The sequence below is a fragment of the Rattus norvegicus genome, chromosome 4 (genome assembly GCF_036323735.1).
Source record: "Rattus norvegicus strain BN/NHsdMcwi chromosome 4, GRCr8, whole genome shotgun sequence".
NCBI lineage: Eukaryota > Metazoa > Chordata > Mammalia > Rodentia > Muridae > Rattus > Rattus norvegicus.
In genome coordinates, this window is record NC_086022.1 from 161,592,199 (window position 1) to 161,735,341 (window position 143,143).

At 47.4% G+C, this 143,143-nt stretch overlaps 3 protein-coding genes and 1 long non-coding RNA gene across 6 annotated transcripts; 1 reads left to right on the forward strand and 3 right to left on the reverse strand.

Moving 5' to 3' along the window:
• The first annotated feature begins 8,240 nt into the window (after positions 1 to 8,240).
• Fgf23 (fibroblast growth factor 23) lies at positions 8,241 to 17,793 on the forward strand. The gene is made up of 3 exons (NM_130754.2): positions 8,241 to 8,577; positions 13,788 to 13,891; positions 15,605 to 17,793. Exons 1-3 carry the CDS (start codon positions 8,367 to 8,369, stop codon positions 16,043 to 16,045), a joined length of 756 nt encoding a protein of 251 aa, NP_570110.1. The 5' UTR covers positions 8,241 to 8,366; the 3' UTR covers positions 16,046 to 17,793.
• Positions 17,794 to 21,107: 3,314 nt separating this feature from the next.
• Positions 21,108 to 40,050, reverse strand: Tigar (TP53 induced glycolysis regulatory phosphatase). Of its 3 annotated transcripts, XM_039108258.2 has the most exons (7): positions 39,910 to 40,050; positions 38,533 to 38,711; positions 31,142 to 31,179; positions 26,982 to 27,103; positions 25,536 to 25,613; positions 24,011 to 24,121; positions 21,113 to 23,395 (listed from the first exon to the last, which is right to left on the reverse strand). In XM_039108258.2, the coding sequence occupies exons 6-7, from the start codon at positions 24,119 to 24,121 to the stop codon at positions 22,970 to 22,972; spliced, it is 537 nt and encodes a 178-aa protein (XP_038964186.1). In that variant the 5' UTR covers positions 25,536 to 25,613; positions 26,982 to 27,103; positions 31,142 to 31,179; positions 38,533 to 38,711; positions 39,910 to 40,050; the 3' UTR covers positions 21,113 to 22,969. The 3 variants fall into 3 exon arrangements, with proteins under 3 accessions (NP_001381980.1, NP_001020235.1, XP_038964186.1); NM_001395051.1 differs by lacking the exon at positions 38,533 to 38,711 and having other exon boundaries at positions 21,108 to 23,395; positions 39,910 to 40,031; NM_001025064.2 differs by lacking the exons at positions 31,142 to 31,179; positions 38,533 to 38,711 and having other exon boundaries at positions 21,108 to 23,395; positions 39,910 to 40,031.
• Positions 40,051 to 60,849: 20,799 nt separating this feature from the next.
• Ccnd2 (cyclin D2) lies at positions 60,850 to 83,224 on the reverse strand. Its single transcript, NM_022267.2, has 5 exons — positions 83,033 to 83,224; positions 81,151 to 81,366; positions 78,573 to 78,732; positions 71,659 to 71,807; positions 60,850 to 61,546 (listed from the first exon to the last, which is right to left on the reverse strand). The coding sequence occupies exons 1-5, from the start codon at positions 83,222 to 83,224 to the stop codon at positions 61,397 to 61,399; spliced, it is 867 nt and encodes a 288-aa protein (NP_071603.2). The 3' UTR covers positions 60,850 to 61,396.
• Positions 83,225 to 116,116: 32,892 nt separating this feature from the next.
• On the reverse strand, positions 116,117 to 128,623 carry LOC108350761 (uncharacterized). Its single transcript, XR_001837693.3, has 4 exons — positions 128,446 to 128,623; positions 123,094 to 123,303; positions 120,040 to 120,378; positions 116,117 to 117,626 (listed from the first exon to the last, which is right to left on the reverse strand). It is a non-coding gene; the product is annotated as an uncharacterized LOC108350761 (long non-coding RNA).
• Positions 128,624 to 143,143: the final 14,520 nt, after the last annotated feature.

Sequence of the window (143,143 nt, forward strand, 5' to 3'; positions counted from 1 at the left end):
TTGCACGTGACAGCCAAGTACTCTGCCACTGAGCTGCCCCCTAGCCCAAGAAGCATGAATTTGCTGTCAAGTGGATGAGACACATGAATGGCATCTTCAGGAGGGTTTCGTCATCTCCCTTGAGAACTTCGAGGAGTCGAGGAACCAGCATTTGTCCAAGATGGCTAAGTGGTCCATCTGCCTGGATTCAGGGACCAAGTGTGCTAATCACTGAAACAGTGGGGTCCTGGAGCTTATGATGGACAAATAATCACAGGGAAGCCACACACGGGGACCATCAAGTCCTATTCTCAGTGCTTGGGGCCTTTAGACAGATTCTCAAGAAGGAAAGAAGACCAAGAGCCGCTGTGGATCACCTCTGTTAGGTTATGTGCTTTGGATGCTCCCAGTATCTTCTAGCACAGCCCATGGACAGTCGAGGGAATGCTATCATCGGCTGAATTATTGTAAAGTCTTTACACTGAGAGAACAAGACCCCGCCTGAGAAAAGTAAGTTGAAGGGAAGCGAGGACCAAAAGGGAGCATCGTGGGGTGTGTCTTAGCCAGCGTTTTTATTGGTGTAAGAGAAGAGACTGTGACTTGGGGAAGAAAGAACCTACTTCATCTTACATGGGCACGTGGCAGTCAGTCCGTCATCTAAGGAAGTCAGGACAGGAACTCAAGTAAGGAATCTGGAGGCAGGAACCGAAGTAAAGCCATGGAGAAACTGCCTTGCTCGTCATGAACGCTCAGCCTGTTTTCTTCTACACCTCCTGCCCAGGGGTAGCATACCCCGCCTGTTGGCTACGCCCTCCCCCACTAGTCTTTATTCAAGAAAATGACTTGCCTACAGGAAAGCTGATGGCGGTTTTGTATTTCCTCCTCTCCCTCTTTCTCCTTCTCTTCTTCCTCCTCCTATTTTAAATGTATTTTATGTATGTGAGTACACTGTAGCTGTCTTCAGACACACCAGAAGAGGGCATCAGATCCCATTACAAACGATTTCGAGCCACCATGCGGTTGCTGGGAATTGAACTCAGGACCTCTGGAAGAGCAGTCTGTGCTCTTTATTGTCTCTGAGCCGTCTCTCCAGCCCCTGAAGGCAGTTTCTTTTCTTTCTTTCTTTCTTTTTTTTTTTTCCCGGAGCTGGGGACTGAACCCAGAGCCTTGCGCTTGCTAGGTAAGCGCTCTACCGCTGAGCTAAATCCCCAACCCGCTGAAGGCAGTTTCTTAATTAAGGCTCCTCTTCCCAAATAACTTTAACTTGTGTCAAGTTGACGAACAAAAACCAAACCAAGAACAAAACAAAAACAACAACAACAAAATCCTAGCAGTTTGGGGAGAGGGGCTAAGAGAGATTGAATATGGCCAGATACAATGATATAGCAATGAAGGTATCATAATGACATTATTTTTTACTCCAAGAAGTTATTTTAGAAGTGACTACTTGGGCTGGAGAGATGGCTCAGCTGTTGAGAGCACTGACTGCTCTTCCAAAGGTCCTGAGTTCAATTTCCGGTAACCACATGGTGGTTCACAACCCTCTGTAATGGATCCCAATGCCTCTTGTAGTGTGTCTGAAGACCACTACAGTGTACTCGTATACATAAAATAAATAAATCTTAAAAAAAAAAAGAAAAGAAAAGAAGTGACTGATGGCATGATGTTCACGCTCAGTTTAAAAACAGTCGAGGGAAACGAAGCCAGGTGACTGTGACAGAAGGCGATGAATTCCTGTGGACACGTTTGCTCTTGTGTGATAGGGAAGGCTTATCCCTCTAGCTCCGTGGTCCCCATCCTCTGAGGCTTGCAGAGAACGTCTGCAAGTTAATAGGACCCTCTGGTGACAACAGTGTCAGTATCGCTATGACTTCAACGGCCTGGATGATTCTCGCAATGACCTTATTTTCCCCTAGATGCTTCTGAGAGGATCCCATGTCCTGGGAAGTCCATAAGCCCTCAGAGTGAGCAGCATCCGCAGCCGGGGACTAATCTCAAGCCGTGAGAAGCACCAAGAGTGAAGACCTGGCAGAGCCCATGGCTGAAGACGGCCTGAGCACCCTGGGTGACAGCATCACAAGTGTCTTTCCTTTTCTAGCTACAATATGGGATGGTATTGTTTCTGTGGACTTCAAGAAATTTCACTTTCAGACTTGTTTTTGCTTCCTGTCTTGCCCACTCTTATCTACATTGTATTTGGGGAATACTGAAAAGAGGCACAGAGTGTTTTTGTTCGCCCTAAGCACAAACGTTCCACTAATTCTGTTTGTGACTGCAACCAGGATTTTTGTATGTGATATTTTTCTGACCTGGCTGGGAAACTGAGATTTCTGCATTTAAATATCTTAAATAGTTTTGATAGGGTTCGGGTTTTTCTTAAGATATCTGTAACTTCATCATTTGGATCACCTGGGCTCATATGAAGTCATTGGCGCCATATTGTATTAAATTATCATGGCAGTTGGTGGCCGGCAGTATTCTTGGGGCTGTGGCAGCTTTGGAGATTTTTTTTTTTAACCATTTGCAGCCAAAAATCTGTGCCATTAGAGCTGATGTGGCTAGAATAGCAGAAGTAAGTTGCTTGTTTAAAACTTCTTATTCTCATTTAAAATGTCTCATGTCAGGCTGGAAAGATGGCTCAGCTGTTAAGAACACTTGTAGCTCTTGCAGAAGACCCAGGCTCAGTTCCCAGCACTCGCCTCAGGCAACTCATATCTGCCTGGAGCTTGAAATCCGGGTCTATGATGCCATCTTTCGCCCTCTTCAGGCACCTGCACACACAGGGTATGCATACATACACCCAGGTATTTAAATCACAAGTAAAATAAAAATAAATGTCTTTTTTAAGTTTAATGTTAATACTTCAAATATACATGATTGATAGGGAAAAAACAACTTAAAGGTAGCCTCATCGTCTCTGTTCATATTTGAAGCCTGGATCTGTGAGGGTAATGGCAGAGACTTCAACAAAAGTCACCACACATCTCCCCAGCAAATGCTCCCCAGACCCAGGGCTTCCGGGGCAGGATAGAGATGAGACCAGTCTTTCTGCCACATCCTGGCATCTGCTGGGAATCAACATCTGAGGCGTCCAAATAAACCATCCACAACACTGAGGTTCCTTCTCACGTCTCGTGTCTGTGAGCTTCACTTTGAGCTCAGAGGCTCACATCAGTTTTCAGATTCTGATCGGTGATAGCGCCCTCTAGATGCAAGGACTCAAAAACATCCCTGAAGGGGTGCTTCAAAGGCACACATGAGCTCCAGGGAAAGGCAGCATGCTTGTACGCTAACACTCTCCAGTCAGGTATATCTGAACCTGCAGTAAGGTGGAGAATCCTATAAGGTGGTAGGATGTGGAGGGAGCCCATAAAGGGAGCCTTGTTTTCTAGATGCTAAAGTTAGTGCTTGCCAGGACGTACAGTCAGTGAACACTGGACTATCCCAATACCCAAAGTTATTTTGAACAGAGCACAGATAAGGGATAGCCCCATCCTGACCTTCTCTGGTTCACCAGAGACGAAATCAGATCAATCCTAGAATGTTTGGGTTTTAAAGTTCTTCTGGGAGCTCCACCAGGTCCTCCAATCTGAAAATGTTGCCTCTATCCTGTTCCAATGGACAAACTTCATCTTCGTTCTCAATGTTTCCATACCGCAGCGTACAAGGGACTGGTGAGAGAGCCTTGCGTACGCCATTGCTCTTGTCAAGGGTGGGGCACCTCTCTCGCACCCTGCAGAAGCCAGGGTCCTCGCCTCAGATCCAGCTGCTGAGTGTCTGAGCCTCTCTTTGAAGGAAAACCTGTGGAAATCACTTCCTCCTCAGACAAGTGGAAAGAACCAGAAGCCTGTTCCCCAAACCTCTCCAGGAACCCAGCCAGTGATAGTGGGTGACAGCCTTTCCCATCATTCTGGCAAAGCTTACTTAACTCACCCGTTCCTTCAAAGCTGGAGAATTGCGTCATTCCTCTGGTGGCCTTGCTTTTGTGAATTCCCTTAACAGTTCATCCACATCTTGCTAATTTGGCACTCCTATGGAGCCCGGGAGTGAGCAAAGCCTTTCTCAGTAGTATTGGAAGCCTAGAAAATATTTGTTCTGCTCTTTATTCCTAAAACCCCCTCCTTCTCAGGGAAGATTCTCGGTAGCCATGGACTGTCTCGCAGGAATCCCAGTCCCTCGGTATCTCTAACCAGAAGAGGAAAGGTGGAGTTACCAACCAGCAAACGTTTCTGAGAAATTCTGCATTTCAGTTATGGAAGCCAGTTATCCCTTCAATTAGCTAAGGTGTTCTTCTGTAACTCATGAACTATTTGGTAGCTGCCAATATTATTGCTGTTGGGATCTTCCTTTTTAAAAAATTTCCTCATTTTTGAGAATTTCCTACATGTATATGACCGTCTATGACCATATCTGCTCCATCTGCCTTCTCAAGCTCCCTTCTCCCTCTCAATGCGCCATTCTTCCAATTTAACATCTTATCTGTTCCCTTGACCACCCATCAAGACCAGTTAGTGTCACCCATACATGTATGTATGGGTGGGAGACAGTCACTGGAGCATGGGAAACCCACCAGTGACATCCTACCAACAGCTTCTCAGTAAGGGTCGGGGCCTAGAAATCTTCTATTCTGGGTACGCTGGGGACGAGGAAGGGGGGAATGGTTGGGTTCACTTTGTGCAGGCAACCACAGTTGCTATGCGTCTGTGAGTGCAACAGCTGCATCTGATCTAGAAGACTGCATTTCACAGCACTCGTCCCCCCTCCAGCTCCTGCATTCTCTCCACTTTTTCCTCTATGGTGCTCTCCGTGCCTTGGTGTGGGATGCTCTCCGTGCCTTGGTGTGGGATGCTCTCCGTGCCTTGGTGTGGGATGCTCCCCGTGCCTTGGTGTGGGATGCTCTCCGTGCCTTGGTGAGGGTGGGTGCAGATATAGATGTCCAGTTTAGGGCTGAGCACTCGGCCTCTCCTTCTCAACAGATTGAACAGTAATGTCTCTGCATCCTCTGCTGCCCACGGCACAATGGCGCTTCTCTAACCAAGGCTGAGGGCAGCCCAAGTCCGTTAGCACCTGGAGCTGGAGACATTCATTAAGATTTTGAAATAGGGTCTTTTGTGGCCCAGGCTGGCCTCAGACTTCCTTTATAGTGTGTGACCTTGAACTCCTGATCTCTATTTGCAAAATGCTGGGTTACAGGCATGTGCCACCATTCTCCCTTGTGGCCAGTCTATTAAATAAGACTCACACACAAGCAGTTAAATGTCCGGCAACTTTTACCTAACTTTGGAGTACAAGCACGTATTCCCTAAAGATATATCCTGGGAGAGAGCTTGGTTTACAAAGAAAAAAGTGATGTCTTTGCTACTTGGTCTTTCTCATTAAGGGGTAGGTCACACAACTCCGGCTCTGATGGGCTGTGGGAGGTTAATGTGTCATTCAAAAGGCATAGGAGATCCAGAGTCCAGGTGGTCACCACCACCCTCTGTGTGCATTGGCCACCTCTACTTAGGCAAGTTACTTAGACCCTTCCCATAGGTTTCCTTAGGTATATAAAGTAAATATGTAATGGCCTCCTTGCAGGATGATTAAATGAGTCGGCACAAGAGGGAAATAAACAGGCTATTAAAAGAACCAGTGGTGTCTCAGTGAGCATTAGCCGTGGCTACAATTCATGCTGGAGAAGTGTCCTGGGCATCGGTAGACTTAGTTCTAACTCTACTGGGTATGACTTTGTGACTTCAGCATTCCACATCCCAGGTCTCCACTTCCTAATGTATAACATTAAAATCCCAGAACTGGAAGACAGCTCAGTTAGCAAAGTGCTTGCCAGATGAGTGTGAGGACTTGAGTTTGATGCCCAGGACCCACTTACAAGCTTATAATCTTGTCCTGGGAAGGAGAAATAGGAGGATCCCAGGGCCTTGCTGGCCAGCCAGCCTAGCCTCATTGGAAAATCCTAGGTCCCAGTCAGAGACCGTGTCTCAAAAAATACGGTGCACAGCTCCTGTGGAGCAACCCTGAGGTTGACTGCTGATCTTTACTCAAACGCCCATACATACACACATGAACACTCCCAGAAATGGCAACACACACACATACACACTCACACACACACTCACTTGCACACTCACTCATACACACACAGTCTCACTCATACATACACACATACACATACACTCACACATATACACACACTTATACACACACATACACATACACACACTCACTCATCCACACACAGTCTCACTCATACATACACACATACACATACACTCACACATATACACACACTTATACACACACATACACATACACGTACACACACTCACTCATACACACACACTCTCACTCATACATACACACATACACACACACTCACACATATACACACACTCACACACATACACATACACACACTCACTCATACACACATACACACACTCACTCACACACACACATACACATACATACACTCACTCATACACACCATACGCACACACATGTACACACACATATACACACATACATACCATACGTACACAGGCGCATGCACACACACACTCACTCACACACACACTCACACACACACTTAAATATACACATACACATACTTACACACATATGCACACTTACACACACTCACTCACACATACACACATGCATACACACATACATACACATGCATACACACATGCATACACATACACATGTGTACACACATACACACCATATGCATGCACGCATGCACACACACGCATACTCACACTCACACTTTTTTTTTTTTGAAGACCAGCCTTAATGAGCACATCATCAATCGCAGCTATCAGGAAACAGAAGCAGGCAGAGCTCCGTTGAGTGAGAAGCCAGTTAGGGCTACATGGTGAGACCCTGTCTTGGTAAATAAGTAAGTTAATAATAAATACATATTTCAAACATTAGTAGCATGGTGCGCCTGTCTTATAGAGTTGCAATGAAGTTCAAAGTACTAGCAGATGAGAAAACACTCTGTAAACTGCAGAAACCTGGACCCAACTGGAATTGGAGGTGGAAGGGGCATCGCTACTAGCCTCAGCCATGTGCAAGCATCTGTGTGCTTTGCACAAGGCTAATTGTCTTTATCTGCTTCCTCCGCTGGATTTGTAACATCTTACTCTCTCTTTCATCAGCGCTGAAGTCTATCTTAAGGAACACTTATGCATTGTAGGAACTCAGTAACCTGGGACACTGAGTGACAACACTCCTTGTGGTCATAGGATATCTATTCTAACAGAACTGATATCTGTTCTAACAGCCTGCCCTCCAATAGACTGTGTGTGTTAGTTCTGCCTTCAACCTCCTTCCCCACATCCCACACAGCTGAGTCAGATGCACCTCCTCAGAGGGCACGCGCAGAGCAATTTCTGCAGTGAGGCGTCCACTCACACAAGGTCCCAGGATGTGGACTCCGGATGGGGAAGTGCCCAGTCCTGCAGCTCCTGGATGTTTCCTGACCTCTAACCCCTCTGATCAGCCAGCAGTGCCATTCCAGTCCTCCAAATGAGTCTCCTTCCTATTGGCAAAGCCATAATTGCCAGTTTAGTTCCCTGCGTCATCCAAACGAGGGAAACTGAGAAACCAGATCTTGCCATTTTTGCTGACCTCAAGACCTTGTTTTCTTTCTTCTTGTCTTGAGGTCTTTGCGAATGGTAATGGGGGGGGGGGTGAGCTCTGCTCCCACCTAACTCACCCTTCCTGAGGTATGTGTATAGGGGGAGTCTCGTTTGCCTGCTAGCATCCCATATCTCTATCTATTAAGACACCTGCAGCAGCCCGGAGTAGCTCCAAGCACACACTTGGCTGCTGGAGGTAGAAGGCTTGAGCAAACCAAAACAAGTACACTGGAGGGAGATGAGTTAGCGAGGAGGCGGCTTTCTGGTTTTCTGTTTTTTTTGTTTTAGCACTGCTGGCTGCCTTCACATTTCCTGATGGAAGTGGGACAGGTCAACAGATGACCCAGGGTCACAGATAACTTTTGCCCACACATCGTTCACTTATGAGAGCACTGGCTTGAAATTGAGGGGTGTGTGCGTGCATGTGTGTGTGTGTGTGTGTGTGTGTGTGTGTGTGTGTGTGTGCCTGGAACTGACGCGCCTTCCGCAAGCCTAAGAAGTCTGGGCTTTTTCTTCGAATGGATGATTACAACACAGAGGATGTGGCAGCATTGTTTTTCCTACTTGATGTCATACCACCACCCTTTAAAAGTCCCAGGGAAAAAAGGAGGGAATCTAGCCCAGGATCCCCACCTCAGTTCTCAGCTTCTTCCTAGGAAGAAGACAGTAAGGCCAGCGAGGTCCCAGGCTGTCTGGGAGTGTCAGATTTCAACCTCAGCAATAGCCACTCAGCGCTGTGCGATGCTGGGGGCCTGCCTCAGACTCCTGGTGGGCGCTCTGTGCACCGTCTGCAGCTTGGGCACTGCTAGAGCCTATTCAGACACTTCCCCACTGCTTGGCTCCAACTGGGGGAGCCTGACCCACCTGTACACAGCTACAGCCAGGAACAGCTATCACCTACAGATCCATAGGGATGGCCATGTAGACGGAACACCCCATCAGACTATCTACAGTGAGTATGGGCTCCAGGTTGGGAAGAGGAGAAACTCTCTACTGTTGACCTACAGAGGTATTGGGGAAGCCTTGTAGCTCCTTGTATGCATAGGTCTCTCTCTCTCTCTCTCTCTCTCTCTCTCTCTCTCTCTCTCTCTCTCTCTCTCTCTGTGTGTGTGTGTGTGTGTGTGTGTGTGTGTGTGTGTGTGTGTATGTGTGTGTGTGTGTGTGTGTGTGTAAAACCTAAGAGGAAGGGTTTTTTTCCATCCTCTTTATTTGACATACAGGTTTTTCTCAACCTGAATAATAACTGTTGTAACCCATTTCCAATAATGAGAGCTGATTTTCTTTCCATCGGTTCAGGAATTGGAGGGAAAAATGAATAGGAAGACAAGGACTCAAAGTAAAGAATAAGCCAGACAGAACTTAACTGGGAGATTGGTCAGGGTTATATAGTGAGACTGTCTCAAACAAAACAAAACCTTTCTCGAGGGACATTATGTTAAAGACAGACCACTAAGATGTGTCGTCTTGGCAAGTCTAACTGAATGCATCCACCCAGCGGCATGCAGGGTGCTTCAGAGGCACCCTGTGTGGTTGGTGGGTCTTCTCTGAGAAGCTGAAATGTGTTTAGTTGCTTATAAAACTTATTGCCTGGTGGTGAACTCACTGGTGATATGAAACAATTGGAATATTCTTAAGGATAGAGTCTATGGAAGATTGGATCGCAAGCTATACGTGCCAATCAACTAGATTATTCAACTGAGATCCCCTTTCAGTGTAAGGAATAATACATAGAAAACAGAGTAACAAGAGAGACAGGAATTGGAAACGACATATTTTCTATTTTACAGACGTATAAAGAATTCTAAATAGGGCTGGAGAGATGGCTCAGCAGCTAAGAGCACTGGCTGCTCTTGCAGCTGGTCCAGGTTCAGTCCAGCACCCAAGTGGAAGCTTACAGTGGTCTGTAACTCCACTTCCAGGAGATCCAATGCCCTCTTCTGCCCTCCGATGGCACTGCACAAATGTGGTGCACAGAGATACATGCAGACAAGACGGCCATACAAACAGAGCAAAACAAAACAAAAGAAAACTGAAAAGTTTCTCCAAAGGGGTACAGAAGTTGTAGCGGGGTTCAGGGTACAGAAGATGTAGCAGGGTTCAGGGTACAGAAGATGTAGCGGGGTTCAGGGTACAGAAGATTAGCGGGGTTCAGGGTACAGAAGATGTAGTGGGGTTCAGGGTACAGAAGTTGTAGTGGGGTTCAGGGTACAGAAGATTAGCGGGGTTCAGGGTACAGAAGATGTAGTGGCCTTCAGGGTACAGAAGATGTAGTGGGGTTCAGGGCACAGAAGATTAGCGAGGTTCAGGGTACAAAAGATTAGCGGGGTTCAGGGTACAGAAGATTAGTGGGGTTCAGGGCACAGAAGATTAGCGAGGTTCAGGGTACAAAAGATTAGCGGGGTTCAGGGTACAGAAGATTAGTGGGGTTCAGTGCCGTGTACAGCACTGAGCAGTGGTAGCTTGTCCCTCACTAAAAAATGTTCTGTAAGGATTACGATCGCTCAGTGCTGCTCTAATAAGTGAGCCTGTTTCCTGGATGTGGCCTTGCTGTGTGTGCAAACAGCCTTCTCTCTGCTAGAAACCAACAGACCTTAAACCTAGCAGCCAGGGACCTGGGACCAGGGACCGGCACAAGCAAAGCCAGCAGCTTACACCTGCCTACAGGCTACATTGACAGGAGATGGGAGGAGGGGGAGGGGAAGGGGGAGGGGGAGGGGAATGGGGAGAGGATGGGAACATGGGGGAAGGGGAGGGAAGGGGGAGAAGAAAGAAGAAGAGGAGGGAGAGGGGAGGGGGAGGGAGAGGGAGAGGAAGAGGAGAAAGATTCTCTCCAAACATGAGGCATGCTCCAGAACTCAGGGGAATAAAGTGGGACCTTGGGGTTACCTCTTGGAAGTCAGGTTTGAGACTGATGATGAGAATCTGGAGTAAATCTGGGTACACTTCATGGGTCCCCCAAACTGCTCATGCTCTGTGGAACAGGACCTACAAGGTGCCAGACACCACACAACCCTCTGTCACTGGAAGTGTGACATAGTTCTTCAGAGACCTCTTATCTCCCAGTGCTTTACCAAACTTTTAGGAAATGCCATTGTATTTCTCTCCCTGGAAGACAGCCGTGACTTCCGCTGCAGGACTACACGGGATGTCAAGGGCTGGACAGCGGATGAGGGTGAACTATTTTGGTTCTATGGATTGGAAATTTGCTTATAATTAGAGAATACGCATACAACGTTCCTAGAATCATAGAATTTCTTTGCTGAAAGGTGGCCCCTCTGCGGTGAGTCTGGAACAGTCCATCCAGGCCAGAGGTAGGGAAGGAAGGATGTGTAAGGTCAGTCTACTTTGAAAGCAGTTGAAATGGCAGGCCTTTTTCCTTGGGAGCTTGCAGACACCAGGACTGGAGGATGCCAGGAGAATGAATGTGACTGAGAAGCAATAAAATGAGTTAACCTGACTTTAGCTGAGTGTAATTTCTGTCTTGTGTAAGCTTCGCCTTTGAGGGGGAGTAGCACTAATCTGATGTGCAAATCTTGCTTACGCGCATTTCTGTAAGAATGACTCTTTGTCTTCTTGTCTTTACATGCTAGTCATACAATCTTCCTCCTAATCGATTACAAATAGCAGAGCATGGTTTAATTATGACCTCATTCATTTATTTTTTTCGTTTATTGTACTTTATCGGTATGACTGTCTTGTTTGCATATATGTGTGCACACCACATGCATGCAGTACTGGAAGTCATTACAGCTTCAGGAAGACAAAATGAGGCAAATGCTTCTACAGTCCCATTTCAAAGCTTTGCTTTAGTAAATTCGTGGTTTAGAGTTGAGTGTCCGACTCCTGCTCTGGTCATTGGTCTTGACAAGATGGAATGAACTGCCCCAAAGATGCTCTAAGCTCCCCTGAGCTCAGAAGGCTCTTGGATCTCTTCAGGGTCAGTAAGCTTTTTCTAATCTGAGCAAGCCCAGCTTCCCATTCTCCATCAGGCACGGAGTTTGCAAATAGCAGAAGAGACTTGCTTATCGCTTTTGCTTAGGAGCCCACTCTTTCCCTGGGTGGCTTAGCCTGTGCTTGGCCAAGTGAATTTCTCTGCTAACTTTTGTTGATTTCAAAAACAAAAAACAAAAAACAAAAAACAAAAAACAAAAAAAACCTAAGCGCTCCCCGTCGGAAGCCACTGGCCCTAGAATGAGGGCATGTATACTGTGCTCACTGTCTGCAGTGTTTCCAATCATCAGACAGGCTGGCATGACGTCAGGGTGTGGGTGTGGTCAACTGTCAGGTTGCCTCTTGGAAGCCATTAGCAATTTTGATGGTGATAACACTGCAAAGCAGGCTGGAACTGCTATGTTATGCTCTGGAGACTATGGCAGTCCCACAGGCTGCCCTGGGCTGTGGCAGTGAGACTCCTGTGGCTACAGGGCACTTAAGGAGCCACACAGGGCATCATCCCTCATGGGCACAGACACTTGGTGTCCCCGTGATATTTCAGTACCTTCTCTGTTAGAGGCTACAGCTGCAGGGCAGGAAGATGTCACTGACCTGAGTTTGAATCCTTCTTTGTCTCTTAAAGATGCTTCTACAATTGCTAAAATGATAATGATGTTAATTTTAACGAAATAACAGTTGTTTTGAGAATTTAAAATAGAGTACATAAGAGGGCACACACAAAAAAAAAAGAAAGAAAAGAAAACTTCACTAAATGTAATCTCCTGCCCCCCCCCATTTGATTGAACCAAAAAGCTCTCAGGACATAAATTCCTCTGTATTTCATTATGTATGTCTGGGCTTACATAAAATCAGCCATGTATCTGAGACACATAGCCAAATGCCATTTTGGAAGACTACGTGTGGTACCTCTCCACTCTTGCCAGTTTTCATGAATGCTAACCCACACACAAACTCTGAAACAAATGAAGTTCCCTGATTGGTCCTCTCTGCCGTCATCTTCCCAGGCTCAGGCCTACCCTCATTCCCTTTGAGCACATCAACCAGCTTCAGCCTGTACCAGCTTCTGTAGTTAGGCAACACGTAACCTTTGCCTGCTCACTCCCCTTGAAAGTCTTCGTTTGGAGTCTACATGGGGTAGGAAAGAAGCCTTGGGCTTCAAATTATCCCATGAAGCTCTACCACATGTTAGTCACAGACTGTGTTCTCTTAAGAGGAATTAAAAGTCCTATCAGGGCAGGCTCCTTGGGGCTGTGAAATGAGGTTCAGCAGGCAGTTGGAAGTGTCCTTAAACATCTAAGCAAATTATTTCTAACAGAAAATATCCAGTCTTGCTGATCACCATACATTTTACAGCACAGTGTGGCTTAATCTTATCTTTGGTACAGAACACCCATTTAAAGGTATTGACCATTGTCTAAAATGATACAAGCATGCTCCAAGCCTTAGTCAAAGGCAAGCTTTCAAGTGGGGCCATTGGAAGATGCCCAGGACCAGCATCTATGAAGAACATCTCCAACTGAGAAGAGACACAAAGGACTGGGTCCAAAAAAGCAAATTCTATCTATCCCTGGATCCCATCTACTAAACATGAGGAAGGGCCCTGCTCCTCTGGGGGAAGGTTTTAGGCGTGCAAATATGGTAGCGTGGTGGGGGGTACACTGTAGTAACAGCAGGGGCACTGTGCTAAAGAGCAATCGGTTTTGATTAGGGAGATAAGAAGGCTCAGAGATGGCTGCGACTGGCCTTGAAGGTTAAACAACTTCAACAGGCAGGGAAGAGAGATCAGCTTCATATTGGTTGAGACATGCAGTGGGGAAGAACCAGGCTCTCTACAGTGGGGTCTTTGAATAAAATTCAACATACATTTTAACATCATAGAAACAGATGTCTTAGACAGGGACAATGGCTGCCTTAAACACTAAAAGATACTAGCCAGGCAAAGAGGGGGTAGCAATGGGTGGAGGACAATCTGTATGCTACACAGATGGGGGATTATTGGGAGATCGAGACTCGTGCAGTAAGAGGATGAAACAGGAGGTACATAAGTGTTGGTGTTGGAGTTGGGGTCACGGAAATGAAAGAGACAGTAAGACACGGAGGGGCTGTGTAATGCCGCCCCCTACAGAGAGGTGTCTCGGAGGTGTCTTTTCAGAGAGCATTTCAAGGAAGGGAAAACTGCACAGTTTGACCTGAGAGGTCCTCTTACAGGTGCCCTGATGATCACATCAGAGGATGCTGGCTCCGTAGTGATAATAGGGGCCATGACCAGAAGGTTCCTTTGTATGGATCTCCGCGGCAACATTTTTGGATCGGTGAGTTTCTTTATGTGATGGTCACCACATTATAATGACTGTCTCTCCTTTTCTAAGATTCGAGTTTTAAAATTGTATGCCTGTGTGTGGGAACTGAACTCTGGGACAGAAGAATGTACAAAAGCTTAATCACTGAGCCATCTTTCCCTCTCTTTACTGTATCAGGGCTTTAGAGATTCCTTGATCATTCAGTCTTAGGGAATGTTCAAGATTTCACAGCTGCGGTTTGGAATGAGGCTCTGGGCCTTTAGTCTGCCCTGTCGCCTAAGACCCATTCTTGCATGGAGCACAGTCCCTAGTATGTTGTAGGTTCTAAAGCCATGTCAAATATGTTTCTAATTCATACATTAGAAAGGGTGAGAGGTTCTTGGTGTCTTCTCAGTTCTGTTACAGACCATGACCTTGGGTAACTCCCCTCACTCCTTCCAATTTCAGTTTCTTCCCTTGGAATAAGTGAGGTGGAATGGACCACGTGACTTGCAGCTCTCCCTCCTATTAATGACCTCCGATTAATTTCCTGTGCCCTTGGGGGTGATGGCTGGCCCTTCAGATCATAAATCAAGGTTTTCCTAACCTAAAGGCTTAAAGTGTAGTCCAAGTAATTTTGACATACAAACAAAGAAAGATAAGTTGATTCAGGAATCTCTTATCAATGCCCTCTACAACGTTCCTGAGGTAAAAGATTTCTGTTCTGTTACCGCGGTGCACCTCCCAGCACCTATAATGCCATCTGTCCAGGGTAGATAGATTTCTACACACACAGAAAGCCCTCTCCTCCAGAATTCTTTGTACAGTTTGGGAAACAATGTCGCATGTAAAGATCCAAGCAGGCACTCAATGAAGCTCAGTACTAAGAGGAGAGTAAGGTTCAAACACAGAGTAGCTGTTAGCAAGTTCATGCCTCTGATCTTCAATCTACACTGCGTCTTGATCTCAGTACCCTCGCTTCTATATGATCCTTCAAAGTCCATCCCAGTTCTAGTCTCTAGGCAAAGAGACAAGTCACAACCACTTTCCAGCCAGCAGAATTTGAAAAGGTATACAACCCAGGGCCCGTAGCACAAGCTGTCAATGCCAGCTACTCGGTTGACTGAGGTAGGAGAACTGAAAGTTCAAGGACTCCCTCTACACATCAGAATTCAATGCCACTCTGGATATTGCAAGGTTCTGCTTTAAAAAAGAAAAAGAAAAGAAAGAAGAGAAAGAAGGAAGAAAGAAGGAAAGGAAACACACAAGAGTAAAGATAAAAAGCTAGGAGTGGAGCTCAGTGGTAAACTATTTGCATAGCATTTGTGAAATCTAGTCAATTCCAGGGAAGGAGATAGAGGGGCGAGGCGAGGTAAGGAGGGGAGGGTTGGAAAAGATGAACGTTAGTCTAGCCCTCCCTGCAGACAATAGAGACAGACAGAGAGATAAACGGAATGAATGGATACGAATAGGAATGAGAATAGGAATGTTTAGTTCTCCCAGCGGCGAGCACTGAAACAAGAGTGTCATCAGGTCTTTCTGGACCCTGCCCCAGCAAGCTGGGCACGCTAGCCTTAGGTCCTCCAGGAAGTGCCCTCGAGAGCCCTAATAGCAGCCACTTTCCCGAAGCCCTGAAGCCCAGCCAAGTTCAGCGCTTTTCCTAAGAGGGAGGTGCAGAACTGGGCTGAGCATCACCCCCTAGCGGAGCGGCGGCCCTCACCTTCTAGTGTTTCCCTTCTCTTACAGTATCACTTCAGCCCGGAGAACTGCAGATTCCGCCAGTGGACGCTAGAGAACGGCTACGACGTCTACCTGTCACCGAAGCATCACTACCTGGTGAGCTTGGGCCGCTCCAAGCGCATCTTCCAGCCCGGTACCAACCCGCCGCCCTTCTCGCAGTTCCTGGCGCGCAGGAACGAGGTCCCGCTGCTGCACTTCTACACCGCGCGCCCACGGCGCCACACGCGCAGCGCCGAGGACCCGCCCGAGCGCGACCCGCTGAATGTGCTCAAGCCGCGGCCCCGCGCTACTCCCATACCGGTATCCTGCTCGCGAGAGCTACCGAGTGCAGAGGAAGGTGGCCCCGCGGCCAGCGACCCCCTGGGAGTGCTGCGCAGAGGCCGCGGGGATGCTCGCCGGGGCGCGGGAGGCACGGATCGGTGTCGCCCCTTTCCCAGGTTCGTCTAGGTCCCCAGCCCCGGCTGCCTCCACCTTCATCCTCCAGTCGGTTCACCCCACGTGGAGAGCTGGGGTACCCTGAAGATGTCTGCTTCTCTCCCTTCCCTTTGGGCCTGAGAGTCACCTGCAAGGTTCCAGCCAGGCACCGCTATTCAGAGCCAACAGTGGGAGGCTGGAGAGGTGGCCCAGACAATTCTCAGCACCCACAACTACCTGTAATTCTAGCTCCAGGGAAATCTGCACTCTCACACACATATCCACACATGCATACATTTAATTTTAAATGTTGATCTATTTTGAAGACCCCAACAGGTAAACTAGACACGAGGCTCTTTTAATTTTACTTTCCTCAGAGGTAAACTAGACGCTTAGCCCGTCTCTTGCCTAGCGTTCTTATCGATCAGTTAGCACGAGGAAAGAGCTCACACCTTGAACACAGAGAAGAGGCCATCTCTGCAGCTTCTTGTTACTGTTCTGGGACCCACATGAGTTTGAGTTTGAGTACCTTGACCTTAATGTCTTCACTGGGCAAGCCGAAGGAAGACATAGATTTCTTCCCTTTGGGAAGAGCTTTTGGAAAAGATTGGCGGGAGGCTGACAAGGAGACCCAAAGGCACGGTGAACCAAAGCCCACTCCACAGAGTTCAGCCTCACTACAGAATGAACACCCTTTGCCAGCAAGTGCCGAACCTGCTTACTTCCCAGCTCCCTGCGATAGAACGTGCTTTTCTGTTGGTAGCTTTCTGAATTTACCCTGGCTCAGCAAAGTCTACCTTGCTAGGGTGTTTTGCAAAATGCAAAAGCATGAACTCTCTCTAAAGAGGCATTTTAGTAAAAGCTTCTGCTAGCCGGTCGAGTTGTAATATATTCTAAGTGAATGTGCCTGGAGGGGAAGGGTCCTTGAGACCTGGGATTGTTCCAGGTTAGGGTTTCTGTGAAGTGGAAAGAAAAAAAAAAGTTTTTTCCTAAGTGAAATGGGATCCAGGACTTACTAGCTAGAGTCGGGGGGTGGGGGTGGGGGTCTCCTGCAGGGGTTAACCCCACAATGGCAGCTACTCTTGGGAACTTTTAGGGCATTAAAGGAAGACATCTTTCATTTGTCCCAGAAACCCCAGGGCTGTCCTGGGGTGAGCATAGCCTCACAGTGAACAGCAAGACGTGTTAGGCAGGCTTTGAGGTTGTCCCCCCTCTGTACCTTATTAGCTGGTGGTCGACCTCGACGAAGGGCACCTCCTTTCTACCTCTACTTAAATGAGAACTGAAGGGCACAGTAATGGCCCAGTCCTTCAGACAATTCCGTGCTTTCCACTGTCATCATGTACCCACTTAGAAATGGACCCACTGTTTTTTTGCTTATCAGAGGAACAGCAGCCAATGTGACCACCTCCACCTCTGAGTTACTAAATGCTGTGCATAGATAGCAGTAGGTACCACGCACCCCAAACCTTTTCTTCGCTGGCTTTCATTCCTGCTGGGGATCGGTCAGCACAGCAGCCACCGGAAGCCTGCCCACTGAGGCAACTCTGTGGAAAGCCCAGAAAGAACTTAACTGGGTGTAAACTCAAGCCCAACACCACCGAGAGGCCTTCTTTTTGGCGGAGCCGAGGTCGTCTTGTAATTTCTTAGGTCCCTTTGCACGTGGCGATATTTATTTATTTATTTGAAAGATTCTGCCTATCACTCTATATTTATAGTTATTTATGAAATGTAACCCCACTTCTGTCCTTGAGTTTTAAATAAAAATAAGATTTCTGTCAGCTTCTGTTTCTTGTCCTCTCTGTGTGGCTGCATAAATGCATATTGAGACAGAAGGGTAAAATTGGAAAATCTGGAGAAAACAGAATAGGAAAAGGAAAAAATTCTCAAAGTTTCTTCCATTTATAAACATGTTCAGCAATTTTGATTAAAAAAAGATGAAATTTTATCAACATTGGGCTTCTAATAACCTGATTCCTTAAAATAAATTTTGATTTGAAAAAACAAAACAAAACAAAACACACACACACACTGGCATAACCACACTGAAATCTCAGTTAACCAGAAATACATATTAGTCTTCAGTTAACCAGAAATACGTCATAGTGGTCTTCCATCATTAGTGCCAAATAGTGGGCCTGATCAATTTATGAAGATAAAAGGTTTGAGCCACACTTAGGAAGTTCTAGTCCACAACCCAGAAGGCCTCTGCTTTCAGGTCTGTGGTAGAGGGTCAGCACATTGTGGTGGGAGCCTGGGGCAGAGGAAAACCACTTACCTGCAGGAAAAAGAGGCTGAGGCCCAACTAGTCAGTTCACGCCCAATGACCTAAGGCTCTCTCAGGAAGCCCTGCCTTACACCGTGCGCCTTACCTGGTCACCATCGGTAACACCAGTCCTTCCACCCACGGTGGGAGGTAAGCTCTAAGCTACAGCGTGGCGAACCAACGTGTTCATCAGGGTTACTTAAAGGAGTATGGGTGAGGGGTCATGTGCAAGGGTATAAATGACAAGGCTGTGTCACCCCAGTCAGCTCGGGTGAGGACTCCTGAGAGCTGGATATCTGGAGCTCACTGCACAGCCTGCAGGCAGCTCAGCAGCTTGGAGAACGTATTTTCAAAGCTCAGCTGGTCTGGTGTTTGAGCCCGTGGAGTCATTGGTTAGAATGACATCCTTGGAGATCCTTCACGAGGACAAAGGATGTGGCATCTCACAAACGATACTTCATCAGACGCCACCCTTACACTGATGGGGTATTTTTATGCAGTATTTGAATAAAGCAGGAAAGGCATGCTGGAGCCTGCTATAATTTAGGTTTGAATGAATCCTCTAGTAGGAGGGGGTGAGACCTTCAGGAGGTTTTAGGTAGGTCATTGGGACATAGGTCATTGGGACGGACGGTATCTTTGAAGGGATGATGGACTCCAGGCCCTTGCCTCTTGGCTTGTGCTTCTTAGCTTAAGGAGAGAAGTTCACTCGGTCCTTTCCTTGCCATGAACAGTTGCTTCACCACAGGACTCAAGCCATAGGGTTATGTGGTCATGGGTTAGCGCCTCTAAAATGGTAGGCAAAAAATGAAGCTTTTTTCTTTGCAAGTTGATTGGTTCAGGTATTTCTTTTTTTTTTTTTTTCATTCTTTTTTTTTTTTTTTTTCTTCAGAGCTGGGGACTGAACCCAGGGCCTTGCGCTTGCTAGGCAAGCGCTCTACCGCTGAGCTAAATCCCCAACCCCGGTTCAGGTATTTCTTTACAGCAACACAAAACCAGCAGTTCTGTCCAATTTTTTTTTTCCCCAGACTGGTGAGTGGTCCATCTGTCCTTGTGTAGCTGGCCAATCATTAAGCCTGGGTATATTCACCTAGGAAGACCCATTTCACTTAGGATATGACTTACATTAACAGAGTGAAGAGACACAACAAAGGCATTAACTCATAAATCCATTATGTCGACATGAATATGTATATATGCAAATATTCACAATACAAAATATTTATCTCTTCTAAAAACATCTAAACATTTTGGACACGTTTTGAATAAACTTGAAAACTGAACCTATATTTAAAAGTGCACAGTAGTCTGGGGAGATGGCTGACCAACTAAGAGAGCACTTGTGCTTAACTGTACTGGGTTTTGTTCCCAGCATCCACATGGCAGCACAAAATCATCTGTAACTTCGGTTGGAGAGGAGGCTCTGGACCCTCTTCTGGCCTCTGTGAGAACCAGAAACACACAGCAGACACACATACATGCAGGCAAACACTCACACACACAAAATCTCTCTGAACAAATATGTGGGATGATGTCACAAATGAGGCAGGTACAAGATAGAAGGAGGCCTGTCATTGGACAAGAAGGGTGGGCGGGAGAGAGGTTTGAAGGAAGAGGAGGAGACTGGAACGGAAAGGAGGAAGAGACAGGAGAGGGAGAGAAGCCGTGGCAGGACAATATGGCAGCTGACGTTAAGATTCTGCTCTGTGTATTTACAGTTGTTATTAATGTTCTTAAGGGATGGATGGTACTGGGCTTGCTATGTTTAGGTGGGCAATTATATCTTATCAATTGGGTCAAAGGTTATTGTGTTGTGTGTTCTTTTATGTCATGGTTTGAGCGTAAGAAAGTGTGCGGCGGCTGGTCTGATCCGCCAGAGTTGGGATGTGTTTCTGGCATGGAAACCTGCCTTGGGAACTAGATGGGTAGAGAGATGGCTGCCAGGCTCAGAGAGAGGCCTTTGGCAGTGTGATATGGGATGGAGCAGAGGGGGTGAGATGCTTTGCTGACTGAGAATTAAGATATCCGGCAGATATCTTGGGGCAGTTAGGTGCCAGACCTAGTGGGGATAAAAGGCAACCTTACTTTTTTTTTTTTGTATTTTACAACAACAAATGAAGGGGTGGGAAGATGGCACATCAGTTAGGAGCAGGTAGAGAGGACCTAGGTTTGGCTCCCAGCACCCCATGTTGGCTCACAACTACCCCTAACTGCATGTGGGACATGTGGCCTCCATGGTGCACATGCACACACACAGGCAAACCGCATACCGCTAAAAAAAATTTTTTTTAAAAGAATGTACAACCAACTAGAAGGTTTGTATGTACATTAACAGGATAGTCAAATTACTCAGTGACTCATCGGGGCGGTTGAGAAAAACCAAGCCAAGAATAGCAGAGGCGTCATCAGTGGTGCGGGGGTGGGGGTGGGGTGCTGTCCATGTACTGGGGTACATGTGGGCTTCTCAGCAGATGGAGGGTAGCATGTAACCCCAGCTTTCAATTGTCAGATTACTAAAGTTGAGGGAGTCAGCACCTCGTGCTGGTCTAAAGAAGTAAAGCACATGAGCTGAATGCTGACAGACACAGGCGAGCAGCAGGGGCTCAGTCAGACAGGATCTGGAGTCACCAGACTGCACAGGAATGGCACTGTAAGACTCCCCGGGCAGTGTGGAGGTACAGAGCTGCAGTCCAGCACTGAGGGGGTGAGACAGAAAGAAGCATCTTGAGTTTGAGGCCAACCTGATGCACAGTGTGACTGTCTCACAGCCGCTCCCACCAGAGACTTCCCAGGACTCTGTGCCTACAGAACACTGAACAGACCTAAGCACCCTCTATAAACCAAAGATCTTTATTCATTCGGTAGAATACTGGTTACAATTAAGTAGAGCCATACATTCCCAAATAAATACCCTCAAACAGTACGGGTAAAAGGAAGACTACAGAGCTGGGTATTTATGTGCATTTGAAAGGCAGTAGAACAATACTGCTGCTCACCCACTCTGCTTATGAGCTCTGCTCTGTCTCACAGCAGCTCCGCACCAGGACTTCCAGTGGTGCTCTACACGGAGGGAGTGACCTAACACTGGATTTCTCTTAAAAAAGCAGGTTTCTGTTCTGATTTTTCTCCACTTGTGATGGAAGCCAGGGCCCACTGAGCGACACCTCCAAACTCCTCAGGTTTTTATAACTTTCCTCTCAGATTCACACAACCCAACACTCACCCCAAATGCCGACATGACTTTTGAACTGAAGTTCACTGTCACCCATAGGGAGACTTTTCTACGGCCTTTATAATCATGTCCTTTGGTTTCTCAGAACATGGTCACACTTTGGACTCATGTCAGTGATGTCTTTGTTCAAGGTACACGTGCATTTGGAACCTCAAGTAAATCCCTAGTGTGGGGCCACCAGTACCCAAAGTGTTGGCAGCGCCCCCACAAAGTGTCTAGACAGAAGGACCTAGTAGCACTTTACAGCAGGCAAGTCAACTGTGGTGAGCCTTGACCTACACCTCCCTTTGCAGGTGAACTGTATTTCTAGGTTTCTTAAGTTTGTCACCTACTGTTCAGTAAGCTCTCAATCCTACCAGCTCTTCCTGGTCAAACTCCTCTATATCTGGGCCCAGTGTTACATTTTCCTGAGGCTGTAGTGTGGGCCTGGCATTTTTAGCAGTCCAGTTTCCTAATTGAGGACTCTTGAGCAGCAATCAAAATCCCTTTCCGACAGCGCCACCTGGAGGAAGGTCACTCCTCTGAGCCTTCTGCGTACCAGTTTTCAGCACCTCTTCTTTGGATGGGTCAACCAGTCTTCACAGGCAGCTTGGATACAAAGCGAGGGTAACTTGAGCATTCCCCACCCCCACCGCTTTTGCTGGAAAGCTGTGTTTGCCTTCTTCTCAGAGGATCGTAATGTGTCTGATCAGGCAGTGTGTTCCTTCCTTCCCCCAGGCTGCTTTTACTACTTTTATTTGTGTGCATGTGTGCAAGTGTCTGCAGAGGCCCAGAGCGGGCACTGCCTCCCTGATGCTGGAGTTCCAGGAAGCTGTGAGCTGCCCAATATGGGTAAAGGGATCTGAACTGGGGTTCTCAGGGTAACTGGAAGTACTCCTAGTCCCTTCAGTCCCTCAGCTGTATTTGAGGCAATAATAACAATAACAATGATAATAATAATTCCCAAGAGCCAGTTTCTCCAGAGGACGCTAGAGCATTCAGCCATTTCCCTTTACACACGGATGACAGTAAGAAGCTTCAGTCTGAACACTGTGGACTCTGACACAATCACTGCAAATGCGGGAGAATTATTTAAACCATTCTTTCTTGCAAGCACTTGGTGAGTGAGTGGAAAAACATTAAATGATCTTCAACAGCCAACACCATCTAGACATCGAAGAGGCCAATGAAAGGAGAATGTGGAGAAAAGGCTTCATCCCCCGTGTGCAATGCTGAGTGTCCTCATAAGTTAATAGTTCACAGACATAACAGCACAGGGTGACAAAATCATGGTAGAAAATGGTGTCTCAGAAAAACCAGGCTGACTCTGAGTGGATTCCCACTAACAGCGGATACAGTCAGGACCCCAGTGGGGCTTTATGGCACAAGTCTCACCTGCTTCTAAACAGCAGGGGCAGAGGATGAAAACACAAGAGGCCAAGGCCCTCCATTCGGAGCCCCACGGTTGGGGGCTTTGGACTCAGTGCTTTTCAACCCCTTTGTTTAGATGCTCCTGGAGGTTCATACAAACACACTGGACGGTTGGCTTGCGTGCTTCCTCACAGTCGATGATGAAGACACTGATGCCAGTGTTGGGAGTGATGGAGGAAAGTTCGAATTTGTCTATTGTGGCTGGCAGTGAGCATCTGAGGTCACTCAGGAAATAACCAAAGAGGCTTCTCATGTAAGCCCCGTGGCTCACGACCAAGATGCTGGCGGTTAAACCCAGGGCACCATGCTTGGGGTCTGTCCCCAAGCTGCCGTGTTTTCCCACGGGGAAAACCTCCGCCAAAGAGCTTTCCAAACAGTTGTCTGGCGCTCCGGGGAGGAAGTTTTCTCTCTGGCCTGCCTTGCCCAGAATCAACTGACAAATGAAATCAAAGAAATCCTTTCCACGCATTTTTACCTGCAAGAAAGAACAGAGAGAGGAAATCAAGTGAAGTGAATGATGAATGTAAGTCTGAAATACAACTAACTATTCCCATCCCAAGGTTTCCATGGGATTTCAAAGCATCACTTGTGGCTGAAGACATTAAGAAAAAGAGAGGGGCTAGGGGTTTAGCTCAGAGGTAGCCCTCTTCTGGTGTGTCTCAAGACAGCAACAGTGTACACACATACATAAATACATCTTAAAAAGGGGGGGGCATCATCTCAGTGGGCAAATCTCTTGCCAGAACCCTGGGTGTCCTGAGGCAGAGCCTGATTCACTGGCTGCACACACTGCCTGTGCCAACACCACCTATGCCACCACCTCATGTTAAGTTTTTCTCAGCAGTATTGTCTATCTATCATCAGTAATGGCTGCTGACTCACAGTGAGGGACATAGGGCAACATGGAAAAATGGGGGAGCAAAGAGGAGGATGTTCGAAGCTTGCAAACCACTTGACTGTGGTTTGCACCAGCTTGTAAGCACCAGTACAAAACCAGTCAGAATTTAGTGACTGGGTCACTGGCACATTGGCAAGCTCACTGCTGTGCCAGCCAGCGACCTGGCAGCTTAGACACACTCAGGCTACGTACCTGCTCTACTGTCTCTCCTCCAGGCGGGGTGAACATGGGACACTCTTCTCCAGCGGCTTTGGCCATGGCCCGAAGCTCACTTAGCGGCTTGCCTTCTGCAACCCCGTACATCTGCAACGTTCCAGTTAAAGGTGCGGCTTACACATCGACAGAACGGTAAAGGTCTGTGAACATCTGAAACCCACCCGGGAAGGAGCTCACCTTCTTCCCTTATCTGTGACCCTGTCTGTGTGCTCATGGGACTCACTGAGCAGAGCCACAGCAGAAACCTCAGTCTGGGTCCAGGTGGCTGTGGGGAAGAACTTCAGGCTAACCCAGACAGATGGTGGGGCTTTACCAGACAAACATGGGATCTGCCCGGTTCCAGGGAGGCAGAGATGTGCTCAGGGCAACACTTAGGCCTGCCTACCTACCCAGTGACATACTGGACTCTGTTTTCAGCACTGGTTCTCAGGCACAGAGCAAGGCTTCCTTCTGCCACAACTTCTGCCTCTTGAACCAGAGAATACTTGCAAGCTGAAAGAGGCAGGCCTGACGTGCTCTCACCACCCTGTTTCTTCCCAGGATCAGAAGGAAGCAGAGCCGACAGGGATGCCCCTGAGCTTGGGGTTGGTATTGTAGGGCACAAAACCCCCAATGCTCTAGGCCTGCGTTCAGACCCCAGACTGGATATCTCCCTGTGCCTTGCCCTAAACTGAAATCTCAGCTTTTGGAAGACTCATTTCCGGTACACAAAACTGGTAAAGAAAAACTGGTCTCACTCACAACAGGGGCAGGAGTGGGATGGAGAGCCTTCTGCCTATACTTCAAATTTCCCCACAGTGCAAACAAGTTTTTACCAGTATGACCTTCTATTTACCTCAGAGTTAGATAAGGTGCTGTACATAAATACCATGCAGCATGACAGGTGAGTAGATCTCCTTCCCTGCCCCACCTTCTTCCACCCTCTCCTTGATCTACCCAATTTCATGCTGAGAATTAAACCCAGGGCTTCAAACACTTTGGTCAAGTATTCCACTGCTGAGTTATTAGCTCTAGATCCCACAGTTGTTTTTGATTTTGGGGTTTTTTTTGTTTGTTTGTTTGTTTTGAGATGGGGTCCATGTAGCTGAGGCTAGCCTCAAATTAATAATCCTCTTGCGTCGATACTTTCCAAGAGCTATAATTACGGATGTGTGCTACCATACCCAGCTACACCTTAACGTGTATTGGTTGATTCTATATTCCCAAGAAATGGCCGGAGAGATGGCTCAGCAGTTAAGAGCACTGGCTGTTCTACCAAAGGATTCTGGTTTGATTCCCAGCACCCACATGGGTGTTGACAGCTGTCTGTAAACCCAGTTCCAGGGATCTGACACCCTGGTCTGGCCTCCTCGGAAACCAGGCATGTTCATGGTACCCAGATATACATGCACACATAAAGATATAGTAATAAAACTAAATCTCTGGGGACTGCAAGTGTGCTTCAGCCACGTGACCGCTCAGTGTGACTGTGCAACAGGACACAGCGCAGACAAGTAGTTACCCTTTCCCGAAGTCTGGAGTCATACTTCACTGCTATGTCTTTGCAAAATCTGCTTTTCTCCAGAATGCCATGTATGGTCTGAAAAGCAAAAGACAAATGTTTGTTTCTCATTTTTTTTTAAATGAGTCACCATGAAGCTTCAAAAGCATGCCATTTCATTTTTAACATTACCAGTGACAGTTGTGCTGTGCAAAAAGCTGCTTCTCGGCCCAGGGCTGCACTCTGTGGCAGAGCAGCTGCCTGGCCGGGGCCTGACTATAGAGCTCAATGGAGAGCACCTGCCAAGCACACGTGAAGCCCAGGATCTGTGGCTTCTCTTCATGCCTAACTCTGGTATTTATTACTGTGTATGTCTGATACACCTGACCACCGCCTGCTTTTATAAATGAAGGTTCGTTAGCACCCAGACACACGTCCCACTGATGGGCATTTTCTCTCCCTTGGTTATGCAGTTAGAGGCCAGATCGGACCAGATGAAAAGTAGATAAAGGCAGGTTTATTAGAAGGCAGTTCTCTGAGGGTTCACCGATCTCACAGGTGGACGCCAGTGAAGTCACACATCCGGCCCAAGGCAAGGTTGTTTTATAAAGCTCAGCTAAGAGCTGGGACTGTGTTCACACATTGTCAGACACCGGGCCCCTGTACAGGCTCTCTTGGGTGGGCTGCCAAAAAGAGACAAGGAGTGATGATGTGTTAGCAGTTTCCTCTGTGCAGGCCAAGTTGGGGGATGGAGGGTAGACAGGGTTGTGCAGCTTGTGTGGGGGATGAGCAGGGGTTCCGGCCTAATAGACTTACTGATAAACTCTGTGCGCTTGCATTTGCACTGAATCTGCGTGCACAGAAATGAACAGCTACCATAGACAGAGACTGTCAAACCTGGAATACTTATCTTTCGGAAAAGATATGTTTATCTTCATTGGGGCTCTTTATGTGTGGGTGTGGTTCACATGCATGTAAACGCATTTGCCTTAGTGCCCTCCTGGAGGCTCTAAGCTGACCTGGAATGTGTTCCTGGTCCTCTCTCCACTTCACTTATTGAGGCAAAGTCTCTTGGTAAATCCGAGGTTCACCAGTTCTGGCTTATCTAGTTAGCCAACTTGTTCTGGGGTCTCTCCCTTCCTTCTCCCAGTTGCTGGGATTTCTAGTGGATGCTGCATGTGCCCATCTGGGTTCTGAGGATACCACTGCCCATATGCCTTGTAGTTTCGTTTCTTGTGTTTAGTAATTTAGTGTGCGTGTATACACGTGCGCATATGTGCATTATGGTTTGCATGTGGAGGTCAGAGGTTAACTTGACCTCCTTCCATTCCGTGGGTCCCAGGGATTGAACTTGGGTCATCGGCCCTTTACCCGCTGGGCCATCTCAGCAGGCTTTAGAAGCAGGTTTTCAAGCTCCACGCTGTTGAGATCCTGACCCACTGGCCTAGACAGGAACCCTGAACTCACCTGCTTAGTCCTCGTGAGATCACTGGAGAAGGCGTGGGTAAAGTGCACGTTGCTCAGAAACTGACCAGTGGCGGCTGCTTGCCTAAACCCAGTCTCGGAAAGGGGCGCGTCTACTCCTTGCCCTGTAGTGGAGCAGAACCACTCAGAAATGTATCTAAGCAAAGTCACATGAAAGGGACAGAGCTGCGGTGATTAGTGTGACAGTGATTAGTGTGATGTGATATCCTTGGCTATCAGACCACCTGACTTCTTAGAGAGCGGACTCAAACACCTCAAACACCACGCTGTGAGCCATAGCTCTACAAAGACCCACCCACTCAAACGCTTCCCACAAAGTTACGAGGGAACCACACCATCTGAGCTCCTCCCACTTTCCATCTGTCCATTTCCCCACTGGATGTACTGCACAGGGCAGGCTGATCCTGCAGGCTGCAGCCCGTGGCAGGCCAGTACTCAGTTTTCTCCTCTTCAGTACCGTGTCTAAAGGTGAGCGCTGTAATGCTATTCCTCCTCTCCCTTCCATTCACGGACAGGACGCCTCACGCCCATAACCTCTTCCCCTGTGAAAGCTGAGGCAGGAGGATTACAATGAATTAGAGGCCTTCCTGGCCTACACGGTAAGCTGCGGGCCAGCCTAGACTATGGAGTAGTATCGTCTTAAAAGAAAGCTAAAATTTTAAGGAATTACTAAGATACTACGAAGCCAGTGGAAGCGTGAAGCAGGCAATGAACAGCCATCCCAAAAGGAAGGACTTAAACTGCTGGCCTCGAGGATGGAGCAGGCGTCCCTCCTTCACCATTCCTGAGCTACGCCCCGACAGGAAGGGACGGAGGGAGCATTCCCACTGTCAGCACATGCAGGAGAAGCTGTTGTGTGGGTCAACTCAAAGATGCAGCACGCGCGCATGTGCACGTGGCCATACGCACAGGATCAAGGTGCAACCCCCCCCCCCAACATACACACAAGTATGAATGAAAGCCGGGAGGAGCAACAGGGAAGGGACTGAGAACCACTGAGACTTCAGGTATTAAACCAGCGGAAGAGATCAGAGATACAGACGCAGGATAACATGAACACAACCCACCAATAACAATAGGACAGTCTTGTAAAGAATCCAGTTTTCTTTTTAAATGAAGGAACTGATGGGGGAAACTCCTCTGCAGAAGGGATGTAAGGACCTCAAACACAGGATGGAGACATGATCCCCAAGGCAGCTCAGGCGCTGGGAGGGGCTGAACATTCCACGGACGTGTTATGCTAGTTCCACAACTGTGACAAGGCCTCTAGAGCCTGAAGCTGTGTCAGGATAATGGACGCTGGGTTCGTCCTGCCGAGGCACAGAGTGCTGAAAGCGCAAACCACAGAAAGAAAACAGGGGAACTCTCTGGGTGTCTCCTTGGTGAAGCTGTCCCTACGATGGAGTCACACTAGTCTACAGCGTGCATTCAACTGGAACGCCAAAGGGTGAATGAAGAAGTGGGGGCCAGAAGGATGAAGAGACAGTGATGGACGGCATGGGTCAAGGGGCAAGGAAAGCACATAGTATATGGAGTAGGACAAGTTAATTAAAAGGCTCGGCAGTTAGGAGCACTGGCTGCTGGCTCACAGCAGCCTGCATGGCTCCCTCTTCTGGCCTCCTGGGACACTGCACAAACATGTATGAAAGACCAGTAAATGTTAAAAATCCCTTGTAGGTTCACTGAGGGACAATGAAGAGCACCGGAATCAGTAAGACAGTGGTTTCAGAGACAGCTTGATAAGCTGAGATGTGATAAGCTGGCCACTCACCTCACTGCTGACAAAGGACCTGACTAGGGTAAGGGAGGGAGGGTGGGGCCAGAGAGATGGCTAAGCAGTTAAGAGCAGACAACCATCTGTAACTCCAATTCCAGGGAACCCCGTGCTCTCTCTTCTGGTCTCCAAGGGGTCTACACTCAACACACACACACACGCACGCACACACACACACGCGCACACACACACACGCGCACACACACACACACGCCCACACACACACGCGCCCACACACACGCGCCCACACACACGCGCCCACACACACGCGCCCACACACACGCGCCCACACACACGCGCCCACACACACGCGCCCACACACACGCGCCCCCACACACGCGCCCACACACACACGCCCCCACACACACGCCCACACACACACGCCCACACACACGCCCACACAGACACGCCCACACACACACGCCCACACACACACGCCCACACACACGCCCACACAGACACGCCCACACACACACGCCCACACACACACGCCCACACACACACGCCCACACACACACGCCCACACACACACGCCCACACACACACGCCCACACAGACACGCCCACACAGACAAGCATGCACACACAGTTAAAGTCACACATACACATAAAACAATAAGGAGGGGTACTTTGGCTCAAAGTACAAAGGGACAGTCCACAATGACAGGGAAGCCATGGAGAAGGACTGAGGGTGCAGCTGGTTTACTGCACCCAGTTAAGAAACTCAGGGATGAATGGCCCCCTCATTAGGGGACTTGGAATGGAGTTGCCCGTTTTGAGTCTTCCTAACTTACTGAATCTAACCTAGACGACCCCTCCCAGGCAACCAGAGGATCCCTGATAGTCGTCGCCACAATTCTAGATCCTGTCAGGATGATAAACCATGTTAACAGTCACAGCTGACAAAGACCTCCTTCACCAGCTGAGCTGCAGCTTGGTGCTGGCGTCCAGGCTGGAGTCTAGCACCAGGGTCAGCCTACTCCAGAGCTACACGCCCAGCTCCACAAGACGAAGCAGAAAGACATGATTTTGGGGGCTGAGAAAACCGTTAGTCCAGAAGTGTGCCTGAGCTGAGAGTGTCACCTAAACATACCAATAATCAGAAGAAAGGGACGGACTGCTGCTAAGGACTGTGCTTTAAGATTTATTTTACTGGGGGTTGGGGATTTGGCTCAGTGGTAGAGCACTTGCCTAGGAAGCGCAAGGTCCTGGGTTCGGTCCCCAGCCCCAAAAAAAAGAAAAAAAAAAAAAGATTTATTTTACTGGGCTGGAGAGATGGCTCAGCGGTTAAGAGCACCTGACTGCTCTTCCAGAGGTCCTGAGTTCAATTCCCAGCAACCACATGGTGGCTCACAACCATCTGTAATGGGATCTGATGCCCTCTTCTGGTGTATCTGAAGACAGCTACAGTGTACTTATATATAATAAAATGAATAAATCTTTAAAAAAAAAAAGATTTATTTTACTACTTTTGTAAATTACGATGTCTGTGTCAGGATATGTGCATTTGGCTGTAAGTCTTGCAGAAGCCAGAAGAGGGTGTCAGATCCCCTGGAGATCAGACCCGAAACTGGAGTTAAAGGTGTTTGTGGGTCACCCAGTGTAGGTGCTGGGGTCCTCTGTAAAAGCAATGCATTTTCTCAACCACTGATCCATCTCACCAGCCCCACAAAGAAGACTATGTGGGGATTTGTTTTAAAACGGGAGTTAGGGGGAAACCAGTGAGCATCCAACTTAAAGTCAGGAGGAGACGAAGCAACTTAAAACGGATGTGAATGCAGCTGTGGTCACTCGTGTTCCAGAGCCATTGGCTTTGACAAGTAAAGCAAAGGGGCTACACATAGGACCACCCCACGGTAGAGTGACTTCACCTTTAGTACAGAAATCAGAGTAACCGTTTAGGAAAGGGCTAACACCAGCCTGTCAATGTCTTATGTATGTCCTAGTACGAAATCAATTCTTATAGCCTACAGATTACAGTCCTGGAACAGAGATCCTCCTGCCTCAGGCATCTGCCTGCTAGGATGACTGGCATGTGTGTCACCTGGCTCTAATCACGCTAAATCGCCACTGAGGTATTTCAAGTCCTTAAGAACCCAATCTGGGTGGCTTTTCAATCAGTGACTGGCCCTGGTGAGGGTCTGCATAGTGAGACACTGGAGAAGCCCGTGCATGTCAGGCCCACTTTGGAGACTCCTGTTCCTTCCGGTGACCTACTACTTTAGTAGAATCCTGTGGTTACCATGGTACCCTCACCCCCTGATCCCAATCCAATCTAACCCTGTTACAGTGCTGCCTACCTGACCCTCCCCCTTCGACCAAGTCACTAACAGCGGCATAGAGCTGGGCAATAATCAGAAGAGACTGACCTTGAATGATTTTCTCCTTGTTAAGTCTTGTTTCGCCACTAAAAGAAAAAAAGAAAAAAAACAAAACAAAACAAACGACTGTTACCAAATTAAATTTTTTTGAAAAGAGAAAAAAACTAATAGTGAAGAGTAATGAGATTCATAACAAATCTTAAACTTCCAAATCTAAATACTTTCTTTCCAATCATCTACCCCAACTCGGGATTCCAAATCAAGCCATTCCTTAAGCAAATGTATATGGGTCAGGAAATCAATGTTAAATGGACGCTGGAGGGAAAAGCTATTAGAGATGCAGGCGTGTACACAGTAGTTTTATTTATGATGAAGCAGCCTTGTTAAAGATAAGCATAATTGAGCGAGATTACAGGAGGCAGCAGGCCTGTAACAAGGGTGGCCATCTGTGAGCCGCGGCCCTGAAGGAGCACATGACAGGAGTGAAACTGGAAGGAGAAAGAAGTTTGAGGACCCTTAGCACCCACCCAGAATTGACCCAGGTCCTGGTTTGGAGGCAGTCAGGCTTGCTGACCAACTGTGTACCCAACTGAAGTGTGGTTATACAAAATCAAAACAATCCCAATCTTTAAGCAACCGGAAGACTAACAGGACTGACTGAAAAGATTTCCAGGAAATAATTGGGTAAACTGAGGCTAGAGGAGAGAGGCGAGGGGGAGTCACAAGCCTAGATGGCAGGTTAGACCTAGAATAAAAGTCACAGTAGGGCTAGGGGCTGGTCAGTTGGTAAAGTGACCACAGGCGTAAGGGCTGAGTTGGGATCTCTGCACTATGGAGAAAGCTGACATGGCGACATGTGCCTGTCTACAATCTCAGCACTGTCCATCTCTGGCCTCCACATGCAGTGACTGAATAAAGTTCACTCCCTAAAAACAAACACAGAACACAGATTCTGTCTAAGAGACATCAAGAGGGACTGGAGAGATGGCTAATGAGGAAAGGAACTGCATCTCTTACAGAGGCCTAAGGCTCCATTCCCAGCACCCACATGGTTGCTCTCAACTCTGTCCCAGAGGATCCAATACCCTCTCTTCTGATATCAACAGACATCGGGCACACAGGTGACACACATACATATATGCAGACAAGACATCCATATACATTAAAAATACAAACCCCGGGTTGGGGATTTGGCTCAGTGGTAGAGCGCTTGCCTAGCAAGCGCAAGGCCCTGGGTTCGATCCCCAGCTCCGAAAAAAAAAGAATAGAAAAAAAAAATACAAACCCCAAAGCTTGTGTGGTGTGAGAACGACTTTTATAATATGGGACTAGAAGGCAAGGTGTGAAATAATACTAAAATGTTAACGTCATAGGAATGAGGGAAATAGAAAGCATCTGGATTCACATGAGGAAACTCTGGAAGGATATATTAACAGGTCCAGGAAAGCTGACACATGCCTTTAATCTGGCATGGCCCTAGTAGGGACAGAATGACATGGTTCCCGCCCCTGGGGCAGGGCTAGCCTCCAAGAGTGCCCTGGGCATAAGGATTGTTTGTGAGGGTTTAGTGAGTCCAGGAGGCAAGGTGTGGCTAATGTCTCAGCAAAATGGTAAATGCTGAGACCTTCAGGCTGTGGAAAATAACTCTAAAATCATGGGTTCAAAAATATGTGATTTCTCAAAAAATAAGAATGTAACATGAATTATATGAGGGGCTTCACGAAAATAAAGGAATTAAAGCATCTATGCTGTGAGGCAACTTGTCAGAAAGATACCAGAGAAAGCAGACAGAGAGAAAGCAGGCACAAAGCTGTCTGGGGCAGAGTACAGGCCATCAGCGTGGACCCATGATTTGACTTTGGGTCGTTTGTTTTCACTATTCCCAGATAACCCTTCTCTCAGAACCCCTCTCCAAGAGGGGGCTGATACTTGTCACTCAGGAGGCAGAGGCAAGGGGAACTTTGTGAGTTCAAGGCCAGCCTAACTACACAGGGAGTTCCAGCAAGAGCTACAGGGTATCTGCCTCAAAGATTTTTTTCTTGTTTGGGGGAGGGTGGGGGTGGTAATAAGGGATGTAGCCAATGGTAGAGCACTTGATTACCATGCAAGGCCTCAGGTTCAATACCCAGAACTGCAAAATAAACTAAGTAACTAAAATACAAATAAGTAAATAAATATGGTCTCATATGGGTAGAGGAATAGGGACAAGAATTGTTTTGGTTCCTAAACATATAGATATTTTAAAAGATGTATGATTACATACATGAAATTACTGTTTGGAACTGTTTAGACCTTGGCAAAACCAAGACTACTGATGGCTCACTATTAATAAAAGAGATCCTATATACAGTATAGCAGCATCTTAAGAAACAGCCACAGAGAAGGGTATTGACCTCTGACATATAGAAAGGTCATCAGCAGAAGGGAAAGAAATTGTGTCACTTCCTCTCTCAGCTTTAAATTTTTCCTGGGGCCAATAAACTGCCTCCAGCTGACTGAGATTTAATTCCAACACTTGGGAGGGTGAGAAAGGAAAACTGCTTGAGGGCAAGGCCAGCCTGGGCTACACATCAAGCTCCAGGCTATCTCAGGCTACTAAGCAAGACTTGCTCAAAGGACCAAAAGCTGTATTTGGTGACACAGCTTATAAGTCTACAACTGGGAGATGGGGGCAGCAAGGGGCAGGAGTTCAAGGTCATCCAAGTTGCCCAGTACCTCTGAGACCAGCCGGGGCCACAGAAGACCTGTCTGCAAATCCAAAGAAATAAAACGGAACTGCTTTTAAGTACAAGTATCATCATCCTCCCAGTTACTTCCAGCGAGAGGCCAAGAAGCACCCTCACTGTGCACAAGTCAAGGCTGGGGGCACGGGAGATGGCTCAGCCGGTAGGTAAATCGCTCCCCACACAAACATGAGTACCTGGGTTTCAGACCTGAAGGAAACAACGTGGTTAGGCCCATAATCCCACACTGGGGAGTTGGAGTCAGCCGGCCTAACACAGTCAGAAGCCTCCAGGACTCAGGAAAGACCCAGGCTCCAAAGAATTAGGGAGAGGGGCTAGAGGTGGCTGGGTGGTCAAGAGCACTGGCTGGTGACTCACAACCACCTTTAACTCCAGTTCTAGGGAGATCTGTTGCCCTCTTCTGGCCTCTGGGAGGACTACATACGCATGATACTCAGACATTCCTACATACTAGACAGCGACACACATAAAACAAATATCTTTATCTTAAAAAAAAAAAGTGGAGTGACTACACACACACACACACACACACACACACACACACACACACACACACACACACACACCCCTACCTAATTTTGCACTGCCCCACATCTAGTGGTTCTTCTCAGAAAGAAGTCTAAGTGAACAGTCTCCTTTAGCTGTAGGGTGGTCTCTGCTGGGGAGAGGTTCAGTGTAGAGTGACTGCTCTTAAGAACCGAGCTGAGATCTGGGAGCTACGCAAACAGCAGGGTAGGTGCCTGAACCCAAGTGCTGGAGGCCGGGGAGAGGCAGAGGATCACTGGAGCATGCTGACGGCCAAATTGGCTTCAGGCTCTGTGGGTTCCTGAAGTCTCTCTCCTTCTCCACCCACATGTGTGTGAATACACCCCCAACACACACACACACACACACACACACACACACACACACACACACACACACACACACACACAACTGTTACCTTTTAGCGTCTAGCAGGCAGTTTTGAACTCAAGCCACATTATAAATATTCAAAGATTACATAACCCGAAATAGAACTGTTTCCCCAAAACCTGTGTAAATATTTAGTATTACAGCTTTTAGCAGCTTTAAAAGGTTTCTATAAATCCCTGAGGCAGGTGTTTGGAGTTAGGGGATGGGCAAGGCTAAGCAAGCTTTCTGCTAGGGAGACACCTCACCGAGCCAGAGAGGGCGGAGGCTGCAGAAAGGTCAGGGCGATGTATTTGGAAGGAGCCGAGGGCGCTTCGCCGCTCACTTTCAAATTCTGCAGGGTGATCCATTTCCAAAACAGAACAGCAGGCTCCACAGAAGTCTAGACACTTATGCCAAGAGCTGACGCCTCATGACCTGCCATTTATAGGCCCTGTGGGCTGGGTGGGGGTGGGGTGCTGCATGGGACACCATGGGGACACACAAGACACAGGCAGCTCCCTCCCAGGCTGTAGGCTACCGCTTGCTGTTACTTAAAAGTGAGTTTCTTGGCTCAGGTTTACATGCTCCATCCCTTGTTGGACCCTTATAAGGATTCTGATTCCCCAGACAGCTTCATGGGCAGCAGAGAGGCCCATCTCTGTGGGAAATTCGCACACATCTGGGGTTTTCACAGCACATTTATTCCAGTGTGTGAATTATTACCACCTCACCTGATGTCACCTCATCCTTAAGTCAGTTTTACCAACCATTTCAAATGCAAATACAGATTTCAAAGGCGAGTCCCGGAGGGAAAAAAATGGTTAAAAAAAAGTAAATAAAGCTTCTTTAAACAAATATTAAAAGTTTAGGGCTGGCTAAAAATGGAAGTAAAATGGTTTTGTACGTGACTAACTATAAACACAAACACTCAAGAGAATCCAGGCCTCTGAGGCTGCTGTGTGGGAATACTCGCTCACCCAGCCTCCCTGTGATGGGGCCACGACACTGTAGCTTTCCCTCGAAATCACAGTTCAATACTAACGAGAGGCTTCAAGTTTGGAATCCAGGGTGTTCTAGTCCAAAAGTGACCACCTCCATTTTTCAAACTGGGAAGAAAATGGAGAGATGATGACTCAGCAACTACGGCCCCGGCTGCTCTTCCTGAGGACCCAGGTTCAGTTCCCAGCACCCGTGAGGCAGGCTAGCAACAGTCCAACCCCCTCTTCTGGCCTCTGTGAGAACCAGGAACACACATGCTACACAGACATACATGCAAACACCTATACACATAAAATAAATATAAATAAATAAATAAAAAATTTAAAACATGACAAATTAAGATAAACATAAAACTCCATGAAGGATTTGGTTAGACCCAAGGAAACTCCTTTAAATTCGTATAGCTCAATATAATTAGCCAATTTCCTGTGAGTCATTACATTTACCTATGGTACATTTACCTATGGTGACTACCTATGGTTGAAGTTGAAAGCATGTTGGTTCTTGAACCAACCAGCTCATGTCTGTCACAAGACCCACAAAGAGGAAACCTGGTGTGAAAATGCCAGGACAATGGTCACTTGATTTTTGACAAAGGAGCCAAAACCATCCAATGGAAAAAAGATAGCATTTTCAGCAAATGGTGCTGGTTCAACTGGAGGGCAACATGTAGAAGAATGCAGATCAATCCATCCTTATCACCCTGTACAAAGTAAGTCCAAGTGGATCAAGGACCTCCACATCAAACCAGACACACTCAAACTAATAGAAGAAAAACTAGGGAAGCATCTGGAACACATGGGCACTGGAAAAAATTTCCTGAACAAAACACCAATGGCTTATGCTCTAAGATCAAGAATCGACAACAAATGGGATCTCATAAAACTGCAAAGCTTCTGTAAGGCAAAGGACACTGTGGTTAGGACAAAACGGCAACCAACAGATTGGGAAAAGATCTTTACCAATCCTACAACAGATAGAGGCCTTATATCCAAAATATACAAAGAACTCAAGAAGTTAGACCGCAGGGAAACAAATAACCCTATTAAAAAATGGGGTTCAGAGCTAAACAAAGAATTCACAGCTGAGGAATGCCGAATGGCTGAGAAACACCTAAAGAAATGTTCAACATCTTTAGTCATAAGGGAAATGCAAATCAAAACAACCCTGAGATTTCACCTCACACCAGTGAGAATGGCTAAGATCAAAAACTCAGGTGACAGCAGATGCTGGCGAGGATGTGGAGAAAGAGGAACACTCCTCCATTGTTGGTGGGATTGCAGACTGGTAAAACCATTCTGGAAATCAGTCTGGAGGTTCCTCAGAAAATTGGACATTGAACTGCCTGAGGATCCAGCTATACCTCTCTTGGGCATATACCCAAAAGATGCCTCAACATATAAAAGAGACACGTGCTCCACTATGTTCATCGCAGCCTTATTTATAATAGCCAGAAACTGGAAAGAACCCAGATGCCCTTCAACAGAGGAATGGATACAGAAAATGTGGTACATCTACACAATGGAATATTACTCAGCTATCAAAAACAACGAGTTTATGAAATTCGTAGGCAAATGGTTGGAACTGGAAAATATCATCCTGAGTGAGCTAACCCAATCACAGAAAGACATACATGGTATACACTCATTGATAAGTGGATATTAGCCCAAATGCTTGAATTACCCTAGATCCCTAGAACAAACGAAACTCAAGACGGATGATCAAAATGTGAATGCTTCACTCCTTCGTTAAATGAGGAAAAAGAATACCCTTGGCAGGGAAGGGAGAGGCAAAGATTAAAACAGAGACTGAAGGAACACCCATTCAGAGCCTGCCCCACATGTGGCCCATACATATACAGCCACCCAATTAGACAAGATGGATGAAGCAAAGAAGTGCAGACCGACAGGAGCCGGATGTAGATCGCTCCTGAGAGACACAGCCAGAATACAGCAAATACAGAGGCGAATGCCAGCAGCAAACCACTGAACTGAGAATAGGTCCCCCGTTGAAGGAATCAGAGAAAGAACTGGAAGAGCTTGAAGGTGCTCGAGACCCCAAAAGTACAACAATGTCAAGCAACCAGAGCTTCCAGGGACTAAGCCACTACCTAAAGACTATACATGGACTGACCCTGGACTCTGACCCCATAGGTAGCAATGAATATCCTAGTAAGAGCACCAGTGGAAGGGGAAGCCCTGGGTCCTGCTAAGACTGAACCCCCAGTGAACTAGACTATGGGGGGAGGGTGGCAATGGGGGGAGGGTTGGGAGGGGAACACCCATAAGGAAGGGGAGGGGGGAGGGGGATGTTTGTCCGGAAACCGGGAAAGGGAATAACACTTGAAATGTATATAAGAAATACTCAAGTTAATAAAAAAAAAAAAAAAAAAAAAAAAGAACTTAAAAAAAATTTAATGCAAAATTAAAAAAAAAAAAAAAAAAAGAAAATGCCAGGACAGCAGCTAGCCAGAGCCCTGTCTATTATTTCAACACACTTGACTTCCTATGTCTAAAAAAGAATAAAACTTTGCAACAGATTTCACTATGTACCTCTGACTGCTATGGAGAACAGGCTGGCCTTGAACTCCTCTGCCTCCTGACTGCTGGGGGTTTTTTGGCATGCTGCCACAACTGTTGAAGAAAACTACTCTTACCACCCCCTAAAATTATAGCAGGAGGTGGTATTTTCAAGTGACCTTCCAATACTAGGCTTTAAGGTGATCAAGAAGCGGAGAATTGTAGGTTAATTTGTTCTGGTTCAAATCCTTAAGTTACTTGGAGTCTGGCTCCTCTTACTCACCAGTAAATAGAAAATTCCTATTTACACAGGTATTGCCCATTAAGAATCTAAGTAAGGATGGTTTCCCAGGCCCAGATTTCCTTCAAAGGGGCTTTCCCAGCTGGGTCCAGAATGTTCTGAGGTTGAAAAGAGGACAAGGGGACTCGCGTTCCTTCAGCTGTATCATCTCCCAGAATGGTCTAGAAAACAGGGAGTGACACAGAAGACATGAGGAACTGGATTTCTAATTTAGCCACTAAAATCCCTGAATCCTAAAGGTCCACTTCACAGGATGCCAGAGATCACCTTCCGATAAAGAAACTGGACAGTAAAGCCATCAGTTGAAAAAGGCCTGACAAGGTTCAATCGCTGTCAGTGCTCCTGTGAGCCCTTGGGAAGACAAACGCTGTTCTGAGAAGCCTTGACTACACAGGTGAGCCTCAGCCGTGTCTTATCTGAGCTTTGCTTACAGAAGAAGTTATTTAATTCTCCAGTATATTCCTTCCTCTCTGCTGCTACGGGCTCCCTCTTCTCCATTTAGTTCTCTAACCGAACGAGATTAGAAGGACTGCAGCCACCAATCTGCTTATCAGCATACAGGTCAGAAAGATTATGTCTGGGGTTGGGGATTTAGCTCAGCAGTAGAGCACTTGCCTAGCATGCACAAGGCCCTGAGTTCGGTCCCCAGCTCCGAAAAAAAAAAAAAAAAAAAAAAAAGATTATGTCTGTCCTCAGATGCCTAGGTTATGAGACTGCTTCTGGCTGGAGCCTGAATCCCAACTAACCAACGCCTTGAAACTTCCCTCTTAACCCCAGAATGTGCCTACCACCATCACGGAGCAAACATGTGCTGAGAAGGAAAAAGATGGGGAATCTAAAGCCAGATTCTGCCCCATGAAATCTATCATGATAAACACGTTTGTTCAGGGTGATGCAGTCGACAGAGAGAAGAGGTCGGACCCTCTATTTTTTTCTCAGAACGATAACCTCTGAAGGGAGGTAAATTTCAAAAGTATCCCCGATGCGAGGAGAAAGGGGAGAAGGTATGGTGAAAAAAGGCAACCAGCATAGGACAGATGAGGGGTGGCCCATCCTGAAAACTGTGGAATCTACTAGGCAGCAGAAAGGTCACTGAGAAGTCGGGAGGCCGGGTTATGTCTTCACTAATCAATGACTGGGAACCTTGATCGTGTGCTTCTCCACACTTCTATTCTCGGGAAAACGCGAAGCTGTTGACATTTAAGACCAGACTTCCTCACTCAAGGGTGTCGTGGATAAACGACTGGACAAGAGAGGATGCAAAGGAAAGTACATGGAAAGCCCACCCTCCCCGGATTGGAGCACGTAGGGACCAGAAGAGACCCAGGCCAGGAAGGTCCCAGCGACTGAGATACTCACTGGCGGATGATGGTCAAGGCGAAGCGCGGCATCTTGGTCCAAGGCACGTGAGCCACAACCCGACTCTGCAGCACCTTGCTGCGACTGACTGCAGGTCCACTTTGCCTGCACTACTTCCGTCTGCCCTGCGGACCGGCTCTGTAGCTGTTGGTCGAGGCGGCTTAACGTCATCACAGGGCTGCCAATAGGAGCGGAGACTGAAGCCCCGAGAGGCCCCGCCCAGGCCAGTGGCGCTTGCGCTCCTGCGCGCCGGCCTGTGATTGGCGCCTGGCAGGTGCGCGCGACCCCGCTTTAGGTTAACGCCCTGGGCGTCTTGCCCGAGCGAGACCGCAGCCTGCATCAGGGGCAGATAAGGACTGCTTTGATTCTTTTATGCTGAACGGATTTGAGGAAGGCGTGCAAGGTGTAGAGTCTAAAGTGTGTCAAGGCGATGGCTTCCACAGCCAGACTGCATCCTGTGAGGCTTAGCTGTTATTCTTTACCTGGGAACTGAGGTCAAGCCAAGTGTGTAGATCTAAACTAACCTAGTTTCTCTTAGCTTCTTAACCAAAAACTTTTATCAGGCCTTCTGCTCAGGCCTGATCCTACCAAACGGTATTTTCTAATGCTGCTACCACTTATAATGAAGTCACTCTAGAAGTTGCCACTGATATCTGTTTATTAAGAGTTGAATTCAACCACACCTTACAATAGTTCCTATTGAAATGAATGTTATCTCTGATGCAGTGATCTAGAGGAAGTTCCTTCCCTTAAAAAAAATGCAGGAGCATAGGTTCTGTAAAGAACCCTTTGAGAGGGGTTAGGGAGTTGTCTCAACACTTTAAGAGCACCGATTTCTTGCTCATCTAGAAAACCAGGTTCAAAGCCCAGTACACACATGGATGGTATCAAACATCTGTACCTCCAATTCCCGGAGATGTTACCTTCTTCTGACCTCTGGGCTCAGGTTATACACAGACATTCAGGCAAAACACCCATACATATGAAATAAAAATAAATCTCAATAATTAAATAGATGTCTTCAAGACCGAGACTGAGCCTCTAGTCTTCAGCCATATGACAGGATCATAGGGATAAAAGTGCTGGAAGGGTTGGAGGTTGCAGCCTGTGCCCCAGCAAGCCAGGCCTGGCCACCTATCCTTCCTAAGACAACTGAAAGAGCCAAAAAAAAAAAAAAAAAAAAAGAGTAGAAAAAGGAGGCTTATTCAGTGTAACCACCGTTCCTCAACTCAGCCCATGGGTGGGGGGGATCTTAGATTTTCTCTGAGTTTTTAAATGGAAGCCAAGAGACAGGCGTGACTAAGCAATTCAGCCACCAAGGTATGCTCACCACAGAGGAATGTCTCAGCTCTGCCCATCTCTAACAAGTGATTTTCCTCCCAGCCAGAGTTCCCTCCTCTGACTGCCTTCAGGACTTTTTCTTTCTCCAGCAAGAGATTGCTGGGGAGACACCCAGTTTCTTGGGATCCCTTGTTTCAACAGACTCATAGCCAAGGAGAAGGCACAGGAACCTTTTTTGAATATATTTATTCTCGCCAAGTGTGGTGCTCATACCCTTAACCCCAGCACGCAGGAGTCAGGGGCAAGAAAATCTTCTAAGTTTTAGGTCAGCCTGGTCTACAGAGGGAGTTCCAGGCATCAGGGCTACATTGTTAGCCCCTGTCTCATGATGATGATGGCAATGGTGATGAAACAATATGCTGGCTGGTTTTACGTCAACCTGACAGAAGCTACTGTTATCTGAAAGAAGCTGTCTTAGTTAGGGTTTCATTGCTGTGAAGAGACACTGTGATGGCTATTCCCATTTGTCAGCTTGACTACAACTGAAATGAACTAAAATCCAGAAATAGGGGCACGGCTGTGATCCAGATCTTGATGCTGAAAGACACCAACTTTTGATCTGGATCTTGAAAGCATAGTGGCCATGAAAAGCTTAGGCCCAGGCAAGGTGATATGGACCTTTAATCCTAGGATACAGATCTCTGAGTTCAAGGCCTGTCTAGGGCAGAGCAAGTCCCAAGAGCAGTTTAGGTCCAGGCATGGTGATACACATCTTTAATCTGGACCACACCTTCTGCTGGAGGCTTACAGAAGGACAATGGAAGAAGGAAGGCTTCTTCCTTCTCTGCCTGCCTGTGCTTACTTACCAGCATATCTGTTGGAGTCTATTTATTCTGCATTCCAGCTTCTACTGAAGACCAGATGAAACTGGTCTATCCTTGTGGGACTGAGCAACTACTGGATTCTGGATTCTTGGACTTCCCATTTATGGCTGACCATTGTTGGGCTAGTTAGACTGTAGACTGTAAGTCATTTCAATAATTTCTCTTAATTTATAGAGACATTACATAAATTCTGTAACTCTTGAGAACACTGATGAATACAGACACCATGGTCATATCAACTTGTATAAAGGTAAGCATTTAATTGGAGCTGGCTTACAGTTTCAGAGGTTTAGTCCATTATCATCAAAGCAGGAAGCATGGCAGCATCCAGGCATGGTACAGGAGGGGTCGAGAGCGTTCTACATCTTCATCTAAAGGCTTTCAGAAGGAGACTGACTCTTCCTCACCGGGTGGAGCTTGAGCACTAGGGGCCCTCAAAACCCAACAAGACCACACCTCCTAATAGTGCCACTTCCCATGGACCGAGCATATTCAAAACACCACAGAAGTGAATCGCAATCAAGAAAATTCCTCTATAATGTCTTTCTGTAGGACACTGCTTTAAAATTAGTGATTTACTGGGGAGGTCCCAGCCCATTATAGGACTGGTGCTATTCTTGGACTGAGAAAGCCACTCCGAGCAAGCCCATAAGCAGCACTCCTCCATGCCCTCTGCCTCAGCTCCTGCCTTCTGGTTCCTGCCTTATTTGAGTTCCTGTTCTGACTTCTTCAATGATACACTAAGATGTGGAAATACAAGCAAAATAAACTCCTTCTTTCCCAACTTGATTTTGGTTTTGGTGCTTATGAAGATGAAGACGATGATGACAATGACATCATCATCATCATCATCATCATCATCCTCATCCTCATCCTCATCCTCATCCTCATCCTCATCATCATAATGTATATATTCTTGCTAGGCAGGCTGTTTAACTATAGGCCCAAGCATTAATGTTGGATGTGTTGTCTTCTTGTATTCTTAGCTAAATCCTTGCACTTAACATTCTATGTGTTGTGATTATATTTTATTTATATTTATATTTTATATTAAGATATATCTTATATTTTATTATATTTTAGATAAGAGATAGAATGTTTGAGATTCAAAATCATGTACCAGGGGTTGGGGATTTGGCTCAGTGGTAGAGCGCTTGCCTAGCAAGTGCAAGGCCCTGGGTTCGGTTTCCAGCTCAAAAAAAAAAAAATCATGTACCATGTATCATTGCATTTTACCTTGTAGCAATTGAGAGGGAGACAGCCCAGGTAGGCTTCCTTATGTTCAGTACAGAGGTCAGAACTGTGGCTTCAAAAGAAACTAAGGCAGTTGTCTAGCCTCACAAAGCTAGTCAGCACAGGGCTAGTTTAGATATCCTCAAACTTTATTCCCAGTGGATCACCCTGTAGAGAGGAATTTTAATCCAGCAACATGGCTGCTCTGGCAAGGGATCACATTCAAAGACCTAGGTTTGCCTCCTGGGGCGCTGAGATTAAAAATATACACCACCATCGAGATCCCTCCACTTTATTTATTGAAAAAGGTTTTCTCAGTGACCTTGAAGCCTCATGGTTCATCTAGACTGGCTGGCTAACAAGCCCCAGGGAATCCTCCTATCTCCACCCCTAACCCCAGCCCTGGGATTTGAAGCATGCACCATACATAGGCTGGGGCAGGGAGGTCAGAAGGTCAGGGTCATCCTTGGCTTACCTTTCCCATGGTTGCTAGGGATCAAACTCAGGTACTCATGTTTATGTGGCAGACACGTCACAGCTTTTAAATTGAGTCATTTAATGAATCTAAATGGAAACGTTATTGGAGAGTCACCAGAATATATGGAATCTAAAGTAGTTGATGGGTAGAAGTACAAATTTCAGGCTAATGGTCATGACCTATCATTACACAGCAAATCCAGAAAGCTCTGTTACCCCCACAAATAGGTGCAATGTTTGTATACCAATTTTTTTTTAAAAAATCTGCTAAACTAGAGGACTCAATCAGAGTACAAACAGGACCCTAAGTCTAACAGGAGAGAAGACAGAGTGAAACCTGCCTGTAACCCTAGCTTTCCAGAGTCTGGGGCAGGAAATCTCAGGTTGAAGACCACCTAGCTAGTTCAGAGTTCCGGGTACCTAGGAAGACATTCTTCACCCAAAACAAGCAACAAAAGGAACAGTTGCCATCCAAGTGTAGACGACTAGGGGCTTTCCCGGGCCAGGGATCTGAGACCCTGTGATAGAGCGAGTTATCTGTCACTGTGCTGCGCGGGCAAACCTTTTCAGGTTTCTGGAGTCGGAGGCTGTGGTGGTTTATGGTTTATACCGGCATTAAAAGAGGGAGACGCTTGGATTTACCGGCAGGGACTTTCATGCACCGCCACTGTCATAACCGATTACATGCTGGACCCCGAGGGGAGAATAGGCTCCTGGAAGCAACAGAAAATCAAGACTACACGGCAAACCATCTGTTTTATGCAGCCACTGAGAAATAATAATGCAGCCAATGATCCAAGCGAGAGGGGCCTGCCAGGCCCACTGTGCCCAGTTCATCAGCTTGGTAGCTGGGGGCGGAGGAGGATTGGCTTCGCCAGTCGGTCTGCCAACACCTGACATCTGTTACGGGGAGCTCCTGATGATGCTCATAACTGCCAACCTCTTCGCTGATGGACAGTTGAAGGCAGCCTTCTCCGCCCGACGTGCTTCTGGGCACCTCTCTATTATTTGAAGACGTGTATCCAGTAATCCTTTTTCATGCCTTGCCATTTAGCCTGTCATTTTGCGGGGGAGGGGGAGAACTCTTTTCCAGGTCAGGTTTGTTGCAGTTCGGAAGCAATAGCAGCGGCGTGGAGGGGTCTTATGAAAGCCCTAAGTGCTGACCGGATTGGCTTACTTTATCAGTAGTCTCTGCCAAGAATGTGAAATGTCTTCTTCACTCCCTGTCCAGCCTCACTTTTGGGGAAAATAGTGTTTGTGTTTATGACAACTGTTAAGGAAAATTAAGCCCATGCTTCATGCGTAGGTTTAAGGTCGGCTGAACCGTGGAAAAGTTTTTCTTCCTTCCTTTTTTCTCCTTTCTTTTTTAATTCCTCATTTCTTTTTCTGTTTGTCTCACTCTTGCAACTCTGGCTGGCCTGGACCTCTTATGTAGACCAGGCTAACCTTGAACTCACAGAGATCTGCCTCCTGAGTACTGGAACGGAATGCATGTGATACCACATCTGGCTTCTTGGGGACATTTTCTGTGTCCAAACTTGACAAAGACTGTCTCCTTTAATCCTCCCGATAACCCAGCAAGCTCTCCTACCTTAAAAGGCACAAGAGACTCAAAGCCCAAACCAACAGGGTCTGTTAGCCATGGAATTCAAAGCTGGTTCTTACAGTTTAAGCATGCCCCTTCTCCCCTTACAACACCCCAATTCTCCATCTCAGCATCACTAGATAGTATATAAATGTGTGACAGAGTTAATAATTTTCCAGGTAGGCATCAAGCTGTGGGGCTATTGACCAGGAAGGCAACACAGGCCTGGTAAAATGCTTTAGGAAAGACATTTAGGCTGGGAATGTAGTTCAGATGGTATACTGCTTGTCTAGGATGCATAAAGAACTGAGTTCAATTCCCAACACCACATAAACCAGGTATTGAGGAGGCAGAAGCAGGAGGGTTCAGAAGTTCAAGGTCATCCTTGGTACAAAGTGAATTTGAGGATGACTTGAGCACCTGTCTCAAAAACAAAACAAAACAAAAACGAAACTTATATTTAAAAAAAAAATTTTAGTTCCCAAAACTCTGGTCTTCTAAGCACTAATATCTAGAAAGATTTTGAGGGGGTGGGGGGAGTCAAGTAAGACCATAGGTAATGGTATAGAAAAAACAAATATTCCACGGTCCCTTTATCTGAAATTTACAGTGACTTGGAAAATTGGAGTGAGTGTTTTTATTTTTTTTTCCTTTTCTTTTTTTTTCGGAGCTGGGGACCAAACCCAGGGCCTTGCGCTTGCTAGGCAAGTGCTCTACCACTGAGCTAAATCCCCACCCCTGTGAGTGTTTTTAAATGTGTAATATTTGAAACATTCTAAGGTGGTGCAGGTTGCCTCACGTTTGGGGGTTTCCGGTATTTTTGATTTCAGAGAGTTTTCTGGGTTTATGCTATGTGCATTGGACTTAAGCCTGTACTACCCTAAAAATGAAAGTCTGCAATCAGAAACTGAATAGGCATGAGGGGAAGAAGTCAGACATCAGCCATGGGCATGCCTCGTCAAGAGCCCACTACCTTGGTTTTCAAGATTGAATTTCACTGCCCTGGAGTTTGTCCGGTTAGGTTAGATTGGGAAGCCACAGGGATCCAACACCTCAGGTCAGCACCAAGATTACAAGGGAACCTGGGACTTGAACTTGGATCCTCAGAGACTTGCATGGCAAGCACTTGACCAGATGAGCAATCCTCCTAGCCCCTGATATCAGAGGCATTTTTTAAGGATCATTATTAAAAGAGAGAATCTGAGGAGTTTGGATGTTTCACTATGCTGCTGACCATCTCCAGAAGGCCATGCTGGCCTGACCATGAACGGAAATGCCCGTAGACCCAGAGGTCATATCACCCACATTTTCAGGGTGGTTGTAACACATTCAGCATCGCCAGACTCAGCTTGTTGTTTCCACAAGAGAATGTGATGCTGAGTGGTTGCCTGTGCTTTCCTCCACTAGATTTCACTACATTTAGGGGACCTCCTCCACGCCTTGCTATAGGGAAGGTGACCAGAAAGGGTCCAGGAAAAGGCTGTCCTTCCTGCCTCCTGGATCTCGCCAGAATTCCAGATCTAGAGACTCAGTGAGAAGTTCCTGAGTCTGGAGAGAGACCCTGAGCTGAGAGAGGGAGGAAGGGAATGTCACAGGAAAGATGAGAAAAGCATATATGTTGGGGTGAGTGAGTGTGTGTGTGTGTAAGGTGTGTGAGCATCCATGTGGAATTGGCCACAGGTCAACCTTGGTTGTCATTCCTCAGGAGCCTTCTGCCTTAAAAAATCATTTTATTTGTGTGTGTGTGTGTGTGTGTGTGTGTGTGTGTGTGAGCATCGATGTGGAATTGGCCACAGGTCAACCTTGGTTGTCATTCCTCAGGAGCCTTCTGCCTTAAAAAATCATTTTAGTGTGTCTTTGTGTGTGTGTGTGTGTGTGTGTGTGTGTGTGTGTGTGTGTTGCCTGTATGTATATCTGTACAGCATGTTCATACCTGGTGCCGGAAGAGGACAGAAAAGAATGTCAGATCCCCTGGAACTGGAGTTACAGTTGGTTTTGAGCTGTCACGTGGGTGCTGGGAACTGAACCCAGGTCTTTTGGAAGAGCAGTCAATGCTCTTAACCACTGAGCCATCTCTCCAGCCTCTTGTTGGTTTTTGAGATAGGTTATGTCTCTGGAGCTCTCCAGCTAGACTATGCTGTCTGGCCTGTGAGCTCTGAAGACCCGCCTGCCCCTGCCTTCTCAACATGTGGATCACAAGTGTGTACCACGATGCTGGGCTTTTTAAAAAAATGTGGGATCAGGGGTTGGGGATTTAGCTCAGTGGTAGAGCGCTTGCCTAGGAAGCGCAAGGCCCTGGGTTTGGTCCCCAGCTCCGAAAAAAAGAACCAAAAAAAAAAAAAAAAATGTGGGATCTATGCATCAAACTCCGGTCCTTAATTTTTGGTGGCAAACACTTTTTTGTCTGAGTTATCTCCTTAGTTCAGAGATGTGGGGTGTTTTATTGTTGCTGTGGTGGTGGTGGTGGTGGTGGTGGTGGTGGTGTTTTGTTTTGTTTGCTTTTGAGGCAGAATCTGACAGTGTAGTTCTGGATGGCATGAAACCCACAGAGATCTGCCTACCATTGTCTCTGGGTGCTGAGATTAAAAGTGTTTGCTACCACACTCTTTTCTTTTTCTTTTTTTTTTTTTTTTGTTATGAAGACATTTTCCTTTAATTTATCCAAACATTTGACTTTCATGAAGTCATTTATTTCAGAAGAAATATAAGCGTATAATATTAAACTTACAGCATTATAGTATTTACAAGATAATAGCTGACAAGAGAACCTTGTTTGTATGAAAATACAAATACTCTATTTCTCTCAGCTATTTGCATATAAAAACAACAGGGAGAAGCTCACCCCTCTTTAGATCCTGTTACCACACTCTTTTTCATGTGTTCATGGTGCATGTACATAGTTGCCAGCAAAGGCCAGAAGAGTGGGCACTGGTGCTCTGGAGCTGGAGTTAGAGGTGGTTGAGAGTTGCCAGATGGGATGCAGATGCTGGGAATTGAACTTGGGTCCTCAGAAAGAACAGAACCACTGAACTGTCCCTGTTCACCTCCTTTCTCTGAGCAGAGGCTGTTATAGTTGGGTCTACCCATGGGTTCGTGGGTATTGAAGCACCAAGCTGGTGACGCTGCTTTAGGAACCTCTGGGAAATGTGCCTTAGCTAGCAGAAGGAAGTTGTTGGGGATGGGCCCTGAAGGAGTTCTCTGACCCACCAAGATATAAACAAGCCGCCCAAGCTCCTCCTGGTCCTAACAGCTTCTGTAGCACTGTAATGTTCAAAGTGAGTCTTAACTACTGGGAGAACCCCCAAGTGAGACACGAGAATGGAGCCCGATGCAAACGCAAGAGGTTTATTTTTCCAGCGTGTTGGGGTCAACCCTCAATCAGCCTCTCGTGGCCAGTGACTAGAAGGTGACCCCAGATGGCTATAGCAAGCAGTTTTTATTCTTTTTAGGGGTACAGGTTACATAAGCAAGGTTGCAGTTAAACTTATTGGCTAAGCATATGACCTTTGAATCTATTGGCTAGCAAGCATATGACATGCATTCGAATGTCTCTTGGACCAGACAGCCTGGTGACTATCAGTTGTCAGTACATTCTGTGGTTTTTCAAGAATGTCCCTGCTCCTTCCGAGAACTGTAGGTGGAGAATAGAACTTGGTTTAGCCTTGACTCGAGGCAGGAAGCCGGTACTTGGCCTAATCTTGACCTGAGGTGGTGGGTGTAAAGCTGGCAAAAGCCTCAAGGGTCCTTCCATAGGAACACCATAACCTACCTACTTTCTACCAGGCCAATCCTCTCTCTCTCTCTCCGTATATGTATATGTATATGTATATGTATATGTATATGTATATGTATATGTATATGTATATGTATATGTATATGTATATGTATATGTATATGTATATGTATATGATGTGTATATGTATATGTATATGTGTATGTGTATATGTATATGTATATATGTGTGTGTGTGTATATGTATATGTATATATGTGTGTGTGTGTGTGTGTGTGTGTCTTTTATTGTCCCCAAGAGCCCAAATTGTCCTGTGATCAGGATCTTGTTTCTGGAGCTAGGAAACTTAGATCTCACTCATCAGCCTGCTGCATGATTCCCTTCTCAGACACAGATGGCATCCAAAAACTTTCTGATATCCTTGTTTTTAACTGTTGTGGCTTGCTGAATTTGAAACAAGTTCAATTATCATTTCCTTCAAGGATGAATTCATCCTTCTGGGCTTGAGAAACAGAACAAGTAGCACCTGTCCTCATTTTTCACCCAAGAAATTTCAGATTTCAACCAAAGATCCATTCTCCTGACGTTGATAGGGAAGTGAGCACACACAGACCTCATCTTGTAACAGAAGCCCATTGTCACACCCTAGATCATGTTCTGAACATGACCGCAGGTGGTTCTGACAGTGGCCAGTTCTTTCTGTTACCCCACCACTTGTCAACACGGAGCCTTTTCTTTTTCTTTCCAAGACGACTCAGCTCTACATTGATGTGACTGAAGTCCCTCCTCAGAGTTCCCCTGGGGCCCTTCACAATGGCTGTGCACCCTTCAGAGTGATGTCCACATTTTCTGGAATGTTGACAGTCTGATTGCTGAGAACGGTCTTCATTCTCACAGTAGATGGGGCACAGAGTCAGGCCAAGCCTTTTTTTTTTTTTTTTTTTGGTTCTTTTTTTCGGAGCTGGGGACCGAACCCAGGGCCTTTGTGCTTCCTAGGCAAGTGCTCTACCACTGAGCTAACCCAACCCCCTGGCCAAGCCTCTTAATAGCTCTTACACTTCAGTAAGAACTAGGAGTCCTTCAGCATGAGCCTCATGAATCCCTCCCCCGTGTGACTGCCGGGTATTTTATTGATGTAACAAGGAAAGTAACTGATAGAGACCTGGTTACATCTACCCAAGTGAGCCAGGTGATTCTTAATCTGCTTAGCTCCAAAATGGAGTCACACTCACCAGAAGGGTCTGAGGACTGACTGTGAACAGGATATCTTCTTCTTCTTTGTTTCTGAGACAGGGTTTCTCTGTGTAGCCCCGGCTGGCCTGGAACTCACACAGATCCCCCCGCCTCTGCCTGTGCAGTCCTGAGGTTAAATGTGCCACCGTGCCCAGTCTTCAGGACTGGAGCTAGAACCTAGAGCCCGTGTATACCAGGCATAAGATCTACAAGTGAGCGACCCCTTCAGTTTGTAAATGTTTCTTTACGTTCCAAAGACACTCCGCTGGTGGTTATCTCAAAGTCCCCTATCTTGACATCATATGTTGGAAGCATAGGTACCTGTCTATAAAATGATCTTTTTAAAAAGACAGAGTTAGGCGCCTTCCCCCCCACCCTCTGTTTTAGCCCAGGATGATAGCAAATGCGGGCTCTACGCCCTTCCATGAATCAACTCACTTCATTCTGACAACACTCTTGGAGGAAAGTACAATCAGTTTTGAGCTTTGTTTCACAAATAAAGAAACGGACCTGAGTTTACTGCGAGTCACCAGGCAACTGTCCCCATGGCTCTGAAAGACCCTCAGACTGAGGAGATTCTCACTCCAATCCTGAGGACACCCACCACCCCACGAACACGCGGAACTCACATCTTGATGCAAAAGCAAGAGGTTTACTCGGGATACCAGCGCACTGGGGCTCGACACGGTCCTCACGCAGGATGTGAAGGGCCCTGAACAGCAGAAATGTACAGTTTATATAGTCACACAGCTTCATTAGCTCAGCTATTTTAGTGTCACGGATATCTGACTGGGCAGATGTTTCCTGTCCTGGAGTTCCCAGGACAAGACCACAACCATAATCAGCGCAGCCATTTCAGTACCAAGGATGTCTGACTTGATATGTGTTTTCCTGTCCTGGGGTTCCCAGGACAAGGACCAAGGATATCTGATTTGGCAGATGTTTCTCTCCTGGAGTTCCCAGGACGAGGCCATAGCTATGTCAGCACAGCTATGTCAGTACCAAGGACATCTGACTTGACAAATGTTTTCCGTCCTGCAGCACAATCTATAGCGGTCGGTCAGCTTCCCGGAGATGTTTCCTGCCTGCAGTTCTGAGAACAATATGATCTATACCATCTGTTCTTGTGGTTGGGCAGCTTCCTAGAGAGTGGGTGGGAATGTGCTTTCTGTACTTTCTGGTCTATTGTCTAACACCTAGGGGCTAAGCAGGGGCCAGCTTAAAAGATTTTCATTCTTAAGAAATGGCTGCACGGATGTCGAGTGGGGATCTTTCAGCTCCCTGGCTAGGATTCCAGAGCAGGCTGGATACTGGAGCTTCTATGTTCTCTACAAATACAGTGGGGCCTGTGACTTCTTGTCTGGCGCTGCCCCTAGCCACAAGATCAAAGTGTACAGGGACCTGGTCGCCCACAATGTAGCCATCAAAGACTCATTGGTTGATTGAGGAGTTCCCAGCCAATTTCTCCCTCTGTAACCCGCCCTCATCTGTGCAGTGAAAGGTCTGTGCCTGCAGTCATCCTAGTGAAAGAGTTCGGGATAGTCATAGTTTTGACCTTGAGCAATCTCTCAGGCCAAACCGCACACACACACCCTGCCCATGCTGCTATTCAGCCCTGGCTGGCCCCAGGGCTCCCAATGTGCACCAGGCTAACCTTGAACTCAAGGGTATCTTCCTACTTCTGCCTCCAGGAGTTACCTTGCCCAGCAGATTTGCAGTTAACAAAACAAAAAACAACAAAAACAAACAAACTGTACCCAAATCTAAAAATCTCATAGGAAAAAGAAAATGACCCTCGAGGGGCTGGAGAGTTGGCTCAGACTTGGAGAGCACTTGTTGCTCTTGCCGAGGACCAGAGTGAGGTTCCCAATACCCACTTCACAGCTCACAACCATCTATAACTCCAGTCCTGGGGGAATCTGATGCCCTCTTACCTCCTCAGACACTGGGCACACATGTAGTGCACATACATACACGCAGGCAAAACTCTTTTTTTTTTTTTTTTTTTTTTTTGGTTCTTTTTTTCGGAGCTGGGGACCGAACCCAGGGCCTTGCGCTTCCTAGGTAAGCGCTCTACCACTGAGCTAAATCCCCAGCCCCCTTTTAAATATATTATTATTATTATTTTTTTTTTGGTCCTTTTTTTTTCGGAGCTGGGGACCGAACCCAGGGCCTTGCGCTTCCTAGGCAAGCGCTCTAACCACTGAGCTAAATCCCCAGCCGCAGGCAAAACTCTTATACACATAAAATAGAAAAACACCCCTCCCCCAGCAAATAAAAACGGGAAAAGGTCATGCTTAATAATGCATAGTGTCTTGTATTACCTTACTCTTATTTATGAGGCCCACAGAGAATTTCAAAACTCTGGCCTTGCCCCTAGGTCATCTGACTAAAACCCTAGAGCAATAAACAAAAGCTTCCTTGGGGTCTCTTGTTTTCTGGGAGGAGAGCGGGATGGGCTAGAACTGTGCTGAGATTCAGATAGCTTCTGCAGACCTTGGAGCAATGCTGCTACACAGCAGGAGGAGAGGACAGAGCCTAGGCTACAGAGGAATGGTGGGGGGTCAGAGGTGAAGTGTGGGATGTGGGGGGTGGGTAGAAGCAGGAGGAGGAGAGCGAGAAGGGCTGGGAGGGTGAGGCAGGTAGAGGTAGGGGGAAAAGGTACTCCCTACTACAGTCCTCCCTGCCTTGAAGCCCTGGGGTCTCCATGACTTAGATCCCCAATGAGTTGCTAAGATCTTGACTTTTATACAAGAGATCTCTCATCCTATTTTAGAGATTATAGGAGTCCTTCTCACTTTGGGCAGGCTGGATCCGTCTGCCACCTCTCTAGGTGCCGCCTCTGGCCTAGACACCGAAGAGCACGAAACAAGGTCCCAGCTAGTCCAAAGGGAGTGACTGTGGGCCCATGAGGGGTCCCAGTGAGGAAGAGTCATTGCTAATACATGAGACAGGCCTGATATGGGTTTTTGCAGGGTGCTCCCCAACCCCCCATCCCCCATGGGTCTTTAGATAGACCCATGCTATTGGCTTTGCAAACTGGTTCCATCTGTGACACCAGCATCCCCTTGTGGACATCACTGGACTTTTCAGTCTGAGGAGCTGCAGATAACTTGTGATTCTCAGGGAAATGAAGAGCAGTGTTTTCAGTAAGCAAAGCTTTGGAAGGCTAATGAGGTGACAACAGGGAAATACAGGGCCGAAAGGTAAGCCATACTGTTGGACTCTTTTTCCTGGCAGCCAATTATGGTGGCTCAAGCCTCTGAACATCTAGAAGCATCTGACCAATTACCACCTCCAGAAATGCCCTCAAAGCCCAGAACATAAAAGTCACCAGTCATTTATGCGGAAATTTCCAGCCTATACCTTCAGGCCTGCCAAGAAATCAGGTCGCTGGTTGCCCTGAGTCAGTGTCTGTGGCTGAGTTCATCCCACTTCTCAGGGCCACACACGTTTATGGAGTTTAAAGTCTCTTGTGCTGTGTGTGCTTTGCAGGTTGCCTATTTGAGTACCTGCCCCGTCCCTTAAAAAAGCAATTACTTTTCATCTCTTTAGTTTTGGAGAAAAGTCAAGGTCTACTTTACTGTTTCCAAAGTACGCGCACATCCTAACAAGAGTTGTCTTCAGTTCACTTGCCGGAGAAACCTGTCCATTCTCCATGGCACGAGCCCTGCTCCTCTCTCAACACCAGCTCTGATCTTACCACATTCAGTCACAGTTGCTGATCTGCCTCTATGCATTTGCCTGCAAGCCTGTGTGCTTTGTCTCCTCACAAAGTTCTTCAGCCACAGAGCTGTGGTGCTTTCATTGTGTTTCCTGAAGATCAGATGTAGGCCCTGGGTTCTCAACTCAGGGCCACTGTCAACAGCATTGTGTGTGTCTTACCTTTAGCTTCTCTTTATGTGCACACCTGTGGATGTGCAGTGTCTCCACAGCCATAAGAGGCAAAAGAGGGCATCGGATCCCAGGAACTAGAGTTACAGTTGTGAGCCACCCGATTTGGGTACACGTAATTGAACCGGGTCTTCTGGAAGAGCAACAAACACTCTCAGTTGTGAAGCCATCTCTCCACCCCTCTCAACAACATTTTTGCTGTTGTCCTTCCCCAGCCAGGGCTGAAAGATATATGGCCTGACATTTGGACGCTTGCTTCACAAAAGGATGTGAGGAACATCACTGCTAAGCTAACTGAAGTTCTTATTTGTTGCTACTCCTATGTACTCATGGATGTTTGGGTCTCAGGAAAGTTGTTTGAAACACAAAAGTAAGCTCTTTGTGGTGCACAAACCTTTAATCCCCAGTATTGGGGAGGCAGAGGTAGGTAAATCTCTGTGAGTTTGAAGCCAGCTTGGTCTATATTGTGAGTTTCAGGGCAGTCAGGGCTAAGTAGTAAGACACCCTAACTCAACACACACACACACACACACCAAAAAAAGAGAGAAATATAAAAATATGTGTCTGCATGCTCCACTGTGTTCATAGCAGCCTTATTATAGCCAGAAGCTGGAAAGAACCCAGATGCCCTTCAACAGAGGAATGGATACAGAAAATGTGGTACATCTACACAATGGAATATTACTCAGCTATCAAAAACAATGACTTTATGAAATTCATAGGCAAATGGGTGGAACTGGAAAATATCATCCTGAGTGAGGTAACCCAATTACAGAAAAACACACATGGTATGCACTCACTGATAAGTGGATATTAGCCCAAATGCTCTAATTACCTTAGATGCACACAACACATGAAACTCAAGAAGGATGACCAAATTGCCATGCTTCACTCCTTCTTTAAAAGGGGAACAAGAACACCCTTGGCAGGGAATAGAGAGGCAAAGTTTAGAACAGAGGCAGAAGGAACACCCATTCAGAGCCTGCCCCACCTGTGGCCCATACATATACAGCCACCAAACTAGATAAGATGGATGAAGCAAACAAGTGCAGGCTGACAGGAACCGGATGTAGATCTCTCCTGAGAGACACAGCAAGAATACTGAAAATACATAGGCGAATGCCAGCAGCAAACCACTGAACTGAGAACGGGACCCCCGTTGAAGGAATCAGAGAAAGGACTGGAAGAGCTGAAGGGGCTTGAGACCCCATATGAACAACAATGCCAAGCAACTAGAGCTTCCAGGGACTAAGCCACTACCTAAAGACTATACATGGACTGACCCTGGACTCTGACCTCATAGGTAGCAATGAATATCCTAGTAAGAGCACCAGTGGAAGGGGAAGCCCTGGGTCCTGCTAAGACTGAACCCCCAGTGAATGTGATTGTTGGGGGGAGGGCGGTAATGGGGGGAGGGTGAGGAGGGGACACCCATATAGAAGGGGAGGCGGAGGGGTTAAGGGGATGTTGGCCTGGAAATGGGGAAAGGGAATAACATTTGAAATGTAAATAAGAAATACTCAAGTTAATAAAGATGGAAAAAATGTGTCTGAAGAGATTGCTCAGAGGTTAAGATCTCTGGCTTCTCTGGATTGGTTCTCAGCACCTACATGGTGGCTCACAACCATCTGTAATTCCTGGTCCAGGGACTCTTAGGCATTGGAGGAACATACCTCACACGAGAGATAAACATGAGGCTCATGTTCCTCACCTGGCTAAGGGTGGGGTCCCTAGTGACAACCCTGAATCTGGAGACAGCACAGTGGGTTTCTGGTAAGTGTACCAGGAGCCACTCACTCACAGGCAAGAGAGGGAGTACTTGTCAAAAGACAGGGGCTGTTCTGGAAGCCCAGTCATGACATTGCTACCTCAGCCACCTCACGAATACACTTGCAGGTATCTCCACTCCCATCTGGCTATATCCGTGGTCGAGAAGGGAAAAAGTCAACTACATTGCAGAACACGGATTCGGGTTCGCTTCTGACTTAGGATTTCAGTCTTACGTGGTTACCAACTGTTGCCAATAAGAGTTCTGACTCAGGACGGATATGTTCTTGTCTGAGGACTAGCAGTCTAGAAATAAGTCAACGACAGCCAGACATTGTAGGTCAAGGTGAGTTTATTGTCCAAATAGCATAACCTAATTGCATTCAAAACCTCTTTCCAATCCATCTTCAAATCCGAGTCCAAACTAGTCAGAACAAGTTATGGTTGTTGCTGTTTTTTTTTTTTTTAAAGATCACTTGACACTTAACGGCTACGTCACATCAGCATTGTATGGTCAATACAATGTGCTTCCCCCCAGATTTCCTAAAGACCTTTTCTTTCTTATTCACGCCGATCCTGCTACTTTAGCCTTTCCTAGTATCCCAACCATAAACCCCACCCACACCTGTTATAGAGTACACCGTGAGAGAACAATGTTGACTTGATATGGCATCGCACTCTTAAAGCAAATTTAACAAAAAGAAAGAAAAAAAAAATCCAAGACAAGAGATCATAACTGATAGATCTGAGGTACACGGCAGAAGGATAATGAACAACGACATGGAGATAATTCGATGGCCCGGTGACTTGCTGGGGACATACAAGATGATCAGCAAAAGAATGACAGCCAATGAAAATTAAGAGACATTTTAATGTTTTTTTTTCTTTTTCTTTTTTTTTTGTCAAAGATAGGCACCTGTTGAAATTGAGTGGCTACTGTAAGTCAGTAAGGCACTTTTCCCCCACAAGAGGGTTGCAGGCAAAGGAACGTTACTGCAGCTCCATCAAGTGTGTGTGTGTGTGTGTGTGTGTGTGTGTGTGTGTGTTGATGGCTTCTTAAAAACCAGAGCCAAGAACGGGTCTCATAGCCCTGACATGGTTAAAAGCAGAGTAGCACTCGTTCTGCCTCAAGGACTCCTTTGTGCCGTCAGGAATCCAGAATCATCAAAAGCCACGCGGTATAAGGAAGTTTAGCGCCTCCTGGGGCTTCCTACCCTATTCCGTACAGACAGATAAGCACGCTGCAGCTGTTCACAACCACTCGGAGTCTGCACTGAGAAAGCCTGTGTGCAGTGTGTACCTATGGAGGGCTTGTCGGCTTAAGGGGACTTCACTGTCTCAGTATTAATTTCCCTTTTAAAGCTATTCCCAAAGTTGGGCTGTCTAAGGTAAGCAAGGGGGTATCCTTTGGGCTTAGAAGTCAGCTGGCTTACTTAGACTTCTGATTGCTACCAACACCATCAGTTTACTGTCCAGGACATAAGGTACAAGTGTGGTCCTCCCTGCCTTGTCCCCATACCCCACGGAGACGAAGCTCCCCTGCCCTCTATGTGTAAACCACCCCATCTTAGCCTGTTGGTCCTATAGCTCTCAAGGCACAGTCTGGTAGGTCCCCAAAGAGCTAGACAATAGGAAAGCTATTAAGCTTCCTCTGAAGGGTCACTTATCCTGGGATCGGGGGTGCTACATGTACCCCTCCAACCTGGCTGCTAGAGAGGAGACTGTCTTGGTAGGCATGCACCTTAAAGCTAGCTGCCTGCAAGACATGCCCTGCTTTCCCATGGTGTCCTGGAGACAGTTCCAAAGAAAGCAGCCTCTACAAGCTGTCCCAGCTCACCATTCGCAGGTTGCCTGGCTCTTAGGAACCATCACGAATCTCCTTATGCTTAGCAGATTATTTTTGGCATGCTAGGGTTTCTTTCCCCTAGGATTTGGTCAAAACAGGGGAGGATCAAAATTTGGCAGGCTGGGGGAACAACTTAGCCCCCCACTGATGGAGGGGAAAAAAAAAACCAAAACAACAAACAACAATGACAAATTAAAAACAAGAGATCATTAACAAGGCAGAAAAAGACCAGAATCTGCAACCCCTTCTATAGGATGTGGAGGTTGGGGAGAGCAAACTGAAATCCACGGGGCCATTTATGCCCCTCTGGAACAGAAATACTACCAAGGAGACCCAGATCTAAGCAGAAGGTATTGGTCACCAAGGGATCCCTTCCTCTGTGTAAGTGAGGAGCAGGCAGAATGACCACTCTATAGGACTAGTCTCATTAGGCTCTGAGGATGGCAAACAGGAAGTGTCTCAGGTTCTAGGTAAGAGGGGTGGAGGGGCAGATAGAAACCTGCTTCTCCCCTTGTGGGTCCGCTTCCTCCATTCAATGTTCCTGTTGAACTCAAAACTCACTCATCAGGCACTCAAGGGAGTGTGCCTGTCAAGTTCCGTGGGGTTCCTTAAGGACCAGACGTGTGCTGTGCAACGCAAGCTCCGGATAAGCACTGGCTAGTAGCAGGCTGCTCCCTTTTCCGCTCTCAAACTTTCCAAACTATCACCCACTGTCCCAACACAAAGCCCCTAGAATTTTAGGGTCATGCTAATTCACCAAGTCCTGATCCTTCCTAAATCGATGTGAGACCACAGAAACAGCCTCTCCCTTCTTTCAACTTGCATTCCAGACTCATTCAACCTGTGCCTCCTACCTTGCCTACTCAATGGGATCCAAAACCTGAAGCCAATCAACACCACACACAGACACCCTGGCCAAGCACAGCACTTGCTGGCCACCATAGACTGTAGAGGACAAGAGAAGGAGAAACGAATACCATCCATGTGCACCACAGACTCAGTCCTAGGAAGACTTCGGAGACCATCCGAAGTTGGGGTGTCAATGCCAAGGAGAGGGAAACTGGCCAATGTTCATGATGAAGGGACCCCACCAAGAGGAAAGTCCTGTTTCTGAATGTGCTATGAGATAGGGGAAGGTCTCCCAGCTGTTTGCCAGAATTCTTCATTGCTGACCCTCGTGCATGCATGCAAATCAAGCTGACCTAGCCCACTGCCTGTGCTTGCTGAGTATCCGGCATTGGGTAGAGGAGCCCTTCAGCATTGTCTTTTATCATAAGGAGGGAGCCTGAGTCAAACAGGAGCCTGGTGACCTTTGAGACAGAAAGAAAAGACTCCTGGCCTGAGACCCTTGGGTCAAATCTCTCCTGCCTTCTACCTAGAAGGACGCAGAGCTCCCACTTTCTGCCTGTCCTGTGCCTCATGCCAGCGGCCTTCCAAACAGAAACTGTATGGCTGTGAGGTATTATGGAAAAAAAAGTACATGGTTATCATTATTGTTTTTTTTTCTCTGTCCAGTAAACCTGAGGTAAAGAAACTCTCTTTGAAGAATGTGATCAGAGGAGGAAAGAAAACCTGGAAATGAAGAAGCACAAAAGAAAAGGAATAAAACGAAACCAAACAAAACCCAACCCAGAAGACCAGGAGAGGAAAAGCGTTTCCAGTACAAAGAACTCATTTCTCAACCATCTACTTCGGGACTTGAAATTTAAGCAGTAAAATAATATATTATAACAGTGTTTCTAAGATAGCAGCACACCGTGAAACATTACAGCTAGGCACTGTTAATGTGAATGGGGATGAACGATCTTAGCTTCTTAGCAGCGAAAAATAATAATAAACAGAACAAAAAGAAAACGAAAGGTAAGAGACCCTTAGATAGTTCTCCATCTTTAACCCTCATACTGTGAAACAAGGCAGAACCTGTGTACGACAATTCTTCAAAGCAGCCCTGTTCTGATCTTTTCTCTTAAAAAAAAAAGGCAGATATTTTAACAAGTAGCTTCATTACCTGTCAATTATAATTGTGCAAAAAAAAAAAACAACAACAAACAAAAACAAAAACAAAAAACAGAAAAAACCCAACTGCGGCTCCAACTTCTGTTTACTGACTGTCTCAAAGAAGTGGGAGAGGAGGTCTTCAAGTACAATGAATACAACTTTGCACTAAAATTAACGAACAAACAAACAAAACGGAAAAGGGACCAAAATGCCACACCCTGATGTTTAGCCTTTGCACCAGAAGTAACTTTTCTTTCTATGTCCAAAGGAGACAAACATAGATGGGGATTCAATCCTTCTAAGCCATCAGAATGGTTTAGACCTTTGTTTACAGGCTTTTCCGAGGAATGCTGGGATGAGAATATCAGCAGAGGGCTCTCTCAGGCCTGGCAGGAACGCCAGAGCTGTGTACCAGAAAATCAGACTCCAGAAATGAATAGTAACCGGAAGAGGTCAGGAAGGGGAGGGGCAAAGAAGGAAGGCATATTCAACATGATTTGCATAAACCATCCCATATCCCACCCCACCCTCCCCCAAAATTTTCAAAGTGCTTTTCTAGTGGAATGGTTTATAACAACATTAAACTGTGGACCAGACGCACCAATCAGCACCAAAAATTAAGAGTTTTTTTTTTCTTCTTCTTCTTCTTCTTCTTAATAAGGGATAAAAGATCACCTCACCCTCTTCCGGTTACACAGAAGCTTTGTTTTCAAAATTCCATCTGTGGTCTCCATCTGCCCCCATTAGATGAGTTTTTTTTTTGTCACGGCCCATAGCTAATTCCCTCCATCAGATAACAGTGGGAAACGTCTACAATGAACCATGTTTGGAAGAAGACGCCCAAATTCACCAAACATGAGACTTAGGAGCCAATCACCTGCGTCCAACTGGCAAAAGACATATCCCTTAGGTAGCAGCTACTGTAGTCAGCAGGAGTAGGCAACGTAGAGACCCCACCACGCTCAGTCTTGGGAACACGTGGTGAGGCATCAGGACGCTTCTTACATCCAAAATGGTTCAGTCGTGTGGTTGGGTGGTTCTGCATAACCTCCCCAGCGTGTCCCTTCTCATTTCTGATTCCTTCTTGGGTTCAATGCTTTGCAAACTACTCATGCCGCACCGGCATCCATGGTTTCTTGCAATTCTACTAAAGGGGGCATATGCACTAGTTCCCAAGCACAAGAGACAGTCTCCTCTAATTCGTTCCCATACTGCAGGTATACATGTTCTCTAGCTAGTCTGAGGGCTCTCCTGTAAGCATCTCACTAGAACTCTTACATCATCACATGATAATGGTTCGCATATACAAGGGATCCCTTTCTGCTGGACTTTGAACAGGTACCACATGTGCCTCAACTATATGGCCTTTCCCTCTCACTTCTAAAAGACCTTTAAATATGATCTAGGTGGGGGTAGATTTTGTTTTTGTTTTTGTTTTTGTTTTTTGTTTTGAACTTTCATCCTAAAACACAAAAGAACAAGACATAACTAGAGAGAGAGAGAGAAGGGGCTAGCAGATGACGAACACGCCTCTCTCTTGCCGCCCGAATGGCTTCCTCACAGGTCAACATCCCGCACGTCTGTAGGGGTGGTGGCTTGGTCCGGATCTTCCACAGACTTGGAGCCGTTGTGCTGCTCTTGACGGAACTGCTGAAGGCTGTTAAGCAGCACAGCCTCGATTTGCTCCTGGCAGGCTTTGAGACAATCCTGGAGGAGAGAGATCCAGGCCAGAGCGATTAGCACATGCAAATGCATACAATGCCTCCCAAAGGCAGACACAATCCAACTCACATCATCATTTCCCTGGGAAGGAAAACAGAAACGCTCTCAAATGGCACAGAAACTCAGTACACAAAGTGGGGTCCACAGCCGGCAGCGTCAGCACCATCTGGGATCTGGCTAGGAGCCTATCCCAGATCGAGCGGATCAGAGCTGACCCTTCTGCTGAAGCCCAGGCGTTTCCTATTCTAAACTTTGACTGGAAGGTGATCTAGCTATAAAAGTCGTTGCCTGGTCATCAAGGGATCAACTGGAGGTTTTTCTGTCTGGGAAAGGTGGCACGGAAGGTTTGGTTTCTGCAAGGTGCTATACTGTAAGCCAAACAAGCAACCGAGGAATGGATAAGAAGGGTGGTGCTTAGCCGCTTAAAGTGTCCAGAAACGAAAAATCCCTGTACCCTCTGCTCATTTACCCTGCTCTTGGACCCTTTTCACAAAAACACAACGCATAATGTTTACAAAACTCAGGACACTCCAGCTTGTCCAATTTGGGAATAAGCAAGATTTTTCAGTGCCGCCTTTATTAGTCTATATTTGGTAGGGAAAACCCAGAGTGAGCCGCCCCAGGCAGAAGATTCTATTAGCTGGGAGACTTGGAATGTGAGGGCAAGTCGCGGCTGTCACTGGGTTGGGACTAAGGCTCAGGCTAGAAGGCTGGGGGGAGGGGCGAGCTGAGGAAACTGTCCCTAGTAGGGATTTTCACCTTAGCTTCTCCTTGCACCACAAAGCAGTCAGTGCATATAAAACCGGTGTTGAGCTGAATCTCCTGGTGTCCCCTCACAGCTCAACACACACTTCCCTGTTTAGACCTCATCACCTAGAAATTGCTGGGTTTTCCCCCCCCAAACACAAAGGCATTATCTTTATTTTCTGAAGACCTGAAAATAAAATTGGCAACAACCGCCAAGGAGCAAAAGTTTCCATCTTCTACCCCCTTCCAACCTACCCCACCTCGACCTCCAGTTTATCTTTCCTATCTGCCCCTCAGTTCAAACTGTAGCTTGAAGATGAATGACAGCAGACCAAGAGCAAAGGTCAGAGGTTGAAATGTTCTCCTGAACCTAAAAGGGGTGGGAAGTAGGAGGGAGTTTGGTGCTCACTCCATGCTGGCCCGGTATAGCTCCACTTGCAAACCCCAATTTCTGTTTCTCCGAGTATAAAATAAAGCAGCAAATCAATGAATAACCAATGTTTAATGCGCGCGCGCATGCGCGCGCGCGCGCGCGCGCGCGTGTGTATGTGTGTGTGTGTGTGTGTGTGTGTGTGTGTGTGTGTGTGTGTGTGTGTGTGTATGGTTTAATGGCTCCATCTGTCCTGGAATCTGAAAGAATCCTTCGGATTTTGAGACTACATGTTTCTTGGGCTGGCTTTAATCAAGTGATGCCCCTGCCTCAGTCTCCTGAGTAGCTGAAACTTTAAGCACGCAAACGTGCCCATGTTAGGTTTCTTTGAACAAAGGTATAGATTACCAATTACTCAAGACAAGGATGTGCCACAGGTTGGTCCTAGAGAGAGTATGGTCCAGCATTGTGTGTGTGTGTGTGTGTGTGTGTGTGTGTGAGAGAGAGAGAGAGAGAGAGAGAGAGAGAGAGAGAGAGAGAGAGCGCGAGAGAGAGGGGGAGACAGACAGACAGACAGACAGACAGACATCAGGCTAATTTCAACAGTACCAAGTAAAGGACTTATGTGCCAAGGCTCTAACATCTCTAATTCTGCTCTTTGATACCTACCACCGTCATTAACAATTAAAAACCTAGGTCCTGCCATCTTCTCTTTTGTTTGCTGTGTTTCCTGCTAGGCCAATCTGGTAGCATTTGGTGATGCTAGATAGCTTTTTCCTAGGAGGCAGAGAGAATGACTGGGAACATCCCCGATACCAGAGACAGCTACCACATCCATGCCTCCAACCGTGTACCTGGCCATAGAAACCAAATCCTACCTGAGGCATAAGGTCTAGGAGCTTCAGGTATTTTAAGACAGTAGGACTTCTAGCTGATGGGGGGGGGGAGCTTTGTGAGGCTGGGTCTATGGGGTGGGGCTTGAGAGAACTCCGAACCATTTCATTTGAAAGGAAGCTAGTTGAGGAGAAGGCTGGAGGGTTATGCTACTGAAGACAGCCTGGGCTGCGTATTGCGATCTTCTGTGAATGATGAGGAATCTTCAAGGTGTGTGGGGCAGGGTCACTTGGTGAATTTTTTTCTGATACAGTCTGCACAGGTGACTTTGCTCTACAATAGGAAACTCTGTGCCTCTTGGTCAAGTCCATAAAACATTTTTTTTTTTTACTAGTCTGCTATCTTCTGGTCCCCGGAAAAGATCATCTGGGTTGGCATGTCTACCCCATCACCATGACCATTGTACATCTCCATTGTGCCAGTGTATTAATCATGCCAGATGGTCCTCAGAAATCAGCCAGCAGAAAGCTTAAGGACTCGGCTTTAGGATCTGCAGTGTCCCTACTCTTCCTCCTAGTAAGCCTACTCTTTTAGCTGGCTGAGACTTTCAAGGGACAGTTGTAAGGAACCCCTACAGGGAAGACAAGACATCTGGCAGTCATTTCCACTGGGCATTCAGAGCCAAGGGCTCAAGATGATGCAAGCATGACGTAAGCCAAGGGTAGGCTCACCGGCTAGTCTAAGCACTGGAGGAAGATCCAAAGGTTTCACATAAGCGGTATGTTCTCCCTTCCACGTGTTAACGGAAACTCAAATTGTTACTGCCTCTGGATGACCCCTGATCTTCGCTCCCCTCTCACTTGGAGAGGGGGAAAAAAGGACTGATGTAGTTAGCCTAGGAAATATGGCTACAATGCCACCTGCCGCTCACCCAGTAGACTGCTAAACCCATCAGGTCTCTGCTCAACTAACCATCAGCTCCCACTTCCTCCCAAGTGGTCAGTTATTACCCCTACTTCTTAGCCAGGGAGAAATCCTCTACCTGCCGGAAGTATAGAACATACTCCTTCCTGCGGGCAGAGAACCTGCATGACATTCGTCCAACAGCGATCAATCAATCAATCAATCATCCATCCATCAATCATCCATAGATCAATCCCAACAGTTACACCCTCCTCAGTGTTGTAGGAGCCCCTCTTGGAGCCTATAGGGCAAGTGTCCTTTCTAGGAGCTGGCAGAAAGCCAGGAAGAAGACACCATTTCAGAGGAGTCATGATCTACAATGGAGCAGAAACGGGTTGCAGGGATGGGGTAGGTGGTAATTTAGAAGAAGGAGAGCTCTGCCTCCAACACAGTCGCACGGATTGTGTCAGGATCCCACAGGAGAGAAGGGTGGGATTCAGAGTAATTCCAAAGAGACAGGACCAACAGGTGACATCAGTCATCAGCAAATTTGGAGGAGTAAGATGCTCGCAGAGACCAGTCTGGGAACTGGGAGTGGCTTGTCTCTGAATGACAGTAGAAAAAAATCAATGCAAGTTTCCAATCTGAGAGCTTCCTCTTTCCAATTTCTCTACTTTTTTTTTTTAAAGATTTATTTATTATGTATAAGTACACTGTAACTCTCTTCAGACACACCAGAAGAGGGCATCAGATCCCATTACAGATGGTTGTGAGCCACCATGTGGTTACTGGGATTTGAACTCAGGACCTCTGGAAGAGCAGTCAGTGCTCTTAACCACGAGACATCTCTCGAGCCCCTCTCTACTTTTTTAAAGGATGCATAGTCACAGTAGAGAGAGATTCTCCAGAAAGGATGACCCAGGCCAAATGTGCATCTGTGTGCCTGTTGTGCACACGGATGTGTGTGAGCATGTCTCTGTGTGTGTGTGCAAATGGTGTGTAGGGGTGATGACAACAGTGACCCTGATCAAAAGATGCCACATCCATGTGACAAGCAGGAGCTCCAGGACCTCAGCTTTGCGGCAGCCTCCAAAAGCAGCAGGCATTGTGTTAAGATGCCCCAAATTAAGCTGATTAAAAGGAGAGTCGTAATGCTAGTCTGTCAGCCCGGACAGGTGGCACTCCACTGTGCTGGAGGTCGGGCACCCCTCCAACTCCTCTGATGATGGCCCCCTCCCTGCACTGCCCTGGTCCCCCATCCTCAGAGCCCCGACAGCAGCGGCTGTGATCTCCAGCTCGTTACTCGGCCCCCGACTTCCTCCGCTTGCTGGCTCGAGCTCTCTGCCCTGCACCCTCCACTGCCTCCATGAATGGGCCCACGGAACTCCAACCATTAGCCCCCGGTGTAACTGCATCCACCCGTTGTCAGTACACACGCACTGCACTCAACAGGGGGACAAAGGGCTGAATGGGCGGCAGACCCGCGGCCAACTCAGGCAGAGACAACTTAGGAAACTATCTCATTCTTCCTTTCTTCACAGGCTGCTTGGCTCGTTGTTTCCTTGCATACAGAATGAGGTGGACAAGAAATGAGGAGGGAGGGAGGGAGGCAGCCCCCAGCTCTACCCGCCTCCCCGCCCCCAGCCTGCCTTCTAGCCAGGCTTTCCAGAATTCCTATCCCCTCTCCCCTCCCCATAAAGCACACTGAAGAAGACATCGGTCAGAGGCGCTTTGAGAATGCAAATTTCAAGCTAAGGGGGGACAGAAGAGATGCTGGGGAACCCCCTAGAAAAGTCTGGGTCCAAAATGAGTCATTGTCACCTAAGTTATTTGTTCTGTAATTACTCACTGAGAAGCTGTATCATCAAATGCCAAGATGACCCTAAGAGAAGAATATTCTAGAATCTACTCTAGAGAGTTCTGGAAAACACAGCAAGGGGTTCTGTTATAATCCAATTAAATATCTTCTAGAAACTTCCTCAAATCCTTATAGTAGGGAAGCCTCAATTCCATTTTTCCCCATCTTATAGTGTTGGGGATTGAATTCAGAACCTTGCAAGAATTAGGCAAATATTCTATGGCTGAGCTCCATATCAGTTCCACTCCATGTTGACTTAAGTGTGTGATTGACAGGGAAAATTCAGGGGCTTGCTCTAAAATAAATCTTCCGACATATAACTAGTGTTTGATTACATACATGTAGGTAGGTATAGACAGGTGATAAGTCTTTCCTAAAGTCCTGAATTAATGAGAGGCACATTTGGAACCTGTCTGCCTTTTGTCCTTGCATTTTTCCTTCCTTCTTCCCTCCCTTCCTCCAGCCTCAGTTCTCAATGTCTGCCGGAGGCTTGGGATAAACAGCCAAGTTCAAGCTAGGTCTTATTCAGAGGCCCTACAGTCCAGTGAGCAGTGAGGTTAAATTCTGTCGCACAGCAAGATTACACTATGATTCTGTGGGGGCCTGGGATGGTTGACTCCTGCTCTCAAACTCACCCTTGGCAACAGAAGTCTGGGTATGTAGAAGTTCCCCGAGAGCCAGCCTGCCTCCCTGGCTAGCATCTGTTTTTAGTAACTCTTAACTTGTAGCTGGAAGGAAAAAGTACCTAAAATACACCACCCTCTGAGACTTCCCTCCCTTTAAAACTGTCAGGCTTCTCACTCAGATTTCTCTTTGGAATGGAGCAGTTCAACTTATTTTGGCAACCAGATGGAAACACAAAGAAAGCCCCACTTTCTCAGAGCCATGTGGGTCCCTGAAGTCTGAGCTATGGGCGACGTCATCTAGCTGTGACAGATGAGGCCAGGGGACGGACCTACTTTCAACCTCACCTCAGGCCACCCACGAGTTGCCGCCTAAAGTGAGAGTAGAACACGGTGGCTCTGAAAAGACTGAAGAACATGGGGAACCAGGGACGGCCGTCAGTTATCAGTGGCTCCGGGCTTCTATTTGTCACAGGGGAGCAAATGTGGTCCTGGGGGTTGGTTTAACTTCTCCACAGGACAGAGCAACATACTAACTAGCATTTCACAGGGATGGTCTGTATGAGCGTGGTATATTTATATGGATAAAATACCATACGATAAGGGATGGAGAGATGCCTCAGCGGTTAAGAGCATTGGCTGCTCTTCCAGAGGTCCTGAGTTCAATTCCCAGCAACTACAGGGTGGCTCATAACCATCTATAATGAGATCTGGCGCCCTCTTGTGGCCTGTAGGCACACATGCAAGCAGATCACTGGATAACATAATAAATCTTTTTTTTTTTTTTTTTTTTTTAAAATACCATGACATGAAATTGACCATTTTGGTGCAATGTCCATCATCCATACTGTTATGTGGACATATGGCTAGGATGCCAAATCTCCAACTGGAAATTGTGTGTGCACTTAGATTGACCTTCTTTCCTTCCTTCCTTCCTTCCTTCCTTCCTTCCTTCCTTTCCCCTTCCTTCCCTTTTCTTTCTTCTCTTTCCCCTCCCCCCTCCCCCTTCCTTCCCCCTCCCTCCCCCCTCCCCCTTCCTTCCCCCCTCCCTCCCCCCTCCCTTCCTTCCAGGTTCTGGAACCTCAGTTCCAATTTTCGTCTCTATGAACTGACTTCTCTGGCTGCTTCATGTATGACTTGTCTTTTGTGTCTGGCTTACTTTATTTGGCATGAAGTTTCTAAGTTTAACCACATACTAAGGGACGATATCGGATGACGTTTCTTTTGAAAAGCTACAGGATAGCCCATTGCATGGACATACCACATTTTGTTTCTCTAGTCCAAGGATATATTTTGCAAATTTTACTCTGCTCCGATTTTGCATCAGGCGTCATGAGTTCGTTTAAAGACACGCCGTGCCTCACTTAAAGTGCAGAACACACTAGCATTTGTGAGGACCCTGCACACTGTTCTCTATTACATTTTAATGAATCTGTTTTTGCGTGTATTGACTGCGTATACGTCTGTGCACCTCATGTGTGAGGCACAGGCCATTGTGAGCTGCCGTACAGGTTCTGGAAATCATAGTCAGGTGCTCTGGAAGAGCAGTCAGTGCCTTGACCACCAAACCGTGTCCAGCCCCTACCTGACATTCCCCGATTAACCCACTAGGCTTTTGTCTATGCTCTATCTGCCACTCCACCTTCTAGCACTGTGTCTAGGGACCAGGCCTTGCTCATCTCTACTCCGTAAGGCAGCAATCCCCAGCAACTGGATGTTCTAAGTGCTTCCAGAAGCAAACCAGGGGCATGATTCAAACACACCATGTCTTCATTTACAAAACGGCGAGCAGGGTCATGAAATCAGAACCCCTCTCCCTCCAAACAGCAGTGCACTCTGGCAGTTGATTGGCTTTCGTTCAGACTTCAGCCCTTCAGACAACACAGGTTGATGGAGGGGAGGGCATGCGGAACCTGGGAAGCTGCAGGCATACCCATCCTTTCCCTTGAAAACAGCTTCAGGGAGCTGGTCATACACGTGCAACTTTGAGGCACCAGCTGTATACCTGGACAAGTGAGGTTGGTCTTACGGTTTATTCTTGGACCCATTATGAGATTCAAGCCTGGACCCGCACCCTAAACTAAGACAATACACTGGTCCCTCATAGAAATGAGGTGCCAGGGACAGAGAGATGGCTTAGTGGGTGAGGATGCCTACCACTAAGCTTGCTGACCCCAGTTCGATTCCCAGGACCTACACGGCAGAAGAGACAATTTCCATAGCAGGTGGTTGTTCTCTGATCTCCTCATGCGAGTTGTGGCATGTATCACACACCCACACGCGTGCACTCACGCGTGCACACACGCACACACACTCACACACACACACAAATAAGCAAAGGCAATTCAAACTCTGTTAAAAGGAACAAAATACCAAATCTACACCCTAACCGATGGGAGCTGCGTTGTTCGTACTGATCCCAGTCTGACAGCAGACTTGGATTCCCTGACTTCTGCACAGTGTCTGAGAGGGGAAGTGGCATCCCCAGTTTCAGATGACAGACTGGTGTGCAGTCGTGCAAATCAGGGCAGAGGCAGAGAGCCTCCCTCTGTGGGAGTAAAGAGGAGTAGGGAGAGAGAAAAGCAAACACTGGTGCTCCAAGGAGGATGCCAGTCAATCAGAGCAGGCCTAAAACTGTCAAAAGTGTGGTGACGTGTGTGTGTGTGTGTATGTATATATGTGTGTGTCGGTGTATATGTCTGTGTGTGTGTATGTGTGTTTCTATGTATATGTGTGTATGTGCGTGTTTCTATGTATGTGTATGTTACTATGTGTGTCTGTGTGTGTCTCTGTGTCTCTCTGTGTGTGTCTCTGTGTGTATGTGTCTATCTGTGTCTGTGTATATGTCTGTGTTTGTGTATATGTCTCTGTGTGTATGAATGTGTGTATGTGTGTATATGTGTGTTTCTGTGTGTGTGTATGTGTGTAGATGCGTGTATGTTTCTGTGTGTCTCTGTGTGTGTGTGTGTGTGTGTGTGTGTGTGTGTGTGTGTGTGTATCTGAATGTGTGTGTGTTTTCAGAAGTTGAAGAAAGGCTTGTCTGTTACTGTCTAGCATCCTATCTATAAAGGAATCCGTAACAGGAGACATGTTTTGGAGCCCTTGCTAAAATGCCTATATATTTGGCACCAAAACTTAAAATGCTTCGTTTAAAACCTGGTTCAGAGAAAAACCCATGGTTAATTCTATCAAGGCCTTTAAGGCCTTCACCTCTCTGAGCTAGTGTCAAGACCAAATACAGGTACACTCATGGATGGCCTTGAGGTTCCTGAGCTAAACAGCCTGTGTTCAGCATACCTCAGCGAGGCACCAGCCACAGGCCTGATTACACGCCATGACCCTTGAACCTAGTAAATTCCCTCACAGGGCAGTCTCAAGTCCCCTGAATATCCAGAGGGTGTCTTGCGAATTTCCCCTGCATTCCCAAGCCTCTCCATGGTGAAGCACCAGGACCTAAGAGCCAACAATACTCCTCTCTCTGCTTGGCCTTTCGACTGAATGCCTTTTGCAAACACAGAGCTCCCAGGAGCCACAGCGGTGAGCAAAGTTTCCAGGCTGGAGACAGAGCTTGGAGACTTGAGTCCCAGTTCTGCTATTACCTGGCTTGCCTCTCAGCTGCACCCTCTCTCTGATGCCTGGGGTAGTGGGAAACACAGGTAACTGAGCTCTGAGGGTCATCCCAGATAAAAACCCTCTCCAACTGTTACAGCCTAGCCAGTGAAATTAGGACCTTGTGGGATCCTGGCCCATCTCAAAACCTCTGTGTTTAAGAGCCCTGAATTTTGGCAGCCAGCAGCAGACTCGGGGCCATCCACAGAGAATGGAAAAAGCCTAAAGCTAATAATAGTTCCTGAATTTCTGGTGCACTCAATCCTTGTGTGCTTTGTCACCCACCGAAACTTCGAGCAAAAAGAAAGCCTGAGGACAGGATAGTGGGAAGGCCAACAGGCTGAGGTCTCACTCACGAGGCCACCTCTCAAATCTGCTCCCTCTGCTGCAGCCACCGGCCAGCTTTAGTTGTCCCCTCTTTGTGCCTCACTGGGGAGTAGACCTGGACGCTCTCCATGGCAGAGCAGAGCAGAGGCCTGACAACGTGCACATAAATGGACATGAACCCTACACTGCAGAGGAAAATCAGTCAACAGCCCTCCCCCTTCCATCAGCCCGAGAAGGTCCTGCCTGTGTTTTAAGGTGCATGCATGCCTTTAAAGCCCGTAAGAGGAAGCAGGCGGTTGTTGCGTACACCTGTAATCTCAGCTATAGGGAGGTGGAGGCAGGAAGGTCTCAAATTCAAGGCCAGCCCAGGCAACTTTGTGAGACACTCTCTCCATAAAATTTAGAGAAGGGTTAGGGATAAGAGCACTGACTGCTCTCCGAGAGGTCTTGAGTTCAATTCCCAGCAACCACACACGGTGGCTCGCAACCACCTGTAAGGGGATCCGATGCCCTCTTTTTAAAAAAATTTAGAGTTGACGATATAACTCAGTGGTACCGTGGCTGCCTGGGATGCCCAAAGCCCAACCTCTAGTAACACATCCACACATCTTCACACACACACACACACACACACACACACACACACACACACACACACACAGATGGAGGGAAGGCATCACTCTCTTCGAGTACAAGATACCAAGAAAACAATAATGAAAACACAAAAGACTTCGAACCATCATAAGCCAGCCATCTTTCCTGGAACTTGAGGAGAGACATCTGGCGTCAGCCAAAGGGGCACAGCCAAGGGGGGCGGGGTACCTACCACATCGGTGTGGGTGATCTTGGCCAGCAGCTCCGTCAGGGCATCGCACGTGAGTGCATTCACTTCCTCGTCCTGCTGAAGCCCGCAGATGGCTGCTCCCACGCTTCCAGTTGCGATCATCGATGGCGGGTACATGGCAAACTTGAAGTCTGCAAAGAACGAGAGGCTGAAAGTCAGGCACAGAAGGAAAACGGGGCCCAGAGCTCGCCAGCTGGCAGATGCTCAGAGGTCAGAAAGTGTAGATCTGCTGCTCTAGGATCCCTGGATCCACCCATTTTCTCCCTCCACTCCTTCTACCACAGGGAGCCCTTTATTGGCCTTCTTTTTCTTGTTCTGACAGGACCTGAGGTGATTAAAACATGGTATCTTCCATGGGTGGTGGAGGGAGAGTCAAGGGAGCCTGCAGCTATACAAGGCAGTGTCCCATGTGTCCTACAGGTAGGATAGCTATGGGCTCTCAGTGTGTGGAGGACAAAGCACACAGAGATGGGAAATCATGAGAAATTTTATTAAGAACAATATTTCCAATGGGCTTTTGCCTTAGTCTCTGGCTAGGCCTAAAGAAATATTACTGAGGGGCTGGGGAGTTGACGCAGTGGTTAGGAGTACTTACTACACCCTCAGAGGACCCAGGTTTGGGTTTTAGCATCCACATGAACTGTCTGTAGCTCCAATCCCAAGAGATCTGATATCTCCTTCTGACCTCCACAGGCATATGCCTGGTATACATACATACATACATACATACATACATACATACACACATGTGTGTGAAAGTATGTGCATGTGCATGTAAGCTGAGTACAGAAGCAGAATAAGGCAAGCTGACTTAATTCTCTTCATTCTCAGCTTCTAACCCTATGCAGAGGATCTTCAGAACATAAGGGCAGAGGCCAGGACTTTTCTCAAATACCAAAGACTAATGATTAAATTCTAACCACCACCTGGATTTTTCTAAGAGTTAAGACAGGGGATTCACCTTAAACAGTAGGAGCAACCTGGGGCCCTAAATTCCTTTGCCACTGAGTGATTCTCTAAGGGACTGTGGAACTACGATCCAGTCACTGCTGGTTCCAACGCAGAGGCGAATCCTGTCAAAGCTGCCTGTCCCTGCCAGCCGCTAACACGCGTGCATTGCACATGAGACCTGTTTAACACACAAATCCACCAGGGAGGATGACGTTATGGGTGTAAGGAAACTTGGGAACTGTCAAGTTGATCTTGTCTTTGCCCCTGCCTTGGGTTCACAGATTAAAGAGGTGACGGTGTCATCATTCAGTCTAGTGGCAGCCGTGAAATGGGGTCCACTTTCCAGTGTATGCTCCCTAGTTGTATCAAGACACCAGTAAGATGAGCAATCATGGAGACTAAAGGCAGAGGACAGAGGGACATGGGAGTCATACTTCAGCTCATAATAAGAGTCCTGGGCTGAACGTGGCATGCTCAGAACAACCTGGACTCTTCCCATCTCTTAATGCCTAGCCCTCTTACAGCAGCACATCACAGAGAAGCTTTTGCATCCGAAAGCCAGTACCTCTGCACGGAGTCTCTACTGTTCCCAGACACTCCATGACTCAGCGAAGCACACACACTTCCCCTCCCACCTGGGCTCAATCCCAGGACCACTGGGTAGTCCTGGCCGTCTGTCTGTCTCTCTCCTTGGCTTTCTTCCCTTCACCGTTCACCATTTTCACCTTGAGTCATATATTATGAGGTTTCACCCAACTTCTGCTGGCCGCTGACCCCTGCTTGTGTCTTCTCTCTCCTGGCTGATGAAGCCAAGCTCCCTCCCTGGCTTTTGCTGTGCTGTAGGTCTCCCCCATATGGGCCACAGGAGACTGTTTCTCTCTCCAATAACCCCCATTAGCTGCCGCCTGTAACACTCAGAGTGTAGAGGAGGTAGTCAGCCCATGGCCCTGAGCCCACAGAGGCTGTGGGTAAGAGCACCTGTCAGTGACAGGGCACTGAAGCACCCCCAAGTTTCCTCCCTTGTGCCGAGGCTTCAGATCGGGGATATACCCATCATCCTTTGCAGTCACACTGCTAACAAAACCAACTCAGGGCTAGCATGGAGCCAGGAGGGATATGTGGCTTGACCTGGGATACAGGTACAAAACCGGGGGGAGGGGGTGGGGTCTTGACCTCTTCTCTTTCCCTAAGAAAGTACTGAGAGAAGTCCTTCTTGGGCAGTTTGATTCTCTCTCTATACCATGCTCCAGTATGCACAGCTATCCCTTCCCCAGAGGAAAAACGGGTACTCCCAAGAAATGGAGGTTTCTTAGCCAACTTGCTACACAGCAGTACATGCCAGTTTGGTGTGTTATGCTTGGTTTTGTATATACTACATGGATATCTTTGAAAGAAACTTTTTTGACCTATAAAAAGGTACTAATTTGCTGGGTGGTGGTGGTGGCAGAGCTCAGGAATCAGAGGCAGGTGGATCTCAGAGTTCAAGGCCAGCCTGGTCTACAGAGTGAGTTCCAGGATAGTCGGGGCTACACAGAGAAACTGTCTGAAAAAAACAGCAGAAAAGTACTAATTTACCCTTTTCACCGTGCTGTCCTGAGCATTAGTTACAAGAGCCCATGCTATTAAGTCACATGTAAACCTTAGATGTCAGATGTCGGTCACCCTCGCTCCCAACCCTCATCCTTTTTGCCATGAAGTCTATGTTTCCTCTGATGTGGTTCACTTAGAGTCTGGGAGCAATGCCCCTATGAGGAGCCCCAGGCCTGACCGGAGCAGGCAAAGGACCCAGTACATGGGCTGGAAATCTTGGGGTGTCAAATGATTGCTCAGTGCCACTCACTCATTGGGGGGGGAGGATGAGACCTTTGATTAAGGAGACCTTGGTACTCCAACCCAGTCTGGGTTTACAGTAATCCTTAAGGTTACTTCCTACATACCAGGAAAGGAAACACAAAAGGGATTTTGCTCAGAAGCCAATCACTTGGACCTTAGTTTCATCTACCATCTCCTCGTGGTACCAAATATCAAGGATGACACAGAAGCAGCTGGCACTTTTTAGAAAATGAGAATTCACTGGCAAAACCTGTTCTACACTGATGGGGTTTGAGAGTGCTATGCTGCGGTCCTGCCAAACGAGCTTAATACTGGGTAGTGCTAACCAAAGCCTCCTGGAGGCTGCTTTACTCTTGTTCTCCACTAGGGGGAGGGAGTTTGTTCTGAGACTGAGGAAATCCAGCCAACAAGCCAAGTCTGTTGTCTCAGCTTCTTCCTCTCCTGCAACCCGTGGGGGGTGGGGGGGTGCAGGTTTAAAGAACCAGACTCAGGGTGCTCTTGACCAGCAAAGGACACCCATGCTGTCATTCGGCACACACGTCTGACACTCCCAGAAAGGGTTCAGAACAGCCTGTCCTTATAGCTAAGGCAATAACTGCTAATGATGGTTTAGCTTGGGTGGGAGGAAGAGAGAGGGGCTGTGGCTGGAGAAAAGCACTCATTCATCTCAGGGCCAGATGGGGCGTAAGATAGTGAGTATCCGTTACAGAACTTCAGTTCAACATGCTACTTCCTCCCCTCAGCCCCATGACTGCCCTCTGGGGGCAGCCCAGAGGCCCCGAGTGGAAATGTGGGTTTCACTCTTCCTCTCTGGTCACCAGGGAGGCTTGGCTTACATTCTAGAACAAGAGTCAAGTCCCCAGACTTTTCAGGGCCACCCCAATCTGGAAACCAAATAAACCCCTTTAAGAGAAGACTGGGTGTACCCTAGGATTCAACTTGAGGGTTACACAGGCAGTTGGGTACAGCAGCCACAGCGAAACTCCCAATGCAAAAGGAGGCAGGCCTGGGGTAGCTGTACCAATAAACTCAATACCATTGAAATCACGTGTTGACCGTGATAAGGATGATGGTAGCCACCTGATTACCTCAGGTGGCCTTCTTGCCCTGCTTGCTGACCTGGAGCCCCTCAGGAGAAGGAAGTCCACTTCTGCTTCTCCCCCATGTTCTGGGCAGGAGCTGGAGTTACACTCTCACCCCACTTAAACTCCTCCACTACCAAGGCCAGCTGGGAGAGCTGTTCCAGGCAATCTCTGACCAGATGCCACTGGAGGCTGATTAGGGAAGGAGGGCACCTCTTTGTCCTGCCACCAACCTTATCCCAGAATCCCATAAGAGAAGACTGCTGGTCTGCCACACTCTTCCCTCCCTGGGCCCCTGCACTCCCTAAGCTCTCTTCCCCTTTCACACACACATACGCTCAGCACACCCCCTCAGAGGGACTGCCAGCTCTTTCACAATTGGCTTTTCCCATAAACTAGTAACATCTCCCCAGGGCTGGCTACCTACCATCTCTTCAGGGACTACTCCCTTCCTATGCCTTTGTGAACCCTCAAAACCCTGGGCCACCCTCAGCTTCAGGTGACTATTCAGGACTGGAGTGAGGTATGAGGTAATGAGCACACAGGAGCACCAGCTTGGGCTGAAGGGGCAGGCCCCTCCCATCTTTGGTCCTTGAATCATGCTGAGCCTACTATTTGAGGGGCCTAGTGATCTTGAGGTTACCAGATCTGAGTTTCCTCAAGAAGACTGTCTTTTAAGAGTAGTAGGTCTTGGTGTTTAGGCTGTCGAGACTACTGGACACTCCCACCCACCCACTCCCACATCCACACACCAGCAGGATTCCAAAGTTTATTCACTTGCTGGGTCCCAAGTGCAGGCCAGGAGAGACATGAGGGCCTTGTGGTCAGGCCCTTCCTTTCCAGATCCAGGAGGCCTGAGGCCCTCCTCCACTTTCATCAGTCCATGCCTCATGGCACACGGTTCTGATTGGAGGCATACTCTCCCTTATCCTTCCCACTCCTTGGCTAAAGTCAAGCCAAGGCCCCCAACAGGCCCATCTTCCTGACTGCCCCCACCTCCCAGTGTACCTCTGCCCTCAGTCACTGAATCTCAGGCTCCCTATTTCGGCCCCAAAGTTGGCAGCTGCCCCAAGGATCTGGACAAGACGGCCAAGAGTGGGGGATGGGATCCCCGAGAATAGAGGACGGACTGTGGTCTATACAGAATTGAAGGAATCTACCTGAGCCTGGGTAATTCCACCTATCATCCCACACCCACCCCGGAGCAAGCTCAGGGAGGAAGAAGTAGTGAATGGACCCCCAAAGGCCAGTCTGTTGGTCAAAAGACAATGTCAAAGCAGGACTCTGGCTATTGGCAGCTGGGTGATGAGGGAATTTAGGTCCAGGGGGTTAGGGGTCTTAGGGTCAGAGAGAAAAGACTGCCTGATCCCTCCCCCACACTGAATCACTGCAAGAGGAAAGGGACAGTTTCTAGGAGACAAAACAGCAGGTCAATGTGGGACTGACCTCTAGAGCCCAGGCCAGTCAGCAAGAGAAGAGCAGGAAGCTGAGGGATAGTGCTGTCCAAAGGGTAGCAAAGGCTGGGTTCTCTTGTGTCCACTTTGTCCCCTGACTGTAGAAGAGCAGGTGACTCTAGGAAGGAGCTGGGACACACGCGTGTGACAAAAGGCCTGATGCAGGCCCCCAAGGGCTGCTGGACCAAAGACCAGCAATGGGTAACCTGCACGGGCAGGCGTGGACAAACTTGCGCGCATGCACACCTCTGAAAAAGGGAGGTGGAATCCGACAAGCCAGTCAGAGCCTGTATCCAGTAGCGGGAAAAGCTGCACCCGCCCTAACTGGAGAAGTTCGAATCTCAGACTGGGAATCACAATCGGTGAACTTTCACAATCAGTACTGCGCCTGCGGCTTAAGCCCGAGGCTTGTTTTCCTGTGGATTTTGGTTTTCCTACCCAAGGCTGGAGAACGATGTCTCCAAAGGCCTGTTTTGCAGATCCAGTTGAACTTCAGAGAGGTCAGACAGCCTGTGCAAGGTCACTCAGTGGTAAGTAACAAAGTCTGTCTGACCTTTGAACTTCGAACAAAGCAGAGGCCCTATTGTTCATTAGATCATCAGCTATACAAACATATAATTAAATGTTACAAGGAATTAAAATGTTACACTCCACCCCGGCTCCCCATCACATCTACACATTTTAACAACCCCTGGTGAATTGAGCTGCACCCCACTGGCGGTCAATTCTTTCTTGACCTGCTAACCCTGAGGAGATGAACTCCTGACACTTGACCCCTGGATTCTCAAGGTTCTAGGGCAGTGTCCTCAACCTTCCTAATGCTGTGACCCTCAGACCGTGATGACCCCCAATCGTAAAATCATTCCGTTGCTACTTCACGACTGTAATTTTGCTACTTTATGACTCATAATGTAGAGATCTGATATGCAGGATATCTGATCTGCAGGCTATCTGAGAAGCAAGCCCTGTGGGGTCTCGACCCACAGATTGAGAAATACTGTTCTGGGGTCTCCCCAGGTGTGGGGTCAATAACAGCTATGTATCAAAATCCTTCGCAGAGCTCACAGAGCTTACAAAACAGATCTTTGCTCAAAGGTTCACTCCCTCATCGACAGAGGAAGCAGCAAGAAGGCAATACATGAGCGACACCTAAGGAATTCCTCGCCCCCTTCTCAGGGCGGGCTGCATACGTATCTTGCAGATGGTCCTTTAACATGCACTTGCCCCCTACCTTCCTTAAATTCCTTTTTGAGCTTATCTGTTGGCTGTCCTTTGCCTCAAAAGATTAAAGATTTAAACACAACCAGCGAGCAGTACGTGTAGTCTTCAAAGAGCCCTCTAGACATCATGAACAGTATTTCAGCAGGCACTGACTTCTTTGCCCTTACCACGCCTGCCCTGCCTTTACGAGTAAAGCGGAGAGAGAAAACACTCTAGTTCCGATAAAGCACGGAAAAGACAGAGCTGAGGCTCCAGACTGGCTTACTCAGGCCCGCTTGCCTCGACCCCCAGAGTGATGCAGACGGCAACCCCACCTCCCACGGCCCCGAATGTGAGCCCAGTGAACCCTTCTCACCGGTAGCACACAGAGCGATGAAGGTCTGCGCATGCTTGCGGATCAGGGACAGCTTCTCCTTCTGCTGGGGCAGCTTGCGTAGGATGTGCTCAATGAAGTCGTGAGGGGTTACTGCAGCCAGGTTCCACTTCAGCTTACCCAGCACCACCAGTTCCCACTCCTGCAGAGGGTGGGAAGAAGAGAGCAGGGCGCTAAAAATCCGTAGGCTGACTCCAGGGTTGGGCCGGGGCGCGGGGGGTGGTGGGGGGGGTTGGGTCGCAGACCAGCTTTAATGGTGCTCAGTAGGCTGGACCACAGGATCAAGATCTTTTTTTTTTTTTTTTTTTTTGGTTCTTTTTTTCGGAGCTGGGGACCGAACCCAGGGCCTTGTGCTTCCTAGGTAAGCGCTCTACCACTGAGCTAAATCCCCAGCCCCAGGATCAAGATCTTAATGGGAGCCTCACGTGTCACGGTGTCCCCCAGCTGGTGGCTCCTCTTGGGCTAAAAAGTCAGGCTTCACTGAAACTAATAAGAGGCCAGGTAGCTACTGCCAAGATCAGACTTTAGTCTTTTCCTATCCTACTCCCACCCGTTCCACAAAACGCTCTTGCCTGCCCACTCGGAAAGTTGGGCTTATAGTAAAATCTAGCCAAGGTCACTGTGGTGCAAGAATGTATTGGATATATCTCTATCAGAAGACTAATAGTCTCTTTACTCCTCATGAGAGAAAAAAAAAAAGATGCTTGCAGATGTTGAACAAAATAAGTTAGCTTCCTTGGCCCAACTCCTTGGCAGCCAATTAGCCCGCCTTTACTTGTGGGAGAAAGTATCATTTTTCCTCTCTGCCGCCAACACTTTCCCCTTTGACACACCGTGTAGAAGTCTTGGGGCTATGACACTCACCCTTTCCCCTAACTCTTCACTGGCCTTTGTGTTCATGGCTAGCGGGCCCAAGGTGGTCACCCGCGACCTCATTTTGCAGATAGTGATTTGAGGCCCGATGGAGGTCCTAAAGTTCCTCGGCCCATGTATCGGGCTGTAACCTTCTCTTTTATGGGGCTCCACTGCACCCCACTAGTGAGCTACCTTGTGTCTCTCCCCTTTTGTGAAATAAATACGGGGAAATTATGTTCGCTGAACTGGATCGAATAAAATAACAGCCTACGAAGATGTCTGCCTGCTGGGACTTCACTCTTTAGTTTACCTGGCTTCATCTGCTAAGTGTGGGGCTATAACGCACCAGCCACCAGGCTAGCTAAGGTGTGTCTGGAGCAAGCTCCCTTCATGCATAAAATAGGAAGGCTCTTCTAGGGTGTAACACTTCTGGAAGGGAGGCGGGATGCTGACATGTTTTATTTGGAGAATTGAGTTAGCTTTGCTGATCCTGGAAAAAATTAGAGTGTCTTGAAAAATATCTCAAATCCTCCAGCACACCTGCCACATGGAAGATTCTTTTTCTTGTTTTTTTGAGAAAAACAAGCTGGTCTCTAATTCTAATCTTCCCCCACCCCCCACAAGCTTTCAAGTCTGCTGGGGCTTTTTTGTTGAAAGCTAGGATTCAAAACCTTCTTAACTACGCAAAACCCAGAAATGGCTTGAATCTCAGCCCTTCCTTCTTCGAGGGCGATGTGAGCACAAACTTGTCCTCTGGCACCATTTTTGAAAGAAGCAGATCTTCCAGAAGAAAGCACCTTTAGGGGCCTCTCAGACCAAACCAGAAGCAGCTGAAATCTGGCAGCGGTTCAAAGGTGAAGTCATTCATGTCCCTCTTTGCATTCTCCGCAATTCCTCCCCGAGCCTTGCACATGTCTGCCGCTAGGTGTCAGCACAGGCCCAGAAAGGACGGCTCCTCACAAAGGGCTCGGTTCAAGAAGCCAGTCTGCCCAGGAGATTGATTATGCAGGCCCAAGCAATGCCAGCAAGAGGGAGGGAGTTGATAGAGGGGGTGGTCTTCTGTCACCCGTGTTTAAGACAGAAGGTGTGCAAACCACTGAGGGTGGGCCCCAGAACTGCAAAAGAGAGCTGCAGAACCTTTAGTGTGCAGTAGTAATCCGGAGGGGTAAGTGCGTGAGGAAAAAGGGGAGATGGTAGGGAAAACCAAGACAGGACCCCGTGGGGATGAACACCCTGGGGACTGTATCTAGGTCACTATGCCTTTGGGTGCTTCAGATTCCCACTAGTAGAAAGTCAGATATTGATTTTTGCCTAAAAGCTGATACGTAGTGCTTTGTAGCTACTTAGCGGTCAGCTACTATGTTCCGATTGTGAGACTTTATTGGTCTATAAGACAGACCTGAGAGACCCCCAGGCTCTTGGGAAACACATTGCAATGAGCATGTGAGAAACCAGACTGCGTTCTCAGGGTTCATTGGAAATCTGGACCTTAATTAAAACATCAACTAAAATTTTCTACCCAAATCCCCACTCACTCACAATAGAATTTCACACTCGCAAATTTCCACGAGGTACTGAGAGCTTTGCTCACTTCCCAGACAGGGGAAGATTAGCTCTCTCCTACTAAAGGAGACAGTGTTGGGTAGCGTGAAGGTCCGAGCATGATGGGGGAAGGCAGAGTCAGGAGCAGGGAGGGCAGCATTACCAGCAGCTCCTGGGGTTTCACAGAATTGTCGGTGTAAATACACAGCTTTTCGGCAGTCAGCGGGATGGTCTCTTTCAGCTTGGAAGCTAGGAACATGCACACAGCGCCCAGGAGCTGGAGATGGGTCTTAGGAGTCGGGACTCCAGCCAAGAAACGGTCCAGGTAATTCATGGCCAGAGGAAAGACCTCTTCTTCACACTTCTGTTCCTCACAGACCTACAATCAGAGTGGGATAGGGTCCGAGAGGACAGTGAAAAAAATAGTATCAGAAACAGAGGGAAAGGGGGGGGGGAAGGCATAACCCGTAGTAACAAAAAGCATTTGTGTGTGTGTGTGTGTGTGTGTGTGTGTGTGTGTGTAGGGGGAGGGGGAAGAGTAGAAAGGATAGTAAGAATAAAGGTGAGAACTCTGGGGTAAATCCGAAGAGCCTTTGGGGCTCGGGTATTCTGACAAGGCTGAGAAAGGTGATGAACTAAAGCCTCCACAAACCCCAAGGCAAAGCCCAGAGCCGCCGCCGCCTGCCGCTCCTTCTGGCTCACTTCTCAGCATTCTAACTCACTCTCTTTTTTGGATTTCGTCATCTTTTCAAAAAATCAATAAAAATATTCTGGAAGCTCCGAGAGTCTACTTCTTGGTCTCATTCGGATCCCCAGATCCTATTCTACCATTCCCGACAATTGAAAAAAATATCCAGGGTGGTCTCGGCGGCCCAGGGGCCGCTGTTTGGTGGGTGGGTGGAGAAGAGAGGGGGAGGGAAGAGGAGGAAGCGCGCCTCAGCCGCCACAGTTGGAGTCGGAGCAGGGGGGACAGTTTCAAAAAATTATTAAAAATCGAGGAAAAAGTCTAGAAACGTTCTATGGACCTGAAAACCCCAGAGACATTCCAGGCTGCTGGAATAGAGGTTTCGGATGTCCGTAAGGTCCGTATCTCCACCCCAGGGGCTCTGGATCACAGTGGGGAAACTTGCAGAGTGTTCGGCTGCGGCCCACAGGGCAGTAGCTAGGAAGACTGTGCCCCGCTGGGGGTTGGGTGAGACGAAACCAGGGAACCCCCTTAAGGAGGCATGCGGGACTCTGACTTCTCATTTGGGGGTGCCCCCTAGCCCGCTCTACACACCTCCTCCCCCGCTTCCTACCCCACCCAAATCTGCGCGCTGAAGAAGCAGCCAAACTGTAAGTAACCTTGGTGAACTGAGGGCTGGGAAAGAGGGCACGGCCAGAAAGAGATGGCCCAGGATCGTGGGGTGCGGGGGGGCAGGGGAGTCGGCGAATATTGCCAGTCCTTGTAATTGGTGTTTGCAAAGCAACATGGCGAAACCACCGCAGGTCCAGAGCTGTGCATACGTGGGCACCCTGCTCTCTCGGCAAAGATTGCAAGCGAGGCTAAAGCAGCGGTTCTTTCAGATTCCCCTAAACGCACGTTTGTTTTTTTTTTTTTTTCCAGTGTGACTTCCGGGGCTCTCCTGAATTCCCTGTTTCTCCCCCACCCCCACCTCCCGCCAAAGTGCCAACGCGGAGTCCTTACCACACGCAGGGGACCTAAGACTCGGACGGTTTGCCCCAACCTTGGAAGTGGGGGGGGGTCTTTAAATGTTTGTATGGATTGTTAGGTCTCAACACCCTCACGGAAGGCAGCCTTCCACACCACAGGTCAGAAATGGGGATGGGAAGACGAAGAAGCCACATGCAGGCACACGCGCGCGGGATGCCACCCCCGGGGTGGGGGGGAGACATCTTCGCCTCACCCACGTTTTCCTCCACTAGTTAATCTAGCAAGGGACAGGATTAGCGTCTCGCCCAAGGGTGCGGGGCTACCTCGCGCACGAGCTCCCGGAGGCCCGCGCAGGGGTAGTCCTCTCGCAGTTTGTCGCCCGCACACCTACCTCTAGCATCCAGGTAGCCACCATCCTGCGCATGTACGGCTGGATGTCCTTCTGCACGCACTTGAAATAGGAACACTGCGGGAGGTAGCGCTCCTCGATAGTCAACAGGTTCTGCAGGACGCGGTCTTCCAGCAGGTTGCGGTCCGGCACGGCCCTGCGGACCGGGTCCACCTCACAGCACAGCAGCTCCATAGCTAGCCGGTCACCACTCGGTCCCGACTGTAAAATTTTATTATTATTTTTTTTGGAGGTGGGAGGTGCTTCCCTTACCTCCTTCCTTTGGCTGAATGCGAGATTTGGGAGAGGAAAGAAATGGCAAAGAGAGAGGGAGAGAGGGAGAGAAGAGTGGAAGGTGGGCGAGCAGAGCCTCAAGGGCTGCCTGACTCGCACCAATCCTTCCCTCTGAACTGCTTCGCTCTCTTCAGCTCGCTCTCCTCTCTCTGAGGCAGTGACGCAAGCTGGAAGGGCAGTTAGATCTCCTCCCCCTCTCAGGTTCCTCCTCCCCCTTTCCTCCCCTCTCCTGGCGTCCCTCCCCTCCTTTCAATCTTTCCCTCCCTCTTTCCCTTTTCTCCCCCCCCCCTTGTTATTAAGGAGCACAGCAGCTGGCCTGACCAAACTTCAAACACGATTCCCCGCTCCCCACCCCCAACCCCTCTCCCTAGTTCTCCTAGTATCCAGCCCCGCATGCTAGGGGCCCCGGATAGGGGAACCCTCAAAACCCACGGATTCCTATTGATTCTCTATCCTTTCTGACATTCTGTAGGCATACCATGGGGGAATGGGGGGGGTGCACTTAACTTCGGAGGCTTGCAATACGATCAGGAAAATAGCCCACTATTCAAGATTCAGGTAGATTGATTTAACATGTGGATGAACTCCCATAACGTAAAAGTAGACCCCTGAAGGAAGAATAAGGGAAGGCTGATTTGAGAAAATTACAACTTCGCAAACTTAGGGACAAAGGTTATTCCCCTGAGGCTTAGACTCCTGATAACTTTCAAGCTGTTTTTCGGTCCCCGAGCCACGTGCGTGGAAAGGAAGAGGAGGAAGGCGTGGATGTTGGAGGAAAGGGGTGCTTCTCAAGCCTGGTAGAATATGACCCTCGTGCGGAAACTTTCCTGTTCTTGGGGGCGCCATTGGACAACGCGGCCAGTCGCTCAGGGCCGCTGCAGGCCGGGGGGCAGGGCTAGCAGCGGTTCCTCTGCGGGCCTCGGCCACGCAGGAAAAGCCCGCTTCCTCGCCCCTGCATCTGCTGACAAGCCGCCCTAGGTGTCTGCACGGAGCGTGGCCACACTGATACAGCTTTCTAGGAAATGGCTCGGGAGGGGCCAGGGAGGGGGAGAGGGAGGGTTTAGGTTTGGCTCTCTTTGCGCCAGCATGGCCACCCTTCCTCCTCCCCCCCGCACCCCCCTCCCCGGGACTCCAGAGTCCTGCACCCTTCAATCCCCGACCCCGCGGGGGTTCGCGCCTCATTTTTCCGCCTGGATTTTGGGTCGGCTCTGACATGTGCTTTAAAGCATCCTGTGGTCAAGACTGTTTACAGAGGGGGACACGTTGGCGTTTCCTCACCTCCTTCCTGCTCCCACCCTGCCTTTAACTGTATTCCACTTGGGGAGGAAGGGGCGAGGACCCCAGCGCCCCCCGCATGGTGGCCACGCTGGCACGTGCAGTGCAGATAGCATGGCGTGAGTTGCACCTCTCTGGGCACACAGAGGGCCACTGAGACCCTCCTTTCTTAAGAACCAGGGCCCAACAGGGACGCCTAAGGCTAGCGGAGGCTGGGGGTGGGGGGCGCTGGCATGCTGTGGGAGCAACACCCGTGGGCTCTCGGAAAGGCCGGGGAGGGGAGGCAATAAAGGCGAGGTGCAAGCGATTAACTGCGGCCCTGAGCCAGCCCCTTTAAACGAGGGTGGGGCGGAAGGGGTGGGCGGGAGGAGGGGATATCACTTTAAAAGGGTGAGTAAGAGTTTGGGGCGCCGTCTCCCCTCCCTCTATTTGCATAGCCAATAGCTCTGGGGCTCCTGCTACTGCGCGCTGATTGTTACCGGGCAGATTACTTTTTTTTTTTTTTTTTCCAGTAGGACGCCTTCCCCGCTACATCAAAAGGAAACCCGGGGAGGGCGGAGGGAGAGCAGGGACCCGGGCGGGCTAGCCCGGCACAGGGGCCCGGGCTCCTCGGACCCTATCAATGGCAGCGGGAATTAGTATCCAATCTACTGCATGTAAAGAAAGGGGAGGGAAGGGGCGGGCGAGGAAAATGTCTAATTGCAATGGGAGCCATTAGCTTTCGGAGGTGGGGGGAACTCATTGAAAAACCCAAGTTGCAAATTTAAGACGAAGCAGTCCTGCGCCCAAGAGGATGCTTGTTTAGTGCTCTCTGTCCACCACCTGTTGGTTTTAATCAAGATGGGCTTCCCGAACAGAGGTTTTGGTGTTATCCTGCACAAATATGTGAATTTACCCTTTAAGACTTCATAAAGAAATGACTCAAAACTTCCCCAAGGCCACCTCGGAGGAGCAGATCTGACACCGCTCCTACACAGGAGCGCAAAATACGGGGCGTCAGAAATGTACTGAGGTATCCATCTACCCCAACAGAGGAGCTTGGGGGGGGGGGTGGCATACGGTCTTTCCACACCACTCGAAGGCTAGCCACGCAGTCTCCTCATGTCCAGTGAAGACAGCATCCGGAGCTCAGGGGCGGAGAAGAGGCGGGTGGTCGTCGGGGCTAGCCCACCCGGAGGACAAATTCTGGGTGGCAGGTCCTCCCAGAGCCAGCGAGGGCCCCTCGCCTCTTCCATCCCCCACTCTTGGCTTTGCAGTGAAATTCCAGCGGGGAGGGGATTCTGGGGGTGGGAGAGGTGGCCTGTGGCAGGGAGGGCCGGGGAGGAGGGGAGGAGAGGGTCGCGGGACGGAGGCCCCAACGTCTGGAGACTGGAAAGTTAGAGCGCTTCCCGCAGCAGAGGCTCTCGGCCTCAGCTCCTCCATTCTCCTCCCCCTCCTACTAATGAGGGTTCCCAAAGGTGAACCTCGCTTTGAATCCGTCCCTAGCACGTGGGGTGCGGCGTGAGAGGGTGCGGAGGTTGGCAGCTTGTCTCTTGAGAGGTTGGGACTGAGTTTTCTCTGTCGGTCGCCACTCTGACCACGTGTTTAAAACCTTTCTTTCTTTCTTTCTGTCTTTCTGTCTGTCTGTCTTTTTTTTTTTTCTTCTTCTTCTTCTTTTAAATAAAAAGTGCTCCAGCTACTACACGGGAAAGGGTATACTGCCTTAGGGGCAAGTGTTCTTATTTCCTCCCATGTGGACTCGGGTGTGCGGAAGCGCGAGTGTGCTCTGCTGCGAGGGGAGGCGGGGGTTAATAAGAATAAGAATTCCCCCTTTAACCCCTGAAGGTGGAAAGACCCTTTACTGGGTAGGGACCTAGGTAGGGTGATAGACTTGAGCCAAATGCGAGTTTTACTGGACTTATATCCCTCCAGGACGTGCCCCCTCCCGTCTCCTCCCTCTGCGTCTAGCAGTTTCGGTTGGAAACTGTACAAAGCTTGTAGGTGTAAGGTGCAGCCGGGTGTTGGGTGTTTATAGGCATATTTCTGCAGGAACCTGCCACCTAGGCACACATTCTAACAAGCTCACCTGGCGGATACCAGCCAGCCAGGTGACCCTGAGGACGTCCCAACCCGGGGAGCCGCTGGTTCGAATCCCGTCACCTCGGAACAGGGACATTCCCGTCCAGGATTGGGGGGTCATCGCCTCCTCCCTGGCTGCCCGGAAGAACAGAGCACTGTTGGTGTTACTTCATGGAGAAATGGGTGGTCAGGCAATCAAACCTCCAAAACCCCAATGGTTGCTTGATGGAGAGTTAAATGAGGAAAGGCTCGGAAAGAGGAGTGGGGGAAGGCATAAAAACCCGATTTAAAGTGTGAGAAAGGGGAGGAGGGGGCAGAATTGGGAAATGAAGCGTTCGGGGAGGTAGGTGCAAGGACCCAGGACTGAAGGCTCCCACACTGGGACCAAACGGCTTAAAGTGCAAAGGCGTACTCAGGACCCTCCCCGACAGCAGACTTGGTGAACACAGTCACCCGGGCTGTGCAGGGTAGCGACCCTCGGGTGGGTGTCGGCTCGGACTCAGGTAGAGCCCTCGTGGCAACTGATAAACTGGGAAGGGATTCAGAAGCCAGGGCCTGCAGGCGGCTCACCCACATCGCACCTCTCCCTTGGATTGAAAAAAAAAAAGTTAAAGACCCAAACTTCCCCGTCTTCCTGTCTGATTCAGCTTTAGGACACGCCTCACCCGGCCGAAAATAGCCCTGGAAACGCATTTGCTCTTTAAAAGTGAATTTGCCAATAAAATCTAGGGTAGGGTGGGGGGCGTCCGGCCGGCGGCGTCAGGGGTCCTGGTCCCTCCCCGGGGCGCCCGGAGGAGAGGGACTGTGGGCCGACGGAACCACGCCTCTGCTTGGGGAGCCAACACGCGGCTTTTTCGCGGAATTTTGACGTCACCCACATGTGGGGGAAGGGGCTGGGAGAGCGAGAGGAAGCGGCGGGGGAGGGGGCGGCGCAGCCGGTCGCGCGGTGGCCGCCCAACCGCTGGCTGGGTCCCGGGTCTCTAAACACCCGGTGCGGCGATCAGAGTTGCGCCCTGGCGGCAAAGCTCGGCTCCCTGATCCCAGGCATCCTTCACCCCCAAAGACTTCCCCTCCCTACACGCATATTTATATTTATTTTTTTACTTTGAAATTGAGATCCGCCCTTTGCTCCAGAAAAGGCTGGTTTCTTTGGTTTGCGGTCCAGTTCTTCTGGTCCCAGAAGTCCGACCGAATATCGCGATTGCTGGTGGCGAGGGCCGCCCGGGGCTTTTTAAGCCTGTCTTCACCCGGGAAGACGAATTTAGACCTTTTTGCTCCTTGGGCACAGAGTTCTGTGTTTATTTTCACACGCGAGTTTTTTCACGCGCGACCAATTCGTTCCCGTCTCACCCCACATTCTATTTAAACATCCGCCGAATTCGTTACTTGTGATGGTGACACACGGAAGCTCTTGGGGATGTATGGGAGCATTCCACCCACGGGTTTTGCTGTACCCACAGCTAACCTATCTATAGAGGAGCGCAGAGAGATGAGCGAAAGTGCAGGGCCATTCCCCTCCCACTCACTGGATACCCACGTGGCATCCGTACTTGTGGAGAGACTCTAGAGAGACTGCAGGGGTTGAAAGCTGCAGGGTGAGCCCACACACCTCTATTTCCCTTGAAATTGGGCAAAATCTTTTCAATCTTTCAGTTTAGAGGCGTGGGGTCTAAAATGTGTCATTATCTTTTGAGCCCACGGTAATTAGGATGAGTAGATACTCACCTTCAAGGAGCTACAGTGGGGTGCTGAGGAGAAAAATACCGCCGGCTCTGACATTTTTTCAACTTCAGTGAAGTAAAGGGACTTGTGGGAGGGGCCAGGGGCTTCTTTGAAATGGACTGGATGTGGAATTATTTGTTTCAAAAGTAGAGGAGTTTTCAGTTTGAATGAGAGGTGAGCCTTGGAAAGGTTTCTATTTTGAAGAAGACAGAGAGGTTATGAGCCACACTTTCTTGCTTCATTTGAACACATTGTCTATTTTTAGCTTACTATTTAGTTCTTTTTCGTTTAATGATTGCTAGTTTGACCCAAGCAGCTTTGTTTTGTTACTTCTGGGGCAGAGGTGGAATTATAATTAATAAAAAATGTCAATAAATTGCTTTTGAAGCTCAGTGTGAGAGACCTTTATTGAAGAATGGCTCATTTTAGGTGACTGATGTGATGAACATTTACTTGGTGCAAATATAAAGGAGAAAAACGGGATAGAGTATTAAACATTTTTAAAAGAAAAGTGCCAAAGGAAGTGTTTGAGGACCCAAAGGACAAATATCCTTTGAATTTTGCTTCAACTTCATTTGACACTTTAAATTGTAGACATTCTCTCTCTGTAAAACATTTAACATTACCCTATCATATATTTTTTTAAAAAAACAAAAGTTAATTTTATCTGTTTACTGAACACCTTACTTTGGTTCGAATGCAAACATTTCCCCCCCTCTAAAAAACTACCCACTTTCTTGGTGCAATTGAACATTTTTGGTTCATTGTATTATTAAGCCATATATCAGCTACAACCAAATCACAGCCTTCTAAAGCATTCTCATCAATATTCTCTATTTTATATTATATTTTTCAATCACTAAGCGTAGGACCGTCAGCATTTGTTAGCACAGTTTACCCACAATCCCACAGCATATCAGATCCACTCCCCAACCTTTCCACAATTTATTCAGTTTTATTAAACAGAAAAATAATTTTCTTCTTGAGTTTTTAGCTTTTCCCTCCTTTTTTTCCTCAAGGCAGGTTGAAATTCACTTCTAAAAGTATTTTCTTGGTATTATTTTACCAGGATTTAAAAAATCAAAAAGGGTGAGTTTTGCAGTTCGAAGCTGGGTGTTTTCAAAGTCTTACAGTCTCCAAAACGTACACCTTTGGAGGAGAAACTGCTTTAGAACTGTCCCGGAAGGGTGCAGTTTGTGACTGCACGCTAAACTAAGCCCACACTAGCTAGGACCCCTATGAGGAATGTATGTCCTCTGTGCTGAGCTCTATGTCAAGGCATCTGCTTTTGCATGACCTTGACACAATCAGTGTCTGTGTGCTGTGCAAACAGATCTGGAGGAGAGGAGTAAGTTCATATGAAGGATGAAATTAGAGCAGAAAAAAAATCCAAATTATGTTTCTGCTCTCAAGTGTCTCAAATCACACTCTTCATTGTGGTCCTATCGGCTATAAATCAAATGACTCTGTGACATCTAGAGACAGCCCCTTCAAGCTCCAGTATGTGTACTGGTTATGATAGTCACGGTGTCGGGGGACAGTAGTGAGTCTCCGTCTCACATGGTCACATGTAGGAGCTTTCACTTCCTTCTTACTTAAGAATCATCACCATATAGTTACGTTTGTTGGAGGGCATAGCACCAGAAACATTCAGTTGTGACATTTTTTGAAACTAAGTCACCAGCTACCTAGATGAAGAGGAGAAAGGAAGGAAAAGAAAACCCATACAGAATTTTAGAGGAATAAGAGAATTTCCTCGCCTTATTTCTGGAGTCTTGTTCCTTCATCATGCCTACGTATGTTTCCATTTGCTTGAGAGCAGCTAGTCAGTAGAATGGGGAAATGGCAACACCAGGACAGAAGCCCTACCCGAGTATCAAAAATGGTGTTGCAAAGCAAAAGGTTTGGGCTGATTTGCAAGAGGTTTCATACAAAATGTCTTAAGCTTAGCATCTCACAGCCACCAATTGTTTCAGGACCATGAAACCTTATTCTTTTAAAAAACAAATCACAAAAAACAATGTTTTCTATCTTTCCTTCTTTATTCTTTGTTTCTTTCTTCCTTCCTTTCTTTCTTTGTTTCTTCCTTCCTTCCTTTCTTTCTTTATTTCTTTTGATGGCAGACACTTTCATTGTGACTGGAGTCTGCAGGCCACCCTGTGTGGGGTTTACACTGACACCATTTAACTGAGGACCTTTAACTGTGTCAGATGCAGCCCATGGTCCCCATTGTCTCACAGTAAACTGATGGAGAACTTCCTTTCCTGCCCCCTACTCCTCCCTGAAAATTCACTCTTCTGTTTTCTTTCGAGAGAATAGACTGGTGTGTTTAATTTCAAATTTCTTTAGCAGATTTTTTGAATAAGGCTCCAATTCACTTGCTTCAGTCCAAGAACTGGTCACATGATTACTCTTGGTCATATAATTACCAGCTATTTTATGTCATCTAGCAAGTGACCTCACTGAGTCGGGAAGGGAACGCTCGTGAAATTTGCTACAGTTGAGATGAAAACCATGCTTACCTTGAGAAACAGAGTTAGACGTCCCCTCCAGTCACTGAGGATTGCTTGGCAGACTCTGTGCTTCACTTGGCGGAAGGCAAGCATTGATCTGGACCATAGATTAGATGCAGTCTTGGGGCTGGACCTCCTGAGGTTTTGGGCCGTCATCGAATATATCTCCGCCTTGAGGAGTTCTCTGTAGAAACTTTATACAGCACCCGCCAGGGTTACTCATGCTGAGAGATCACATATGAGCTGGACTGATAACATCACGGGTCTATGTGCAAATACAGTAGGGCACGCTGGGCGCATGATTTGGACTTGTAGGATTTGAGTGGTCTTGATGGATGAGTTGACCGGGCAGAGATTTTTATGCATCTGACTTTTGCACTTCATTTATTTGATTAAAACTGGATTCTTCTAAAAGTTGAACTCAATGATAGCCATGGAAGATAGAATGGGCGTATAGCTGATAGGCAGTCAACAAATGTGCTGGGAGACAGGAAGGGAAAGAATTGACAGAGGAGCTCCTGACCCCCAAGTAGCACATTCTTTAGTGATTAAATGCAGGAAAGAGTTAACACATTAGATAAATGAGTGGGTTTTTTTTTTTAAATAATAAAATCCGGGAGCGAGAGTAGCTGTTACATAGAGTGGTTTTCTGACACGCACAAAGCCCGGAGAGAACGAGAATGAATCTGTAGGTCAAAGGGCTTAGAATGAGGTACTGTGCTGACCAGAGTAACTCGTAGCAGGGAGATGTAGTTCTTTTCTTCAGATTGAGACCACGAACTGTTACCTCAGTTACGCAGCGTTTTTAAAATTCCACTCTGAAAACATGTTCTTAATTTGTAATCTATTAGGGGCACAGCAGAGATCAGATGCAAACAGCAGAGATGTAAACGTTGTAAACTAGTTCTTTGAGACTAGTTAGAGATAGACCTGTGTCCTTGACCCTTCATTCCGTGAGCAGCCTGTGTTTTGTGAGTGGCTGTGTGTCTCAGAGTATCTGCTTGTCCTGGAAGCTGACAAGACAGTAATTAGTGTAACTCTCTCTCTCTCTCTCTCTCTCTCTCTCTCTCTCTTTCTCTCTTTCTTTCTCTCTTTCTCTCTTTCAGGGGTGACTTGAGGTTAAAGTGGCTCATTCTGCCACACACAGACACAGTCAAATCTATAGTAGACAGTCTTTTAAATTTTTTATTTGATTTCATGTGCCTTGGTGCTTTGCCCACATGTTTGTCTGGGTGACCGTGTCAGATCCCCTGAGACTGGGGTTACAGACAGTTGGGCGCTACCATGTAGGTGCTTGGAATTGAACCCAGGTCCTCTGGAAGAGCAGTTAGTGCTCGTGACCACTGAGCCATCTCCCTGGCCCGATAGAAAGTCTTAGTAGCGTACATGACATGAGAACATGGTACTTGTCCTTGGCAGCATGCAAGGGGGACAGTGTTAGATTGGAAGTCGGAGTTCTCCCCCCTTTCTGCTTCCTGGTGTACCCTCGACTAGAATTGTGACCCCAAGACTGAGTTTGCTCATCCCCAGAATCAGCTGATCGTAGTAAGGATCTTTAAGTTCCTCCCGAGTTCTGTGTCTCCATAGGCACCACTCTTGCCATCACCATCAAGAGAGGATTCCAATCCACACAGTATTGGCACCGTTTCTGTATTCTATCTTTTATATAAAGATTTCAAATGATGCCGATGTCCTCACTCCCTCAGGAAAGGGAAGACTCTCGCCTCATTTGATGCCTACGTTCTTCTCATTCATTTTCACCTGCTGTCGTCTGACAGGCAATGGGCGGTGCTGTCTGTCTAATCTCCAGCCACCAGAATAAAATTAAATCTGAAAGGCATATCGAGTATGCGGATGTATGGAATATAATGTTATTCTGAGATGTTTAAGGAAATCCTGGCTATTTGGACAGAACCTGTTAAAGCATACACAGCTGTTTTGGAGTGGGTTCTGGATTGAAGATCCTCTTCCAAGTGACTAAGTGACAGACAGTTCACAGCCTGTGTGAGTCTCTTTAAACGAGGCTAATTTTGAACTGTGTGGAACTCACAGGACATCAGGTCCTTTGGTTGCAAGAGAATGGTGCGGATTCCACTGCGTTGCAAAATTTAGACAGGATCCTTCTTGCTTTCTGGCATGACCTGATATCTAGCAACACGCAGGGAAAACTGCTGGGTCCCTCTTTTCTCATCCAATATTGGTGCTTTGAATGTATCAGAAACCCCAATTGTTTGGGTGCTTTGCACTCCAGGGAAAGCCAGCAAGATACCCATTGCTAGAAGTACAAAATTATGTGTTGACGTGTTGCTTTTCAGTTTGGCTACTAAAAAAAAAAGAGAGGTGTGGTGGATACATTGTTGGATTTGGTATACTTCCTAAACATTTCCATAAAATGTCACCGGATTGATTGATGGACTCATGGAAAGAATGCTGGCCAGGGGTCAGGAGAGCTATGCCCATCTCTCAACTGCCAGTGGGTTAACCAGGTCTCCATCACTGTAATGAAACACTGGAGGCAGCTTGGTTTGTAAGTAAAGAGACCGTTTGGCTCGTAGTTTTGGAAACGTCAGAGTCTCAGATTAGGCAGCCCCATTGTTTTTGTCTTTGCTAGTGACAGTATGGCCTTGGAAGATTGTGTGTGGAGAGTTTGCATTGTCATAAAAGGGGGACACTGTGAACATGAACCTCCCATTCTCTTTTGAGAACATGTTCCAAATAACCTGAGAAGTTTCTCCCAGAATAACCCAAACTATTCTCTCAATAGTACCCACGTAGGGATGAAGATGTTAATACTGAAGGAGCCCCAGGGAACACTCAGATCTCACACAAGCCACAGCTCTGTGCTACTTGGAACCAGCTTGGGTATGGTCATAGGTAGCATTTTGGGGGGCATCTCCAGTCTGTCATTCGGAAGCCCTTTGGATCATCCCAGACATGTGTCAGCGTTGGAATGTCTCTGCTGGGGAGGAGCTCATGTCCTGGAGGGTATCCCATGGATAGAACAGTCCATGGATAGAGCAGTTCTATGCAATGCTTATTTCTTGGATGGCAGAAGACACTGCCTGCAAAGCCAGAGTTAGAACCCGGGTGCGCATCTGTTTACTGCACGATGATCCCTCTGCTGGCTTCTTTGTTTTGTAGCTTCTTCCCAAGAATCACGCGACATTCAGATACCAACGTATGGGGAATGATTGATGAAAGATCACATAACTATCCAGAAATGGAAACCTCAACTTCCTGATGACTGGGCAAAAAAAAAATGTGTTTATTACATCTGTCTCTCTGTCTGCTGTCTGTCTGTCTATTTTGTGTGTGCACACATGTATACATGTGCACGTGCAGGTCTGCATGCTCCCTCCTTCCGCCATGCGAGTCCTGGGGATTGGACACAGGTCATCAGACTTGGTAGCAGCCACCTTCACCGGTGCACATCTCACATGTCCTTCTTGACAGTTTTTATCCACAAGGGCCGCCTTTTGCCAGGAAAACATGGCAGCACCAGACATACCCATAGTTCAGACTTTCAGTTTTCCAGGTACTTGTGGATGCGGGTCCTTCATCCTGTCTTCTCTTTTTTGGACACCAGCCCTTTGCTCTTAGGCTGCCCTGCTAAGGATTCTGTCTCTTCACTGGTGTGTATCTTAGTGTGTGTCCTTCCTAATGTGTAACCTGGAGCAACACTCAGAACCCACAGACCATGAAGATAATGGTAGAAAAAGACGAATCACCACCATTGCCTCCCTGGCTCTGTGTTCCTGGAGAAACTCAGCTTCCAGTACCACGGAACACTCTACCGTAAAGAGACAGGAATCTGCCATTTTGGAGGGGAGACACAGTGGCGGGGGAACAGCATGTAGAGTACATAATATTTCCTCAACAACTGAAACAAGGCAGGTGTTAGGGAAGATGCTTTAAAAATGGGTTCATGGAACTGGAAGAGAGGTGGGATGCTATGGCGAAATGTATGGGAGCATGGCTGCTGCCTTACAGCAGCACACATTTGCTGAGGAGAGCTGCTCTTCTGGCTGCTGGGAGGCTGGAGCCATCACCTGGCTGTCCCTGCCTCGTTGCTGCCCAGTAAGCCAATGCTGCCCCTCCATCCACAGTGGAACTGCTGCTACCACTGCTTTCACTGCTCGCCCTGCTGTGGGGAGTGTGGGCCACAGTGCTGCCTTCCGTTGCAAGCACAACGGGGACGCCCAATGCAGAGGGCAGGGTTGTGTACAGAAGCCTGGAGCTCTCATTGGTTCTGCCCCCGGTCAATCTGCCCAACTGCACGATCACCCAGACCCTGAGCAAGCATGAGATATCCGAGATGAAGAACGGTTCCTCTTCTGGAATAAGACCATGTTGGTGGCCAGCGTCCAGGCTTATCTTTTTGATTCGCGTTGCTGCCAAAGGCGGTGTTAATGTTTGTGATGGGAACAACCATCAATACCACGGGGAAGTTCATGATCCTGGGCTTCGGCTGGCTACTACAGCAAAGGAAGCTTCTTTTGCAGTGCCACCATTAAGTGAGAATGAGAGGTATTGAAGGCTTTCGTGTCAGTCTCCCCCTGCCCCCGAAAACGGCAGACTCATGTCTCTTTACGGTAGTGTGTTCTGTGGTACTGGAAGCTGAGTTTCTCCAGGAAGCTACCGAAGAGAGTTCTTAAAAACTGTGATAAAGATGCCCAAGTGTAGCTCTTAACAGATGAAGGCTTTGGGGGTGGAGGGTGGTGAAGGACTCAATTTTCTTTAAGGCTTTGGCTACAAATTGGATTTGATGGGTTTTATGGGGGCGGGGGCTCAGGGGTCAGAGATGGTCCTGGGAGGAAGACAAGTAAGCATGGTCAGGGTGCATTATATAAAATTCCCAGATAATTAGTAAGAGTATTACGTTGGGAAACTGATACACACACACACACACACACACACACACACACACACACACACACACCCTTTAAAGCTAAAAGAAAAGGAGTCATTCTGTTGGGTGGTGGTGCCACACACCTGTTTTTAATCCCAGGACTCAGGAGACCGAGGCAGGTGACTCTCTGAGATTGAGTCCAGCCTGATCTACAGCGTAAGTTTCAGAAAAGCCAGGGCTATACAGAGAAACCCTGCCTGCCTCAAAACAACAACAACAACAACAACAACAACAACAACAACAACAACAGCAGCAGCAGCAGCAGCAGCAGCAGCCCCCAAACCCCAAAACCAAACAGAACAGAAAATCATCCTCTGCACCTTCAATGAGCTCCTGATACAAAAGTCATTTAGAGCTCTCTACAGTAAGCAGGAAAAGGAGTTGCAGTGACTTACTCGGAGGTAATGAATTGATGAGACATTAATTTGTGGAGGGCCTCAGTTTCCCCATCTGCAAAATAGGATTCCAGGAAGAGTCATAAGGAGTAAAAGCAGACAGGACTTTCCCATGGTGCGTTACATAGAATCCGAGAAGCTCAGTGGGATTTGTTACACTGTTTAAGGTCTCCGGTGCTGGGTTGGGGATTTAGCTCAGTGGTAGAACGCGTGCCTAGCAAGCGCAAGGCCCTGGGTTCGGTCCTCAGCTCCGGAAAAAAAAATCTCCTGTGCTATCTCCTTTCAGATCTGGGGGTCTACAGTACTTGGAATGTCTCTCTGCTCCATGAAGATCTCAGCTCTGGGCTGTCCCTGTCCTCTTTTCACCCGCTGTCTACATGGTTATATCATAGCCTAGTTACTAGGGTTTTGAGTACATACCGTACACTGTCAGGTACCAAGAATGCCCTCATTTTCAGCCGATGGGGTGGGAAAACTCACCCACACCATTCTAGAAGTACAGAAAAACTTAGAGATCCACTCCAGTGTTTTCCAAAGCAAGGGGAGTGCTTCGTGGAGGGGCGCTATGTATCTGAACAACTTGATATTTATTTTAATGATTTTTTTTTAACGATTTATGAGATGATACCATTCCGTTTGACAAATGTTTCTATGGTGTTGAAGCTTTTTTTTTTTTTTTTTTTTTGGTTCTTTTTTTCGGAGCTGGGGACCGAACCCAGGGCCTTGCGCTTCCTAGGTAAGCGCTCTATCACTGAGCTAAATCCCCAGCCCCGGTGTTGAAGCTTTTAAAGAAGGATTCGTCTTACAGAATGTAGGGCGCAGTCGCACTGTGTTAGAATAGCATGGGTTGGTGTAAACAAATCAAACTGAGGAAGCCCTAAGTCCTTAGGAAGCCAGCACCGGCAGGGCCTGCCCCTTGCTCTCACCTGCCATGCCTTCAGCTGTGGCAGAGCTGGCAGAGTAAACTCGGAAGTCCAGGCTTCACGAGGGCTGTCTTTCTTTAAAGCATGTTGCCATCATTTCCTGTCTCTCACTGCTTCCTGCTTCTGTTCTGGTCTCCTGGTGACTCATCCTCTCTGGCTGACCTTGGCCACTTCTCACTGCTCACTTCTGCTTTCGTGGTGTTTCCTCCACGGCCCGTGACTTTCGCCTCTCTGTGTGCATTTGCCTTTGTCCTGTGCCCTCTCCAACCTGTTTTGTTTTGTTTTGTTTTGTTTTGTTTTGTTTTTTTTAAAGTGGCTGACTTTTATCTGGTGGCTCTCTAGAAGGGCTCCATTCTAGGAGCTTTGGTTTCCTTCAGCTCCCTTTCTGTGCAAACAGCCCTGTGTCCATACATTTGTCCAAAATAGTCATTGGCCACTCTTTAGCATTTCAACTGCCTGGGTGACATCCTGGGTGACAGGACCGTTGTGAAGGGGACATTTACTACTACTACTACTACTACTACGACTACTACTACTATTAAAAAGGTGTTGAATTTTTTTGTTTTTGTTTTTTATATTTATTGTGTGCATGCATTGGGGTGGGCGGTGCATACCAAAGCATTTGTGTGACCATCAGAGGAAACTCATTGGTTCTCACCTTCCATCACATGGGTCCTGGGGATCAAACTCAGGTCATCAAGTTTGGCAGCCGGTACTTTTACCTTTTACCTTCTCAGCCATCTTGCTCGCCCCACATAGTTTGAGTCCTGATTGTGCTCCTACAGTTCTGTTAAAGGCTTTGGTCCCAGCAGTGGTACAAATGCGATGCCATGAGATGTAGGCGAAGGAAGTTAGGTCCTGAAAGAGAAGGATATATTGGGGTGCCAGTACTCGGTCCCTCCTCTTTCTTAGCCACTTTGACACATGCTGCCTCACCACAGACCCCAAAGCAGTGGGAGCAAAGGATCCCAGGCAGAGTGACCTTCCTCCTTGAAATGGAACAGCTTGCATGTTTGTTCCGGTGCCAGAAAGCTGCCCCATGTGTGCGCTGTCCATGCAGACTTCTGCAAAGTCGTCATGCATTTCTTTCTATTTAAAGAGTTATTATTTTATGTGCACACGAGTTTAACTGGCACGCATGTGCACCACGCACGTGCCTGCTACCCTGGAAGGCTAGAAGAGAGGGCTTCAGAACCCTAGGAACTTGAGTTATAGATGGTCTTGAGCCTCCATGTACGTGCTGGGAACTGAATCTTGGTCCTCTGCAAGATCACTCAGTGCACTTAACCACTGAGCCTGATGTATTTCCAAGGACACGGAAAACCACATGCATGGCTGTATATGCTGGGGGAAATCTCGCAAAGGTACTTTGCCTTTTCAGCTGTGGACACAGATTGTCAGTGAAGCCAAGACCTTAAACATCATACCAGATTGCTGAAGGCATGCTGCTACAGACACAAAATCAAGGCTGGGAAACATATTGGCTCAGACTATTAAGAGAACTGCCTGTCTGGTGTTACCCAAACATAAAAACACCACAGATCCTTCGGAGGTTGTAGATGACCAAGGACATAGACTTCACACAGTCAGTAGAGGAAAGTCAATTAAGGAAAAACCAACAGAACTTCATCAAGGGTGAGGGGCAAGTGAGGGATCCTACCTCAGTATAGAAGGCGCAGAGAAATGGAGGAAAACACCCGGTGCCAATCTCTGCACACATACACATGCACACGGCCGTGCACACATGTGCATAAATTCACACATCGCACACAAACACACTTAGGAAGAGAAAGTAAAGGAGAAATTAAAGTATTTTCGGATAAAAAAACGGACAGATTTTATTGCTAACGGATCTCCTTCTATAAAATACTGATTGGAAGTTAGAAGTGTGGGTCAGTGAGAGTGCACACAGTTGGCACACAAAGAGGTGCTGTGTTAAATGTCTAGCACAGGAAGGGAGAGAGTGGGGTAAAAATTGAGAGCTCTTGCAGTTTTAATGAAAGGACACTAGGCAGTAACTCAAATCCACACAAATCAAGGCACCCAAATGTAATTATGCAGGTATATAAAAATAAAATATACGTGTAGATTTTTCTTTTATATAAACATTTTTCTTCTGCTTTAATTAGTATTTATAAAATGTCATGGATGATATCCTGTATAAAGATGTAATTTGTATAATGATCACACGAAGAGGGAGTGTTGGGCTGGTGTTAAGTTTTTGAATGCTGAGTTAAATTGTAATTACTCATGCCGTGTTGTTTTACGATCTTAATTGTAGAGCCAACAATATTCAGTAAGAAAACAACTAACAAAATAATGTCTACAAAATTAAACAATAAAATAATTCAAATGCCATGTAATATCTGTTAAACATAAAATAAATCCCTGGTGGGAGAAAAGAAAAAAAGGCCTCAATCTTTCTAAGAACAGTGGGACAAAGGGTAGACACAAATACTGCCTTAGTAATAATTACATTAACTATAAATGGACTAAACACTCTATTTAACGAAAGCTGACAAGTGAAGAGAGCATCCTCCAGATATGATGAGTTGCCTGTCAGGGACATATTTTAGACGCCAAGAAAAAGTATGTCTAAAGTAAAAAGTTGGAGGCTGGGGATGTAGTTCAGCAGTGCTAGAATGTATTCATGAGGCTGTGGGCTCAATTCCCAGTGTCATAAAAAAAGGTTAAAAGATGGAAAAACATACACATACACACAGAGAAGAGCTGGAGTGGGTAGACTCGTTTCAGACAAAACAGACTTTCCTACAGGAAAGAACACTTTACAGTGAGAGAAAGGTAAGTCATCCTGGGAGACCTGGTATGTATGCACAGACACAGAGCTGCAATTTAGATGGGAATCATTTTGTTTTTTTGTTTTTTGTACATGACAAAAGCTTGTCCCCCACCCCAGCTTTATTCTATTCTCTGGAACTTTGACACCATAAAGCTAAGGATTCTCTGACAAGACAGGGTTTCAGGTGCTTGAAGCCAACTCATATCCCTTCTCACTTTCCATTCTGTGCCACGCCAGCCCTACGAACATTTTCCTAAGATACGGTTACAGTTTTCTGCGAAAAGAGGTACTGTGCATCAATTAGAAGACGCGACACCCTTTGCAGAATCCCCGGCTTGCATAGAAGCTGAGACGATCTTACGCAAACCTGTTTTTGTTTATATTATCGTGCTATATTTATATTATGTTTATATACATGGCGACCCTCTTGGGGCCAAATGACCTTGTCACAGGGGTCACATAAGAGCATCTGCATATCAGGAATTTGCATTACGATTTATAACAGTAGCAAAACTGCAGGTAGATAGCAACAAAAATAGTTTCATGGCTGAAGGTTACCACAGGGGTCACAGCATTAGGAAGATTAAGAAACGCCGTGTGTGTGTGTGTGTGTGTGTGTGTGTGTGTGTAATCTCTTTTATCCTTAACTCCTGGACACAGCGATGTGAAACTGCTCTGCTCTGCCAGGCCTAGCATGGTGAATGAACACCTTTGAAATTAGGAGCCAAAAATCAGTCCCTCTGCCCTTAAGTTATTAGCTTAGATTTTTGGTCACAAGCTAAAAACCAATCCTCAGAAAACCTGGAGCCTTTTCTACAGAACACCATTCTCTTCCCGTAGAGTCTCCATGGTGTCTGGGATATGTATTTACGTCCTCTGAAAACGAGAGAGCCTTCAAGACCCTCACTGCTGCTTAGTGCAAGTCCAGTGGGGCTCAGGTCACTTAACCTTTGGCCAAACCAACTTCACCGTAATTTTTTCCCGAATTTCCCAACATCTGGGTTTCAGCATTTGAAGGTGATGATGGGTACCAAGTGTTTGAGACCAGGGCCATCGCCTGTCGATGAGAGTGAGGAGCTGTGGGTACAACTAAGTTGGTGCTTTGGGGGAGCTTGGTTAATAGTGACACAGTTCTGCAGTATCTCCAAGCATCGAGATCATGGACCACAGCAAACAGGCTGCCGAGAATGCAAAGGAGGAAGTGAAGGGAATCTTGGGGCTACTGGATGAATGCCTCCTTGATGACAATGTCTTATTTGGTAGGCAAATAATGGCACTGTCTGACACCGTGCCATCTCTACCCCAATGGAGCTTTATCAGCAGGCCCTGGAACGGTCTTATTTTCCATTTTTATTTTATTTTGCTTTTTAGTGATGTGTAAGTGGATGGGTAAATAAATGTGTGTGCCCCTGAAGGCCAGAAGAGGACATTGAGTCTCCTGGAGTCTTCAGTCTCGTCCATTGAGAGGATGATGGTGAAGAGCCAACTTCATCTTTATCTTCTTAGGAACCCATTTGCAGCCCTCTCTCCTTTCCAGATCTGCCAATGGGGAAGGAGCTGGAGGACCCTTCTCTACAACTCACCTTAGAGAATCCATGACTCTGCCTTCCTTGTGCTGCCTACTTCTCTGGGATTTGGCTCAACTCTGATTGCTCCCCAGGCTCCATTCCTCAGCCCATCTTGCTCATGGTTTGAAGAGCTCGAGGTTTGCCAGGGGAACGTCAGGGTGATGGGATCCTTTGGAGGAGGGACTATTGACCTACCTCATGGCACAGGGGAAGCAGAGAGGGGCCGTGATGGTTTGTATATGCTTGGCCCAGGGAGTGGCACTATTAGAAGGTGTGGCCCTGTTGGAGTAGTTGTGTCACTGTGGGTGTGGACTATAAGACCCTCATCCTAGCTGCCTGGAAGTCAGTCTTCTGCTAGCAGCCTCCAGATGAAGGTGTAGAACTCTCAGCTTCTCCTGCACCGTGCCTGTCTGGACACTGCCATGTTCCTGCCTTGATGATAATGGACTGAACCTCTGAACCTGTAAGCCAGCCCTAATTAAATAGTGTCCTTTATAAAACTTGCCTTGGTCATAGTGTCTGTTCACAGCACTAAAACCCTAACTATGACAGAAGCCATACCTCCCATTGACTTCCTCAGCTCTAGAATCTCCCAAAATAGCACTACTAGACAAGATCAAGCCTTTGGGAGGAAATGCCTTGCCTTTTTAACAGCCATACGCAGAAAATGTAAACAGTGGTTTACTCCTGATATTGCTATTTCTGGCACACCATGATTCCCTCCTAAATTCTTTGATCTCACACTTCCCTGTTCAGGGGCCAGCTCATGCCTGACCCACTCATTATCCCCCTAACCTCACTGAGTCTGCGCAATAGGTCGGGCCCCTCCCTGGGAACCCATGTGTTGGCTGAATCTGGATAAGATGTATGAATCCAGTCTTAGTAAAGTTGAGTCTCCTCTCTGGGCCATAGTTTCCTCAGTTACAAACCAAAAACACCAGCGGCGTCTTTCCCAGGCTCCTAGGCTTTCTGTGATGAATGTGATAACCCTCATAAAGAGACTTAGCCCAGCACCCAGGCAAGCAGGGCTCCATGGATGGAGGGGTGAGTCCGCACTGGCCAACGTCGGCCAACTCAATCCCTCTGTCTTTCCGCAGGGGTTGAGGTAGAGTTGAGTATGTGAACACAACTCTTTCAGAGTGACTTGCAGGACCTCAGCGGTGAAATTCACACAGGAGGCCTGGAGCTCCTGAAGCACTTTCTTTTCTAACTAGGAGGAAGCCAGTAGCAAAGGGGATCTACTCGATCCAATGAGGCAGAGCTGGTAAAGTCGAAGGTGCTGGAACCCAAGGCTCACACTTCAGTATCTCCTACAGTCTCCATGCTTAGAATTTCCATTGCTTGAGCCATTGAAATATGAGGGTGGCCTCAGCTACTCTGTTAGAATTCAAAGGCAAATTGCAACTGAAGATACCTGATTGATACCCTCTATGTCTCAATGTCCCTGTTATTGCTTCTGTTACTACTTTCCCATGTAGATCCAACCCTTTGCCTTGGAACTGAAGGTAGCTGGCTAGGCTGCGATGCTCTGCCACGGACTACAGTGCACTGCACAGTGTGTTCTCAGGCTCTCACATGTCGTGTCAAGAGCCCCCTTTCCCTGGAGTCTGGATCGTCTTGGAAAAAGAGAGGGGGTGGGGCGGCAAGTTCTGGTGGCTCAGGACTACTGTTTCAGGGACAATGCAATCCACCATAGGTCAGCCTGACTACATGTCATGAGTTACATATGGACACCGTCTCTCTCCCTCCCAGCTACCCATGAGTACCACAGATGTGCACATGTGTGCACACACACCACACCTTATACCACTCACATCCCCCATACACCACACACACACAAACACCACACACACACACACACACACACACACACACACACACACACACACCATACCACACCATAGTTTTGGAGCAGAAATTTGAACCCAGAGCTTCCCACAGGCATTCGTTGTCCTATTAAGAATCCCAGCCTCTGCCAGCGCTGTGACTCTGCCTCATGTCTTGGATTAGACCTCTTCAGTTATTTTTCAGGTTCAAACGCTCCCCCACATGTTTTGAGTACTTGATCCCCAAGTTTGCACCAATGTTTGGAGGGCCATGGAAGCCTTGAGGTGAGGCTTGGCTGACAGAAGTGGATCAGTAGGGCCTTCAAAGGTTTATTCAGCTCTGGTTCCAACCTGGATGCACCGCTTCCCAGTCTGAGCAATGTGAGTAGCCTCTGTCATGTTCTGCCCTGCCCATGGATGGACCGTCTCCACCCTGTGTTCCCTACCACAATAGTCTGAAATGTGCACGCCGGGATTCAAGACGAGTGCTCCCAAGCTGGGCCTCCTTAGGCTAATTTCTATTGGGTGTTTTAGTCTCAGTGAGGAAAAACGTAACTAAGGCGGGGGTCTAGAGGGGTTATTTAATATAGGCTGGTTATACGTCTTTCACATGTTGTAAGATCAACTCATGCTGGCATGCAAGTGCTTTTGGGAAAAGTCAAGAGTTCAAGGTCACCGGTGGCTCCAAAGTGAGTTCAAGTCTAGCCTGCATTATTCGAGTTAAAAACAAAAACCAAAAACCACCAAAAAAGCTATCTCCATGTAGTCAAGTAATTTTGCTTTAAAGAAAATTAAACTAAAATTCTTACACAACGCCCTATGAGTGTGGCTTACACATGAAAGATGGTGTTCGGCTCTAATCAGCCGACCCAGACTTAAAAATAGGTTTTGGCTCGACATCAAGAAGTTGGTAAATAAAAGTGAATTAACTTCACATAAAAAGCTCCCGGCCCGTGTGATTCAGTGCTGATGGTATCTCCCTCCTCCAGCAGATAACCCGCTCCTTTCTCAATCACATCAGAGGGACCTTTATGGCTTTTTTTTTTCTGTTTTGAGTGTGAGAGTCTAAAAATCTAAATGAGATCTTGCCAGACCACATTCTGCAAACTGATGTTCCGTCGGGAGCAGCAGTCTCTTGACCTCTTTCCAGGCTTCACTCATTCCGTGTGGGACGTTTCTCAATATTGAGAAGGTGTCACAGCCACTTCTTGGGGTTTGTGGACATTTGGGGGTCCTCCCATTCTGGGTTCTTCTTGTTGTTGTTGTTTTATAAATAAAGTCCCATCAATCTCAGGGCCCTCGCTTCTTTGTGCATCTGAGCACATGTGGGTAGAGAAAGAACCCGGGGTCCTAATTCAGCTTGTTAAATGGTCCGAGGAAGGAAACCAGCACCTCGAGAGCATGAATGGGTTTCTCCTTCCTTCACTTCGGTCACATGCTAAAGCATCCGTGCACTAGCTTGGGCTCACATGAGGGATCTGTCCATCTTGGCTGCAAGAACGTGGTGGCCACAGGGAGAGGTTACCTGCTCACTTCTGAGCACATTAGTAACCAGAGACAAGAACTCTCGTCCTAAGCCTACTTTCTGCTTTACCTTTTCATTTGGTCTAGGACCACAGCTCCTGAGATGCTGGCACAAACATTCAGGGCAGGTCTTCCCTTTATGGTTAAACCTTTATGGAACACCCATAGGTAGGTATGTCTCCTATGTGATTAGTTTTTAAGCCCAAGTCTTTTTGTTTAACCGAAAAAAATTTAATTTATTTTTATTTCATGTACATTGGTGTCTTGCCTGCCTGTATTTATGTCTGTGTGAAGGTGTTGGAGGCTCTGGAACTCGAGTAACAGACAATTGTGAGCTGCCACATGGGTGCTGGGATTTGATTCCAGGATCTCTGGAAGAGCAGCCGGTGATCTTAACCGCTGAGCTATCTCTCTGGTATTTTTTTTTCTTTTTTTTTTTTTCAGAGCTGGGGACCGAACCCAGGGCCTTGCGCTTGCTAGGCAAGTGCTCTACCACTGAGCTAAATCCCCAACCCGTCTGGTATTTTCTTAATTGAGGCATTTTCTTACTTGAGGTTAGCTCCTCTCAGGTAACTTTAGCTTGTGTCAAGTTGACATAAAACTGACTGACATACTAGATATTATGGGGAGACGGGAAGAGGGAGACTGAAGGGTTCAGGTGAGTGGGTGGCCAAGAAACCTGCACAAGGGGTTGTCACCTCAGCCTGGGCTTCCAGGGACATGTTGTCTGTCTGTCTGTCTGCCTAGCAGTGTGCACCAGACTCATTAGGACCATTTGGCTTGACGAAGGGAGAAATGGAAGATGCTTTGGGAAATGCTGACTGAGATTAAAGGAGTCAACAGTAGAAAAGCATGTAGTGTGCTCAGACAACCAAGGCTTTATGTCTGACCTCATCAGCACCAGCTCCTTGGAGGTCCATAGAAAGAGAGGGATATGGGAAAGTTGGATTTTAAATGCACACTGAAGGGACTTAGGCTTGTCTGTAAAACAAGCTTCCCTGTGGTGTGTGTTGAAGGTAGGGTAGAGAAGTTAAGGGTGCGTCCAGCAGCTCCCTGATTTGAATGCAACGAGCCCATATTCTTCATAGGTTTCCCAGCGCCCCTAGGTTTTGCTGGAGCTGTTACCATGGCAGCAGCATCAAGGCTTCTTTTAGGGGGAGGATGTTTCTGGTTTGGATTCTGGGTGTAAGAGAAACAAGGTATTGCAGGAATAGGAAGGAACCATCTACTTTCATTGATTACTGATGATGTCCACAAACTTCTTGTTGACCCATGAATTTCCATACTCGATTTATCTCATTAATTCTACAACACATCTAATGCACCTTCAGTGGCTTGATCCGCAAAGATGACGTGCAGCCACCAAGCATTCAGCCCCGTTCCAAATAACCTTCCCCTGGAGCCAGCCTTCTACAGAGCCATGTGGATGTCAGACACGCAGTGGCTGAGTCACGCTGACATAGTTGGGATGCCTGGATTGCGCTGGAATCTCGGGGTGCCAATCACAGGCTGAGGAGAAGCCAACGGCCGAGATCAACAATGCCAAAGTGGATACTGTCCATGCAGAGGGAGGGTGGTGGTGGTCAGGGGACACAACCTGAAAGCCAGGGATGACAGAGACCTCCCAAGCAGAGTGACACCTGTCAAAAATGCTGGCCAGTGCACAGAAGCATTCCAGGACACAGACCAGAAGCTCACCCTCCTCCTGATCTCCAACCAAAAGAATTGCCCTCGAAATGCTCATGAGTAAATACTCAGCTACATGTCAGGGCTTGGAGACTCAGTTGGCCATGTGGCATGCATGAAGCCCAGGTTGGATCCCTGGCGTTGGATAAACCAGGAGCATGGAAGCATACGCTTTAGTCCCACTGGTTGGGTAGTTGGGGGTGGTAGAGGCAGGAGAATCAAGAATTCTAAGTCATTCTCAGCGCTCGCTTCAGCAGCATATATACTAAAGTTGGAACAAAGTCATTCTCAGCCACATAGCAAGTTCCCTGTCTCAAATCACACACACAAACACACACACACACACACACACACACACACACACACACACGTATATATACATACACATATTATATGTATATTTAATACTATATGTTATTTTATACTTATATTAATATACAGCTAGGATTCTTTAACTTCCTTAATCATGCGCCCCTTACTTTCTGAGACAGGGTCTCTCACTGGACCTGAAACTCACCATTTGGGACTAACTGACCAGAGAGCCTCTGGCATCCACCTGTCTCTGTTCCTCCTCACCCAAGTCCTTGGGTTACCAATGTGTGCCCCCTGCCCAGCTTTTCCATGGGTGCTGGGGATCCGAACTCAGGTCCTCATGCTTGTACCCACCCACCCAGCCTCCCAGCAGCTCCCCTTTTGAAGCTCACTAAGATGACCGGGCTAGTCTTGAACTCCCAGGTACAAGGGGTCGTCTGGTCACCTCTCCACAAGTGCTGACATTCTAGGTGAATGCCATCATGCTCAAGTCTCGAGGAGCAGTTGGTGCTGAGGGACACTGAGAGGGAGCCCGCTTCAATGACACCATGATTTATTAAAGCAGCCCATTAACATGAAGCCCCTCTTCAGGCTGTTCTCCATGCTATAGGAGAGTGCTCCTTCTTGTTCAAGCACTGGTGTTGAGGTTGCCTTTGCTGGAGGGTTCCAAGGCATCGGTGTTCAACTTGATCTCTTCCACTGTGTTCAAACTCGTCACAATGGTGGCAGCTAGTGCTTTGGTGACCTCAGATCTACAGTACCCTCAGGAAGACTGTCTGTCTTGATCTATCCTGTACAGACTCCCACGTCAAGAGAAATCTCCTGCCTTGGCTAGAAGAACATAAGGGATTGGTTATGCTTCTCATAAATTCATGTGTAACTCGTGAGAATAGAGTTTGGGAGAAATTTCCAAGCCCTGAAGTCCTTTTACTACAGTAGAGCTGGTCTTTTACTATGAAAAAAAAATAGGAGGCTCTGTATAAACGGTGGGAAACAGGACATAGCTCCCATATATGTTTTAATTTGTGTGAGGCTTCTCTCAGACTGATTCTGTGACAAGAGGGAACTTCAGGTACACTGAAATGATTTCATCACTCAGAAGTGATTATCTGTCCAGAAAGTCTGTCAAGACATATTTTGGCCCCTGGAAACCCCACAGTCACGCCACGTGAATGTCAAAAGGCATTTGAGTCTTAACCTTCTTGAGATGAGGATGGAGATGCCACGACCTGGAGAACTAAAGTCGCTTGTCTGCAGCCTGAAGTTTAGTTTCTGAGAGAGAGGGGGGAGGGGGAGAGGAGGAAGAGGAAGAAGAGAGGGGAGAGAGTGGGGAGAGGAGAGGAGAGGAGAGGAGAGGAGAGGAGAGAGAGAGAGAGAGAGAGAGAGAGAGAGAGAGAGAGAGAGAGAGAGAGAATTGCATGCATGCCTGAGTGCAGGTGCCCAGAGTAGGGCCCTTTAACCCGCTCAGTAACTTCTTTCACCGTAACTTTTTGTTTTTAGGAAAGCATTTCACTATGTATTCCCGAGTGGCCTAGGACTTGTCACGTGGACTTGGCTGGCCTGAAATGCACAAAGATCTGCATGCCTGGGACTAAAGGATGCACTACCATGACCGGCCTCCTGTTCATTTTGAAAAAAACTATTTTCCTCGGCCAGCAAAATGGTTCAATGTATAAAGACACTACTGACCCCATCATCTGTGTTTGATCTCTAAGACACACATGGGGGAAGTTGTCTGCTGACCTCTACATGGCATGAGTACACACAGTCCCCCCAAAATAAATGTAAAAATATTTGTGTGTGTGTGTCTCTGTGTGTGTGTGTGTGTGCATTTGTGTGCATGTGTGTGTCTGTATCTGTGTGTGTCTATGTGTGTGCATGTGTCTGTGTGTGTGTGTCTATGTGTGTGCGTGTGTGTGTGTGTCTGTGTGTGTGTCTGTGTGTGTGTCTATGTGTGTGCATGTGTCTGTGTGTGTGTGTCTATGTGTGTGCGTGTGTGTGTCTGTGTGTGTGCGCGCGCGCGCGCATGTGCATTTAGCAGCACAGGCAGAGACCAGAAGGAAGCATAGAGATGGAGTTGCTGATTTTCAGGGTGCTCATCTCGCTTTGTGGGTGCTGGGACTCAACTGTAGTTCTAATGACTGCTCAGCAGGAACACTAACCACTGGGCAATTTCCTTAGCCTCATTTTGTTTTGTTTCGTTTTCTGCTTTATTTATTGTTACTGCTGAGGTGGGTAGGTCTTACTTTGTAGCCCAGGCTGACCTCAAGCTCATAGCTATCTTCCCACCTCAGCCTCCCAAGTACTGGGATTACAGGAGGCGGTGACCACACCCGTGCCCCCTCACTTGGCTTCTCTTCGGAATCGTGGTTCCTCTCCAGACAATCCGAACGCTGCAGCTTGTCTCAAACTACTCCACATGCCCACACCTATATACGTACGTAGGGCCGACAGCCACAATGAGAAAGTCAATACTAATTCTTCAGTGTCATTGGCTTGCCCTGATGGAGCCTCCCCCTGCTTCCCTGTCTTCCCTCTCCCCGACCGCCCCCTCTTCCCTCCTTCCCTCCATTTCTGTCTCTCTGCACACAGCTTATAAGCAGGAGGAGTCGCTGGTCTCCAAAGTCCAGGTGATGGGACCCAGCGCCTGTTGGATGCAGGGAGCTGCCAATCAAAGCTACTTGGCCGTGTCTGAGGATCGCATCCAGAAATGTCTGCTGCTGCTCACTTTGAGACAGGGTTTTACACTGTAGCCCAGGTTGACACTTCTCCTGAGGCAATCTTGCCTAACCCCTGGTTTCTGAGATTTCAGGTCTAAGATGACATGCCTGGCTTGTAAGTGACCTTGTGCTTCCAAAGATTCTCTGCCTGGAGTGCGTCTCACAGTGGGGACAAGAATCAGTCGTCTCCAACAAGGACACTCAAGTGGTGTTACATGGCCAAGCTGAGACTGTCCAAGTTTCCTGACTTGGCTCCTCTATGGCAACAAAATTTCATTATGGATGGACCCTGCCTTTTAAAATTATAGCTTCTAATTTTCCGGGGCGGTTAGGTTCTAAACCTTTTCTAAATGTTTCGTAAATCACAGCTCATGTGGCTGTCACATGACTGCTCTGAAGAACCTGCCTCAATTCTCCTCAAACTGGTGGGAAGTCCTTGGCTCAGAGAGGTTGAAACATTTTCTGAAGGTCACACAGCACCAGTATTTACACTCAAGTGCCTCTTACTCAGAAGGCCATAATTTCTGTGACAGAGAACTGCCCACAAGCCATTATGATGTTTGAGGTTGGAAACACTAGTCAATCTGCTTCACCTCAGAGAAGGTCTTTAAGTGTGAAATTAAATGACATTTAAAACCTGTTGTCTTTTAGACACTTCACAAATGCAGATGTTTTCTTCTATCTGCTGTGCACTCCCTCAGGTCTAACCAGAGTTGAAAGGAGAACCTGGATCTTTCTGTCCTCATCTCACTGCCACTGGCTGGTGATACATAGTCCCATCTTGGTCTGGTCCTGCTGACTCTGTCTTGTGTTTTCACAGCAATCAAAGCCCTCTTTAGAAAAGGCTTCCTGGTCTCCAGCGCCCTGGGATGTACAAAGTTTTCCACTGGCCACCCCCTGAATCCCCACTCCGTCCTCTCCTTATCCCCTCTCCTCAACCCCTCTCCCCACCCCCACTCCCTACACTTACTCCCCACCCCCACTCCCCACCCCAACCTCCTACCCCCTCCATCCCTACCACACTAGGTCTTCACAAGAGTTCCTCAAGGCCTCACACCTACCTCAGACATTTTTAGGGGCTTGGCAGGGTCTGTGGTGCAGCTGCCAGGAACCCCACAGTCAGGAGGAGGCCAGCTCTCAGGCCCTGCCTGTGCTGTGTATTTGCAGGACCTGGCAAGGACCTGACTGCCAGCCAGCTGATTTCTTTTTCTCCCCAAACGGCACAGTCATGGGAGGCAGCTGGAGCCTGGGAGGGCTTCAGCCTGCCTGTCACATCCCCAGGCTGTGTCCTTGCTCTATTTATCCCCTTCCCCTGTTTAAAGGCTCCCCCCAAGTCCTTTGGTCTCTGAACAGCTGGGCTCAGACATTAGAGCCTTTTCTGTGCTCACCACAAACTTGTGAACAAAAGGGTTTTAAGAACCCCGATCATGAACGAGGTCTTGGGAAGATGAAGTGTTAGGAATGCTTCAAACAATTGCCATCCTTGTGAGTCTCGAAGCCCATGCCCTTTCCGAGCTGGGCCTGTCTCGGAATCTAGGAAGCTCAGCTTCCTCTTTCGGCCTCCCCATCGGCCTGACATAAGAAAGCTGATCTGGAGATGACCCTGTGCTGGCATCAAAGCCTCAGCCTCTCTGTCACATCTGCTCTTTGTCCTGGTCGGAGGGTATGGGGTGCCACCGAGGCAGTGTCTCTCAGAGAGGGATGGTGGTGCCAGGCTGGGGGCTCCCTCTGTTCAGTGCTCCCTGTCTGGGACACGGTCCTGTGAACTCATCACCACCCTAGACTTTCAATCAGGGAAACTGCTGGAGACACAGTGTGGAGCTCGCCCAGAGTGACTTCCTAAGACTATGTGCAAGGTGACTGGGACTTGCAGCCAGCACTGAGATCTCCGTTATCCGATACTTCTCTGGCTTCTTCGGTAAAAATTAAGTCTCTGCTTCTTGGGCAAGGGGGCTGCATCTGCCTCCCAGTCTCCAGGTAGGAGCTCCTAAACCAGTGGAGCTTGTCTTATATTTTTCTTTTTTTTTTGTTTATTTATTTATTATATATATATAAGTACACTGTAGCTGTCTTCAGATACACCAGAAGAGGGCATCAGATCTCTTTACAGATGGTTGTGAGCCACCATGTGGTTGCTGGGAACTGAACTCATGACCTCTGGAAGAGCAGTCGGGCGCTCTTAACCGCTGAGCCATCTCTCCAGCCCTTTTTCTTTATTTTTAAAATTTAAAATTCACATTTTGGATTGTGCCTGCGCATGCACATGCGTGAGCGCGTGCGTGTGCTTATGTGTCGGAGATCAGCCTGAGTGAGTGAATCTCTTTCCTTCTCCCTTGTGGGTTTGTTGGGGATGAACTACTCAGGCTGGCAGACTTGGAGTCTATCACCTGAGCAACCTCACTGTCCCAACCCACGCTCTAAGTTGCCCTGGCTAAGCTGCAACTTGGTTTGAGACCAGGCTAGCGTTGAACTTGTGGCAAACCTTTGCTTCTGTGTCCTGAGAACTGGGTCAAAGGCATGGACCTCCATAATGACTTTTTGTCTAAAGACACTGTTTCATACTCTGATCCCAGACTATCCTGGAACTCACAGAATCCTCCTGCCTCAGCCTCCCAGGTGCTGGTATTACAGGTGTGGGCCACCATACCCAAGCTCATGAAAAATTTGCTCATTACCACCCATCCTTCTGTGACCCACACTGAAGCAAACACATTTTGTTTGTTTTGTTGTTTGTTTTTTCTGAACGTGTCACTTTTGTGCCGTCTGAATCCCAGGCTGCTTGCTAAGGTTTGTTGGCAGCTCAGATGGACTTTGAGCCTCTTCACGGTCCTGCCTCACGTGGCAACGGACAAAGCTTAAAGTGACAGATGGAAGGAAAAGTCTCCCACAGCTCTCCGAGCTCCGTGAAATCCTTCCTTATGGGATTTGCCTTGTCGGAGAGGCCTAGGGGCTCACCGAAGAAACCCACAGTACATACTCACTGCGATAAAAACACGGCTCGAAGTCTCAAGGGTGAAGGGCACAAGGGAGAAGGGAAGGGGAATGATTGGCACAGGGGCTTGCCCGTTTCCTGCTCCTTGGCACCGTGCCCACCCTTCTCTGCCCAGTCCCAAGGAAGAGGCCTTTGACACATCCCAAAGGGGTAGCCACCTGAGTCCAGAGACACGAACAGATGCTCCAGGTACCAGCTACCCCGGAGGTTTGAAGAGGATCGCCCTGACCAGTCAGATCTGGAGGAATTTAGGGACACGGCTGAGTGGAGGCAGAGGCATTTCCATGCTTTAGGCCTTGCGCTCTCAGGGTGGGTGCTATGGGCTGTCCACGAGGATTTTCTCATTGTAAGAAAAGAGTAGTGTCCCAGTCTGTACAAGGACTGTGAGGAAGACTGTGGGGCAAAAGCTGGAACCTTTCACAGCACCCACACACGATCGTGGGTCCTCCCTCCTGGATGCATGTCATCTCCTTTAAAACTGGCATTATTACTATTAGTAGTAGTAGTAGTAATAGTACTAGTAGTGGTAGTGGTGGTCGTGTATGTGTATGTGTGTGCAGCGTTTGCAGAGGTCCTGCATGACTAATGGGTTTGGTTCTCTCCTACCAGGGTTCTGGATCTGAGCTCCGTCACTAGGTTTTGGGGTGAGCACCTTTCCCTGCTGAGCCATGCCGTCCGCTCTCCTTCAGCTGGTTTATTCGTATCTTGTTTTTAGCTGACGTTAGCCTGAAGCTCAGTATATGGTTGGAAATGGCTTTGAACTCCTGGTCCTCATGTCTCTGCCTACCAGAACTGGGGGTTCCCAATGTGTTACTAGGCTTGGCTGTCTGTCCTTCACCTCAATTTTGGAGCTTCTTGCTGCCTTTATGAAAAAAGTCATAGACAAAACATCTTTCTTTGTGGGATTTTCCTGTTGCTAATGAAAACACTTGTCCAGAACGGAGAGTTTAGCACAGCCTAGGAGCACTGCTGGCTGAGAGGGCTTCCATCATCACAGGGGGAGATGAGTTTAGTGCCCCAAAGCCCAGGTCAGCCAACAGTTTCTATTCTTAGTCATCCTATGCGCCCCACACCATCTGCTTCCAGGTCTTCCTAAGCTATCTGAAGTTGTGGAAAGTGCTTAGGCAGATGTATGTAGTATGTAGTATGTATGTAGTATGTATGTAGTATGTATGTATGTAGTATATGTATGTAGTATGTATGTATGTTTTGTTGTTTGGTTTTGGTTTTCACTTTGAAATAAGGCTTACTGTATAGCTCAGTTTGCTATGGAACTCACTATGGCCCAAGCTGGCTTTCAACTCACGGTAATTCTCCTGCCTTGGTCTCCAAGAGTCACGAGGACAGGTATAAGCTGCAATGCTATGCTCTTTTTTTAAAAAAATAATTTGTTATTGCAGTTTTTGGTTATTTCCTTAAGTTTTGTGGTGCTGAGGACAGTCTCTGGGGCTTTGTATTTGGCAAGTAATTTGTTACCACTGAGCTACATCTTCAGCCTGCTAAAGATGGCTCCTGCAGCAGCCTCCGGGCATTTATGCTGGGGTTTCCCAGCAGGGCAAGAATTATGTGGTAGTGGAAACAGTGTTGCTGGGGGAAGCTTCTGAGGTGTCCACTACAGCTAAGTAACCGCAAGATCCCATATTCCTTCTTGACTCCTCTTGTGGTTTTCTTGGTGTGGAAGGAGAGCCCGTGTGCCTGCTAGGCACGCGTGCTACAATGAAGCTATACCTCAGCCCGTCCCCAAATGTTAATCTTAGTCCGCCCACCTCACAGAGAACCAAGTCAGATAAAGTTTGGAAAGTTGTTTGCAAGGATAAAGGGACACGTAGCTGTGACTACTGCCAGGCTTTGGCTCTATGGTTGTCAGGAGACGGTGCCCTGCCAGAAGGCGTGGGAGGAGAGGGGCTTCTGAAGCCAGCAGCAGTTGGAACTCTGAGTGGAACACGGCCGGCTAAGCCTGCGGCCCACACAAACCACCCACCACCCTCCTGGCTGGCCTGCACCAAGCCCCAGGAAGGGCAGAGTTTCTGTGGAAACTAGAGCCAGCCTAGGCTGGCTCGGGGTGGGGGCAGCCCCGAGCCACATGGTGTGGACCACATGGGCATGGAGGGGGAGCGACAGCTGGGCGGTAGGGAGCCGGAGGTGGCCAGAGCTTTGCTCCAGCCAGCCTGCTCTGGGCCTAGGGGCAGCCGCCTGCTCCCGGCTTAGGCAGTTCGTGGGGGGCTGGATGAGCTTTGGACAGCCTGTAGGTGGGACGCCAGCGAGGTCTGGGGCCATCAGGCAGGGCAGAAGGTACGCACCCTCCACCCGAACCAGAAGGGTTAGGCCTGGCAGACCCCGGCTGCCTCTTGTTCTGTGGAGAATGCTCCTTTTCCTGCTAGCATTCTGTGACAAGATCATGAGTTTTCTGATGCACAGTTAAGCCATACTCATAACCTCTGCCTTCTCATCCCCACAGCCCCCCTCATTCCAGGTCCTCTAGACTTACATGTGGGTCCCCCTCCAGAGACTTTTCCAGTTTCCTCCCGTGAGCACCTATTGTATCTTATTCCCTCAGGCCTCCCTTTTACCTGACTACCTGGACCAAAAAGGTGACATCCAGGAATGAGGCCACAGAAAGGCATTTGGGGCTGAGTGTTGCCACTTTTGGGGCTTGTAGGAACCCTCTCAGGCAGGCTTTGTCCTTCTAGACACCATCTTCCCTTGACCTGGCCTCTAGCGTCAACTCGGGACCTGTATTGGTGTCGGTGGTACACGCTAAGACCAGTTCAAGCTACACAATGTAGTTTTAAACCTGGGTTTTCACACACAGCTATTGCACTAGGGATCCTGGCTTCTTCCTCTAAGGAGCGTGTGCCGCTTGTTTCGTTTGTTGCTTTGAGACAGGGTCTCACATGGAATCCATATTGACCCCAAACTTGCAGTCCCACACCATCATGTGCCATCATCATGCCTGACGTTAATATTTGTTTCCACCCTTCTGTTTCCATGGCTTTGGAAAGAGTGATTAGTCTGTTTTCTTTTGTTGTTGTTCTTCCTCCTCTCCCTCCCTCCTCCCCTCCCTCTTCCCCTCCCCTCTTCCTCCTCCTTCCTCCTCCCTCCCTCCTCCTCTCCCTCCTTTCCTCCCTCCTCCTCCTTCCCTTCTCCTTCTCCCTTTGACAGCATCTCACTTTGTACAGGCCTAAGTGCTGAGATCACAGGCAGGAACCACCATACCTGACCCATAGTTTGCTTCTGGTGCTATAACCGAATGCCACAGGCTTGGGCACCTTATAGAAACTGGAAGTTTATCCAGACCATGGCTTTTAAGAGAACGACTATGAACATGGCCTGAATGTCTGATGGGGATGCCATGGTACGTACAGGTGGCACATAGCCAGAGAGCCAGCCAGCTAGTTCAGGCCAAAGGGATGACCCTCAGGACCTCTTCCAATCCTGATCACACCCACATATAAACTCTAAGTGTACAGAGTTAGACTATAGGGCTCAGTCTCTAACACATCAGTTTGAGGCGACCACAGAGAACATATACCTCAGCTCCGTCACTCCAAAAAGAGAAATGAGGTTTCTTTCCGATGGAAAGCTCAGTATTAAGAAGAGTGTAGTCCATGTATTACCACTATGTAAAGGACCCTCTCTGTACCTACTGCCAGCCTTGCTCTCTGATTTGCCCTCACACTCAGACGTCTGTGCCTCTCTTCTTTACTTGGCGTTCCTGATGTTTCCAACAAAGGCCCCAGGCCCCTCTGCATTGTTTTCTTGAGCTTTTGCCACAGGATGTTCCTTCCCTTGGTGTCACACTCCTTCCACGTGGCCCTCGGAGAGGTCAAGTGACTTGCTTGAGCAGCCGGTCAGAAACCATGACGAGAAGCCGCGCTTTGCTCAGCCTGGAACTCACAGCCTCACTGCCTATTGCTTCTCACTTTCCCGTCTCGGCTATCACACAGGTTGAGGACACCACACAGTTCAAGTCCTCCATTTGTTCCTGAGGCCCCACTGCAGGTCAATCCTTCCACCGTGGTTATCACATGCCTGTTTAGGAGTCAGCCCTATACTATCGCAGACGCACGCACGCACGCACGCACGCACGCACGCACGCACGCACGCACGCTCTGCAAGCTTTCCTAAGCTTCTCTTTTTTCCTAGCTACCCTGAACCAGTGCACAGGCATCATCCCCTCAGCCGTCACAGTGAACTCTGTCTTCTTCTCAGTTGTACCAGACAGTCAGTCCTTGTGTGATGTCCTCTGCCTCCTCTGTGGATCTGTGAACATCTTGAGGGTAGCGATCCAGTTATCTGTCATTACCTTCATTTAACGGAAATGGATACTAATCTATGTGCCAAATAGGTTTTTCAGAGGGCGGGGGCGTCTAATGTACACCTCATTAGCATAAATACTAATAAGCTGTCATTGGCTAATTTTCCAGCTGAGGATGCTCACCCTGGTGGGACAGTGTTCTCGGCTTCACACGGCAGGAAGAGGCGATGAGTTACAAGCTGGTTTCTTGGATCCAGGGGATGTTTGCCCGGGCGTTGAGATTTGCTGTGTCTTGTTTCAACACTACACGTGGGATATCGGGGTGAATCATCCTGCTTAAGAACTAAGACCCTCTCTTGTTAAGCCACTCTTGGTCTCATTTCACAGGGGAAGTAGGTTACACAGCTTAAGAGTTGGGACTTGAATTCTGGGTTGGAGACCCGTCATCTGAACCAGTCACTCTCGGGGATTCATCGGAGACTAGTTACCACAACTCACTAATGAGTCAGGAATCTAGAGTTTACGAGCAGGGATGTAAGGCCCCACTTCTTGCAGCTTTTAAGTCAATGAGGGAAGTGAGCCATTAAACTGATAGTGACACATTCAGAGATGACAACCTCAACCAGGGCAGCACCAGAGAACTTGGAGGACCTTCATAAATGGCCTTTCAAAGCTGCTGACAGGAAGGGATGAGAACTGCATGCATGCACACACATGTATATGTAAGACAGGGGTGTTACTGTGTAATTCAGGTTGTCCTTCTGCTGGTGACGTTCCTGTTCCTCTCCTTTATACTCCACTTAGAGGCTTGCACCATCACCCCTGAAAAAACAGATTTTGCAATTTTTCTGCAGTGGGTCTTGTGGAGTAGTGTCTTCTCTCCACCACTGTGTGGGATACATGGACTTCAATATTTATCAAAGTCAACTGCAGGATAAGTTAAAAACCAAATCGCATGTCCCCTAAACCCAAACAGAATCGTGTGGGGCACTTCCTGAATTTGCATTTTGGGGGCCAGTTCTTCCTTGTGATATTGGGGAGGATTAGAGAGGGTAGATGAACAGATGTTAAAAGAAAAATGATTTTAGGGGCTGGGGATTTAGCTCAGTGGTAGAGCGCTTACCTAGGAAGCGCAAGGCCCTGGGTTCAGTCCCCAGCTCCGAAAAAAAGAACCAAAAAAAAAAAAAAAAGAAAAAAGAAAAATGATTTTATCTTTTCAGAGAAGCCACCGGGTCACCTCAGGTTAGCCTATCCTTTTCGCCCAAGTCTGCAGTAAGTCTTACAAGGAATGGGAGCGGGAAGGGGATGTGCAGCTACTTCCCAGAAGAGAGTGGTTTCAAACCCAAGGGTCACGGCTGCATGGGGCAAAGGTTGCCAGTGCTCAGAGTCAGGGGATGAGGGGCTGCCTGGGAAACCCAGGAAACTGCCAAGTGCCTTCCATCCAAGGATCCCAGTGGTATTCTGAGGAAATAGGGGGCAGGGGGGAGGGTACCAAGAAGCACAGTAGGAAAAGGCTGTTGATGGGAATGGGTTTTGTTAAAGTTCTAGAACTTTCTTTAGGGTGGTGAGAGCATGGGGGTGGGGAGTCACTAACCTTGGACTGAGCCCCTGAGTGTAATAAGAACCCTCAGGGCCTAGTGCTAAGGAGAGTTTCCCACAGGGGAAACGGCTTCATACACTCCGTGGTCATCTCTGTCAGAGATACCTTACCAAGCGTGCTGGCTTTCTGTGTTTTATTCTCACCTGGACAATAGAAGACCTGGACTCTATAAAAGGGGAGTTCGAGGGCCCACAGAGTCTCCTGTACTCTCTCACTACTGCTTGATTCTTTTGAGTGCTGGAGAAGTCAGGGTGCTGTCATACAGGATGAGAGAGAGAGGGCAGAGGCTGGTGACCTGGCAATGCTCTTTCTTTGTCTGTCTGTCTGCCTGTCTGTCTGTCTCAGTGTATCTTTGTTTCTCTGTCTGTCTCTCTCTCTGTATCTATCTCTGTTTCTCTCTGTGTAGCTGTTTCTCTGTCTCTGTCTCTCTGTCCCTCCCCCAACTCTACCCCACCCCTCTGTGTGTGTGTGTGTGTGTGTGTGTGTGTGTGTGTGTCCATCTACTATCCATCAAACCACTTGTAAGCTCCTTACTCATCTTCCCAGGTAGGCCTCTGAGCAGGTTTCACCCAGTCTGATAATTAAGCAAGTCCCCTTCTCCTTGGTCTAGAAGCTTCTACACTCTGACATACTAATTCATATTGTCCCTGCTTATTTTCTTGGCTTCCAAGATCCAACAGCACTTCCCTGAATAAATGGTCTCATCAAATTAAAGAAAAGATGTCCATTTGGAACTGTTCTCATTACAAAAGTGAACTGGGCCAATGACTTATGACCATTCTTCCCCACTACAATAGGCTTCGCAGGGATCGGATGCGGCAGGTGAATTCTGGCTGAAGGAGAAAGTAAGAAAGCACAGAGTTCCACATCCATGGTGCTGCATAACATGAAGTCCCCTGCGGCATACACAATTACATGAAACAAACAGTAGCATTGGGGTCAGCTATGGGGACACATAGGGTATAGTCTTCACATCCCAGCAGATGGTGAGGGAGCCAACAAAGATAGTAGAAGGTGAGATTTGACTCTAAAAGGATTCTGATGGGGAGAAGGAGGACAGTGTCACACCCATGCTGAGGAAGATTCAAGTACAGGGGTGGAAACAGGAAGTGTTATGTCGGAGTAACAAGGACTGGGTGAGAGCAAACCATGGCTGTTTGGCGTGAGGTAAGCACTTAGAATAAGAGTCCAGTGAGGCTGGAAAGGTGATGTCAGAGTTCCAGCCCAGTTACAGAGGACTTACTCAGCCACAGGCATCCCCTTGTGGGGCTGCAGGAAACACCAGGATTGTTCTTTGCTAGGAATCAGGATGTGAACTGAAACTAAGAGTAGGGGGTAGTTAAGGTCTAGATTCTCCCAAGAGCTCTGATGGCGTGGCCTGGCCTGGAAAGACAAGACTTCTTGAGTCTTCTCCAGAGTAATGGCTGTCCTCCAGATTCACAGGCTCCCAGACCTCAAGGAAAACCCCACACAGAGTCCCGCAGGGCAGACAGAATGCTGGGCTTTGAGAATAGAAGAAGGGGTCTCTGACACGAGGAAAGTACCCAGATCTCAGAGCAGATGTTAAGGGCCCATAACCCTGCCCCCGATCCTTGTTTTACACAGCCCATTAGAGTCATATCTTGCCACACATACCTCTTGTCTTCACTCTTTACTGGCATCCTTGATTAGGTTTGCAGAGACAAGCCAGACTGGCTCCCCATCAGCTGCCCCTTAGTAAATGTGCGTTTCCCAGCATCGCTTCCAAGCTACCCCTTTCTGTGTCCTTCCTTGGGGCACAGATGCCCCTGCTTAGGAGTGACATATTTTGGACTGGCATGTGGAAGTTCACTCTCCTTTCACCTTATGTCCCCTCAGGACTCCTCATTCCTGTGCCGTGTGCTATACGCAGAACATCGTGCCTTGGTAAAGGACCTGCTCTTCAAAGCCACAGTCTCCAAATGTGTCATGGAGGGTGACCAACATGTGTGGAAGCTGGAGGGGAAGAACAAACTTCCATTGATTATTTGATTTATTTTCCAGACAAGTTCAAGGCTGGCCTTGAGCTCATAGCAATCCTTCTGCCCCAGCCTCCTAAATTCTGAGGTTACAAGGATGAGCCACCACGTCTGGCTATTTAGATAAAGAATATGGCCCTAAGGTAAGGGCCTCCGTTATTAGTGCATTGACACTGGTTCATTAGAAATAACAATGTGCCACAGTTACATGAGGAATTAACATGGAAAACTGGACGTACGGGAATCCCCCAGCTTATCCTTAAAACCTTGTACACAAAAACTTATTGCAAAACAAAAATGTTTTAAAATAAATCTCTCTCATGCGTATGTGTGGGTGATATATGTACATGTACGCATGTTCGTATGTGTGGGAGGGTAGGCACCTACATGTCTGCCCTGGTGTGAAGTGCGCATACACATGTGTACAGGTGTTAGGGAGCCCCGAGGTGCATACTGGGAATCTTCCTCAATGTTCTTCACCTTATTCATTGAGGTTAGGTCACTCAGTAGAATACAGAGTTTACCAGACCAATTTGTTTGGGGACCTCATTTCCATATTCAAAGCCTTGGGGTTACAGGAGGGCTGCCATGCCCCTAACAGTTAGGTGGGTTCTGGAGGACTGCAAGTGTTTTAACCACTAAGCCACCTCCACAGTCCTAAGGGTAGGACTCGTAGACCACGGTGTCTAGAGGAAGGTGGCCAGGCTGCTGCGGACTCTTGGGTCCCTCAGCCACCCAGGTGCTCAGCCCCTTCCTCTCATTCTCTTCCTCTCTTGGTAGAGTTGGCCTCATCTACAAGGTCTGAGGTGGCTTGTCACCACCCACATGCTTCCCGAGGCAGCCTGGAGGGAGAGGCAGGTTCAAGCATTCGTGCACTCTTTCTCTCAAACCCCACTGGCTGGAACTTTACTCAGATGGCCTGTGGTGGAGGCCATGGGACAGGCAGTGCTCACCGTGATGGGCATTTGAGGGTAATTACAAAGTGGCATTGAACAGTGTGGCAGTTAGCACACTTTGCCACATTAATGACTAATATAATAAAATATAACATATAATTAATATACTATCTAGCTATTCATATATTGAGATGGTGCTTACTCTTTCTGTTTGGTTTTGGTTTGCTCTTTTGAGACAGGGCCCCTCCGCATAGCCACAACTCTCCCGAAACTCCCAATGTGGACCAGGTTAGCCTTGAACTTGTGAACTCCTTATGTAAACTAGGATGGCTTTGAACCTTTTATCTCTGAATACTGGGACTCCAGATAAGAGACATCATGCTCAGCTTAGCCATTCAAAACAAAAAACAAACAAACAAACAAACAAAACCTGTTAGGGATGTACAAGGCAAGCATTGAAGCCTCCACTTTAAGACCATGGCCCGAGTTTCAGGCATCCTGATGGATGCTCCTTCTGTGTTCTAACCCCGTCTGCAGCCTATCTGTGAGTTCTGTTCTGGGTGTGTTTGGAAGAGTCACACCTCTCCTCGGCTGTGGGAAAGCCTCTGCTTTCTTGGCAGGATCTTCACTTTAGTCAAGGAGACTGGGAGTGTGGAAGAGAGGTAGAAAGGACAAGGCCAGCTTCTAAGCAAGCCGGGCAGACAGAGAAAGAAACAACGACAGATAGAGAAGGAGAAAGAGAGATAAGATGGAGTGGCCAGACACTGGGCCTGGAGCCCAGGACAGAGGCCAGGAGGAGGAACAGTGACAGAATACGACTGGAGGAGGGGTCTTTGAGGTCACCCATACTCGGGAGAGGTAGCACATAGCTCAACCTGGGTAGGTGGGGAACAGACAGTGTCTGGGACTTACTCAACCATCTTTGTCAAGGTTATTTCCTCTGGAATCATCAGAGAAGGGGAGAGGGGCTGGGTTGGAGTGGAAGAGAAAGAGCTCCCTTCCTGCCAGGGCCATCTCTTCAGCCCATCGCACAGGTTCTGTAAGGCTTTGTGCTCAGTTTAGGGAGTCGGCTTATTACTGGGTTTATGGATTGATCTTCCTGGGCCATATGTGTTTCTCACACTTCCTCCTCAGTGCTCACACAGCTATTCAAGTCAAGCAGAGAGGAGGCAAAACACAGGCAACAATTTCTACCTGGGAGGCTTTGAGAGGCTTCATGGAAGAGGTGTCCATCTCCAAGGGCAGGAAGAGAAGACAGGAGGAGGAGGAAGGGCCCTCTTAATCAGGGAACCTTGTGATCCAAGGTGAGGATGCTCAGAGTAAACTGCAGAGTGGAGCAGCAAGGAGCAAGGAAGGAGCGGTGGGAGTGAAGGAAACTGGGGCTGCGCCCTGGATTGGGAACAAGCTCGCAATAAAGTGACTTTCTCCGCGTGATAACGGGAACTGTTTCATGGCCTGTCTGCCCAAGATAGGGACAGAACCAGGAGTCTGAAACTGGGTCTCACAATGGGCTACCTTCTCTGCACTCACCAGACCTGGACGCTTAGGTCATCCTTACAAGCATGGGGTGGCCACAGGGACTGGAGACGAAGGCTGTCAGATCTCAAGTGGCCTCTGCAGCACTCCATCAGAGCAGAGCTCAGCCATTTTTTTTTAACGACAGCTTCATTCTGCTTTCTTGATGACTCACTTCATTCTCTTCCCTGCCTGACATTCTAATTCCCTCTCTGTCTGGAGCTCCTCACTTTGCTCATTCACCCCTTCTCCCCAATCTGCTGGGCTCCTCTGTCGCTTACCTCTTCACTTGGCACGTTCTGCCACATTCTACACACTGCCGTATGGTGATGGGTCACCATTGATGGTTGTGCCGGCTAGACTGTATCTTCTTGACACAAGTTACGCAAGGAAGAAGAGGGGTCCTCAGCTGAAGAACTGCCTCCATCAGACTGGCTCATGAGCAAGTCTATGGGGGCTGCTTTCTTGATCCATGTGGGGCCATCACAATCCTGGGAGGCATAAGAAAGGACGCGGAGCGTGAGCCTGGAGAGAAAGTCAGTAAGACGTGTTCTTCCATAGTCTCTGTTTCAGGTCCTGCCTCCAGGATCCTGCCTTAGCTTCCCTTGAAAATAGACTAACTGGTAAGCCAAATTATCCCCAAGTTGCTTCTAGCCAGTGCTTTATCACAGCATTGTACAATGGTGACCGGAGTAGAATACTTGTAGCAGTGGACAATGGCTTATATAAGAACTGGTGACTTGATGGAGACCCGGCTTCCTTCAGGTCTTCCTGCATCTTTAGCGGCTTGGGTTTCACTCCTGGGCTTCTTGTTTCATGGCCATGAGATGGCTGCAACTACTTCAGGTCATGCCTCCTCACAGAGCCATGAGAAGAAATAGATGAAAGGAGACTCTCTTTGTTTAAAACTAATGATGTCCTTTTTACAGTGCCCCTTCCAGTTCCTCTTGTCTAGTACTTGAGCAATGGTGGAAAATGGGATTGTCTATGATTATCCCACACTAATCCAGATTTGTGCATTAGTGCAGAATCCAGTCACCTTGGCACATATGCCGATAGTACATGTAAATGCATGTAAGTACATGTACACACATGTAAGTATATGTGTGTGCGACCCTCATGTGTGTTGTCTAGATCTTGGATTCTCTGTTGATTATCTTTCTCATTACTGTGATAAAACATCTGGTAAGATCAGCCTAAGGGAGGAGGGGTTTATTCTGGTTCACGCTTTGGAGAGGTACTGTCTGTCCTGGCGGGGAAGGCACAGAGATGGAAACAGGAAGTCTCTGGTCCCATGGCATTCATAGTGAGGAAGCGAGACAGTGCTGGTTGTCAACTGACTTTCTCCTTTCCTTTTTCTTTTCTGACCTCAGCCTATGGATTGGTGCTGCGTGTATTCAGGACAGGTGTTCCCCCCTCAGTTAAACCTCCCTGGAAACCCCACCACAGACACAGAGGTATGTCCTGAGTGACCCTAAATCTTGCCAAGTACAAATCAAGATTAACCACCAGAGCCAGGAATGGTGGTGCACACCTTTAATCCCAGCACTCAGGAGACAGATCTCTGAGTTCAAGGCCAGCCTGGTCTACAGAGTGAGTTTCAGGACAGCCAGGGCTGTTACACAGAGGAAACACTGTCTTAAAAAAAAAAACAAACAAAAGATTAGCCATTAAGAGTATCCAATCTAATGATTCTCTCAAGTCCAGATTTCATATTTTCCATTTCCTTCTGGATCTTTCCATTTGAATATTATAGAAGCCCCCAGAATTTAATGTTTCTAGCTAAGCACATTTATTTGTCTTTGTTGGGGAGCAGCCCCGCAGCATCAGGTGGACTTGAGATGGATTCGAAATTTCCCCTCACACAAATCCATTGAGATTTGGGGCTTTGATGGCTATTGAAGAGTTTTCTTTACATTCTATTCTCTAGAGCAGGGGTTCTTAACTTTTTGTGGGGGGGTTCAAATGACCCTCTCACAGGGGTTGCCTAAGACCAACAGAAAACACAGATGTTTACATTATGATTCATAATCATAATGATTCATAATCATAATTGGTAGCAAAATTACAGTGATGAAGTAGCAACAAAAATGATTTTGTGGTGTGTGTGGGGTCACAACACCATAAGGAGGTTGCAGCATAAGGAAGGTTGGGAACCACTGTTGTAAGGGAATGAAACTGGATGGATCGCAGTAAAGAAGTTTTCTTGACTAGCTTTCACAGTCTGAGTTTGGGTTGTCCCGAAACGGCTGTTTGCAGCCCGGAGAACCAGAAATCCAGTTGTTCTGAACAGGAAGCTGAAATCCTGAGAACCAAAGGAACCCAGAATTGCCACCCAGACTAAAACTGAAGGCTTAGGCACTCTCTAGAGAGTCTCTGGTACAGGACCACGTTTAAAGGCTGACGAAGCTGGAGTGTGATGTCTAGGAGGGAAGGCAGGCGCAGGAGAATCCCAAGGCTCCAGGAGAATCAGGCTTGGGATACAGGTGAACATCCCCTTCCCCTCCTGCTGCTGCCATCCAGGATGCCTCCACCCACATCTGCGTTGAGACTTTCCCACTGATCCTACAACCCATGGACCAATAGTCTCTGGGAATACCCTGCTAGATACCAAGGCACACCCTCGGAACCGTCAGGGCGTCTCTCAGTGAGCAAATGGAATTAAGCATCATAACTTATATCACTTCCAGTCTTTCCCAAGAGCTCAGGGCAAGGACTCTAACACAAAGGAAGCAAAGCAATAAAGCTCAAACCCAAGTGTTCTGCTTTCTGCGTCTGGCCTTCCCTTGAACCTCAGGGTAGAAAGTCTCTTCCAAGCCTGAGGCTAGGGGTAGAAGGTAGGAGGCAGAGGCAGGCAGTGTGGGGTGACCCAGCCATAAGTAACCCAAAGCTGTAGGTGATATGGACTGGCCTTCTGCCATTCCGAGACTCTGTGCTCGATTCAGAGGGCTAAACTCTGCACCCGGTTTTCTTGCCTTTTGGTCTATATCAGGCCTTTCTCAAAAATAAGCTCACTTTCCAGCCAAGACTGGAAATTGGTAGTGTGCCCAAGGCTAGAGAAGAGAACCTCTTACACTTCCTAGTGTGGGGATGAAGCCAAAGGATTTCCCCAAGCCTCCCAGCCACTGCTCAGCGCTTCTCGCTATCCTTCAGGGAGACTTAGACATTAAAGCTTCCCTCCCTGAAGGATTCCCCAGAGTCACCATGAGCCCCATTCCTTGTCATTCCACGGTCTGCCTTTAGCCAGGGTCCGTGGCCTCAGCTGACTGTTCCCATTCCCACTTCTCACGTCCATCTTCATCCCGTGGAGAATTAAAAGCAAATAAGGACAGCAAGCATAGGGTTGGGAGTGAGCTGCCCCAGCGTGAGCACAGTCAGTCTTCTGTGCTGGGTTCCCAGGACCAGGCACATAGTAGGTCTTTGTTTTCTGAACGAATGAATGAATGAGTGATGAATGAGTGAAACTAAGCTCTTACAGGTAGAGATTTGGTGACTGCAGTTGTTTCTGGGGGCAGTCTCACCACACGGTGAAGTGTTGAGGTAAGTCCTGAGGACCAGTCAACACGTCTGTCAGTCACCAGCTTCTAGGTTCCTCCCCTTTTCTTACATGCTACTCTCAGCTACAGAGCTGCAAGGTCTAGTGTTTTACATGTATGTATGTATGTATGTATGTATGTATGTATGTATGTTTTTAGAGAGAGAGAGAGAGAAAGTGTGTGTGTGTGTGTGTGTGTGTGTGTGTGTGTGTGTGTGTGTGCATGTGTGTGCTGTAATACAAATATCATTTGATGAAGGTCTGGCTTAGTCCTGGCTTCTTATCCAGTTGGCTTTGGTCTTCAACAAGGGGCATTACCTTCTGAGCTTTGAGATAGAGCGATTTCCAGGCTTCCTACAAGGCCCAGTAGCTTCAGGATTATCCCAAGGGAACAAACCTAACATTATTTACTTGTTATTTTGAATTTCTACTTCAAATTTCTTTCCAAATAGATTTTAACTTCCATCTCTGGTGGGAGAGGAGAAAGAACTGCCTATGCCTACTAAAACAAGAAATTCATTCATAGGATTGGGAACAAGACACAGATATCCTCTTCATAATATTGGAAGTTCTACCCAGCAAAGGGGAAAAAAATTAAATTATCACTGTCTGTGTATGGTGTGGCAGTACACAAGAAAACCAAGCAGAGTTGTAAGATACAAAATTGGCTAAAACAAAACAAGCAAACAGAACCCCGATAGACCCCATTCTGTTCCATATCATAATCTTAAACTATAATTCAGCCGTCCATAACAGTAGAAATATAAGAATAAATTCACTAAGAATCTGAATAATCTGCTTATGAAAAACTAGAAAGTATCAGTGACCACTGCTGGAGAAGACATAAACAAACCAAAGGCAGACGGCGCTCATGGACTGGGAGACAATATTGTATTAAACAAAGGATTATTATTATTATAGAAAGTATTGCCCAAAGCAATGCGGAGGTTCCAGTGAGCTCTAGAAAGACTGTGACAATTCTAAGACAGGGCATTCCTGTGGATTCACAAGGACCCAGGCAAACACACACACACACACACACACACACACATACACACACACACACGCAAACACACGTATACACACACACACACCACACCACCACCACCTTTCAGAGAAAACATCGAAGGACATTCTGGAAACATAATCTTAAAAGAAAAGGTAAATTAATTATATAAACGTTAAAGGCTTACATGGATCCAAACACACTTTCAAGAGGATGAGAATACAAAGGGAACCACACTCAGGGCTGGTGACAGCTCAGGGATTAAGGGCCACCTCACTGGCAGATTTGCCCTCTTCCAGAGGACCCAAGCTCCGTCCCCAGCATCCACACCAGGCAGCTCACAGCCTCATTACTTCATCTCTGGGGACCCCTTACATCCTCTTCTGGCCTCCGTAAGGCAGCTATGTACAGTCACATATGCAAACACATGATTTACAGTCTTTTTTAGAAATTTAAAAAGCACACAGAATTGGGGGAGAAACCAGCAAATTATACATTTGATAGAGATTTCATATCTAGATTATATGAGGAATACCCACCACCCAACCGCAGACAACCCCGTCAAACACTTAGCAGTGGGCCAGCCAGTTGGTTCAGAAGGTAAAAGAACTCGCCACATAATCCTGACCGTCTGACTCCACAGAGCTGTCCCCTAATGTCTAAGTGTGCCACGCACACATACACTGCCTCCAACATCATATACACAATAATAAATGAACTCAAACATAGGACTTGGCGAAGGATTCCAGAGTATATACAGGTGGTCAATAAACACATGCAAAGGCTCCCAGTGTTACTGCTGGAGAGCAATTAAGGAAGACTCTTCCCGTTTACCTCGTGAACATGCACACATGTGTGTAACATGCACTTCCCCCTCTTACATGTACACATACACGCACAACACACAAACATTTTTAAATGGTGAAATGGTTGGCTACAATTCAAAAAAATTGCTGAAGGAAGCGACCTGAAGAGATGAGGATTTGGGTGCTGAATGGCAAACGGTGCCACACAGAGGCTGGCTCCTTGTTCCCCATCCATCCATTAGTGCAGCCTCAACGTGGCTTGACAGATGATCCTAGGTGACCTTACCTGTGTTCTGTTGGGAAGACCAGAGAGAGGTAGAAGGATGGGTCTTAGCCTCCCTCAGATGCTGGCTGTTCCCTGCCTTAGAGAAGGGCCTGCAGCTTGGGCAGTGGGGACCAACTGGGCACCATGGGTTAGTCCTGGAGTGTTCAGCACAGCTGTCTCAGCTCCCTCTGCTCTTCTCACAATGCAACTATGACCTGGCCATACTCAATACTTGTAACCACCTTATGGGTGGCAACTCCTCTGGTGTCACATTCTGGCCTTCCTTTGTCCCCTTTGCCATCATAGCCAAATGACCCAGGCTAACCATCATCCCAGGGCCAAGCCCAGAGCAGCATGTGTGCACGGCCCTGTCAGTGCTTCCCAGGGATCTCCGGGGCTCTTTATTCTCAAGGCCACATTTGTCTCCTAAATTTTGCCCTTACAGAAGTCTTGACTCTCTCATCTTGCTCCGCTCTCCACCCCACCAGTGCCCCAGCAGCTGTTTCTCCTCTGGAGTTCCGAGCTGCTCCCCACCCCCACCCCAGAGCATCAGTAACACAAGGCTATTGTGCTCACTAGATGTTCCCAAGGCTTGGGATAACTGGCTGGTGGGACAGGGAAGGAAAAAAAAATCTACACATTGAGGGTCAGACACCACTGTTTCTAGAAACTCTTTGCTTTTCCAAGACATAGTATGGTTTTCACTGGCTTCCCCCCACCCTGCCCTGAGTGCCTTAGTCCCTCCAGGCAACTGGGACCCTCTATTTAAAGACTCTTGCCCCATGCCCTCTTTTTATGGGTCCCAATCCTTCATTAACTTTAAGACACTTTCTATTTCCCCTGTATATCTATAAACCCCTTTGAGGAATGTCTTTTAACCCCAGACATTGCCACTGGGTACAAAGACTGAAGAGCAACTCTGAAAGCGTCACTTCTGTATCTTCAACTGGGTCAATTAGGCAGGGCTGCCTGGGGGGTTCTGGCTTCCCACTTTCTGTTATAGTGTGTCTGTGGGCTGTAATGAGACTACAGAAGGAGACTCTGCATAGCTTGGACACACTGAAAGCATCCAAGAGAGATGGAAGTCATTGGTGACAGTCCCAGGTGTTAGAGACACAGACATGACCTCCTGGGCCTCAGCCTCTGGAGAATGAACAGAGGGCAAGGAGTATCATCTGGTGAGATCAAGGTCACAGCCTGCCAATTCCTTCTGTGTGTAGACTGAGGGTGATAACCACTAGAATGTGGTCAACACGGCATTGTACACCTGTCATCCCAGCACTGGGGAGGTCAAGGCAGGAGAATCAAGAGTTCAAGGCCTGGGGCTGGAAAGATGGCTCAGTGCCTAAGAGTATTTGTTGCTCCTGCACAGGTTCCATTTTAAGTCACACATGGCTGATTACAACTGTCTGTAACTCAAGTTCTTGGAGATCCAATGCCTTCTCTGGCCTCCCTGGGTACCAGACATGCTGTGGGGCACACACATACATGGAGATGAACATTCATACACATAAACTTAATAATAATAAAAATATAAAGCTTAAATCTAGTCTTCAATACATAGCATGGGCTACATGAGGCTCTCTCAGAAAACAAACAGATCTTCAGAAAGAGAGGCAAGCATGAGAGTCAACCTAGGTTGGGTATGTAGAGGAGAAAGGAAACTTATTATAAGCATTTGGAAGGGTAACTTGTTCTTGCTGGGTTGAGGGGGAAGTAGAGGCTGTAAGGGTCATTGTCACAGCCCCTGAGAAATTCAAACAGTGTAGCAATGTCACCACATGAACACAGGGACTAATTGAGTAAGATGAGAAACAACCAGCTCTCTATGCATCTGGAACTGGAATGAGTGACAAGGTGCCATGGTTTACAGGAGGAGGGACTACAGATTAAATGAAGCCAGAGAGACCTGTTGTCTGTTCAAAGGAGAGGACACCTATTCCCTCCTCACACCACACACAAATAAGCAACTACGCTCACTCACTTAACTGTTTAAGGCTGAGGGATGGCTCAGCCAGGAAAGTGTTTAACACACAAGCATGAACGTGTGAGTTGCATCCCCAGAAACTGGTGGTGTGGACTTGTACTTACAGCACCAAGGAGGAGGAAGCTGAAGGATACCTGGGCCCAGTGGTCAGCCAGTCCGCCTTGTGAGTGAGCTCTGGTCTATGAGTGAAACTCTTAAAAGACAAGGTGGATGGCACCTTAGAATGCCCAAGGTTGGCCTCTGGTCTTTGTGTGCACCTACATACAATGCATGTGCATTCACATGAATCAGCATACATAAACACGTTTGTTCTTGCACATATGTGTGTGGGGGGTGGTTGTGTGTAGACACACCCATACAAAGAAAACAGGGAAGTGTTTCTCAGACCTGGAAACATCGTTTAGCTTGCAGATTGCCTGTCTCGCTTGTTCCCAGCACCACACATACAAAATGCTAACCTTGGAGCTATTAAGGATCTTGAAATGCTTTTTAAGATTTATTTATTTATTTTGTATATGAGTACACTGTAGCTGTCTTCAGACCCACCGGAAGAGGGCATCGGATCCCATTACAGATGGTTGTGAGCCACCATGTGGTTGCTGGGATTTGAACTCAGGACCTCTGGAAGAGCAGTCGGTGCTCTTAACCACTGAGCCATCTCTTCAGTCCATGAAATGCTTTTTTTTTTTTTTTTTTTTTTTGTGGAAAGGAAATGTAATAAGACCAAACATAATCACTAGGGATACAGGCTCTTAATCTACCAACTCCATCAGTACACACTTACTTCTTGGATAAATTAGCATAAAACAGAATGATTTGTTTCAGGAGGAAAATCTTTTTTTTGTCAGCACATTCTTTTTTTTTTTTTTTATTAACTTGAGTATTTCTTATATACATTTCGAGTGTTATTCCCTTTCCCGGGTTCCGGGCAAACATCCCCCTCCCCCCTCCCCTTCCTTATGGGTGTTCCCCTCCCAACCCTCCCCCCATTGCCGCCCTCCCCCCATAGACTAGTTCACTGGGGGTTCAGTCTTAGCAGGACCCAGGGCTTCCCCTTCCACTGGTGCTCTTACTAGGATATTCATTGCTACCTATGGGGTCAGAGTCCAGGGTCAGTCCATGTATAGTCTTTAGGTAGTGGCTTAGTCCCTGGAAGCTCTGGTTGCTTGGCATTGTTGTACTTTTGGGGTCTCGAGCCCCTTCAAGCTCTTCCAGTTCTTTCTCTGATTCCTTCAATAGGGGACCTATTCTCAGTTCAGTGGTTTGCTGCTGGCATTCGCCTCTGTATTTGCTGTATTCTGGCTGTGTCTCTCAGGAGCGATCTACATCCGCCTCCTGTCGGTCTGCACTTCTTTGCTTCATCCATCTTGTCTAATTGGGTGGCTGTATATGTATGGGCCACATGTGGGGCAGACTCTGAATGGGTGTTCCTTAAGTCTCTGATTTAATCTTTGCCTCTCCCTTCCCTGCCAAGGGTATTCTTTTTCCTCATTTAAAGAAGGAGTGAAGCATTCACATTTTGATCATCCGTCTTGAGTTTCGTTTGTTCTAGGCATCTAGGGTAATTCAAGCATTTGGGCTAATAGCCACTTATCAATGAGTGCATACCATGTATGTCTTTCTGTGATTGGGTTAGCTCACTCAGGATGATATTTTCCAGTTCCAACCATTTGCCTACGAATTTCATAAACTCGTTGTTTTTGATAGCTGAGTAATATTCCATTGTGTAGATGTACCACATTTTCTGTATCCATTCCTCTGTTGAAGGGCATCTGGGTTCTTTCCATTTTCTGGCTATTATAAATAAGGCTGCGATGAACATAGTGGAGCACGTGTCTCTTTTATATGTTGAGGCATCTTTTGGGTATATGCCCAAGAGAGGTATAGCTGGATCCTCAGGCAGTTCAATGTCCAATTTTCTGAGGAACCTCCAGACTGATTTCCAGAATGGTTTTACCAGTCTGCAATCCCACCAACAATGGAGGAGTGTTCCTCTTTCTCCACATCCTCGCCAGCATCTGCTGTCACCTGAGTTTTTGATCTTAGCCAATCGCACTGGTGTGAGGTGAAATCTCAGGGTTGTTTTGATTTGCATTTCCCTTATGACTAAAGATGTTGAACATTTCTTTAGGTGTTTCTCAGCCATTCGGCATTCCTCAGCTGTGAATTCTTTGTTTAGCTCTGAACCCCATTTTTTAATAGGGTTATTTGTTTCCCTGCGGTCTAACTTCTTGAGTTCTTTGTATATTTTGGATATAAGGCCTCTATCTGTTGTAGGATTGGTAAAGATCTTTTCCCAATCTGTTGGTTGCCGTTTTGTCCTAACCACAGTGTCCTTTGCCTTACAGAAGCTTTGCAGTTTTATGAGATCCCATTTGTTGTCGATTCTTGATCTTAGAGCATAAGCCATTGGTGTTTTGTTCAGGAAATTTTTTCCAGTGCCCATGTGTTCCAGATGCTTCCCTAGTTTTTCTTCTATTAGTTTGAGTGTGTCTGGTTTGATGTGGAGGTCCTTGATCCACTTGGACTTACTTTGTACAGGGTGATAAGGATGGATTGATCTGCATTCTTCTACATGTTGCCCTCCAGTTGAACCAGCACCATTTGCTGAAAATGCTATCTTTTTTCCATTGGATGGTTTTGGCTCCTTTGTCAAAAATCAAGTGACCATAGGTGTGTGGGTTCATTTCTGGGTCTTCAATTCTATTCCATTGGTCTATCTGTCTGTCTCTGTACCAATACCATGCAGTTTTTTATCACTATTGCTCTGTAATACTGCTTGAGTTCAGGGATAGTGATTCCCCCTGAAGTCCTTTTATTGTTGAGGATAGCTTTAGCTATCCTGGGTTTTTTGTTATTCCAGATGAATTTGCAAATTTTTCTGTCTAACTCTTTGAAGAATTGCATTGGTATTTTGATGGGGATTGCATTGAATCTGTAGATTGCTTTTGGTAAAATGGCCATTTTTACTATATTAATCCTGCCAATCCATGAGCATGGGAGATCTTTCCATCTTCTGAGGTCTTCTTCAATTTCTTTCCTCAGTGTCTTGAAGTTCTTATTGTACAGATCTTTTACTTGCTTGGTTAAAGTCACACCGAGGTACTTTATATTATTTGGGTCTATTATGAAGGGTGTCGTTTCCCTAATTTCTTTCTCGGCTTGTTTCTCTTTTGTATAGAGGAAGGCAACTGATTTATTTGAGTTAATTTTATACCCAGCCACTTTGCTGAAGTTGTTTATCAGCTTTAGTAGTTCTCTGGTGGAGCTTTTGGGATCATTTAAATATACTATCATGTCATCTGCAAATAGTGATATTTTGACCTCTTCTTTTCCGATCTGTATCCCTTTGATCTCCTTTTGTTGTCTGATTGCTCTGGCTAGAACTTCAAGAACTATATTGAATAAGTAGGGAGAGAGTGGGCAGCCTTGTCTAGTCCCTGATTTTAGTGGGATTGCTTCAAGTTTCTCTCCATTTAGTTTAATGTTAGCAACTGGTTTGCTGTATATGGCTTTTACTATGTTTAGGTATGGGCCTTGAATTCCTATTCTTTCCAGGACTTTTATCATGAAGGGGTGTTGAATTTTGTCAAATGCTTTCTCAGCATCTAATGAAATGATCATGTGGTTCTGTTCTTTCAGTTTGTTTATATAATGGATCACGTTGATGGTTTTCCGTATATTAAACCATCCCTGCATGCCTGGGATGAAGCCTACTTGATCATGGTGGATGATTGTTTTGATGTGCTCTTGAATTCGGTTTGCCAGAATTTTATTGAGTATTTTTGCGTCGATATTCATAAGGGAAATTGGTCTGAAGTTCTCTTTCTTTGTTGTGTCTTTGTGTGGTTTAGGTATAAGAGTAATTGTGGCTTCGTAGAAGGAGTTCGGTAGGGCTCCGTCTGTTTCAATTTTGTGGAATAGTTTGGATAATATTGGTATGAGGTCTTCTATGAAGGTTTGATAGAATTCTGCACTAAACCCGTCTGGACCTGGGCTCTTTTTGGTTGGGAGACCTTTAATGACTGCTTCTATTTCCTTAGGAGTTATGGGGTTGTTTAACTGGTTTATCTGTTCCTGATTTAACTTCGATACCTGGTATCTGTCTAGGAAATTGTCCATTTCCTGAAGATTTTCAAATTTTGTTGAATATAGGTTTTTATAGTAAGATCTGATGATTTTTTGAATTTCCTCTGACTCTGTAGTTATGTCTCCCTTTTCATTTCTGATTTTGTTAATTTGGACGCACTCTCTGTGTCCTCTCGTTAGTCTGGCTAAGGGTTTATCTATCTTGTTGATTTTCTCAAAGAACCAACTTTTGGTTCTGTTGATTATTTCTATATTCCTTTTTGTTTCTACTTGGTTGATTTCAGCTCTGAGTTTGATTATTTCCTGCCTTCTACTCCTCCTGGGTGTATTTGCTTCTTTTTGTTCTAGAGCTTTTAGGTGTGCTGTCAAGCTGCTGACATATGCTCTTTCCTGTTTCTTTCTGCAGGCACTCAGCGCTATGAGTTTTCCTCTTAGCACAGCTTTCATTGAGTCCCATAAGTTTGAGTATGTTGTATCTTCATTTTCATTAAATTCTAAAAAGTTTTTAATTTCTTTCTTTATTTCTTCCTTGATCAGGTTATCATTGAGTAGAGCATTGTTCAATTTCCACGTATATGTGGGCATTCTTCCTTTATTGTTATTGAAGACCAGTTTTAGGCCGTGGTGGTCCGATAGCACGCATGGGATTATTTCTATCTTTCTGTACCTGTTGAGGCCCGTTTTTTGACCAATTATATGGTCAATTTTGGAGAAAGTACCATGAGGAGCTGAGAAGAAGGTATATCCTTTTGCTTTAGGATAGAATGTTCTATAAATATCCGTTAAGTCCATTTGGCTCATGACTTCTCTTAGTCTGTCGACATCACTGTTTAATTTCTGTTTCCATGATCTGTCCATTGATGAGAGTAGGGTGTTGAAATCTCCCACTATTATTGTGTGAGGTGCAATGTGTGTTTTGAGCTTTAGTAAGGTTTCTTTTACGTATGTAGGTGCCCTTGTATTTGGGGCATAGATATTTAGGATTGAGAGTTCATCTTGGTGGATTTTTCCTTTGATGAATATGAAGTGTCCTTCCTTATCTTTTTTGATGACTTTTAGTTGGAAATTGATTTTATTTGATATTAGAATGGCTACTCCAGCTTGCTTCTTCTGACCATTTGCTTGGAAAGTTGTTTTCCAGCCTTTCACTCTGAGGTAGTGTCTGTCTTTGTCTCTGAGGTGTGTTTCCTGTAGGCAGCAGAATGCAGGGTCCTCGTTGCGTATCCAGTTTGTTAATCTATGTCTTTTTATTGGGGAGTTGAGGCCATTGATATTGAGAGATATTAAGGAATAGTGATTATTGTTTCCCTTTATATTCATATTTGGATGTGAGGTTATGTTTGTGTGCTTTCATTCTCTTTGTTTTGTTGCCAAGACGATTAGTTTCTTGCTTCTTCTAGGGTATAGCTTGCCTCCTTATGTTGGGCTTTACCATTTATTATCCTTTGTAGTGCTGGATTTGTAGAAAGATATTGTGTAAATTTGGTTTTGTCATGGAATATCTTGGTTTCTCCATCAATGTTAATTGAGAGTTTTGTTGGATACAGTAACCTGGGCTGGCATTTGTGTTCTCTTAGGGTCTGTATGACATCAGTCCAGGATCTTCTGGCCTTCATAGTTTCTGGCGAGAAGTCTGGTGTGATTCTGATAGGTCTCCCTTTATATGTTACTTGACCTTTTTCCCTTACTGCTTTTAATATTCTTTCTTTATTTTGTGCGTTTGGTGTTTTGACAATTATGTGACGGGAGGTGTTTCTTTTCTGGTCCAATCTATTTGGAGTTCTGTAGGCTTCTTGTATGTCTATGGGTATCTCTTTTTTTAGGTTAGGGAAGTTTTCTTCTATGATTTTGTTGAAGATATTTACTGGTCCTTTGAGCTGGGAGTCTTCACTCTCTTCTATACCTATTATCCTTAGGTTTGATCTTCTCATTGAGTCCTGGATTTCCTGTATGTTTTGGACCAGTAGCTTTTTCCGCTTTACATTATCTTTGACAGTTGAGTCAATGATTTCTATGGAATCTTCTGCTCCTGAGATTCTCTCTTCCATCTCTTGTATTCTGTTGGTGAAGCTTGTATCTACAGCTCCTTGTCTCTTCTTTTGGTTTTCTATATCCAGGGTTATTTCCATGTGTTCTTTCTTGATTGCTTCTATTTCCATTTCTAATTCCTTCAACTGTTTGATTGTGTTTTCCTGGAATTCTTTCAGGGATTTTTGCGATTCCTCTCTGTAGGCTTCTACTTGTTTATTAATGTTTTCCTGTGTTTCCCTAAGTGTGTTCATGTCTTTCTTGAAGTCCTCCAGCATCATGATCAAATATGATTTTGAAACTAGATCTTGCTTTTCTGGTGTGTTTGGATATTCCATGTTTGTTTTGGTGGGAGAATTGGGCTCCGATGATGGCATGTAGTCTTGGTTTCTGTTGCTTGGGTTCCTGCGCTTGCCTCTCGCCATCAGATTATCTCTAGTGTTACTTTGTTCTGCTATTTCTGACAGTGGCTAGACTGTCCTATAAGCCTGTGTGTCAGGAGTGCTGTAGACCTGTTTTCCTCTCTTTCAGTCAGTTATGGGGACAGAGTGTTCTGCTTTCGGGCGTGTAGTTTTTCCTCTCTACAGGTCTTCAGCTGTTCCTGTGGGCCTGTGTCTTGAGTTCACCAGGCAGCTTTCTTGCAGCAGAAAATTTGGTCTTACCTGTGGTCCCGAGGCTCAGGTTCGCTCGTGGGGTGCTGCCCAGGGGCTCTCTGCAGCGGCAGCAACCAGGAAGACCTGTGCCGCCCCTTCCGGGAGCTTCAGTGCACCAGGGTTCCAGATGGTCTTTGGCTTTTTCCTCTGGCGTCCGAGATGTGTGTGCAGGGAGCAGTCTCTTCTGGTTTCCCAGGCTTGTCTGCCTCTCTGAAGGTTTAGCTCTCCCTCCCACGGGATTTGGGTGCAGAGAACTGTTTATCCGGTCTGTTTCCTTCAGGGTCCGGCGGTGTCTCAGGCAGGGGTCCTGCCGCTCCTGGGCCCTCCCCCATGGGAGCCCAGAGGCCTTATACAGTTTCCTCTTGGGCCAGGGATGTGGGCAGGGGTGAGCAGTGTTGGTGGTCTCTTCCGCTCTGCAGCCTCAGGAGTGCCCACCTGACCAGGCAGTTGGGTCTCTCTCTCACCGGGTCTGGGAGCAGAGAGCGGCTGCGGGCTGGGATCCGCGGGTGTGGGACTTCCGGTAAACACAGAACGTGCCCGGTCCTAGAGAAATTCTGCTTCCGTGTGTCCCAAGCTCACCAGGCAGCTTTCTTGCAGCAGAAAATTTGGTCTTACCTGTGGTCCCGAGGCTCAGGTTCGCTCGTGGCATGAAATGCTTTTTAAAAGGAAATTGGTACCATAGTTGAAAATGAATTCACTTGAAAAATGTGCAGTTACCTCTAATTGGTGAGAAAAGAATCATGAACCTAAAGAAAAAGTAGAAATAAGGTTTGGCAGTCATTCCACACACACAGATGTTAAAACTCACCGGTGATCATGTGTTCAGTCAACTAGAAGATTACAAAATCCGACCAAGGACCTGGAGAGATGAGACAGCTAAGTGGTTAAGTACACTGGCTGATCTTCCAGAGGACCTAGGTTCAATTCATAGCACTCATCTATAACTCCAATTCCAGGATGTCTGACACCTTCTTCTGGCCTCTTCAGATATTAGGCATGCATATGGTGCACATTTCAACATGTGGGCAAAACACCTACACATAAATAATAATTAAAACTTCTTCAACAGACAAAATATCAAAGTGTAGGACCACACCTCTATCACTTAGGATGGGTAAAATGGTTGCAACTACCACTTTGAAGATGTTCACGCAACATCTGTTTTCTGTTCCTGCTGGAAATACTTGAGGCTATGTCTGTATAAAGAAAACAAAAGATTAGTTCAAACCCCAGAAGCTAAATTTGCAGACATTGTGGTGCAGGGATCTCCTTGATGCTGATGAAGTCCTTTGGCTGCATCAAATGACATCAAATGGAATCATGGTGGGGACATGTCCAAGAGGGAAGGTTGGCATGGTGTTACATGAAGCCAGAGTCAGACTTGGATTTTCCTACTCCCATTTTGGATTCTTGTTTGAGCTAAACTAATGTCTTCCTCTGACAGTGTCTGGTACAGAAGAGATACCCCTAACTTAGGTGTTAGGATTGTCACTGCCGGGCTCAGTGGCAAACATCAAGAGAGAAAGCTAGGGACTAAGGCCTGTCCTTCCTTGAGATGAGCAGATGTTATTGGAGAAAATGAAGGATGTGCAGAGAACTCAGTAAGACCTTACAAGGGACTGTTGGAAGAGCAGGACACACCCACAGGGCTCTTGGACTTGGAGGAGGGAAATCTCTAAGTGACCAGGAGAAACGATTCGTCTTGATTCAAAAGAACCTGAGCCTTTTGAGATTTTTTTAAACCAGGGAAGCAAATGTGAGCCACTAAGTCAGTACCTGTGCCGTTCCCAAGTTACCACAGGATGGGATATCATGGTGTGTGAGGATACCTGGAGATGATGGCTGGTTAGTTTGACTCGAGAACTCACACATGGCCTTCCAGATGTGGATATAGAGGCAAGAAGGTAGCTGAGTGACCTGGAAGGCTCCAGATGTAGCCACCCCAGAAGCAAGAGGGATGAATCTGAGTATGTGCAAAGACCTTCTAGTCTTAAGGAGTTAAACCTGCCCAGGCCAAAGCTACAGAACTTGGAGATGTTTGAGATCTTTCACAGAGCTCAGAAAAATCTTAAGAGTGGATGGAGGCCGGTTGGGCGATGTTGTATGCCTTTAATCCCAGCACTTGGGAGGCAGGGGTAGGCAAATCTCTGAGAGAGAGGCCAGCCTGGTCTACAGAGGGATTTTCTCACCCACGAAAAAGAGGGTGGTGGTTAAGGGTAGAAGGGGCAAAAGATAAGCTTGAATTAGCCAGAGTCCTTAGGTTTCCTGGTTCCTGGACCTGTCTTTATTAGGGGTCAGCCAAATGACATCTATTCACTTGGATCGGTGCCTGTCTCTAGAGACATGGATGGTGTGACCCATTGGATCGATCAGTGGTCAGAAGCAAAGCCTTCAACATCCTTGCCGTATGGTGGTTATTGTCTATCTCTTAAGCATGCATTGCAAGATCCGAGGAAAGAGATGGCGAGTATTCCCTGTCCATCTGCCCCCAACCTGGGTCAAAGGAAACCCCAAGTACATTTATGTCTAATGCTTCAAGCCTCGCTTAGCTTCTAGGTTCATCTTGGCTTATAGATTTCTAGACTCTGGTATTCAGAACTGAGTCTCTATAACTAGACTACCAGAAGCAGAAGTCTTTTCTGATCTTACTGCTCTGCCCAGGTTAGAGTTTTTTTCTTTCCTCCCCCCACCACTTGATTATACAGACTTTGTGCCTCAGAACTCAAGGACTTGAGAATGGGGCTTGGGAATGGGGAGCCGGATGAGTGCCAGAGTCACAGGCTTCCCCATAACCAGCATGGGGTGACTCTGTAGCATAACAAAAAGAATAAAGAAAAAACAAGCAAGCAAATAAAATGGCTCACTCAACTGAATTATGGTGCCAGGGGGAGATTTCACGCGATTGAATTATCGACACTTCTTGTTCTCAGGGCAATCCCATATCAAACCAAATAAAGAGTAAACCTTGCATTCTTAGTCTTCGAGATGCTAGTTTTCTTTTGGTGAAATGGGAATTGCTCTGATGGCTTTCCTCTTGGCTGAAGGGGCCGGGACTTCAAGGAGATAGGGAGGTGCGAGCCTTTGAGCACCTCTTCCTCTGTTATCAAAGCATCTTTCGCCCCGGGCTCTTGAAACCTCTTTAAAGTAGCATCATATTTTCATCAACTAAAAATTGCCCAAGAGAGACGTTGTCATTACGCGCCCTCGGTGGGAAGCTGGCATCCACCCTCACATTCCTCTATGATCACAGAGTCTTGTTGGTCCAAAGAGACCACAAAGGGCATCATTCTTCTGCCTATCTATTGCCGTGTCTGGTAGAAAGCAAAGGCATCTTGGGGGCCTCCTCTCTCTGCTCGGGTCCAGGCAGGTTCCCTAAGCGTTGCCATCATCATCCCTGGTCCTTTAGCTAGCTTATTCTAGTTGCCAAGCTGACTTTCAACTAAAGCTACTGTCCACCGCTGACCCACTGAGAGGACTTCGTTCACTGCCCTACCCACTTGGCTGGTGAGCTAAATGGATAGGGCATGTCCAAAGTTCCTCGAGAAGAGGGGAGGGAAGAGGAGACCTGTGAAGGAAGGTGAGGATTCCCTCCACCTAGTCACTCACAGTTAAGGTCCATAGAGAGCGGGTACAGGCTGCATCTCTCCCCCAATGGAGGGGAGTCCTTCTCTTTGTCTCTAAAATGTAGTTGGACGTGAAGAGGACTTGGATCTGACTCTACCGCTGACTGACTACTTGACCTTGGGCAAATGTCTTAACCACCAAGAGCCTCAGTTTCCTTAGCTCCCAATTAGGGATAATGATACCCACCCTGCGAGGCTGCCGTGGTGCCCAGGGCTGACTGGATCATAACAGACTCTCAATAAATGGTCATTATAAGGACCATTAAATTGTCTTCCATAAATTCCACAAACAGCAATTGAACACACACTCTTTCTTTATTCATTTGTTCAAACATCCATCCGTCCATAAAACATTTACTACCATCATTGGGTTGTGCTCAACGGGGCTTTTATAAAGGAATTGAAAGCCTGGTTTCTGGGCTGGGGTGTAGGTCAGTGGGAAAGTGTTTATCTGACATACACGAGGCCTTGGGCTCCATCCCCAAGACTCCTGTGCTGAAGGAGGTACAAGTCAAATGGAGAATAGTAAAGCAAAGGGGAGTTGATGCATACAGTGGAGATGAAGCTTTATAACTCGAATGCTCTGAGAGTCAAGGGGCCTAAGCCAGAAAGGTGGGACACTCCACACCAAGCTCCTGAGGGACTTATTGAAGGGTCACCACACTGGGCTCGGATCTTCAAGTACATAAAGAGAGAGAGAGTCAAAGCTTTCTGCTGTGAAGCTAGGAAACCAAGGGTCTCTCACTTCCATGCGCTTTCCTCAAAGTCCTTGCCCAACTGTCTTCTTTTCTGTACATGGTCTCCCAACTGCATACACTCCAGGGGTCTGTAAACCTTGGATTATTCTCTGTGGGTGGCTTGAGTTTTAAAGTCGGGTGGTAAAATAGAAACCTATAAATGCAAGGCTCACATCGCCTGCCTTCAGACTGTCAAGACTCTGCAGGTAAAGGTGAAGGCAGAGGGCATCTTGAAGCCTGAAAAGAAGGTGTTCACTGGGGAAGGAGCAATGGTGGGCAAGACTCTGAGAGCTGGAAACAACAGGACTAAGGGGAAAGCTTTGAGGATAGTGGGTGAAGACCATGGGGCTGGAACATGTAGGCTTAGTAATTAAGTACCCATACAATCTCTACATGTTCAGGAAATTTAGTGCTAAAACAGCTTCTGGAAGCTGGATGTGGTGGTTCATACCTATCACACCAGTGCTCTGTGGGTTGAGGCAGGAGAGCCATCTTAAGTTTCTGGGAAGCCTGGGCTGTGTAAGAAACTTCAGGTCAGCCAGGGCTACAGCATGAACACAGTAACAGAACAATAAAGCAACAGCGACTTTATGTGGAGCCATGGGTTCTACTTAACAGCATAATGCATTAGCCAGTGTTCTAGTTTGCAGAGGTCAGAAAAGGGTGTTGCATACCCTGGAACTTGAGTTAAGGATAGTTGTGATTAAATTATATCTATAATTTAAAAAAGGGAGGAACCCAGAAAAGAGTAGTTATGAGTTCCCATGTGGGTGCTAGGAGCTGAACCTGGGAACTGAACCTGGATCCTCTGTAAGAGTGACAGGTGCTCCTAACTGCTGAACCAACTCTCCAGGCCCTCAGCTAGCTTTCTTATGTATCCCAGAGCCATCTGCCTAGGTATGGTGCTGCCCACAGTGGACTGGGCCCTCCCATACCAGCCATCAATCAAAACAATGCTCCACAGAGAGAACCACACGTCAATGTAATTGAAGCAATTCTTCACTTATCCCAGTGACTTCAGGATGTATCAGGTTGACAATAGAAACTAAGCTGGACAACTTCCCGTCACCCAGGCAATCAACTCAGAGAGAGGAGAGATTTGGGGTCACGGTTTCAGAGGTTCCATGACTGGTGAGGCAGCATAGCAAGTAGTTATATGTGACAGAAGAAACCTGCTCACCCTAGACAGAGTCAAGGAATGAAAGACAGGGGTTGGCCTGAAGGGTCCCACAGTCCTCCAAGGACACACCCCAATGACCTAAAATCCTTCTACCAGGCCTCACCTCTTAATGGTTCTGCCACCTCCTAAAATGCCTCCCTGGGGAGCCAAGCACCTAACATGCGGGAGCCATCCAGATACTGAGTACGGCAACTGTGACCTTGGGAAGGTCACGCAGCCTTTCCAAATGTCAGTTTCCTCAAGGACAAATTGACGGAGATGACAGCACTGCTTAGTGATACAGGTGGTAATGCTGTGTGAGGTTAAGGAGGGGTTTATGCATATTGTCCCTAGTTATAAAGCCCATTCACCAAGGAGAATCGTGTTGTTCATCAACACGACAATGATGAGCAGAAGTCTAGGGGGTTACCCACCCAGGGCGA

Coding starts and splice junctions, on each gene's coding strand:
- Fgf23 (NM_130754.2), top strand. CDS start 8,367: ATGCTGGGGGCCTGCCTCAGACTCCTGGTGGGCGCTCTGTGCACCGTC. Junction 8,578..13,787: donor ACCCCATCAGACTATCTACA/GTGAGTATGGGC, acceptor GTCCTCTTACAG/GTGCCCTGATGATCACATCA. Junction 13,892..15,604: donor GCGGCAACATTTTTGGATCG/GTGAGTTTCTTT, acceptor CTTCTCTTACAG/TATCACTTCAGCCCGGAGAA.
- Tigar (NM_001395051.1), bottom strand. CDS start 39,941: ATGCCGCGCTTCGCCTTGACCATCATCCGCCA. Junction 27,104..31,141: donor CAAGGAGAAAATCATTCAAG/GTCAGTCTCTTC, acceptor GCTCCACTACAG/GGCAAGGAGTAGACGCGCCC. Junction 25,614..26,981: donor ATCTCACGAGGACTAAGCAG/GTGAGTTCAGGG, acceptor TTTGCTTTTCAG/ACCATACATGGCATTCTGGA.
- Ccnd2 (NM_022267.2), bottom strand. CDS start 83,224: ATGGAGCTGCTGTGCTGTGAGGTGGACCCGGTCCGCAGGGCCGTGCCG. Junction 78,733..81,150: donor TGAAACCCCAGGAGCTGCTG/GTAATGCTGCCC, acceptor CACCCTCTGCAG/GAGTGGGAACTGGTGGTGCT. Junction 61,547..71,658: donor AGATCACCCACACCGATGTG/GTAGGTACCCCG, acceptor TCTCTCCTCCAG/GATTGTCTCAAAGCCTGCCA.